At 36.5% G+C, this 141,074-nt stretch overlaps 16 protein-coding genes across 18 annotated transcripts; 8 read left to right on the forward strand and 8 right to left on the reverse strand.

Moving 5' to 3' along the window:
• Nucleotides 1-4,320: 4,320 nt before the first annotated feature.
• On the reverse strand, nucleotides 4,321-9,359 carry LOC107188325. Its single transcript, XM_015576601.1, has 3 exons — nucleotides 9,297-9,359; nucleotides 6,863-7,263; nucleotides 4,321-4,906 (listed from the first exon to the last, which is right to left on the reverse strand). Exons 1-3 carry the CDS (start codon nucleotides 9,357-9,359, stop codon nucleotides 4,321-4,323), a joined length of 1,050 nt encoding a protein of 349 aa, XP_015432087.1.
• Nucleotides 9,360-10,709: 1,350 nt separating this feature from the next.
• On the reverse strand, nucleotides 10,710-14,247 carry LOC107188326 (hemolymph lipopolysaccharide-binding protein). The gene is made up of 4 exons (XM_015576602.1): nucleotides 14,103-14,247; nucleotides 13,789-14,024; nucleotides 11,673-12,013; nucleotides 10,710-10,855 (listed from the first exon to the last, which is right to left on the reverse strand). The coding sequence occupies exons 1-3, from the start codon at nucleotides 14,245-14,247 to the stop codon at nucleotides 11,720-11,722; spliced, it is 675 nt and encodes a 224-aa protein (XP_015432088.1). The 3' UTR covers nucleotides 10,710-10,855; nucleotides 11,673-11,719.
• Nucleotides 14,248-23,989: 9,742 nt separating this feature from the next.
• LOC107188327 (follistatin-related protein 4) lies at nucleotides 23,990-58,340 on the forward strand. Its single transcript, XM_015576603.1, has 16 exons — nucleotides 23,990-24,047; nucleotides 24,101-24,232; nucleotides 49,935-50,159; nucleotides 51,227-51,456; nucleotides 51,589-51,723; nucleotides 51,771-51,903; nucleotides 53,207-53,367; nucleotides 53,482-53,605; nucleotides 54,398-54,691; nucleotides 54,880-55,001; nucleotides 55,316-55,453; nucleotides 55,522-55,737; nucleotides 56,569-56,719; nucleotides 56,798-56,998; nucleotides 57,079-57,225; nucleotides 57,747-58,340. Exons 1-16 carry the CDS (start codon nucleotides 23,990-23,992, stop codon nucleotides 57,974-57,976), a joined length of 2,697 nt encoding a protein of 898 aa, XP_015432089.1. The 3' UTR covers nucleotides 57,977-58,340.
• Nucleotides 58,341-59,625: 1,285 nt separating this feature from the next.
• LOC107188385 lies at nucleotides 59,626-66,974 on the reverse strand. The gene is made up of 13 exons (XM_015576665.1): nucleotides 66,923-66,974; nucleotides 65,801-66,047; nucleotides 65,518-65,720; nucleotides 65,150-65,430; nucleotides 64,790-65,060; nucleotides 63,985-64,712; nucleotides 63,453-63,725; nucleotides 62,534-62,791; nucleotides 61,535-61,843; nucleotides 61,204-61,421; nucleotides 60,843-60,959; nucleotides 60,637-60,755; nucleotides 59,626-60,428 (listed from the first exon to the last, which is right to left on the reverse strand). The coding sequence occupies exons 2-13, from the start codon at nucleotides 66,019-66,021 to the stop codon at nucleotides 60,256-60,258; spliced, it is 3,171 nt and encodes a 1,056-aa protein (XP_015432151.1). The 5' UTR covers nucleotides 66,022-66,047; nucleotides 66,923-66,974; the 3' UTR covers nucleotides 59,626-60,255.
• A 792-nt stretch (nucleotides 66,975-67,766) lies between these two features.
• LOC107188373 (lamin Dm0-like) lies at nucleotides 67,767-76,481 on the forward strand. Of its 2 annotated transcripts, XM_015576651.1 has the most exons (9): nucleotides 67,767-68,338; nucleotides 72,022-72,334; nucleotides 72,464-72,756; nucleotides 72,837-73,031; nucleotides 73,189-73,417; nucleotides 73,681-73,902; nucleotides 73,980-74,084; nucleotides 74,476-74,534; nucleotides 75,859-76,481. In XM_015576651.1, the coding sequence occupies exons 1-8, from the start codon at nucleotides 67,938-67,940 to the stop codon at nucleotides 74,497-74,499; spliced, it is 1,782 nt and encodes a 593-aa protein (XP_015432137.1). In that variant the 5' UTR covers nucleotides 67,767-67,937; the 3' UTR covers nucleotides 74,500-74,534; nucleotides 75,859-76,481. The 2 variants fall into 2 exon arrangements, with proteins under 2 accessions (XP_015432137.1, XP_015432136.1); XM_015576650.1 differs by lacking the exon at nucleotides 74,476-74,534 and having other exon boundaries at nucleotides 75,859-75,900.
• Nucleotides 76,482-79,071: 2,590 nt separating this feature from the next.
• On the forward strand, nucleotides 79,072-83,493 carry LOC107188384. Its single transcript, XM_015576663.1, has 8 exons — nucleotides 79,072-80,634; nucleotides 80,747-80,837; nucleotides 80,915-81,957; nucleotides 82,036-82,249; nucleotides 82,317-82,478; nucleotides 82,666-82,960; nucleotides 83,032-83,311; nucleotides 83,391-83,493. The coding sequence occupies exons 1-8, from the start codon at nucleotides 79,195-79,197 to the stop codon at nucleotides 83,454-83,456; spliced, it is 3,591 nt and encodes a 1,196-aa protein (XP_015432149.1). The 5' UTR covers nucleotides 79,072-79,194; the 3' UTR covers nucleotides 83,457-83,493.
• Nucleotides 83,494-86,584: 3,091 nt separating this feature from the next.
• Nucleotides 86,585-88,986, forward strand: LOC107188443. Its single transcript, XM_015576738.1, has 5 exons — nucleotides 86,585-87,795; nucleotides 87,900-88,110; nucleotides 88,185-88,294; nucleotides 88,366-88,740; nucleotides 88,840-88,986. Exons 1-5 carry the CDS (start codon nucleotides 86,659-86,661, stop codon nucleotides 88,984-88,986), a joined length of 1,980 nt encoding a protein of 659 aa, XP_015432224.1. The 5' UTR covers nucleotides 86,585-86,658.
• Nucleotides 88,987-91,313: 2,327 nt separating this feature from the next.
• Nucleotides 91,314-94,575, reverse strand: LOC107188462. Its single transcript, XM_015576755.1, has 4 exons — nucleotides 94,353-94,575; nucleotides 94,158-94,272; nucleotides 92,425-92,708; nucleotides 91,314-91,643 (listed from the first exon to the last, which is right to left on the reverse strand). Exons 1-4 carry the CDS (start codon nucleotides 94,491-94,493, stop codon nucleotides 91,314-91,316), a joined length of 870 nt encoding a protein of 289 aa, XP_015432241.1. The 5' UTR covers nucleotides 94,494-94,575.
• Nucleotides 94,576-96,332: 1,757 nt separating this feature from the next.
• Nucleotides 96,333-98,832, forward strand: LOC107188394 (cystathionine gamma-lyase). The gene is made up of 7 exons (XM_015576676.1): nucleotides 96,333-96,467; nucleotides 96,772-97,059; nucleotides 97,406-97,540; nucleotides 97,614-97,749; nucleotides 97,980-98,132; nucleotides 98,292-98,457; nucleotides 98,538-98,832. The coding sequence occupies exons 1-7, from the start codon at nucleotides 96,333-96,335 to the stop codon at nucleotides 98,680-98,682; spliced, it is 1,158 nt and encodes a 385-aa protein (XP_015432162.1). The 3' UTR covers nucleotides 98,683-98,832.
• Nucleotides 98,833-100,004: 1,172 nt separating this feature from the next.
• LOC107188431 (solute carrier family 35 member E2-like) lies at nucleotides 100,005-102,424 on the reverse strand. Its single transcript, XM_015576724.1, has 5 exons — nucleotides 101,802-102,424; nucleotides 101,373-101,624; nucleotides 101,020-101,206; nucleotides 100,308-100,511; nucleotides 100,005-100,191 (listed from the first exon to the last, which is right to left on the reverse strand). The coding sequence occupies exons 1-5, from the start codon at nucleotides 102,064-102,066 to the stop codon at nucleotides 100,017-100,019; spliced, it is 1,083 nt and encodes a 360-aa protein (XP_015432210.1). The 5' UTR covers nucleotides 102,067-102,424; the 3' UTR covers nucleotides 100,005-100,016.
• Nucleotides 102,425-102,982: 558 nt separating this feature from the next.
• On the reverse strand, nucleotides 102,983-105,488 carry LOC107188459 (prenylcysteine oxidase 1-like). Its single transcript, XM_015576753.1, has 7 exons — nucleotides 105,200-105,488; nucleotides 104,549-104,755; nucleotides 104,330-104,471; nucleotides 103,943-104,246; nucleotides 103,745-103,868; nucleotides 103,326-103,675; nucleotides 102,983-103,244 (listed from the first exon to the last, which is right to left on the reverse strand). The coding sequence occupies exons 1-7, from the start codon at nucleotides 105,285-105,287 to the stop codon at nucleotides 102,984-102,986; spliced, it is 1,476 nt and encodes a 491-aa protein (XP_015432239.1). The 5' UTR covers nucleotides 105,288-105,488; the 3' UTR covers nucleotide 102,983.
• Nucleotides 105,489-106,314: 826 nt separating this feature from the next.
• LOC107188455 (ribosome biogenesis protein BRX1 homolog) lies at nucleotides 106,315-107,739 on the forward strand. Its single transcript, XM_015576750.1, has 4 exons — nucleotides 106,315-106,518; nucleotides 106,580-106,856; nucleotides 107,023-107,378; nucleotides 107,458-107,739. The coding sequence occupies exons 1-4, from the start codon at nucleotides 106,405-106,407 to the stop codon at nucleotides 107,737-107,739; spliced, it is 1,029 nt and encodes a 342-aa protein (XP_015432236.1). The 5' UTR covers nucleotides 106,315-106,404.
• A 1,538-nt stretch (nucleotides 107,740-109,277) lies between these two features.
• Nucleotides 109,278-112,997, reverse strand: LOC107188435 (CTL-like protein 1). The gene is made up of 12 exons (XM_015576729.1): nucleotides 112,884-112,997; nucleotides 112,460-112,605; nucleotides 111,973-112,364; nucleotides 111,802-111,891; nucleotides 111,252-111,391; nucleotides 110,970-111,156; nucleotides 110,764-110,895; nucleotides 110,366-110,510; nucleotides 110,140-110,280; nucleotides 109,905-110,064; nucleotides 109,574-109,795; nucleotides 109,278-109,500 (listed from the first exon to the last, which is right to left on the reverse strand). The coding sequence occupies exons 1-12, from the start codon at nucleotides 112,995-112,997 to the stop codon at nucleotides 109,348-109,350; spliced, it is 2,022 nt and encodes a 673-aa protein (XP_015432215.1). The 3' UTR covers nucleotides 109,278-109,347.
• Nucleotides 112,998-113,580: 583 nt separating this feature from the next.
• On the forward strand, nucleotides 113,581-116,777 carry LOC107188412 (E3 ubiquitin-protein ligase Hakai). 2 transcript variants are annotated; one of them, XM_015576704.1, is made up of 5 exons: nucleotides 113,581-113,656; nucleotides 114,653-114,753; nucleotides 115,192-115,503; nucleotides 115,595-115,783; nucleotides 115,862-116,777. In XM_015576704.1, the coding sequence occupies exons 2-5, from the start codon at nucleotides 114,655-114,657 to the stop codon at nucleotides 116,543-116,545; spliced, it is 1,284 nt and encodes a 427-aa protein (XP_015432190.1). In that variant the 5' UTR covers nucleotides 113,581-113,656; nucleotides 114,653-114,654; the 3' UTR covers nucleotides 116,546-116,777. The 2 variants fall into 2 exon arrangements, with proteins under 2 accessions (XP_015432190.1, XP_015432191.1); XM_015576705.1 differs by lacking the exon at nucleotides 113,581-113,656 and adding an exon at nucleotides 113,689-113,768.
• Nucleotides 116,778-119,065: 2,288 nt separating this feature from the next.
• LOC107188460 (transmembrane protein 115) lies at nucleotides 119,066-120,690 on the reverse strand. The gene is made up of 4 exons (XM_015576754.1): nucleotides 120,240-120,690; nucleotides 119,806-120,061; nucleotides 119,554-119,730; nucleotides 119,066-119,461 (listed from the first exon to the last, which is right to left on the reverse strand). The coding sequence occupies exons 1-4, from the start codon at nucleotides 120,688-120,690 to the stop codon at nucleotides 119,257-119,259; spliced, it is 1,089 nt and encodes a 362-aa protein (XP_015432240.1). The 3' UTR covers nucleotides 119,066-119,256.
• An 847-nt stretch (nucleotides 120,691-121,537) lies between these two features.
• On the forward strand, nucleotides 121,538-127,044 carry LOC107188328. Its single transcript, XM_015576604.1, has 8 exons — nucleotides 121,538-121,634; nucleotides 121,750-122,143; nucleotides 122,489-122,623; nucleotides 123,583-124,265; nucleotides 125,133-125,496; nucleotides 126,027-126,189; nucleotides 126,702-126,810; nucleotides 126,968-127,044. The coding sequence occupies exons 1-8, from the start codon at nucleotides 121,538-121,540 to the stop codon at nucleotides 127,042-127,044; spliced, it is 2,022 nt and encodes a 673-aa protein (XP_015432090.1).
• Nucleotides 127,045-141,074: the final 14,030 nt, after the last annotated feature.

Genomic DNA, 141,074 nt, shown 5'->3' on the forward strand with positions numbered 1-141,074 from the left:
TTAAACGATATTAAAGCTCAATGGACACTGCTTATGACACTATATAATAATAAAAGTCACCTAAAATATATCATGTTTACGAAATATCATATTTTCTTCGTTCAGATCAGGTGTCCTAATACTTCTGAACGGTACTGTATGTGCATTGCCCTAGATCGCGGGACACGTTCTGCGAGCGAATTCATTAACGCAATGCAGCGAACCATTCAGCGGTTTTAATGGCCTCGTGCTCTCCCGTGACGATGATTTATTGCAGTTAGCATTATCAAAGTCGTGTGTGAATTCGAAAGTGTACGTACGCACTTTCACTTCGCGGAAATTGTTCACGGTGAGTGCCAACCACGGTTTTCAAGGTCTGATTTCATAGATCGATACGGGAGGGAGGATCTTATCGAAATTAATTAACAAAACAATTGCATCTGCTTAATTTTTCGACGCGTGTTATCAACACTCGCATGTTACGGAATTACTGTTTATTGCTTCCTAAGAAACTTACGGTTAGGATACCCGAATAATTTATTTCGCAGATTTAATGGTCGCGCGTATACATATAGAGGGTGTTTCTGAATTGCGAAACGTGTGTAAGCTGTTGGCTACGGACGCTCGTAAAAGCAAGCATAAATGCCTGAGACTTTATGGTTTGGAGAATACACAGCGGGTAATTACATCTTATCCCCAATCTCTTCTTCCATATATCTTCCCGACTGGTCACTCGTAGTCGACTGTTAAACAGTTTGTCTGTGGTATCAAACATAAAATGATATAATGTTGCCACGTAAAAAGTCGAATAACTCGGAAACGATCGTGTTTGGGATTAAGAATATCAACAAAAAGTGGTGCATTTTCGGTATGCTTTTCACTTTAAACATTATTTAAATATATTTAGATGTCTATAATCTGATTTAAATTTAGATCATTTTGTTCGCAAGAGTCCAGAGAATTAATTTGTCTAAAAAGAAACTGAATAACTATTACTGTAAAAACACAACACAGCTCCAAATTTGAAAATTTGCAATTTTTTTTCAAATTTGATTTTTTAAAAAACTGGACGTGCTGGAAAGAAACGGGTTGCAAATTCGTATTTAGCTCATAAAGATCTATCAGAAACACTTATTGACAATTGCACAAATTTTTACGTGTTGAACAGTTGAACCTCCTAACACTTGGTAAATTGATTTCAAGTACTAAAATAAATAATAAATCGAATGTTAATTTGACATATATTTCAATAATTCTCGATACCAAATAGCAGGAGGTCCTTCCCTACGTCACGTTTTCTCCTAGTCAAAGCCGAGTTGGCTCCTAAGTGTACGTTTGACTGTAACGTGACAGCAAATGTTCCCGTCTGATTGGCCTATGACTTCCGTAGGAAAGACTGCCACCTTTGTCGAGAAGTTTATGACAACCCGAAGATCTTTTCAAACAGATTCGTACGAGTCGTTACGCGTGCTTGCGACATGTACACGAAGGAAAACTATGTACTTATAAAAGACTCTGCTATAAAGCATAATTATCACGAACCTGTGAAACTTGTAACAGTATTGGCAAATCACCAGTCACTCATTTCTACATTTTGATGGACATTAATGTTAGTCAATCTTTGCTGGACTAAAAACGTGTTACCGTGAACCGTGTGAAATCTCGATTCAAGACGTTTTTGAAATGTATCCCAGTTGATCCGAAGGAAACGGTAATCTTAAGAAAAAGCGTAGAAATTTGAATATTACAATCATTGTTATATTTTATTCTGCTTTTAGGAGCCTTCGAACATTCAACGAGAATTTACTGTACCTGAAATGATATCTAGGTTTTATCATTTCAACTTATCCCATATATTTCTAATTAAAAATTTCTATACATTTAAATTAACTAAATATTCAATTATAGGAATTAAACTTTCAAAGGATCGACCACTGTATCGGGTGCCTAGTATGCTGCATTTCATAAAATTTACAAGAAAACATAAAAATAATCTCAGCGAATGCTAATATTAACTTCTTCTGTGAAGCTTCTGACCCTCAGTGCTATTGTTGAGTACTAAAAACTTTGCCACAATATTTTTTCAAACACACTGGCCCAAGTTCCACGGGAAACCCTTCCCAAAAAAATTTGTAACACAACGCCCCTCTTCGAGACACCCATTCAATTAATAAACAAACCATCGAATAATATTTAAACGTTCATCAACTTTATTTCTTCGACATCTTCACGGTATTCAAATTTACCATTATGACATCGACCGAGAAAGTTCAATACACAAAAACATCTCAAGTATCCAAACTACTTAGAGCCTCTCTCCCCCCTTAACTTTCACTAATTTTCAAACGGAAGAGAATGTCTGTACGAGGAACTTATCAGACCAGGGAAAAAGGAAATGTCTATCCGTCTTCTTTCACGAGTTTCCGTGATTCGGCCGCGTTGATCGAGTATCCTTCGAGATCCAAATCTCCGTCTAATATCGGCGAACGAGAAAAATATCCGCCTGTAAATGGAAAAACCAAGTGGTGACCGTGTGCTTGAAGGGACGGGGGTCAACGGGATGTGGGGATCTCACAATCAAAATGCAAAACTCTCCGCCAGGCTTTCAATTGCATGGAATATATCGGGAATATCCGCTGGAAGTGAATATCGAGCCGTCTCCCCGGACACGTTGAAAAACTAGTTGAAAGGGGGTTGGGAGGGGGCGGAGGAGAGGCCGGTAGTTTCCTCGGAAGACGAGGTCTCGTCACGCGATTCAAAGGCACACGCTCGCCTTCCGAAACGAGATTATCGCGGGTATCGATGATACACAAAGGTGGGAAATCCGAGGAAAATTTTCATCGACGCGATAGACGGACCTAGCCGTTCGCTTTTTCCGTCTTTCCCAACCCCTCCTACATAGGGGGATGGAGGTCCCTCTCAGGGCTGGCTAACCATAAAAATTTTCCATTACTAGATTTACCTTTTTTTTTTTGTATTTTTTAAAATACAATGTGTTAAGAAATGATAGATTTATTCGTAGTTATACTATAATAAATATATCGATCAATCTGAAATTTTCAGGGTATTAGACACTTATAATAATAAATTTCTATGTTAAACATTATTTAATAAAATATCATTTTGCATAAAAGTCCGCAGTCTACTTACGACAAATATATGATGAAATTACAGTTCGACCGCAAAATTTTGGTAGCCACTGTACATACATATATAGGGGCACGAAAATCATTTAAGTGTTCGGGGCCTCTAAAGGTCTTAATTCGACCCTGGTCTTTCCCTGTGAGTGAAATAAATAACCCACGAGTTGCACCTCTCAAACCCCCGTTCAGAGGGAAAGTGAACTGGTGCATGGTTCCCATTGTGAAATCGTCCCTCTTCGAATAAAATTTCGGCGAGCAATTTGGGAAATCGCGACGGACGAAAGGATCATAAAACACGATGGGACACGATTCCGCTGATTACCTCTGAAAGATCCGACCTGGGAGGGGCGGTAGGAGCAATGATAGAGCCATGGTCCCGTTTGCAGAACGCCTTTACGGATTTCTCCAGCCACGTCTTAGCGATTTCCCTTTGTATGCAAATTCGGTCTTATATACGGGGAGTACGTATATGCGGCCGGCTGGTTGCAGGCAGAGATCCAGGGGGATGGCTGAGTGTAAATGGCGGACTGGCTAGATGATGGAAATGTGCGTTGCGGAGGTAGGCGAACAGTCGTGTGGTGTTCATTGGTGCACGGGATGGAACTGGACTGACATCGTATAACCACACACAGTTGAGGATTCTATGTGTAATAATACATCGGAAATGTAGAATAGATTCTTTGTATCGTATCTGCTGCGGGAAAAGTGTTACTACTCGTACACTGCTGAAAACAGTTGAATGGAAACATCGAATAAGGGTCTATAGTAGAGCTGTAAGTATTCGGATAGTCGAATTATCCGAATAATTCGAATAATTCGAATAATTTATTCGAAGAATTCAAATACTTCGAATAATTCGAACAGTACGGAATATTCGAAGAGTGCGAAGTATTCGAATAGTATGAATTTCGGATTGCACCGAATAGAAGTTCGAAAAACAAATAATTGTGATGACCAATGTGAAAAGGATTTCAATATAAAGTGTGAAAAAATACACTATGTTCGGATTTCTATTCAGTACAATCCAACATTCGATCACTTCGAATACTTTTAAGCTTTGTCCAAAGTACAGCTTACCCAATCACGTGTATAATAGCATCAGCAACAATGCTCCTTTCCACAACGAACAACCATCGCTGGATGATCCTCTGTAATCTCTTTTCATTCTCAAACTTTCTTCTTATTCCGTTGGGAATATTCAACAAGGTGGCGGCTGACAGGAAACGGTCGGTATCTGACAGGGATTCGGACAAACGGTGGACAGAGCAACGAAACAGGACATCGGGATTGTCGGACACGGGGACGCTGTCTCAACGATTGGGCATATTTTCTTGGGACCCGGTCCGTGCCCCATGATCTCCGGTCGATTCTTTCGCATCTCTTTCATCAGTTCCAACAGCTTCTTCATCTGCTCCAGACGTGCCGCGTAATCCGACTTCTTTCGTTTCTCTTTCCGATCCAATTTCAATGTTTGCGTGGTCTCGTCGCACGGACCCTCGAGCTCGTGACACCGACAAATCAGTTTGTCCGGATGAAGGGGCGGCAGGATGGTCCTACTACCCCAATGGTACGATTCGACGTCCTGCGTGGACAGCTCGCGGAATTGATACTCGTAGAGATCGTCCGATTCTTCACGGGCGTAGAACGCCTTACGTATACTCATCGGGGCGTGCAACTCTGTTATGATGCATCTACCCAGACAGCTGATACGCATGTACACCTCGATCGTTGCCTCGGTCTCTTGGTAACGATCGTCGAGCAATGTGAAAGTGCCGCGCGTCGATCTGTGACGATTAGGATGTTCAAGTTTTTGTAATCAGTTCCACGACGCAGGGAAAAAGCGAGAAACGCCACGGACCCGTATCAACGGGCGCCCATCCGCATTCTTTGGCGGTGAAAGATAAAACGTTATCCCTTGAATTATGTTCGGGTCGGGGGCGGTTAACGAACTTGTTCCTCGACGTTCTACACGGGTGGATGTTGGTAATCGTATAATGGAGAGGGGCTTTTTGGAACGAAAGTGGAGTCTAGTTTTGGGTACCAATGGCGATATGAATGATTATAATTGGTTGGGATACTAGGGATAGGATTAATGTCAATATGTATTTATGAATTCGAGTTAATTTTAGTAACCAAGCTTCATCGCGTGGGTTTCGATTACTACTCAAAAGAAATAAAGTTTGAAGGAGTATGCGTGAAATGAATTTATACAAGTTGGTTTCGAACTCTAGAATGAGTATCTGTGGATTCGAAAATGTATTTGTAAGTAGTTTGATGTTAGAAGGATTCGAACTCTTCACAAGTAGTATTTGAATTCTGAATGTTAGTGAGATGTGGATTACTGATTGAATCATTATCATTCATTGTACCGGGTATTTAACTTTTAACAAATTAATTTTGTTCGAAAAAATATGGGTGAATAAATGTAATTTGGACCAATTATATAAAATTTTCGCTAAATTATATACATTTGCAAAGAATAGAAAATTTCTGATAGAAATACTGAGAAAAAGTTCGAATCTAGTCAAACCTTTTTCGTCTGGGTTTGAGTCTGCTTTCCTTTTTCGAAGTATTTATGAAACGTTCGAAACTATCCAGTTAGACTCGAACCTACTTGTAATATACTTTATCCCATCTGTAGTTCTTATATAATCAATTTTCCAATTTAAAAATGACATTTGTTATGCAACAATCTAACGATAAGAAAAGTTGAAATTCAAACTCTGATCCGAAAGGGATATGTCTTGGTAATTTATATATTGACGAACACGTATTAATTCCTTTTCACTTTTTACACTTCATCCACGGACAATAACGCTTCAAAAACGTTCAAACTACACCGAACAGCATGATAACAGAGCGTTGATTATTTTACAATTAACATTTGCAGAGGAAATCATATAACATTTATACCTGATATCTCTGATAAAATTATTTAATGGAAATGCAAGGGATCACGTTGAATTAGCGTATTTAATACCAGGAGTGAGTGATCACGTTTATTAAAATTAATGTGAAATCACTTGACCGCACAGGAGTATTAAAATATCGAATTTAATTACAGTGACTCGCGTATTCGTTCGCATACTTTCCAAATTACAATAAAGTGTACAAATTTTTATGCAATTTCTACTTTTATCATCCTTTCGAGATAAATTTCTCATAATTTTTTAATAAAACTCATAGTTTGCTACGTAATCTGATAAAATAAATGTAACAGCTTATCGTGAAAAAATTTCAGATTCACTACACATTTCTACATTTCGAAAGCGTAATAAGCTTATTAGTTACTAAAACTTCAGCTCCAGAAATTAGTATTCACAGATATCCAACCAAAGATCGGACATAATAAATCCTTCTTTCTTTCTATCTTTTTTTTTTTTTAGTCGTTCCATAAACTTGCCCAATTCGAATGGACCGAAACGGGGAAAAACAAGGTGTACACGGTATTGCACCTGTATTTTCTGTCGAGGCGGAAAAGAATTTTTACGTGGATACGGGTCAGACAAACCGACACAGGTCCTTCCCCAAATACAAATGAACAGAATTGTTCAAACTAGGGAGTAGAGGGTGGCACACGGTACAGCGGTTTTTTAAAATTACATTAACCGGTGGCTTCACTGGCTAACATTCACCGTGTGTCGAGGTGGTGGACGGGAGGAAAGGGGGGAGGGGAGGGGTAATCCGTTCCGCTGACGAATTTACATAAACGCCAGACCCGCGTATTTAAATGGATTCACCTTGATATAGGCTCCCGGTCCAGGTCACCGGAAAAATAACCGTCTAGCTCTTTCCGTTCTCGTAGATCCTTGATAATACCGTTAAGCTGCGTATCCACATTGACCAGAACGAAGCCGAAATTCTGTTGTCGTCTGAGCTCGAAAAATTTGGACACCTGTTTGTACACGTAAATCTGCACGTCGACACCATCCACGGTGCTTTCGAGCGTCGTTTCCGGCACGGCGAACAGCAACGACTTGCCGCCGTAGAAACGTTCCGTCTGATAATTGGATCCCCGATAAGAGCGGTAGTCACTTCGATGGGGCGTCAGAGTAACCCACTCGTTATCCAGCATTCGAAACATTATGACGGTCTTCTTCAAGAGGGCCTCGTCGAAGACACTCGTCCATGGCATGTACAACTGTGCTCGGGAGAATACGTACAGTGGGTGAACAAAGATTTCGAGCACCCTTTAAAACAAACCCAGTGACGGATCAAGGGGTGTCTGAGGGGGGGGGGGCTGTAGTTTTGTCCCCTGGAACGAGGGGCCCAGTTCTGAACCTTTAATTTCGTTATAATTAATTGTTATTTAATTTGATTTAAAATAAGTTTCAATTTGTGGAGATTTATGTTATTTTATTTATCCTAACCAAGTGACTTGAGCTTCTGGGGTGTGGAGCTAGGAAGAGTAATTTACTAAATGGTATGGAAAGAAAAAAATTGCAATTGGTCGGAATTACGAAGAAAATAGTAAAGATCCCTTTTTACAACTTTTTTTATGTGAGTTTGTATTGAAAATTTAAGAAATGCATACATATAAATAACAGGGTTAAGTTTGGAATTGTAACAGAACTACACACTAGTTTACAGAATTCTTTAACCGGAATACCGTGTAATAGAGATAGGCAAATTCATTATCTAGATACAATGTTTCGAATAAAGAATAGTTATTAATTCGGTTATTTAATCTCATTAACTGTTTAAAGATCAGTATGACGATGTTATTGTTAGATACTGTTGCGTTTTACTATCTATTATTCGAATAAAATTCTGCCCGATTCTGCCGTGTAATTTGTTATAGGTATGTATTTTTTTAAATCATGTTATAGGTATGTATGTATTCCGTGTTATACAGGGGTTTCCTATACTATCTATAAATTCTGCAATAAAACTCATCTGTAATGAAACAGCCTGGTAAATTCATCCAATTTGTATCAGAAGTGTCTGGGCAAGTTTGGTTGTCCCCAACCGTCCTAAACTGATTTGTTTTCAATAAGAAATTGTCTCTTCCCACTCATTCGTAAATTGCACGCGTTGAAAGGGAAGCATGAAGCTAAGCAGGCTGATGTCCGCAGAGAAACTTTATTTGCATCTGGCATGAAATCAGATGAAACAGAAAGACCGGTATTTTCTCATTTTGACACACGTTCGTGTCATAAAAACTTTCATACGCCGCTCGTAAAGTGACACATCACCTTATAATAAAAAATGTCCTCGCATTCAGCTTTCTCTTGAAAATGTATGTACGGTATCTTTTTTAAGCGCAGTATCCGAGACGATGCTTGGAGAGGAACAAAAAAAGTGGTAAATTTTAACGCTGAACTCTTGTCCAAAGTGCACTATGTTGGTAGCAACACTCCGTGTTTTATTCTTTTTCTTTTATTCCGTATGTCATTCTGCGCCTTTCGCGGGATTTATAACTCGAAAATTTCGTTTCTCTAGCGGAGAATTTTCTTCGTATTCGATCAACGGTAACGTGAATTAAATGATCGATACGCAACCTCGACGATTGACTGATTCGGTGAAAAAGGAGCACCACTTTTTGCGAAAACTAAGTTTCTCAGAAAATTCGATATTAACTCGTCGATATTTTAGTTGGTAATTGAAGTACGTGGTAAATGGCAATTACTACCAAAACTTGACTCGAAAATTCATACTTATGTTAGACGTTTTTTAACGCCCATGTTACGGCTATTTTAGGTCTAAGACGCCTTTAAGCCGTCTTCAAGGTGTCATTGGGCGTCTTGTGCTATCTGGAATTATACTGATCAGAGTTGATTAGAGCTAGCTTAATAAAAAAACGGATAATAATAATCATCTATACTTGGTAATTAAAGGTACTTATAATTACGCGTTAAATTTGCGATAAAAGTTTTCCACGTTTAAAGAAAATTGGAGATACCGATCGAATTGCAAACTGTTACCAAAACTAATTTTCCTAAAAGTAGTTGTCGCGTAAGCTTATACTATTGTGGCATGTGCTCCTTTTCCATCAAGCCCCTCAATTTTACCACGATATTTAACTTTTAATATCTAACCTCCCTAACGTCAAAATCCTCTGTCAACTTGTACTTTAATGTTCACGTGCCGAGATAAGGAGCAAAAGAAAATAATTGTCGACCATATCTCTACGAAAGCAGTAACTAGTGTATCAAACCCACAAACTATACTCACATTCTCCACGGCTAGTTCCAGCATTATCAACCGCGAGTCTTGCGCGACGATCAGCGACGACATCCTTGTAGTATATCATACGTCCTATATCGATTTACGATCTTCCTTCAAACGACCACGTGTAATTCTTCGAAAAGTTTGATTTATCGCCGATAAAACGCCGAGAGGGAGAGGGAGGAGAGATTCTTGAAATTTTTAGTAGTTGCTGACTATTACCGGGGTAAATCACGGGTTTTATGGGGTTGGGACCGTGTCGCTGCTACCGATTCTGCGACATCGCTAACCGCTCTGTGGAATCTGGAAACTAGATGGCGCTCGATGGATATTTTCACGGATAATTCAAAGTATTCAATTTTTTTGCAAAATGTTCTTGTTTAAAACATTCCCTTAGTAACTATCAAAAAGTCCAGACATTGTATAAGTTATAAATTGTAAATAATAAGAAGTTATTAAATATTAATTGTTACTTCAAAAGAGTTCAGTAATTTCTGGGAGGTTTGTGAAAATAAATTCAAAATATAATTACACTTTCGCTACACCTCATTTTTATTGGGTATAGGAGAAAGTTCTGTTGTTTTGAAACAAATCCAAGCTTTTTAATGTGGCCTAATGCTGCTATTTGGTGGACCCCAAGTATATTTGCAATATCACAGGGCGTTTATATTTGTTTGGTCTCTTTTTGGCGTTGGTCTCCCTGACCTGGGTTTTTGTTTTAATGAAAAATCACCACTTTGACATTTTTCGAACCACCTTCGGTGATAAACTGATTACTATAGAAAATAATTAATTCACTGGATTAATTTCTATTACTGAAAACAATAGGACAGTTAAGCTCGAAACGGACGTAAGTCTCGTTTCAATACCTGTCGCCGTCAATTGGCAGGAAGCTTTGAAACTTGACAAAATAAAAAATCGACCGATCTTTCCCTTACACCCAATATAAAGGTAGACTCGCCCTCTCTAATGTTGACGACAGCTCTTCACGTTGGACGCGCGGTCTATCTTCATAAGTCTATGGTTACGTGTCGGTGTGTTTCGAGAAATATATTTTATTTTGTCACGCGAGAGAAAGAAATACCGGCTAACTTCGTTTCCCTTGGTCCTCTGAAATTAATAGACCCCCGAGTGGTAGAGAGAAGTGTCCCGTCAACTCCGTCTATATATATATAATTTCGTCGTGCGCGGGATGGAATATTTAGAAAGCTTCTCCGGAGGAAACGTTAATTAGAAAATAAATTGACCGAGGAATAAATGGACTTCGCCCTGTTCGAGGGAACAAAGATGCTCTCGAACACCGCCATTATCAATCTTTCAGGTTTATTCTCATTTCTTTTCTTCTATTCTATTCTTTTTTTTTATTTCATTCCATCACAACAAAAGAATAATATGGCACTGATAACAATCCGTGTGGGTGTGAAAACCGATACCGGGGAACCGTTGCTCCTCCCTTTCTCACTCCCTGTATGTGTGTGTGTGTGTGTGTTTCGCCTTTTGTGCTCTTGTTTCCGAGTTGTTTGCTGTACATTGGAGGCACTCAAGAACCAGTTTCCCGTCTCGTCCTGTAAGTGGAAACACCATTAAAAATACTAGGTGGGAGTGGGGGATAGCGGGCATCAGGGCGCGACGTGATAGGAAATAAAAGGAAAAAAAAAAGTATGAAAAAGAACACGAGAGAAAAAGAGGATCGGCTCGGGGCCGGAAAAATCGTATTAACGACGAAGATGGATAGCGGTTGGTACAAAATCGACGGAACACGGGCAATTTATAGACACTGCGAATGCACGAAATCGCGTCCAAACGATTTATCGGTAAATGTCGCGAACAACTTCACCCTATGGTATACATAGAGCAAACCGTGTTTGCCCTCGGTTCTAAATGAGTATTTGTAGGCGTGGAAGGGTAAAATGTTCGTAACGTAAAATTATATACCATCATGTGGGTGAAACTTTAAAAAGCCTGGACCAGCGAACAATTACCGTATTCACCCAAATAATTAACTTCGGTCCCACGGGTACCGCGAGTTGCTACGATTTGTAATTACTTTCCCCTTAAATGGTAAAATTTATTATTTCCTGTCTGTTGTGTCTGGCAACATTTAGGAATCCGTAAAAAAATCCGTCGTGATAGATTAATCCTTTCAGGCCTGGTGGTCATATTTGTGTACGTGAAGTTTCTTACAATTTCAAACCTTTAATGTTCCCAATACTGAATTTTTTTCTCTTTACTCTCTTAACACCTAACCGATGTGGTTCGACGCAGCGTTAACTGCAAGTAATTTTCATAAGACCAATTTTAAATTGTCCATATTTTTTAAATGTGTCAATTCGTGACACCGCCATCTCGCGTCGTTCGTCGTTAAGAGATTCTCGTTCTGACCTGGTGATCATCGGTGTGCGAAAGGAAGGATATATCAAGAGCCTGGGTTAGATATAATTCACGAGAGGCAGCTCGCAGAAGAATGGGAAGTTCGCCTCGCACTGGACGTCGTCGAGCTTGCCATCCTTCAGGATAGCTCCGCAGTTCTGTACACCACCCCCGTTGTCCGGCTGTCCGCCCCACTTTTCACTCCACCAGCTGTACCCGGTTTTCGCGAGCGGGTCCCCGAGAATCGTGACCCAATCGCCCTCCATGTAGAGATCGTGGATACCGAGAAATGCCTCGTCCGGGAACGCGGCGCCAATCACTGGCCCGGCTTGATCGAATATTTTCGTTAATACCTAGAGAAAGGAATAGAAGAAAGAAAAAAAAAACGTGAAAGAAAATGGACAGGTGGGTGGGCTGGTATAGTAGAGCTGAGTGACGCTATCGGACGCTTTTAATCGAGGCCCACCATAAATCGCCCTTTCAACAGGGCTCGCTATCCCGTTTCGCGAGCGTTAATGGCGTCTGTGATGGCTCAAAGAGCCGAAATATAAATCGCTGACACGGTTAATTCGAGGCTAGAGCCCGTGGAATGAAACGGTGGGGGGGGGGGCGCTCCCTCGACAGGGTCGATTGAATTCGAAATGAATCGAACAGTTTCCCCTGGATTCAAGAGGAGCTCGGGTTAGGAGGGGCTAAGATACGTCAGCTAGACACGGTCGATTTAAAATTGATTCTTTCTACGCTAACGCGCGCCCTCCACCCGAAGCATGTTCGCTGAATTACGCGGGATTAACCTTTTGTGATCGAGTCTTCCTCTCTCGAGACATCCCATTTCGATACGGGAGCGGTCTTACTTTGGGAGCTGAGTGATGGACGATACAGTATCGATACATTCCGTACTTTTACATTTACTTTTCAATTCAAATATCGATATTTTATGTCCGAATTAAACGTGACGATATATTTCAGTATCTATACTTAAATCATAAATGTCGTTACTTCGATAACATCGCTGCATTACCATAATGTAACAGATCGCAAGAAAAATGGACCAGTCATGCAGCTTCTCGTAAAGTATTAAAGATTAATACAGATTGGTCGATTTCTTTTCTACATCGTTACCTGAGAATCTGCCTTAGTAAATATCTGCTTCAATAAATGATTTATTTTCATTTTTGGATTTTGTTACTTCCAATTTAATTGAATATTGAAGCATTATTTGAATATTTGAATAGTATGAAATATTCATATTATTTAAATATTCGAAAAACAGATGTGATCGAGTTTCGGATTGTACCGAATAGAAATTTGAAAAACAAATAATTGTAAAAGCCAATGTGAAAAGAATTTCACGTAAAGTGTGATAAAATATATTATGTTCAGATACCTATTCAGTAGAATCCACAATTCAGAATCAAATATTTCGAATACTTGGAATATTTTGAAATATTCGAACGATTCGAATTCCACTGCAATTCGAGTATTCGAATTATTCGAATATTCGTCACAGTCGTAATCGATACCAAATATCAATACAATTCAAATGTATCGTCATCACTATCGAGAGCCTCACATTTATCACTAGATGTCAAACAAGTTTAAGATTATTCCCTCGTATTATCGGTTCACGTGGTAAGTAAGATATTTCGCGGATCAAACTTTCCTATACATTATACATGTATTTAAAAAATAATCTTTCCTTACACATTTGTACTGAATATAGATAAACATTATCGGTTACTTCCGGTGCAGCGTAAAAAAAGAAACAATCTTTCACGCCCAATGCAGTGTCTAACATAAAAATACCATTCCTAATATGTATGTCCTCGTAATAATGAATAATTTTGCACATGCAAACAAATTGTTTAATTTGCCCTTTTACTTAACAACTCAAAGATATATAACCCCTTAACACTAGAACTACCAATATTGAAAGTATACTAAATCGAATTGCATAATATTAGTACAATACAGTATAATCTATTAAAAATTAAAAATCACCATAAAGTCCACGAAAACCACCATTATAATGTCAGTATTGGTAAAATATGAAATCTGCAATCCGTCAGTCCGATAGTTTCGGTAGTTCAAGTGTTAAACGAATCGAAACCGAACGATCGGAACTTACTTGAGCTTCAGCCTTCGAGTTCACGATAGCCAGATGACCGCCCTCTTCGCTGCATGTCCTCCGCGCGTTGTTCCATGTGGTCGGTTTCATGTGAAACTTGTGCGATCCGATGTCCGGCGTGAACAGGTAATCGTCCCGTACTGGTATCCTACGTGTTCCAGGTTCGCACGAACAGATCATACCGTCCACCAGTAGGTTCTGAATCCGATGATGACGCCGCGGCGATTCATTGTGATCTGGACAGGGACCGTGACAGGGTTCAGGACAATAACAGGTCGGCTTGGTCTCGTTTTTCGTGCAAGGTACATGATTACCCTTATGATTATCGGAATGCGATTCGCTCGGAAGTATCGTCGAGTTCTGCGTCGCTCCAAGGCCTTGTGGTCCTGCGACAATCACCTGAACGCAGACGACAACTGCCAAGATGATGCAATTAACGATGAAACTGAACGTCGACATCCCTAACGACTTCTTCTCTTTCCACCCCAAGTGTCAATATAGGAAAAGTCTTCCGTTGGTATACTGGCGCCTTTTGTCTCTCGCTGTTTCACTTTAAAATCCCTTTGTCCTCGGTGGACGCCTCATTTAACGGAGCGACCCACGTACTTCTTAGCCCTTGCGATCGAGAGAGGGAACTGACTGAGGAGATACCCTTGTGCTGCGCCTGGTGTGTGTGCCTCTGTGTGTCGTTTACCGACGAAGAGCAGGCTGGCACGAACTTGGACGACTAACCGAACGACAATGACGACCAGTCAGACCCGCCCAAAAACCGATCCCTCTTTCGAATCGGACTTATACCTACTACACTCTGGCTCTTGCTGGCTGACTCGAAGGTCGGGGACTCTTGATTGGTTTCGAGACGTTGAACCTTTATATGCCCGGTCAGGTAGTATACTACAGCAATCGTGGGTATTGTACGATACAAAAAAATAATAAATATCGTACTTCGATCTTGCTATTGAAACGTTTAACGGCACGGAATGAAACGGCGGAGATCGTTTCTTCGGCAGCATCAAGGACGCGAGATCGTACGAGCTGTTCGAAAGTTAAACTATCGAACTTTTCTGATAGCTTGGTACATAAAGGTTTCGGTGTATTCGCAAAATGGAGTTGAAAATGAAGTTTTTTTTCTATTGTTCCTTTGTGATAGAAGCTACTGCAAAGAGATTTTTAATGTCGAATCTGTGATACTTGAACGGGAATCTTGAAGCGTGAATTAAGTACGAACTGAAGTTTGAATTGTTAAAGTAAAATATTTAAGATTGAATGAATTGGGGGGAAGGAAGATTTGACGATATTTCGGAGTACTGAAATAAGGATGTAAATTCTGAATTAGAAGCACAATCAGAATTAAAACAATACATGATAAATAACTTTGTTTAAGGGAAAGCCTTTGTACAGAGACAACAAATCTTTTACGGCAATCTAATATATTATAAACGTGGGAATGGGAGAAAATATTGCGTACTCATTGTTCTGAGGATACTTTATCAAGAATTTGTCGCAGAAAGAGAAACATGAAGATAATAACTGGTTCGTTGTAGTATTACCATGCGCGGATCGGTCGATGGTGTTTATCTAATCTACTCCAGCTACGTTTACTGTACGAAATTATTGAAGATGACCAAGTGTAGCTTGTCCAGACCGAATGAATCACTGTGGTCCCAAGTCAGATGGTACACAGATGACTTCTGCTCGCCATAATACAGTCACGATCAAAAATAAAAGTTTCCCGTACGTGTAACATTCACAATATAATTACGTCTTTGAACTTACACAATTTTGTATATTATAATCGTTAAGGGATTACATACCTTTGAGTTGTTAAATAAGAGGGAAAGTTAAAAAATTTTATTGTATATGCAGAATTATTGTTTACTAAAAATTCAACATATACACCTTATTAGGTATATGTTATTTCTATAGAAGGAACTTACCGCCATTTATTTATAACTTGTTTCATTGAAATACTATCTGCGATACCAGATATATCTCTGTGGGCTTTTATCTGAAACAAGTTTTTTTAATTTTATATTAAAATAGACAGAACTAGTACTTATGGAAGTTCATTTTGAAAATATCAATATTTTACAGAATGACGGTTGTTTGAATTTAAACTTGTACTTTCCGATATAAAGTTTCAATTTCTTTGGTTACTAAAAAAAAATGCACAAATAAAAAATTCGCTTCCTCAAATACTAGAATAGACAGAAAGCAGTTACACCACTTCCAAAATAAACGGCTCTAACCTAGACGATTCGTGTAACATTGAAACGTATGCCCCCCTGTAATAGGGGAAGTTCACTGCTATTTTCTGAAACGTTCCAATCTACATCGTGCATTAGACAGGGGAAAAAAGTCGGGAGCTTTCCCGTCCGCCCTACACACGTGCATTCGTAATCGTGAAAGAAAGAAGGCCCGTCAGGGTCCCGTCGCGTTTCTCTATCGATCGGCGCAATTAGTGTAATTGCAAGTTCAGCGTGTGCTTGACCTATCTTCGGCAATTAATGCAATCCAAATATCGCCGGTTCGCGCATAGGATGAAGGAGGGAAAACTTCCACAGACCGTGAATAAGGGTATTGTGCCTCTTCGAGCCACATATAGTGAATCCTCGATGAGTGTTCGAAGGCTCCTTGGCACTAACAAGGAGGAATCGCCATGTGTAGCGCTGAATTTTTAATGAGGTTTGGCATAGTGATAGAGCTTGGAATTCTAAAGCCAATGATATTTATTTCAGCTGCATGTGGCCATTAGTTTATAAAATATTGAATGTTCTTTTATTCATTATTCGAAACATTTAAATTCTTCTGTATTGTGGTTAGTATACCATGTCTGAAATCGTGATGAGAAATAATGTTTCTTCAGAAAAGGATAGATTGTATTCTCTAGAAAGAAAGTGATTAGTTTTTCTTTTAACCACAATATATAAGGATTGAAAATTTGCGGGTGGTTTTATAGTTACGCCACACAGTGTATATTTTATCAAGGAACATTTATCAACAAAATAATGCAACTGGACTGGACTTCATATCGAGTTACTCGCTCCATTCGATATGGGTACTTTCTTTCCATACCTAGTATATGTATATCCTAATGTACCGATACTAAAAAAAAAAAACAGATCGAAACGAAAGTATCGATTTTATTTACTCGTATTTACTTGGATCGTTTCATCCCTAGTTACACCTAAAAAGGTATTCGTACACCCTTGCGTACATCGTTTAGTACACTAATCCTTGTAAGTTCAAAAAGACACTCAAGTTACTTGGTCCAATTTTGAAAGAGTTTTTCTGTTTTAAAGAGTGTACGAATACTTTTTTTTACCCATGTAGCTCGCAGAGGCACTGTAATCGCGGCCGGTAACGCGACAACAGAGGAATTTCCGTCGTGCGTTTCTTGAACCTGCACCGTGGAAATTCTGGAACGATGGTTCGTGGTAATGAGCGACACTCGAGAGAGCAACAGCTGCCGCCATGAAAATATTTGCATTCGGCCCCGGTTGCAGTAGCCATAGCCTGAGCGCTGCTGGTATACATATACGTATCGATATACATATATCCGCTGTCGCTGGTATGTACAACGTCCAGCAACGGCCGTGCACTTCAATTACGGTAACTGCAAGTTCGGGCCATCGCCCGATTGCTCGTTAGAAAGTAACACAATTTAAACGGTACCCCTAATGGCCACCGTTATATGTCCTACCGCCATGGACGATAATTACACCGGATGTATCGTAATTCACTATGCCACCTTCTGTACGTCCGAATGACAAGCGAGAACGATTCAAAGAGGACAATGGCGACTCGCAAAACCCAACCGACCCTTGGTTATATGTATATACCTTTTGACCCTCGAATGGTCGACCGTTTATACCGGGTGGCCGACCAGAAACAGACCTTAAGACCGTCCAAAAGACTTTAGTAGGCCTGCAATGGATGGGTTACACGAAGTTAACGGTAATGATAGATGTTTCGAGAACTTGTAATTTATTTAATACGTGGTTGAAACAATGGTTGACGCAGAGTGAATTTTAGGTTAGAATTTATTTCCTGAGGAATGTGGTGGGAGTTTTGAAGGTTTTGAAGGAAGGAGTGGGGGTAGATAACATGACATAGCCCTACTAGCACAAAATATTGAATATTAAATTCATCTAATATTAAAAAGATTCAGTGTCTTTAGAGATTCAATCTGTTTTTAATATTTAAATATACATACGTTTATTTAATATTAGAAAGAAATATTTTCTTCCGAATGTAAGATAAATATTTATTTAATACTGGAAACAGAATACTTTTTCCAAATATAGAAAAAATTTTAATTAAAATAGAATATTCTTTTCTATGTTAATTGTTTAATTTCTGAATATTTATTCTACATTTTCTCAGTATTTATTTCTAATTTTCTGAATATCTATTTTATATTTTTTTAAATATTTCTTTTATATTCTATGAATATATAGTTTATATGTTCTAAACATTTATTTTACATTTTCTGTATATGTATGCAATATTTGGATTCAATCTTGTTTTCATTTTAAAAAGTGCGGCTGGAAAAATATTTTTTTCATATTTCAAAAAAATATTTAACCAATATATAATTTACAATGGTTTGTGATGAACAACGTGAAGTGAAATGGAAGGTCGATATCAGGTGACATTGATCCGGACGGAGATCGAGAGTTATGTAGTATGTATTTTCTGTTAAGTCAGTGTCTCGTAGAATTGTGTTAGCGCAAGGTGGACAGTTATAAGGTGATTAAACACGACACAGCGGAAAATTGTTTTCGACAGCTGTGTAATATTTCAACAGTATATCAACGTTAACAATATCAGGAAGATATTAAATCTCCCTCCACTCCTAGGAAGAACAGTGAAGGAAGATTGAAGTAAAATTACTCGAAAAGTTTGTAAACGATTCATTAACGGGGGTGCACTGATTAATTTTGAACGGTCGTTGTTAAACGTGCTACGGACACTAATGCAATAAGTATGATATATAAATTATGATGATAAGTTTACATACGCTCGTAACATTAATTCGGTTTCCCTAATGAAAGTGTCTAATAAATTACGAACAGCAGTGTAACTATTATAATATGAATTAAATTATACTATCGCCAGATTGGCATTCAATTACGATGCATGAGTAAGTGGTAATAAATATGTGTGCTGTAACTAATTGTTTCCGTGTTAGAAAACAGTAGCGTGGTATTTAATATTGCTTCCGAACATACTTGTAATTAGAGTAATGTTCTTTTAATATCCTTGATTAAATAGAATATGCACACATTACATTTTAATAATAATAATAATCGTATAATACAGGTACGCCAGGAATATTAAATTTTCTATCCTTTCACGTACTTATGCTTATACTTCATTTACATTTAAATATATCAATCATTTTTGTGGTATTTCAATTTATGCATATCCAAAATTTACTCGTCAGACAAATGGATAAATTATTAACTGGACTGAGAGAAGAGGTTGCAAATGATTGTTAATGCAGGAAATATATATGTATATTGAAATTCGTGAAAACTGACGAAATATTGTTCGTACAAGCACATTCTCCTCACTACTATACAACGAGAAATATTTGTCTATTACAAAATCTTTGACGCAATCGTGAAAGGAAAATAGGAAACACTAATTGTAGAAAGTTAATAAAAATCTGACAATTAGCTATGTATGCCAGAATATTTACTGGACGATGAAATGAATACAAGGTGGTTCGATTTCGAACGGAATTTCATGTTTGCCTCGACAAATATTCCATGCACAATTTTTGGAGTTCAAAGGATACTTTGTAATGATGTAGTGTATTTTCCTCCGCGAAAGGAATTACCAATCAACAACACGCATGCATAGTTTGCTTGGTAAATTTAATATGTACGCAATTAACCCAGTACATTTGTATTTAATTCGCCATCGCGTGAAACATAGGTATGCATATATTTAATCTGGTGGACAGAGAGATCATAGTCAACATTAAAATTCGATTTCCCCGAGAACCGCCCGTTGAATCAAATGTCGAAATAACAAAAATGGTTTCTTTTCCATCATATGAACACAACTATACTTAAGAAACTGTCGATCTGTGTTCGATAACACGAAGTTAAGTAATGTTGCTCGTTTTAAACAACCAAACCATATATGTGCATCCTATTAGGTCAATTAGGTATACAATTTTCTAGCACCTAAGATTAATATCGTTTCACTTGTATGATCCGAAAGTTTATTGCTCACTCCAAGTGAAATCAGCGACACGTTACAGGTAACTACCTCTGTCACACGTACACCGACACGATGAACTATTTATTTAATCACGATAAAAAGCCTTCATATAATGCACTCGGTTAATGTCCTGCACTTCAGTAGCATCCGAATAAGAACTGGTCATTTACCTTCACGCTACATTATTCAAGCAACGAAGCGTTACGTGTTGCATGAAAAGCGAAACTCTAAAACAGAAAATATTTATCTGATGAGTATGACTCTCGCTGGTGTAACATAATATCGTTCAGCAAGAACATCAATCCTATAGAGAAATCTTGTTAACTCGTTAATACCAAAATCGACGAAAGAGCTATATTGTCATCATCAGACTACAGATTTTATGTTCATTGAATAATACAATAATCGAGGAAAAAACAATATTGTTATCGTCGGTAGCAGGGGTCTGACGAATATTCGAATATTTTGAAAGATTCGAAGTATTCGAAATACTCGAGTTATTCGAAGTGATCCACTCTTGAAATTCTTTTCACATTGGCCTTTACAATTATTCGTTCTTCAATCGTTAAATCTGAATCTTCATCAGATAATTTCTGTTATTCGAATGCTCCGTACTATTCGAATTATTCGAATTCTTGGAATAAATTATTCGTATTCGAAATTACTCGAATTATTCGAGTAGTTCCAATATCCGAATACCTACGTGGAAGATTCGAGCCTCAATAATTACATTTCAATTCCCTGACGTGGAATACTCCTTTTTCGGCACGATTAATAAAAACCGGCCGGTCGGGGGCTGAGCAATATAAAACCCGCGAAAAGTAAAATTCATTGTACCCAACGGGGTAGTGTTTCTCGTGCACGATGCTCGGCAAAAATTAACAGCGTCGACGTGCGGGTGTGTATGTATTCAAATAACACGTAACTACTCGTTACGTTTCGGCCAAGGTAAAAAATTAAATTGTTTTGCCAAGTGGAATGTTAATGAAACGACCGTTTTTATTCGCGCTCGTTTCACTGAAGACACACAAGTTACGACCCACAATGGATACGGTCAGTTGTTAACAATGCCCACCGAACACGTTCAATTAGCTCGATTGTAATAACGCCTCGCTACGGGACCGCCTTGTTCAACTTTATTGTCAGAGTCTGAAGGGAGATAGGATCTAATTATTCTCTTCGTTATTCATGGTACCGATTTTAAGACGCGGCTCGTTTGACCTTCCGTCCGTGAACGTCAAAACCCCTTAATAGACCTTTGAAAATTGACCCCTTAATAACCCTTCAATTGGATCAGTGAAAATTTTCTTTACATAATAATTATCATGTATATCGTAAGCATTACTTGAAAAAAATTTTGATACTTACACTACCTCTTGAACTAAAAATTAATATGTATAGTAAAATTGTAAAAAGAAGTCTTGAATCGCCAGTTTTCTTTTAAAATTATCCTCAGTTTAAGACTACAGACTATTACCAAGATACTGATACACAGGGTGAATCTCGTAACGTGTTCACCTTATTCTATTGTTAGTTGACCGAACAAAATCTTTTTTTTGTTCGTGTAGCATAATATGGTTCAAAGAGATCTTTAAAATGATTACAGTACATTATTTATCAATCCATTTTTCTCGAATTTCCCAAGTTCACCTACTAGTTTTTTTTTTTATAGATAAACCTATAATTTATATCAGCAGATACACCTGCAATATCTTCGATTCAGCATAGAAAGATAAGAAACACAGTTCATTGAAACGTGTGTATAACAAAGTCTGACCTCTTAGCAGCTCCGTTCTTCTTTACATTTGCCACTTTGTACAGAACGTGCCGACATAACAGGATACAAAGGAGGTGGGCCAAAAGAACTACTCAGAGAGTTATTCATACTTGAAGTCATATCCAGATTTTACAGAGCACCATGAATACAACACGCAAGCACAAATTCTCGTAGCGAAAAGTTCTCACGAATGCTCACGAAGTTAAAACCACCTCGAGCTGTTCTCTACATTGAAACTTCGTAGCTCATTTTTGCAATAATTTCTACCATCAACTCGTGCGCATGTACTGTATGAATTTCGAAATTTTAATGAACATAATATATAAAAACGAGTAAATTAAGTTACTGAAACAAGCAAATGATTAAACATTGATCTTTTTCAATTCCTTGTTTCGTATTCAAACCATTGTCGAATTTTCATTGATTTAAAACTGTCCATTCTAAGACTGTCTTTTCTTTTTTATTCAATTAATCACATTTTTCCAAATATTTGTCTAATGTTTATCTAAAAAAATTGCAAATTATAAGCAGAAGAATAAATAAAAGGAAGATTGGACTATCTTGAGCCGGCCCGGCACTTATTCACGCAACTTTTATGATTCATCATCCGAACGAGCCGACAGTCAGAAACTGCTCGTACCGATCCGCTTTATTAACGCACATCGTCAGCGTTCAAACAATCGTCTTGATAAGCAACGGAACAACGAATTGTACAAGGAGCATTCTCTGGGAAGCGATTCCGCTGGTCGGAAACTCGAGCGGAACCCGCATCGTCCCATTATCTCCGCACGCAATAAACCATTCCCGCCACCCCGCCACCCCTATCTTCTGTCTCCTCGAGTTACTCCACACCCCCTCGAGTTGCTCCACACCCCCTTGAATGTCCTCTTCTACATCCGTCTCCGGAAAAGACAAAAAAAAAAAAACAAAAAAAAAAAGAATATCAGTCGTCCTCAGCCTCCGTCCGCCCGTTTCTCTTTCTTTCGAATAATTAACGGAACGGGTACGCGTCTTTCCGGCGAGTCGGTGCTTTTTAAGCCCCTCACCCTTGTGTCGAAAAGATAGGAAATGTAAAATTAGAGATACCAGCCGTGCAGTCTCGTGATTAAACTGCCACCACCCCTAGACCCGACGAGAAAACGTTTCGTCGATTCATCCCCCCTGCCATAGACGAAAAAAGTTAATGAAAAAAAAAGTAGCCAAAAACGTCACGATCGGATTGTTCCACGGACCCTGAACGGAATGTTTTACCCACCGATGGTGGCTGAATAAATGATCACCGATCACCGCTGGTGAACGAGACCTAACCCAGTTTCTATTTCCAATCCCCACCCCCATCCGATCCTCGCGATTCCCTTGGCCTCTAATTTGATGGACGACTAAAATGTCAGGGGGGCGCAACACTAATTGCGTGCACGTCGAATTCGAGCACAAAAAGACCAAACTGCTGCTCAGTTACTTCGCTCCAATTATCCGCACCACCCCCTCCCTTGTCATAAAAGAGGGATGAAAATCAGGAGATCGAATTACTGGTCCGTGAACGCAGCCCCCGAATGATACCCCCAAGTAGGGATGAACCGACACATGTAAATGCAAGTTAATAATCGATACTTCCGTTTCGATACAGAGTATTTTTAGTATTGATACTCTCAGTTGCGATATACATATGTTCGGTATCGAGAAAACAGTACTTATATCAAGTGGACCGAGTAATCGATATGAAAGCTAATGAATGTGAAGGTGGTTGTAGTCCAGTTATATTACTTTGTAAGTATATGTCCTTTAATAAAATATGTCATCGTTAATAAATATTCGTTAATAAAATATATATTCGTTAAAATCAGAGATGGGCAAATTTATTATCTGGATAAAGAGTTTCGAACAACGAATAAAAGATAAAACGAAGTACTTCATTATTTTTAATCGTTCAAACGTAGAAATTGCAATTTTTGTAACAAAATAATACTTCCTGAATAAGTCGAGATTTGGCAAACAGTTATTTAATCTCGTTAATTGTTTGATACACCAGCTTTTCACTATGAATTATTCGTATAAAATACTGCTCAACTCTGGTTAAAAGATATTAATAAAAAAAAAAACTTTGTATTCATTTTCCTTCGATACAAGTTATGCGTAAAGGTATCGATCTTTGACGGTATCGGTTCATCCCTTTCCTCACTAGCAAACATGGCTTCCCCTATTGGAAAAAGTGGTGCAAGGAAAAGACCTCTTATCACTTGGTATCGTGAATTACTGAAATTTATGCCAAATTAACAATCGATTTAACCTTTATTCCAGTACTTGAAATAATTTTACCAGGAGGCCCTTCTCCTACGCCACTTTGTCCCTTAGCGGAAGCAGACTTTGCTCGTCAGTGTACGTACATCCTCATCTCGAGTCCTGGTGCTCTGCTGATGTACGGGCATCAAGGTGGGTATGACGTTGCCAGGGGGGTTGGGACAATAATACGTGCGCGGTGAAAAAGCTTTCATAACTTTTTAATGAGCCGTCAGGTGGCTTCTGGAAAATTGTGAAAACTGCCAGAGGCTTTATGCGTGTCGTCGTTGCTAGTCCTGTTGACCTTCTTGCTTTCGGTGGGATAGTGGGGCATGGATGCGCAATAGTGAAAGTAATGCTTTCGTCGGAGTGGAAGACTTGGTGTTGTGTTTCGTTTTCTGGTATGAGAGCCTCAAGTGTTGATTAGTGACCATACATGCAGACGCACAAAATGGTACCTCGGAATAAGCTTTCTGGGGCCTGAAACTTTAATGTGTGTCACGCATTAAAAAAGGATGTTTCCACTTTGAATTGTAGCCTTGTGACTTATGGAAATGAAAATCGAGTGATACATCTCAGTATTGAAATTAAAATATATCCTAAACTCATGGTTTTTTGGTATAGATGACTTCGTAATTTTTTTTCAGAGTGAACGACGATCTGCATGGATTAACCTTTAGAGTACGGTGACCGGGTCCCTTTGGACCCGAGTGTTTAAAAACCGTATCTAACTCATCGATTTCTAAATATAATTTAGGTTAGAAGTTATTCATATTTAATCAGGTCAAAAAAGCAGGAGTTTTATAATGATCGCGTTCAAAAGTATGGTTAAAAAGAAGGAAACATAGGGTTTCAAACGGACCCAATTTAAATAATAAAGCAACTACGATAGAGGGATCAGTGTAAAAATGTGTCAAAGTTGATGGAGACCACTTTGAGCATTTGTTTAAATAATTTTTCGAAAAATCGAAGGTAAGTAAGATATTTAAGATGCTCAGGTGGTACACCCTGTATATGAGTCCCTGTATCCTCGCTACACCTCCACCTACAAAAAATAACTATTGACGTCAGATTATGTCATCCTTGACACCACAAGCAAGATTAGCCTGACGCATTTTATTTTTTTTGCGATCTCCAAAAGCAGTCGATTTATCCAGGTGGCCTTGTTTTCGATGTCTCGCCCTGTATAATCAGAGAATGGACGAACATTAACGACGTCTATGGATGATGAATCAGATTGGATGTCGGACAAACAATGGCCTAATACTCGACGACAACAGAGGATCACCAGAGAGCTATCGATCAACAGTGGATGACGTCCTGGGTTCACTCGAACCCACGAAATATTCTTCCCTATAAATACGTCGAGCTGAGTTTCCACCAGTTAGAACCAACCAATCCCGTTCGGTGGAACAACTTCTATCATCGCCAAGTGTTTTATACAATAATTTTCTATTATTGTGCCCGACCTGGGCCCATGCATCGTTGGGCAAGGGTTAATTGGAAACCGAAACGACGAGCAGGCACCGCGAGGAAGAGAAATTGTTCGCGTGGAGAACGGTAACGAACCGAACTTTTTCCGTCGCGTTTCAATTTCCCCGAACGGGAGGGAGTAGAAAGAGAGAGCTCATAAAACTTGCCAGGAAATCAGAATGCTAAATGGACCGTGAAGGTCTTACTTAAGCGCCCGAGAGCCGAGAATCAGGGCTACAGGGGTTAGTCACGAGCAATAGATCACCTTAAATATCCCCGTTTGGGTTGAAGATGGGAGAACACTTCCAAGACAAAAGTTGTACTGTTCCAGGGGCCAAAGGTGATTGTACAGACGAACTTTTTGTTTTGTGTTATTTTCAAGGTTATTTGAAGGTTATCAATATTTTTTTAATGGCATCGTGCAGTTTTAACTTCGTAACGTTATGACTGATTTCAAGACGAATTCAACGACCTAGTATATTATACCCTTGAAATGACCTTGGATTCAGAAACCGTCGCTCTAATTCTTAATTATTTTATCTTCACTAGTTTCTAAACTGAGAAACCTTCTCGATGAGTGTCCCTAAAATTGACAAAAATATGTTCGTTAACATGTTCTATTTGAACAAGATTCATAATTTTCAAAATGTTCTATTCCTTCAGCTAAATAAGCCTGAGCTGCAAACTTTTGATTCTGGACCATTATATGACGCACAGAAATACACAGTCGAAAAGCCCGAAAAGTATCATACCTACCGGAAAGTTCCGTCCGTTTTTGAATTAAAAGAAAATAATACATTTCCAATACATTTATTATGAAATCCACAAATTGCCATCACGCTGGCAAGAGATCATTAGTAACGATGAAAATTATATTGTTCAGTAAATATTAATAAATGCATTGAAAATGTATTATTTTCATTGAATTCAAAAACGGACAGAACTTTCCAGTAGACCTAATATTTTCACCCGCATAGATAAAGGGGGCGAGTGTGGCTATACACTGTTTCTCGTAACTAGTCCCTCACACAGACATGCAAGATCCCATAGTTCAGGGAAGTATCCCCCCGGTTGTTGGCCCCGCGATGTTCGACTCGCGTCAAAGACGTCAAGCCCAGAGGGAGGAAACGCGTGCAAGCCGTGCAATAGGGGGATCGATCGAACGTTCTTATTCCTTAAAATGGCTTCTGCTCTTCGCTCTTTTCTCCCCCCACACACAGGCCTGTAGGTCGATTGTGTAGAAGGGTAATAAGAAGCAGGCCGCGAGGATAGAACGAGGTGGTGTGGAGGCAAGCAAGATTTAAAGGGAGCCAATCGTTGCCATATAAACGGTTTTTCGAATATACTGCCACGGGTAACCGGGGCCTCCGATAACAATATATACTTCCGGCTTTATCAATGCTATTTGTCTTTCAATTGAAAAGCCCGAATGAATTCAGGAAGGGCGGGGACCAGCCTCCGACTCTCGTCGAGGAGATCGAAGCGACACGAACGATCTTCCTCTAGGATCTAGAGTTTAGGACCCTAGACTATGTCTACGTGGCCTCTCGATTTACGGCCACGAACGCATGGAGACGTCACCCACCTCTGCTTCTCGAATTTATCTTCGTGATGGGGGTAGGAGGGTGAGTTCCTGGCTCCGCGGATTAAACAGGGCAAATAAAGCAATCGCGGCGGCGGGGGCGTATACGGCGGAAGAATACGATTTAAGGGAAATTCATTTTTCAACCGGAACGCCGGGGCGGGCGCGTGAGAAAAATTCGGTATTACGGCGTAAGCATAGACGCCACGGCGAAACGCGCGATCCGTCTTTCGGGGGACACTTGAACCACCACCCTCCGTTTTCCACCAGCGCAAACGTATGAATAAATGGTTCGACCGGCTGGATGAATTGCGTATGAATGGAATTCTCCGGGCAATCCGTCCCCGGAGCGATCCATTTTCCGACTCGAGTGAAAATTCGTTTGCGGAAATTGTTCGGAATTGTTTAAATGGACTTGGTATCAATCCGGATATTTTCACCCGTTTTGCAACCGATAGACGACTCTCAGTCGCCACTCTATGTATTGCTGCAAGTCGTGTAGTCGCCACCAAGAATTGATTCAGGTATTTTTTGGTTTGCAAATTGCCTACAGCTAATAATAGAGTAAAAGAAATACTTGAAAAATTGTCAGAGTGCTATTACAACAAGAAGGGATGGAAAAAACACACCTATTCCTTGTCTGATGTTGATTGTTATGAAGTTAGCTTGAATTTAGTCTATTCTAAGCGATGTATTGTGAAATGGATGTAAACGAAAAAATTTTTAGCTATGATGAGCTAGATTTTGGAGAACATTTTAATATTATCGATGCGAGGAAATTTATTGTTACTTGCTCTGCAAAATGTTTTTCGAAATATTACACGAAAAAAAATTATAAAATTTAGGAGACTAATCCTATATCCTTTAAATATACAAGTATAGTTAATCTTACAATAAATAAATTGTGTATAAAATTGTATGTATTATAAATTTTTATGTTTGCTTAAAAGGAACTTTGGTTCCTCATACCCAAGAAAGCTCCGACTGCAAAGGGTTAAAAGCTTGACTCATTTTGTAGTTTCTTATTGGACGACCGAAGCGAGTCGTTAAGCTTTAAGGGGTTAAAGAGTTAAGCCTTAAAGTTTAAGGGGTTAGCGCTCGCACTGACCCACAGTGGTCCAGAATGTAAATTTAGCAGTTGAAACGGTGAAAAAGCAAATTTCTTCTACCTTCTCAAAAACTGACATTAACTTACCATTCACCGTGGAAGATTTGTTCCATGCATTATTGTTGATTTTAGTCTCTTTCGTATCATGAATCACAGGCAAAAAAAGAAACAAAATTCCCTAAAAATTCAGACTTTCATAAAGGTGTAATCTTCTCGAAGAATGCCCCTAGAATTGAAAAAATTTGTTCATTTTACTATTTGAATAAAATGTATAAATTTCGAAATTGTTGATAGCTAAACAAGCGTACGAGCCGCTAAATTTTGATTCTGGACCTCTGTGTGATCGCTAAATAGTCATAGATACCTCGATGATTTTTTCTGAAAATACAATGAAGTAAACTGGAAATCAATTACAAAAAAAATTAATAAATATTATTTTTTTCATAGAAAATAGTTACAATATACAAAAATATTTTTTTATCGAAAAAATTTACCGTTTTTCACAGAAAACAAAACCTTTTTTGTAGAGCACCTTTTCTGCCGATTGTTTCCCTCAGCGCTCATCACGCTCGTTAGATTTAAACTAAAGCAACAAACAAGAATTTCTCATATTCTAGAAGAAATTTTCTAGTGAAGCACATTGGTCCAGGACCTGTGAACAGTAGTGCAATCATAAAATCCAAATACGCTATTAAAACGTACAAAGACACCGATGAATACTCGTGCAAAAGCAGCAATTTCAAATATCCTTGCCAACACTATCCCGCGCACCGATATCGTTTTCCACTGAGAGTCGTAACCAGATACATAACGTCGTTCTCCAGGAACGTATTCGTATTTTCGCCTTCCACATAACACCGCGACGGCGATGATTATACACAAGTGAGGGAAAAAAAGAAAATGATATAGAGAGCCCGGTGGAACCCTTTCGCGGTGAGATTTTTCTAAAAATCGTACACGTTTTGGTGGGCGTTTCAACGGGCCAAAGGCAAGTCCTCGAAAAATAAAAAAAAATATATATATATATATGTACATATATATATATTCAACGGAGGCAGATTCGCGAGCCCCGGGAATGAAGCTGTCTCTCGTTCAAAGGCAAAAGCATCCACGGGGAGAGACGGGGGCACTTTTTAATTAATGCATCTCCACGTGTACCACCACCCTCCCCCATCCACCCACGACGCTTTCATTTTCCGTGCGTGATATTTGCGCCTGGTAAACGGGTCACATCGTATGGCCGTGGAAACGGCACCTGGGCGAATCGCCTTTGCGATAAGTCGATTAGAAACATCCCCCCAACCCAGCAGTGGCGAGAACACAGTCACAATCACCGTGTGCGCAACCTTTTTCTACTCCCCGTTCCAACCCCCTCGACCCCACACTGCAAACCGTGTCACCTGTTATTGAGCATCCACGCGCACCGGATCCGTCGCGTTTCACACGATATTTCGACACTCGCTTCTAAACCGTTTTCTATTACATCTCTGGGAAATGCTACGTGCGGACTGCGGATCGTTTTGTCGAAAATTCGATGAAAAATCGTTTCTGCCGGGGGAGGACCAGTTTGTTGTCATCTTTGGATTTTATTTCTTTGGTAGGATGAAACTAAATGAATAGGATGTAAGGTGATTGCAGGTGGAGAGTATCAGCAAAGATTGGTACGTTTTCAGCGTTCTTTTCACTTTGATTGTTATTTATATATAGTTAGAAGCTTGTAATGTTATAACGATGTAGATTATTTTGGTCGGCAGAGTCTAGAGAATTATTTCGTTTCAGAAAGAAGTGATTAACTATCGCTGTAAAAATACAACACTCCTTCGTGGTTGAAAATTTGAAATTTAAACAAGGAACCCGTGTTTTTTACATTTACCTGTAATTTCTATTAACAAATTTACGGGAAAATGGAACAACAATCATGTAGTAAGACAAATTTACAAAGAAGCACTAATTCTTAATGTATATTTTTTTACATTAATATTCCGAAAAACTGCTCACTTAAGTACTTTTATTATTGAAAAACACACAATTTTCGTTAACACATATTTTTTCTAATTCAAATAGTTTGCGAGTTATCGAGGAAAATGTGATTTTTCACCCTCAATTTTGAGGGCTGTTTTCACCCGCTGGTTATAAATGTCAGCGACCAAAAAATAAAATACATGTGAAATATTTTTCAATGAACTACCTCTGTGTCAAATGTCATAAAATTCGGGGTTGTTGCCCTAAAATAGCATACCTTGTAAAAAAATATAATAGTGTAAGCGAAACAGTTAAATCTCCATCTCAAAATAAGCCAAAATGATTGCAATAAATTATTCTCGTAAAGAGATATGACTATGAAAATTATTATTAGAATTCTTTGAAACATCTTGATCTCTTTTAGGTACGCAAACGTTGAAATAGTTTTAAAAATCCACGTCCTGTTCTCAGCATAATTTCCAAGGTATACATATAGTGTACTTAAAAGATAGGTCACCTTGTAACTGAAAACAGGAACAAAAATGTTTTAATCGTCGGGAACAGATGCTTGAAAAATTGTCATAGAATCATGCGAACCGAGGAGTGGGGTCGAATTTAAAATACGCAAATACGCTTGTGTGTACAAATGATTTGGCCGTGTGCATTGTTTTAAGGTGCATTGTAACGCATCAAAAATTTCTGCCCGCTGGCGAAACTTTCAGTTCACGGAGTTTCACATGTATGTATACATTATGCACCATTCAAATAACTTTCGTTTGTTCCTGTCTGTATTTAGAAGCAAAACTAATTAATGGAAAATTAACTGAAATATGCAATGTAATATGCTTGCGTGGACGGAAACTTTCCATGCAGCAGGATAAAGGAACAGGAGAAGTAGAGTAATGGTTGTAGGAAAAATATATTCAAGCTCGATAAACTTTCCTGAAACTAATCATTTTCAAATATATACATATAAGTACAGGGTGGACCACGAAATGTGATCAGCTTAGATTATTCTAGCTGTTCGATCGACAATTTTTTTTGCATACTTAACCATCGGTTTAAACTTCATAAATAGAACTATGTAAGTAATTGTTTCTTAACCTCTTCAGGAACGAATTTATTAAGACCAGAAAAATAATTTTTTTGATTTTTCAACTGTATTTATTTAAAATGTATTATATATAAATATTTGGTACAATCAATTGGTAGAATGTATTCTTTATTTTGAGGAATTTTCTAGTGAATATTTATTCAGAATAATGTTCATTGTATATTTTGAAATCATGCTTGTATGATGAAAGAAAAACTAAACATACAAATGCCAGTATCCCTGAAGAGGTTAATTGTTTGCGCGAGTGTATTGAACCTAATTAAGGTTAATGATATTTTTTTTAATATTTCTTTGGTTTTGCCGAATTGGTCTCAGTACCATGTTAAAAGACGGACGTATAATAATTATTGGTTTATCTATAAAAATCTGGAGATGGCCTTGAAAACTCTGGAATAAAAGGGTTGACAAAAAAAATTTGGTACAATCATCTTAAAGCTTTCCTTGAATCATGTTATACTAGCTAAAAAAATTATCGATCGAACAGCCAGCAGTAGAATAATTTCAGCTGATCACGTTACTGTAAAATTCAACACTGGAAAATACACCACCAGTAAAGAAAGATTATACGTTTTCTAGAAAAATCAATTTCGAAAATTTCCGTCCAATAAACACGCTCTGAATCGACAACGAGACCTGATTTCACGAATTTTGGCATACGTTCCGTCCCCTTACTCGTATTTGTCTTTCTAATCCACGCCCCTCGGCGTCACCGCGTTACAAATACGCATTATACTAAAGCGGAGAATTTCTCAGTGAAGAAATATTCGAGTTAGCCAGAATACGATTTGAAAGTTTCAGTCAAAAATTCGCAGAAGTATAGATTCTGCAAGCATGTAAATGACCCCCTAACGCGCCGATCGCATGTAGCACACGAAAGATTAGATCCAAGAAGTACAAGAAATCGTAAATTTAGTACCTATAAAAAAACTTAACTTCTGATGAACGTTTAACACGATTATTGTGTCTTTAAATGATCACATTATTATACAGGGTGTCCCAAAATAGCTTCGGCTCTCATTTGAAACAACTTTTTCCTTAACGAAAATATTATCCGAGGCTTTGTTAATGAGATATTAACGAAAATGGTGAACTTGACTGGTTTTGTAGTTCTAGTGTTAATGAAAGTAAAGTGTGTTCAAGTCAATGCATAAATACTTGTATTATTAATGACAAAGAACCTAAACAAATCTGTCTTATCGTGATACTGTTCCAAGAGTGAAAACTGTGGCGTTCAACGTGTTAAATTCATGGAGTCGATCGAATCGCGGTTACACAGCAGGAAAATTAACCGGCCAAAAAGATTGGAAAGCCCGGAGGATTGCCGGGTGTTAGCAAGGAAACGTTTAATCCACCGAATGCACTTCCGGGCTGCGAGAATCACTAAGAGATTCTAATCGGCGAGGGTGGTCTCGTTGGCCCCTGGGTAATTGAAAAGCCAGTGGTTACACCTAAAGGAGATAAACATTTATTTGCCGGACCGTTTGTGGCCGTGGCGTCGCCCATCGTTCGATAAAATTAACCACCGAAACTTCGTTCGACCGCCGCCGCCATTTTATTAAACCGTGTCCGTTCTCGCCGCGTTTCCCCCGATGATTTATCGCTTGAAAATGAAATCGCGAACTGTAGACAACGAAGTTACCTCATTTTTTTTACTCCTCCATCCTTCCCTTTCCCAGTATTTCTCTCGCTGCTTTTCCAATTGAACAGCGTGGCTCGAAATCGCGTGGAACTATTAAATCATAAAATATTAACCCTCCACCTCGCGCAACACCCATGGTACAACACGTTACACCGGCTGTTTCGATATTCCCCGCGACATAAATATATCGCAATTTTTCCCCAACACCCCTTGTCTCTCGATAAATCACGCGCATACGGATCATTTATAGTGGGTCCTGAAAATTTTTAGTAATTATAAATTTAGTTGAGAATTTGACAGAATATTCTTGAAACCTTCAACTTTCCATTGCTACCAAACTATCGCAAGGTGAACGATAAAATTATTGAAAAAGAAATGTTATGAAAATGTCTTTTTGCAGGAACTTTATGGAACTGTAATTGATACTGAGAAATTACATTTTCATAAAAAATTAGGTGGTTATAGATTTTTTTACGAAGATTATGATGGCACGGAAATAGATGTTTTTTTTTTCACTGATTTGTAATTTTTTTTCCGTTTAAGTATTTTGTGCTAGTGTAAAATATTAATCGTTCAAATCAAATTGATAACATTGATGAAAGGTATGAAGTGATATATGGAGCCCCAGTTAGATACGACATCAAACGCGGAAGCTACCTAAAACGCGCTTTTATCTCCCGAAGAATAGTAAAAAATAGAGAAAAAAAATAGAAGTGAGAGGAAAATACGGCACGGTTCGCGACTGTAATTGAAATTGATCGATCGACGTGACACGACGTTTCTATTAACGCGTGACGATGATGTTTGTTTCAGATGAGACGGAAATCCCAGCTCGCGCCTTTCTGCGTCCTGCTGCTTGGTCTGGTGTTGATTGCCTCGACCTATATCCTGCCAGTCACCGGTCATAAGGTAAGGATTTCATGAAAAAATAGTGGGAAACACTTAAATAATCACTAATAACAATGGGATTAAATTTTGTTTATATTTAGAAAGTAGTGAGAGCTACTATTATAATTTATATAATTTAAATTAAGTTTACTACCCCTTTCAGACCTGGTGGTCACATTTGTGTAAATGAAGTTTCTTACAATTTCATACGAAGCCTTAAGTAGTCTGTTGTAGGCCCATATTTTTCTTATAGATTTGAATTGGTTTATCTTCGAAATGTTTCTAGTAAGTCTAGTGTATTCAGAATTGAACAGAAAATTTTTTTTTAAATTAAACATTTTTTGTTATTTCTTTTAATTTAAAATTTGACTTTAATAGTTACAAAATCTCTTAAGTATTCATTCATTGGTGTGTTTCCCCTAACAGTTCGTAGCTTCTTTTTGCGAAAATGATTTGGGTATGACTTGCCGGACTCGTGGAAATGGAAATGCAAATTGAAATACGGGCGAATGGTTTTGGGGACAGGACTCATTACATTATATTCCAATTACCTAAAGTAGTTGTATCGTGCGCACATGTCAAGCAGATGTTCAAAAAACTTTTCAGTGAAATTGGACCGTGTAATAACCGGAAGATTCACTAAACGTATTTTGCTACGAAAAACAACTTATATCGGTTTGCAGATAGAAAAAACTTCTATTCTTCGATATAATCCCTTTTAACAACAATGCATTTGGACCAACGACATTCGAATTTTATAAACCAACGCACGAAAGTAATTCAAAGGATTCGTTCTTATTTTTGATCGTGTACACTACCATTCATAAGTTTTAGAACACCTGATTTATACGAAGAAAATCTGATGTTTCACAAAGATTATACAATTTAGGCTTTCCTTACTTTTTACTTTTTACTTTTACTTGTTACTTTTACTTTTACTTTTACTTTTACTTTTACTTTTACTTTTTACTTTACATTTATTACTTCATATGAATATTTCTGCCCTGCCAAGGCTACCCGACATATCTGCAATTTCTACATATTTCGGGTTATGAACGATTCGGATACTACATATTATTTTTTAATTTATTGCTGAAGCAAATTAAGTCGCAGCAAAATTAGCCCAGGTGGGTATTTTGTTTATGACAAAAGAACATTTAACACATGGTTGGCATTATTAAAGGTACTAAATTGCTCATTTGTCAAAACAAGGTTTTCGCAGATACATACGTCAATTAGCAGGGCAGATTAATAAATAGATGCGGATTTTATGCGTTTATAGCATATACGATTGTGTACAATTATTTAAATTGAAATATATTCTAAACTATTAACTTTTCGATATAAATGGCTAATCCTTTTTATATGAAATATCGAGTTGCATCGATTGGTACATTCAAAAATACCCAATTCCATTAAACAAAAATTGACCTTCATACGACCTTTACACGTCCACTCACGAAAAAACTAATAACAGCAGTATATACCCCCCTTGACACCATTCAGCTTTCATCTGAAACATTTCTCGTTACGAGTAATAATATCGGGAAAATCGAGATGTCAAAATCAGGTGAGACCCCCTGTATAATAACAAAAATTTTGATTTCAAACGAAGGTCCTTGGTATTTATCGATCACACACTTCGTGTCTCGTTCAACGTATAATTGCGACCCAGGTTTGCTTGGCCAGACACGAAAACGTTTATGGTATAACGTACACGAGAAAGACTGACAACGAAAGCGCGCCTGGTAACCACAAGGGGGTTGGGGTGAGGCGAGGGGGATGGAAATAGTTCCGTTTACTCGCCCACCTGCCTACCTGCTCGTCTTCACGGAAACGCACAATATTTCTGCAGACAGATTTATGGATCAACCTGGTGCAACCTCGCAAAATCCTTTTTCGTCGTTGTCGTTTTTTTTTTTTTCTATTCCTCGAGAAGCACCGTACTATCGACGCTGTGTTGCGGTGTTGGGATGGGGATAGCGTATTATAGGGGAAGACGAAGGCAAGAAACCGTGAGGAAGAAATAGTTCGGTAGGTGGGTTTGTTTCGAGAAACTCGGGAAACCGAAAAAGTGACGATAAACAAAGTCTCTCGGGGGTTCTTTTGAATGGTACCCGGCGGTTTCTTTTCATGCGGAGCCAGTGACGCGAGAATTACGATAAAAGGAGATAAATATTACCTGTAAGAAGTTACACTGTTTCTTTTTTTTGTTTTTGTCCGTGTGAGTGATCCATAGAAATCGGTAAAGAAAACCGTGATTAACGCCCAAACCCTTAAATCGTTATTTTAAAATTACTGGCATATACAGTCGGTAAAAAAAGTATTCGTACACCCTTTAAAACGGAACAACTGTTTCAAAATTGAACCAAGTGACTTGAGTTTACTTGTGAAGAGGGATTAGTTTACTAAATGATGTGTTAAGAAAATTTTTAAAAAGTTGTTCTGTTTTAAAGGGTGTACGAATACTTGTTTTATCCACTGTATATCTGGACCCCAGAGTCAGAGTGTAGTAAGTCAGACTTTTTAAACTTTAAAGAGAAACTCAAAGATGCAAAAAGCTTGTTACATTCGAACCGTTCAGTAAGAATTCAACGAGAAAGAATTGCTACCTTGAACTTAAGACAAATATCGAAATTTAGTAATGGTGATCATTGCATTACGTCCTCTAACATATGGACTTAACCTTAATGTTCATAACCGAATAGTTCCACATTGTTTCGTAACCGGGGTACCCAGGTACCCGCTCACTAATGACCATTATTTACAACCCTCTAACCAATTTTAACTTTCTCTTTCTGTTTGAGATATATGACTGCATGTTGTATTCTTCCAACCCGAAAAAATAATTTAGTTGTATAACTAAATAGCTGCTGAAAGCGTTCAGTTTTGTATAAAACTTCGAGCAGAGCAGACGTGTTTGAGTACTTATCTCTACATAAGTTGAATATTATATTTCTTTTATCTGCTGTTTTATTTACTGTATCTTCGAGTATTTTACATTGATAAATATTAAAATGAGTTTATTATTGTGTATAAATTCAGTGCAAAAAGAAAGGAAGGATTATCAGCGACAAAATTTTTGAGGTATGTAATTATAACAAAATTTAACGCATTTTTAAAATGAGTGTTGCACCAATGTAATACTGGATGTTAAAGGGTTAACAGTGTCTGGTGATGTTCTGTCTAGTGTGTATACAGTTCAAATCAAAGTTGGCCAGACATTTAGTATAAACAAATAATGACTCAAATACTCTATAAATAGTACTTCGACAAATAAACGCAGTATTTAAAAGTATGAGTGGATTCTAAATAGAATATATTATATCGATTTTTCTATGCGTAGTACTTCGGAAAATAAATGCAGTAAACGGTCGTAATTGGATTCTAACAGAATATTTTGCTTCACGAATATTTTCATAAACAAAAACTAATACGGATACGTGTAGAAAATCGTATGTGCGAGAAGCATTCAAATACATCCCCACATGGCTATAACGATTTGCAGAGGAACGATGATTGACAAGCACGCTTGATCGACCGCGAATCACTTGACGCTGTAAAATTAAACGCGTTCGATCATTCCCCAATCGCCCGTGTGATGTTTTCGGCCGTATCTCGACGTGGTCGCAATATTTATGGAAAAATGATGATCGACAAGCAGCACACTTGACCATCCGCGCGCGTCACTTTGTGACCTGGAAACATCACGTTATTCGTACGGGGACCCGCGTGATGTCACTCTTTACAACCTTTACGATCTTCTTATTTTATGTTTTGTAAAAATATTTGTGAAATAATTCTTGCCAAACCTCCTGTGAGAGATCTTCAAATTATTCAAAAATTTCTACTAATTTACAATATTATCATTTCAGTTAAGTAGACTGTCTCATGTCATATACAGTTCTTCAATCTAGGCTAAACTTTACTGTATCTGTATATTAGGTAATCCGGAAAGTTCGTTTTTAAGGACAAAAATTACAACCTATATTTTTCAACTTATAACATATTCGTATTTATATACTACTTTTTATACAATTTCTTTCCATTTTTCAATTAATTTCATTGGACCAGTTATATATAACTTTGATTGTATTGGCTAAAAAAAAACTCAACCTGTTTGTAAATGAATTTTATTTTCAACGTTTTCTCTTGTTACAGAATATTGTAGTGATTTAAAAGATTAATGGTCAAATAGGGCAAAGACTAATTAATTTAGTAGATATTATAAAATCTTCCAGCCGAAGTAGTGTAATTTTTGTACAAGCTTGACATATAACAAATAACATTTTTGCTAAGAAAAAACTTGTTCCACTTTGGTTACACCCTGTATACTTAGAATATTCACTATGTATGTATATTTCTAAAAAACATAGATCCATGGGCTTGAATCAAGCCCAGGGTCCTTTAATAAACACAATACAATCTTCGTATTCACGAACACGTGTGCGAATAAAATGGAGGTTGATGTTCCATTAGCCTACGGAATGATAACCAGGCACGGTGCATCCAGAAATGTGTATTAAACGCGCATTGCTCCGATTGCACGGCCACAAGGCACAATGGGAAGTTCACAAAGGATAGCAGAAGAATTGTTGTAGACGTTGTCGACACCATCACCGTGGTGCATCGTCGTGGTCCAACAATATTCTGCTTGACAGCCCCATTTCGGGGCAAGAAATAGCATAACCGGTTTTCTTCCGATGGATTCCAGTCGCACAAAGTGACCCACTTGCCGCAGGCCGTAATAATCGATCAAACGCAAATACGATTTGCTAAAATAGCATCCTTTTTATATTTAACTGATTGTTATTCGGAACGTGACCCAGAAGTCTCGTAGGGGTAAATACATCCCGTGCACGATAACGTGTTTCATGGAAATTAATCGTGACTGCAGCTGAATATATTAGAGGTACCCATAAGTAATCAATTATTTTGCGTTCAGACAAAATTTTTTTTTTAAATAACATTTTTATTTTTTAATCACTCATTATCGATAACTTGTTGCCATTTCTGAAAAAGGTCAATCCCCCTTTTCTAAAAGTCTGAAATTCATTATCGAATTGAACTGGGCATCGACTTCGATGCTTGTCTGACAGATCATAATCATGAGCCAACGTTGACATTTGTTCACTTCCAACACATCTCCATATGTATAACAAATTTTCCTTGTTGTTTCTGTTGCACTAAATCCGTCGTGAAAATGAAAAAATACAAAATTACGAATATGGCTTTCAGAAGGTTCAAAGTCCGCCATTTTGTTGCAGGGCTATGTTCATAAATGCGGAGGTACGATACGGATGGGAACTGTTATCATTTTCAGGCCGGAGAACTTTATTCGGGTCAAACTGGGTAGGTAGAGATCGTAGAGGCTCTATAAGAAGTCCATGAATATGACTCGACTCGGTGGAATTTTAAGGGATTCGCTAAGGATCAAGAACAAAAATCTCCAACTGGACCGTGAAGCTTTAATCGAATCAATTTAGAAGGGAACCATTCATATTGCTCCAACCTAGAATAGTGAAACTTGAATAGGTCAAATGCAGAACCGAAAAAGACGAAATTAACCAATATAGAAGTAAAGACATATAACCATATCCGGATATTTAACTTAAACCAGCTGCATCCTCAGTCTAAAACCCCAAAGGACTCTTGGGGACTTTTTTTCAAGATCCTAGGACCTAAATCTGGACCCCTGGAACTAAATACCTATTCTCGAAATTTATAGAATTCAATTTATAGACTTCTCGAACCCAAGGACCCCAGCTCAAGACACCCTAAAACCGATGTCCCTGTCCAGAACTATATCTGGAGCCCTCAACCTTGGGTCTTTAGGTTTGGGTCCTTGATTCAGATAGCATAAACTTTGGGTCTTTAAGTGCAGGCTACCATAAACTCTAGTTCTTCGGTCTAACAAGTTTCCAGCTTGGTTTCTTGGATCTGAAGGGACTTAAGCTTGGTTCCTTGACTTCCAGGGATCTCGAACCTGGATCTTTGGGTCTGGTAGACCTCAGGTTTGGGTCCTTGTATCCAAACAGACTCGAGCTAAAGTTCTTCGTGCCAGAGGTTCTAGAGCATAGTTCCTCGAGTCTGGAAGGCTTCTGTTCTTCAGTTCAGTGGGTCTCGGTCCTGAGCCCTTGATTCCAAAGGACCACGCTTAGGTCTAAGAAACATGGACTTTGGTCCTTGGGTCGTTTAATCTAAAGGATCGTTGGTTTAGTCGCTTAGTTTGGTAGTCCTCTGATGAGGGTGTCTAGACTCTAGAAACCACGTACCAGAATTTCTAGGTCCATGACCCTGGATCGATGCAACTTTAACCCCCCGGATCTGAATTGCCCAGCCAAATTTAGCTAATTTTCTTCTAACAAGCAACAAATCTATCATTTCTCAATAATTCCTAAATAAAAGAGCAGAATTATCGTCTCCAACAGATTTACACTCCATAAATCTGTCTGTTTTTACATAGGTGATTCTATCATTTTTGTCGCACGCCTAGAAAGGGCAACAAAATTTCCTTTATTCCATTGAATAGCCCGACCCTTTTCACGTATATACCCTAAGCCTTGCAGCTAACACGTCAGTTTACTGTGAGAAATCGTACAGTTCGAACGTCCTGGTGCCATAACAACCCTCACAAGACGTGACTTTCGAGTGATTATTTATTACATACCTCCTTAGCAGTTCTCGATGTAAACTTTTTCAACATTTTTTTTTTACTACTTGACACGTTCCCGTCGTTGATCGTCCCTGGGGGTACAGGGTATATACAATATGCGAAGCTCATCTCTCTTTCCTCTAATTGCCTATAAGTAATCTTCCTATTCATTCTAATTGCCTATGTATGAATTTTCCCATTGATTCTAATTACCTATACGTGCTTTTCCTATTCATTCTGATTGCTTTCTGAACAGCATCAACGTTCCCTGGAGTAACAACGTCCTCCAGGCATCCTATGTGTGGTTCGAGAACGAAAACTCCTCGTCGAAATTGAATTCCAATGAAAGAATGATTCTCGCATCCGTCCATCGTGTCAATTTAACACATTGTTCCCTTAAGAAATGATATAATTCTGTCATGTATAGGTAAATTAACCAGAACTCCGTGACTTTTGTTTTAGAGAAATTGCAAACTTAACTGTTTATCTCTTCGTTACATTAATTTCTTACCACTGTGTCAATTTAACACCGAGCGACAAATTAAGTTGGAAAAACGAGGGACGGATGGGGGTTAAAAAGTGAGCGTTACACCTGGGGACCTACCCTTGTTAGTACCAAGAAGCCTTCGAACACTCGTCGAGGATTTACTGTATATGTAATATAACGTGTCATATTATTCGATTTCCCTGTTTAATTCAATTGGACCGTACGAAAATCAGCGGAGTACTCGTGATCTGACATGTAGTCATCGGTGCTCGGACGCGTATACACTACCCGGTTCCGCTAATGTTGACCAGGAAGTGTTTGTTCTGATGCATGCTGGCCGCAACACACGCTGGACACCTCTTGTCCCGTGGATCGTGTAACGCCGCGCGGTTGAACATAATTGTCGGTGCGCCAGAATTTACCCCGGCGCCATAGTGTCGGCAGGGTTGTGTCCCTCCCCTACACCCTTCTGTACATTCCTCCTGCACGCGAGGATAATTCGCCACGACCTGAAGCGGATTTGATTGCTGGACGTCCATGATAAATGTAAATGCAAACAACCCCCAACAACTGGATTCGAGGTGCCGTGTGCCGTCTAATTTCCATATACAGTAAATCATCGATGAGTGTTCGATGGCTCCACGACACTAACAAGGAGAGATCTCGGATGTAACGCTGACTTTTTAATGAGGTTTAACACAGTGATAGAGCTTAGAATTCTGAAGCCAATGGTATTTGTTTCAGCCTCATATGGCCATTAGTTTATGAAATATTTCTTGTTCAGTGCCGAGAAGCCTCCGAACATTCACCGAGGATTTACTGTACACGGTCTGTTTTTCTGATCTCCACCAATCCCCTTGTCGATCTTCCAGAAACTACCAGCAGGAAGGGGGGACAGAGAGTTCCCACATTGTCATCTAAATTCAATGCAGACGCTCGACAACGCGAATTATAAAATAATTAATGATTCTTGTTAGTTCGCGGGTTTTCTCCTGGTCTTTAACGAACATAAAGCGTGCACACCTTTGCGAAAGTTTTTAGACAATCTTGATGTTCTAACTTGATATTAAACTAAAAATCGTCTCAGTTCAGAACATAATATTATTTAACATCTCTTTCATTAACGAAAAATAGTTTTATCCGTTAAATATGAAGAATTAATTGATAATTGAAATCTTGCGAGCAATCCCAGTGCCTTTGTAACTATCACCTAAAAAATTCAAATAATTATTTACACACTTTAATAGTTCATTGTGTACAATAGATATAGGTTGCATAGTAAAATTACAGTAAATTCATTTTTCAACATTAATTTTTAGACACCAGGTACATACAAATACATGTATTACTTTGTTTTTACATAAATCAGAATCCCAATTTAATAATAAAATTGTTTGCAAACTATTCTTTATAGATTACGTTTTTATTAAATAAAATAAATAAAGTGGTAGTATTAGGTACACTGGCAGTAATCGGGACATTTATCCAACCTTTGTAATTTCTTTTTTAAAATAACAAAAGATAGCCTGAAGGTCGAATGTACCTAAAAAGCAAGTACATATTTACACAGTATAAACATAATATTAAATAAGAATAATTCTAGCTTGCAAGATACCGTGTATCCAAAACGAACTGAATAATAACGATGTGCAATCTTCGTTTGAATATTGTTAAAAATCTCTTTGTGCCGGTCCTCGTTGAACTGCAAAGGGGGCAACGGGATAGCCGTCAGCGTCAATCGATAATCCAAAATAACGCGCGTTAATACAGCAAGTCGAGGTACCAACGAAATCGACCACCGTAATTGGATCGGACGCGGGCGTCGAGTACACTCACTACGAACGTGTAAATGTGTTCTTGCATCAAACAAAATTTGCGAATTTCTTTTTTCTATCGGGAGGCGAATTTTTGTTTGTGTAACGAGTGATCGGTCTACCAAACCTATCGCTGTTTGAAAAGCTAACGCGGAATATTGTTTTTTATTATATTTCCAAACGAGGCAAACAATTATAATTTAAATATACTTATTGAAAAATATTTTCAGATAGAGACTATGTATAGATGTAAGGTCCAGGAATTCTTGGGAGAAAGAATTTTGAAAGTTATCGTTACAAAATAAGGGAATCATGATACTCATAAAAATATTAAATTGCAAATAATTCGTCGGTCTAGTTCTTAATTGTCCTATCTCCACTAGTTTCTCAACCGAGGAAAGGTTAATATTATTGAATCAGGAATGTAGTAAAATACATAATCAAACACACTACAATATCATCTACCGAATAGCTATTTATTACAATATTTAACAAAATCTTATCTTACTGTCAGCATAAATGTTTAATTGTTGTTAGAATTTCGAGATACAACCATTGATAAAAAAAACTTCTAAAGTTTCCGAGTTAGGACTTAAAAGAATATTTGTTATTTTCTAGGTTGAATTTTCGTTATACATATTATTAATGGTGAATTTGTATTCTAGAATGACGAATTGGTTTTATAGACCTGTCATTGGAAGGAATCAATGGTCCCCAGATCGCCTTCAAATAACCTCGATGGGACTTCGTATAGTCGCTACAAAGGGGCTCCGAAACCGTTCGGGCCACCACGCCGCATTATCCAAATGAATTTTTAAAATGTTCGAAACAGCTGCACTTGCACGGGAGAAATTGAAACCACTCGTTCCTCGAATGAACAATTCCAGGGAACGCTAATGGAGATATGGAACTCCGGTTGGCGCCATAAATCTGCCGGTGAAATAACGGTGGCGGTGAGAAAACGAATGGCCCCCTGAAACTGCTCATATTTTCCGATGTCGCTCTGATATTTCAGTTTCGTATATTAACCCCCTGAACTTTCGTGGGATCCACCGTCCGATCGTTTCCACGGTTCCCCGGGCCAATTCTTGCTTTTTTGTTCTTCGTTCATCCCCCCATCCCTCTTATATCCACGACAATGTCACCCTATCGCGATCGTATTCCACGTCATCAAAAATCGAACGTTTAGAAACTCGATGCTGGAGAGAACCAGTTCTACCCTCGACGGGATTCTACCCCCCCTATTATCGATACTTTGTCATCTTCGACGGCGAATGAGAATTTAACGCGACGCCTGAGCACACACGTCGGAGAACAATGGTACCTTTTGTCCCAGTTTTTGTTTCACTCGAGACAATCCGTAAATGATATCATACAATATATTAGGTAAGATAAGTAGTCCATTATTGTTTTTAGAAACTGTATTTTCTTTTGAAACGATTCAACTATGTATCCTGTTTTAACAATATATTCGTTCCCATAATACTCCGTCATTTTCACTGAACAGACGATTGGAAAGATATTCTAAATCTAAAATGTATGGACGCGATATTGGAAGTATAATGAATTATGTACTTATAACTCTAATATTAATACGAACAACAAACCCTGTGGGAATTTCTTCAAACAATTTTTATTCGTTTTACAAGCTAAGAAGCTTTTGATCAGGGGATACGAGGAAGCTTCCATCTCGAAGCTCCTTTTTTTACTCCCTTTCCCGTGAGGAAATTAATTTTCATTGGAAGAGGCTCGTATCGAAGCTACTTAAACACGTAAGAAACTACCTCTTGATATATATTTTTTTAATAAAACTCTGCGTATATTCTCCTTTGGAATTTTATTAAAGGAACGTACCTTAGATTTTAGGTTATTCACGTTTTTTTTACCTCGTAAAAGTGTGAAAACAGGGTTCTAGAGCTTGTACACAAAGAACCGTTCTCTAATTTTTCGTTAACGATGCAACTTTTTCCAAGCTCGATCGTGCCTAATCGTGGCCTCCATCGATTCTCTCGACGCCTTACCCCCTTCATTGTGGCGACGCAAAGGGTTGAGGGGGTGAGTCCCTTTCTTGACCCCCTCCGTTTAACCCAGTTTTCTCTGCAGTTCTTACGTATGCATTTTTCATTGCTTTCAGCACTCAAGGCGGCATCGAGATTTTACTGTGGACGAAAGCTACGATGCGTCATCGTCCAAGAACGACAACCCCCCGATGACGATATCGTCGCCGATCGATCACTCCGTGTTTCCCGAGGAGTCATTCTTGTCTGAAAGTGAGTAACGATTCATCGAGTCAGCCGGAATCTTTGCGGATTAAAGGTTTCTTTCCGAGTCTGGATTCACGGTTTATACACATAGGAATGAAAATATCAGGTGTACAAATTAATTCTACTGCCCCATAATTAATTATTGGCTGAAAGTCGTCGTTATTTCGAGAGGGGATTCGTCAATTGTCTAAGAAATGACAAAAAATCTGTAGATAATGATGCGGAATATTTTGAAGATTCGAACTGTATTTTGGTTTATTTGTAAAGAAACGTGAAATCTACGAAAAGAAGGCCACGAATTAATATGCACACCTAATGCAGGGTTTCCCATCTAATGTGAGCACCTTCAATGTCTTACTTGCTTTTTACGTATGCACATAGAAGATTGATATTCTAAAAAACAGTGTAAATAAGAACTAAAAATGGAGTTCTAGGGTTAATTATTCCTATATTTTGTATATTAATGTAAAAATATGGTTTGTAAAGAAAAATAATGGTATTCTTAATGGAATATGGTATTTTTTACGAATTGCATAAACAAAATTTTACTCGTACACACGAAGGATGTCACCTATAAGACGCGACCATTGCAGAGGCCGACGTTTTGGCTGCTAAAATCGCAGCCCCTCGACGCCCGAGTTGACTAAAACTTGAAAAGGGCGAACAAACGCGTCAGCTTGCCGGAAAAAATTAATGAACGCGTTTACACGGTGGGGGTGGGAGGGAGGGGGGGGAGAGGGCACGCATTTGATACAAACCGTCAGGCTTTAAAAGCCGGTGCCATTCTCGTCACCTGTACCGTGAGCGCTTTCCTCGATCTCGCGAAATTTCTTCAAAAGATGTTTCCCCGTTTTATTTTATTCCACGCGCGAATATATTTTCCCTTGTGGAACCCGTTGAATACATACATATACATCTTAATTGAGTCATTCTTCGGTGAATATATAATTCACCCCGCGAACACATTGGCGTAACTAGAATTTTTTCTAGGGGGGGCCAGACCCCTTGAATTTCGCCCATAACAATCCTTAACAGGTACGAGGGTTGCACAAAGTAAAGTTACACATTTTGCAATAATTATTTACATGTTTATTTAACAGTAAAATTAAAATTAGAAGAATATAAACATAATTCTTAAAAATAAAAGAAATTTTAAAGACGCCCATTTGATGGCTATTTCAGGTCTAAGACGCCTTTAAGCCGTCTTGAAGGCGTCATGCGCTATCTGGGTATAATTAAAATGTATCATATATAAGCTTCAATTTGATGTTTTTTTTTCTGCAAAAAATATTTTTCACATTCTCCAGCGCTAGTTCCTATAATTGCATCCGACCCTTCAATGGATGTTGCAGAATTATTAGTTAACTAGAATGTAAAAATTAAACAGCTTAATTCTAATACAATTTTACTTAATACATTTTCATAATGAAGATAGTATTGTATTTTTTGTACTTAGTTGCGTTGCGTATTCCATTTCAGCCCAAGTATTTATTTTTTATAACATTTATAGATTTCACTAACCGACGAATGTTCTTTTACATATTTCAATGATTTCTGGGCGAGGGGAGGGGGCAGGCTCATCCTGGCCCCTACCTAGTTACGCCAATGCGCGGACAACAAAGCGTTTCGAGGTTAGGTCCCGTGTTTTTCGCTCTTGTACACGTAAAACGGTCGTTCAAAATAGCAGACAAAGCGGAAACACAGTTTTCGAACAATAGGCGACGCCGTGGTGGTGTCTAACGAGATTCAACCGTTCATTACCGAGTAATAAACGTTTCCTTGTGTGTCATCCCGAGAGGGTGAAATTTTTCGGTTGAATATCCCGTTTCAGAAGTATTGTATCTTGAGGATAAAGCACACCGCTCCGGTGATGATCAACGCGACGACGATTTGAATGCCCACGGAGACCTTCGTGGTGGTGTTTTCCTTTTCTGGATTCTTGACGAATGCACAAATTACCCCTCGTCGCCATACGAATCTTCGTCACACCAAATGATACGCTACAAGTATCCCGTAAAATATCAACGAGATAATTAACAGTATCGCGACTACGTAAAATATTGCGCACATCACGAATGAAGTTTTGTTAGACAAATAAATCAATTTGCTAGATCTCGTCGTAAGTACATCACTCGCGTGCAACTTCTGCTTGATACGTATAAAGGCTCCCACAAACCAACGCGAATATTTCGCGAACGAATTATGAGCGAAATCTCAGTTCCCAATTTTTTATTATTCGGTAGCTTGTACATCATCTCCCGATTGCTAATTTTGTTCTATGGAACCTAAAGAATTTCAATACTCTTCGTTTGGACATAAAATTTGCAAAAATGTTTATATGATGGAAAAATTGACGCAGGTGAAACCAAATTCGCGATTTTGTTAGCTTTGACGTAAACGAATTCTTATATTTTGATATTTTTGTATGATTTCGTCAATGTAAATACCCAACCAAAATTCTTTGGCACTTGTCAAAGATCTGTGTCAAATTTCTTTGCAATCCGTGCCGTAGGAACGAAATAAATAAGGAAATCGTTTACGGTTGTTCGGTCGGTAAAGTGCTCGACGCTTTCAGCTTCTACCGAGTGTTCCTGAAAATGTGCCTAAATATTAATCATATACAGGGTGTCCCACGCAAGTGTTACTACGACATTTCAGGACTTTCCTTGAACTTTACGAAAAATTGTGTTAGGCAAAAATTGAACTATGTTTAAGTATGCACAACTTTCGTGAATATGAAAATGTATGTACAGGGTGTCGCATTTAAATGGACTCACTGAAATATCTCCGAAACTGATGATCCGAACTGTGACTTCCAAAGTATAATTGTTCCGAAAATTTACACCAAAAGGTCAATATACCTAAATATTATTTCTCCAAGTTACACAGAATTTTCTTCGAACCAAAAATTTTACGAAACTTTCGTAACAATATAATTCACAGTGAAGTATCTAAATAATCTAGGGTTACAAAGTCAGCGTTACACCTGGGGACCTTTGCTTGTCAATGCCGAGAAGCCTTCGAACACTCATCGATGATTTACTGTACTGAAATATAATCGAAAGACTTTCTCCATGTACGAGACATATTTATATAGAAGCCTTTGAATTTTTCATTTTCCACAGACCAATTCACCCGAACAAGTAGGTACATATTATTTTCGTCGAGGGGTATCAATTATAATAAAAAACAAATGAAGCACATTAATGATGCATAGTTTACTTGCACGGAATGTGATACAGGAGTTCGTTGGTTTATTAATTACACGTGAACTGAAATATCATTGGTCAGCCAGATGATCGATCGGGTTGTTTATACTTTAAACAAGACTTCAAATATGGTCGACGATCTCGTTGTAATCGATGTGACGGGCGATTATAAATCGCGAATCGCCATTAGTACGCTGCGAGGCAGAGAATTATCAGGGAATAATTGAAGGCACCCTCCGTACACACACGTTGATGGACGCGCGACGTTTCATTATCATCGCCGATATAATTACCCCCTCCCCCCTTCCGCCCCCGTTGCCTTTGTTACGAATTTTACAGAGGGAAAATTCACGTCGATCGCAGCTGGACGTCTCGTATTAATTTACGCCGGTCACGCGTGTAGAATATTTCCTCTTTTAATGTAACGCAACAAATGCGGTGTTCGATTAGATTTATCCTCTCGTCGATTAAATCGCGAATATAACGTATCCTGTACACCTGATAAACGTGCTCGAAGCGGAAATTTCAGCGTATCGTAAAAACTCTCCGTTCAATACAGTAAAGTCACGATTATCGGTACGACGCCGTTTAATCGACTGTCGATTAATTTCAGCGTTACGAATATTCGAACTCAATATTCGAACTTCTGTGCATGACAGAAACGCGTTTCAAATGGATTTTTATTAATACTTTTTATTAATACTTGGGTATATTACACAAAGTGTTACAAACTGTTCTTTCCGAAACCACTACAGACACCAATGAACTTGCGATTTGCCAGTGCTTCTTGGTTACCTCTTTAACGCCCAGACCCTTAAATCGTTATTTCAAAATTATGAGACATATGTATATTGTATCTTGTTATTTTGAAATCGAAAATTTCAATATTGAACGGACCCACGTTTTTAATTTTTTATATTTATTTTTGGGGGGAATACTAGAATTTCTTAACTGAAAACGAGATCTACAAATTATCAGTGAAATCACAGATCGTTGCTGATAAACGTTATATATTAATCGGTGACAGAATTTAACACACTTTTAAAATGAATGGTTGCATATGTGCTACACCGGACGTTAAGCTGCGTCTAAAATTTTCTTTTTAATTTATTTTTATATCCATAACCCCAAAATCCTGAGTAATTAACATCCCTGAACCGTTCGGTATAAAAAACAATCACGGTGATATCTGTAGTGGTCTCGGAAAAAACATGATTATGTAATTAATAATGATTTTTTTGTTTTTACCAGTTAGCATAACCGTAGTCTCACTGCAGAAGTTTTTATCAAAACGCATCTATAATAATGAGTGTAGTTTCTCTTAAACGAAATAATGGACTTTAGAAAATATAACAATTTATTCTTTTAATTTACAATTTATTCTTTTATAAAATCCACGGTCATCAGTGAATTAATTTAATTTTACCTTAGACCAAGTTTAATTCAAAGAATATTAATGCAACAATTTATTGAACAATGCAGGATTCAATTATTTAAATTCCCTTGGGATAACCTGATTCCTGGTTCGAAAGATCAACAACCGAAAGTCACGTTCGCGGGAAATAAATGGTACCCACGATCGATTCCAAGAGACTAAAAGAGCTCAAGGCAGAATTATGACGATGTCGAATGATGATTCCGCGATTTTGTTCTTCCGCAGTCAGTCCCTGCACGAAGAAATATTGCGGAGCTGGACGGGAATGCGAGATCTCGCCGAATGGCACCGTGGCCCTTTGTGTCTGTATGCGAAAATGTCCCCGAAGGCATCGACCGGTGTGCGCTAGCAATGGTCGAATCTATGCCAATCACTGCGAACTGCACAAAGCAGCATGCAACGGGGGATCGTCGTTGACTAGAAGCAGACTTATGAGATGTCTGCACCACGGTAAGAATACTAACGAAGGTACAGTCGACGATAAAGTAGCAGGGAGATAGTAAAACCAGCGAGATCATAAAAACAACACTTTTCGAGGATCTGAGCTAGCGGGTATTCTTGGATCTTGGTATATACCAAAACACTCCCAAGTTACAGTTCTGTATTTTCATCGTTCTGGTCGTAAACTGATCCCACGTAGCTACAGAAATATTATATGCAAATTTTACAACCTTTCCCTCGAACGTAATATCAAAAACGAATAGAATAATAAATATTTACAATAAGGGGACCACCTCTTATTTCAATGATTTTTTAATATGTTGTCAGGGTCATCACTCTGATTGTAAGTATAGTATTACGAAGGTTTTAGTTGGGGGTCGCCGTTAGTGAAAAAGCTATTATTAACAAAATTTAATATCGTGTTTTAGTAGTATTGATAAATAAAATGACTGATGACGGTGACTTTGAGATATGTTGTCAAGGTCACCCTGCTGAGCGACCTTCAGAAATGTTTAGTTATCAAATTTTGTTTATTAAAAAGTACTCAGTATATAAAAACTACTGACTTTAAAAACACTTGACATCATTTTTAAGTGATCGAATATTGGATTGTTGGTACTGAATAAGATTCCGAACATAATATACTTTTGCACACTCTATCGTGAAATTCATTTCACAGTGGTCTTTACAATTATTTGTTTTTCGGTAGATCTGAATATTCGTCATTCTTTGGTGAAGTTAGGAATTTTCAAACGGGTGTAATTATCATTTGTCGATATTATTATTTGAATAGCGGTAGAATTATTATTCAAATAAATTATTCGAATAAATAAGAATGAATTATTCCAATAATTAAAAAGAATAATTTATTGCAAAGAATAAATAATTATTATTTGAATAAAATATTGGACTAAAAAGAATTGTAAAAAAGACTAAAAAGAATTATTCGAATATTTACAGTCCTAGTTTCGACAAAATCGTTAACTTCTTCGCTGCAAAAAGGTAATGAAGACTCTTTGTTTCGGAACATCACTGATTGTAAAAGCATGATCCAATATGTAACTGTATGCAAGAATAAACGGTAAATATAGCAGACTTACGATTGAATCCCTCAGACATCGAAAACGCCCACATTCGAAGGACCATTCACGTGAACCGGACGTCAACAAAGGTCGGGCAGGTGATCACTTATCCCGGATCCAGAAATCGAAAGAAGGACAGCCCGAAAGACAACTCGATCCCGGAGAAAGATGATGACTCGGAGGAGCCGAACGAGTGCTCGAACCAAGAATACGAAATAATGAAGGTACGAACAAAACAATGCGGTCTGGCCATTCCACATTTCCGCAATTCTAACCGCGGCGTTGGATCCCTTGGAGAGCATGGTTTTCAGTAAACATTGCGCGTATCGTAGTAACAACTTGTTTCCACGGCGCAGGACAATTTGCTGTTGTACAACCACGCAAGATTAATGGCCCAGGACAACCATAGCAAGGAATATCTCGTCAGTATAATGTTTTCTCACTACGATCGAAATAACAACGGTAACTTGGAACGCGAGGAATTGGAACAGGTACCCTTTCATCCCCATTCTGTACGGTAATTGCTACGACCCCGTAGATCACGGAAAACGAGGATCTGGAGGACTTGTGCCGAGGCTGCAGTCTCGGCCACATGATCAGCTACGACGACACGGACGGGGATGGAAAACTGGACGTGAACGAGTTTTACATGGCGTTCAGTAAACTTTACAGTGAGTCTTTTCGTCCTTGCGCGGACTTGAAACTCGATGGGTTGCGTTCAGATGGGAATTTTGGTATCCTGAAAATTTCGATTTTTTTTTTAGACTCCGCAGGTTTGCAGGGGATAGAAGCAATTTTTCGTTTTTACTTGTACATATTCGGTTCTTTAGGGTGAAACCACACTCCTTAAAGGTTAACTCTTTCATTCCCACTGTTTTCATATGGCTAGGTATTCTAAATTACGAAATAAAATATTAGTAGCATGTACTTTTTTTTATATCTGTGAGTGTATAATAGTTTCTTTTAGTCTTGTGTAACTTCGAATGTGCATTTAAAAGCTTATCGGTGAAATAAGATATTCGTACTTTGTCTGTTTCATTTTATGGAATTCAAGTGTTCAACATTGTTATCACAGAAAGTTGTAGAACTCTAAATTCTGACAAATATTTCGGGAGGATTATTATAATATTATAATGGAAATTATTATACCTGTATAAATGTGATAAACGTAATAAAGAAAATTGTCAAATGGAAACGAATAGGAAATGACATTAGACAGTTTCAAAATATCAAAATGCAAAAAAATATTTCTTTGATAATTTCTAAATAATTTGGGAATGCAAGGGTTAATATAAGTTCTCCTATTTTCCTGTATAGCTTGAAGACTATAGCAGATACCAAAAAACTTTTACGATGAAAATGTAATGGCTTCTTACGCTCTATAAAATTCTGTAATGAAGTTGTTAAAAACGCGTTTGTTTATTAATTAATTTACTTAAAAAATGAATTTTCAACAATTTTGGTTACACACTTTTATAGAGTACAAAACCCATTAAATTTACATTCTAATAGCTTTCTTGATATCTACTATAGTTTTCAAGATATACAGGAAAATGGGAAAACACATACCTATTAACATTTAAGGGGTGCTTTCACTCTGAAAAACCGAATATCGGCAAAAATGAAAAATTACCCAATGCTTCTATCGAGGTCCCCTAGAAACCTGCGAAGTTTAAAAAAAAATTGTCATTTTTAAAGTATCAAAATTCCCTTGCCAGTGAACGAAAACGTTTTTGCCACAAGAAAACGATGGAGTTCGAAATTTCGACGCTTTCGTTACTCAACTTAACTTATCGTTTAATACCAGTTTCGTTTAAAGCTCTTTGACATATTGGTCTATTACCAAACCTACTAGAACCTAATCAGGTGTTCAGTTTCCCGTAATTGATCCTCCTCACCAGCGATATGTCCGATATTGCATCAACTAATGGCCACGGCCCAAAGCGTTCGTGAAACTAGCGCAATTATTTACAGGCGTCTCGGTGGTATCTCTCGACAAATCTCTCGAAGTGAATCACATCTCGGCCAGCGTGGGCGATAACATTGATATCAAGTGCGATGTCACCGGCACACCGCCGCCCCCATTAGTATGGCGGCGCAATGGGGCCGATCTGGAAACTTTGAACGAGCCCAAGGTACGATCGCCCCTGCTCTAATTACTTTTCCGAAAATAAAATAATCATCGTTCCATCGGTATCCATAAAACGAAAGTTCCTTCCATTTAATGACTCTTTTTCTTCCTCTTGTAGATCCGAGTTTTCAACGACGGCAGCCTTTATCTGACGAAAGTGCAGCTAATGCACGCTGGGAATTACACCTGTAACGCGATTAGAAATCAGGACGTTGTGCAAACGCACGTACTGACCATTCACAGTATGTTCCTCTCGCACTGTGTTACAGTTAGACTGCGGATTTTTATGAAAAATCACATTTTTTAAAGTTATTTATAAAGACAAAAAGAAAAGTTGGAATTCCTTAATTCTTCCCTTGAGTATCGTGTTGGGTTCAGAAGAAAATAGAAAACACGTTGCATCTGAATGAAAATTTTGTCTTTCGTTGTTCTTCACAGAACCCTATACCGCCCTCCTTAATTAAAATGTCCCGTCTAACGAATTATCATCTTTCAAAATTTTTCGAAACACGGAGCTACATGTATTTTTCACTTCTTAACACTAGAAAATTTTCAAAAGTTTTTCACGTTAGTTCAAGTGTTAATTAGTGTAAGTTTTTTTCTTGCGTACTCCGTAGGGCTCTGGAAACAGTTTAATTTATTTATCCTGACTGCTTTTCAGATGACTTTACTACTTTATATTATCCTATGCAACATTTTCTAAATTAGATAATCCTAATTGTAAGTCATCACTTACGTGTATGCCTCGATTATTTGTGTTTAAGCTGTGTGTGAAAAAGAAATAAATATAATTCAACACGTTTCCTACATTAAGATATCTCACGATAAAAATCAAGTACGACAGAAAGAAAACTCTAAAATCATATTTTTCTCCGATGTTTGAAACTGTTTGGACAATTGAGCTAAAGAGGGCAGTATAGAGTATAAATGCATAAAGGTGAGTATCCACTTGTAAGAAGTGGATACACACCTTAAATCTGCAGTCCAGTTATAGTTATCAAGCAGTCGTTCACAGTGTATTCCCTTCTGTTCAGCTGTCCCCGAGGTAAAAGTGACACCGGTTTTTCAATCGAAACGCTTGAAGGACGAGACAACCATAAAGTGTCATGTGGCCGGTGAACCACTTCCGCAGGTGCAGTGGCTGAAAAATGACGAGCCCTTGAACCACGATCAACCGGACAAATACAATGTCATTGGTAACGGTACGAAACTGATCATCAGGAATGTCGATTACGCTGATACTGGTGCCTACATGTGCCAAGCGAGCAGTATCGGTGGCGTCACCAGGGACATTAGCAGTTTGGTCGTTCAGGAGCAACCGACGCCGAGTAAGTAGCGACAATTGTAAAATATTGCCCTGAAAAGTACGTATGTCGTCGTGACCGATTCTGTTGGCCGTCTATTAACAAGATAATTTACAACGTGATTGTAACTTTAAAGAAATACATGGTGTCCCGCATAGCGTGAGCACCTTTAAAATAAATAAATAAATAAATCACAGTGATTTCCCGTTTAGCCACCGCTAGCGAGGAACGCAGGTTCTTCACATTCCACGAGTGGGGCATTTTGGTGTACGAGCCGTCCGCGTGTCGGCTACGACACGTAATTCGGTCCACTGACATTATTCCTGGTACTCAGGTGAGATCATTGAATTTTTATATACACTGCATGGCATAACTATGAAGCCATCTTGAAACCTTCAATTCTTATGTATTGTGGTCCGAATAAAGACGAACCAATGTTTGAAATCGTGTCTAGAAATAATGCTCCTTGAGAAAAGGATAGATTATATTCCGTAGAAAGAAAAATGGTTCGTTTTCATTTTAATCACAATACATGAAGATTGAAATCTTACATTATGCCACACAGTGTATAATATAATTATAATCAACTAGTTTGTGTAGGGACAATTAATAGAAAACTTCTACTTATTTCTTAATTCTATGCCCTAGGAACACGTCTGCGGAGTCATGGGCGTCCCTTGCTCTTGGGGCCAAGCGATAAACGTAGCAAGTCGATACGTCTATGTCAGCCAGCCAGACAAAGACCGGGTGCTCGTTATCAGCGAGATACAGATGGTGGTCGTCGACGTACGTAAAACAATACCTATTTTTCGTCTGTCCAATTGAAGGAAATTAATGTGAATGCGTTTGTATAGGTGATACCCACCGATAAAAAGCCTGTCCAGCTTTGGTACGTCCCCTTTCTCGATCAGGTGTGGGTCTTGAATTGGCGAAGCGAAGAGGATATCGGTGTGAAAACCGTGCAAGTGATCGAGGACGCCAGTCAGAAGAAGAAACACCAAGCCATCCGACCGGAGCCCATCGATGCGCAGTTCGACATTATCCAAAACATTTATATTCCTGAGCCACAGGTAGGTCGATGGTCTACACCTGAGCCACAAGTTTCGATGGTCTACCCCTTACGCGATTGAAGCTGAATCATTGAAAAACAGTGGTCCGCAGCAATAACACGATGCTTAACATTTTTTAGAAATCTCCTTTAGAAGGCTCCTCAGCACTGATAAGGAGAGGTCCTCGGTGTAACGCTGACTTTTTAATGTGGCCTGGCACAATGATCGAGCTTGAAATTCTGAACCCAATGATATTTGTTTGAGTCGTATGTGGTCATTGGTTTATGAAATCTTTCATGTTCAATGCCAAGGAGCCTTCGAATACTCATCGATGATTTACTGTAATCTTATTCTAAATTTGAAATTCAATAATAGCATACTTTTGAGAACACTCTGGCAGTATGTATACCCACGAGCAAACTCGGCTTTCGTTAAGGGGAAAAAGTGACGTAAGGGAAGGGCCTCCTACCACTTGGTAAATTGATTTCAAGTACTAAAATAAATAATCATAATATTTTAATGATTCCCGAAACCAAATTGTAGGAGGTCCTTCCCCTACGTTACTTTTTCTTCTAGTGGAAGCCAAGTTTGCTCGTCGGTATACCTGCAAGATGTTTCGACATCTGAGTATTAAAACAGTAAATCAGCCTATGAAATTCGTGTCGATTTATAATCAATATTTAAATTAATATTTAATAAATGACTTTAAGTTCTCCAAGAAAGGGTGACTAAACACCTCCCCCAAAGCTATTTCCCAATTCTCTTGGTGGAACAGTTATGCTATCACCACCGCGATATTTGTGCCGCGATGATTAAAATGGAACGGCCTCGTGTATCTTTCGAATATTTCAGGACATCGAGGATACATTCAAGTACGGTTACGTGAGTCACACGAACCAACGGAGCATGTACAAGCTGGACCTGAAAAACATGAAGTACACACGAAGCGCCGATTTGAGTTCTTACAATTGTGTCCCGGTGAATGTTCAATTTTCGGTTCTCTGTAAGTATGTCATTCGTGGCTACTGTTCACTTAATTGTATCCGCCATAAATTCGTATATAAATCCCACTGTATTCTAGACGGTTTCGTCATAATCGAGTGTCAGGAGCCGATTACCAATCGTCCAACGGGTCAACTGTTATTAGACTACCTCACCGACACCGTCCTAGCTCACAAACCGAATCTCCTGGGAAGACCGACAATCTCGCCTGATTCCAGACACCTTGTCACTTTGGCCAAGCAGAATTCAGGGGTGACGCTCGTTGTACAAGAAATATCACGTAATTCTTAATTATTTTCCTATAATTTTGCACAAGTTAGTTATTGGCAACTAATCAATGGCAGCTGTTTTTCTTTCCAGCTGATGGATTAAACTTCGCGTTTGACGTGAAAACAACGTTAAATATCAGTGACATTGCGCTCTATCCATCGCAGACGACCCACGGCTACGATATCTACGCGTCGTCCATTGATAAAGAGGACATCCTTTTCCTCGACCTCTCTACTGGTGAGATTTCATACTCTAATTCCTTGTTTTTTACGTTTTTAAAATCCTGCAGTTTACTTAGACACAGCCATGAACAGAGGCACTCCTTAAATCTATTCTAAAATAATGTAAGAAAGTTTATTTTACTACCACATTTGACCTTGCATGACCTTCAATGATAGCTCGCTGAACCTAGCCCAGACCTAACACCGGCTATCACATCGCGATAAAAAAAAACATAGCATTCCATTAAAAAAAATAGAGATGACCTTGAAATCTCCCCTATGCCTTCACCCACGCAGAAAATGTTTGTTTCACAATATGCCCCCCTCTATACCGTGTAAGTTTTGTATATAACATTTTATCATATTATTACAAACAGCAATATTCAAAGTGGACATAGTTATTGCCCCACCCTGTATATACACGTATACATTCATAAGTCTAGTACCGTCATTATAACCACAATAGTGTCTAAATGATCCTGAAGAGAACCACACCGCTTGACACCCAACTGTCAGTTTACCTTTCTTCTCTTTTAGGCAAAGTGGAAATGATAACCGGCGTAGGAAAAGCCGCGCCAGCAAATTTAACCAAATGGGGCAATCCGAATAGACCGATCGTACAAAGCGGCATATTCGGCAAGTACATGGTCAGCCCGTCGAACGATGCGTTGTTCGTCCTGAACGGAGAGACTAGAACAATAAACTGCGAGATCGGCGGCTTGGTACATCCCGGGTCAGTGGTATGGTTCACAGTGTCTTCGCATTAAAGAACCGAGAAAATATTTGTTCGGCCAACGATACACACACAGAACGTTTAGATGTAGTCGAAGAAACTAAATAGACCGCGCGCCGGAAACACGGATGGCGAACGAGAACATGTACGATGGTATCACCGCGTTGTTCGATCGATAAGAATTAGTACATATACGATTGTAGCATTTCCTTTTGTTCGGATTAGAAGAAGGAACGGTTGAAAGAAATTTTGAGAAATATATTCTAACACCAACACCATTAACTCGTGGTTAAATCGTTGAATCGTTAAAAGAACGGTTTTTTTTTCCGCGGATACGACGCGCTCGTCCAACAATTTGCGACACGTATTTTTTGGACACCATCGTCGAGCAGCGTGTACGGAACACAATTTATCATCGTTAAAACGAAGAATTACGCGCGAACAATTTGTCGCGGAACATTATCGATAAGACTTTTTAATGTACATACCAAAGATCATCTTTTACATGAATATTTAACGTATCCTAATCGTTACCCTACCGGTGGCCTTAGTTTCCCTCGAGTTTGCATATCCTTCTCCGTCTTTGTATCTACATACGTCGACTTTTTTCGGATGAATTTTTTCGATGGCTATAAACGGTACAATTAGTTTTCCAAGATAGTCATCTTAGAGTATTCTTTAATATCATATCCGACACGACCTATAACGGTGAGGTACACGAAGTATCACAGGGCAACACCTCTGAAAATATTCAAGATATCAGAAGATGTTGTTAGACTAAGTGAGAGTGTTTCGGGAGGTACAATTGTTATCTAATATCTTTAGACTCGACAGCACCTACATCGACAAGTTTGTTTTTTTTTTTTAGTACAAAAAGAAAATATCGTTGGAAGGCGTGTCTTCCAAAAAGATTCATAAGTTTATTTAATAACATTTTGTCGATATCATTATATTTCAGGATATTTACTCATCCGTTCTTTGTGCACCTCACCAAAGCTCGATTCAACTGACGCCTGAACAAAATTTCGGGAGACTGACCAAATTGTATTTGCGATATTCTGAAATCCCTTTAAAAACGACCGTAAGAATCAATAGGTTATTGCCAATAATTCGTTCCCAAATTGTAAATGTTGTCTGACTAATTAGACAAATTAATAGCAACGAGCTCACTCGATCCGAGTGAATACGGAAACATTGTGCGGATTACAGTTACCTCTAGCCGTTCAAGAGTCTAGTTCAATCTACGATCAATTTAAACACGATCCGATCTCGCGATTTTTACAATTATTTTTTCAATCGATTTTTGAAAACGTCTCGACGGACATTATAATACAGTTATCGGATCACAGGACAGCACACTGACAACGGGTATGATGATTGATTATGTATTATACGCATGCGTGTGTCGTGTGTGTGCGTGTGAATACGAATATTACGTATTATTATTATATATATATTATATATATATAATAATATAACAAGTAGAATGGATATCTTGTAATAAAATTACAACAAAACTAATTTAATAAATAATCTGCAAATACAACGTTCATTTTTGCTACACAATGTACATGCAGATTACAACCGTTCGGGTAAAAGGAGAAAAGAAAAACAATGATACAGCGAATGATTACATTCTGTCGTTAAACGGGCATGTTTTTAAGTGTCTTCTAGTCGAAACGATCACCTTTGATTTGCTAATAAATTACGTCTGTTCAAATTCCTGGAGTCTACGTTTAATCACCTACTGTACAATCTTGACGCTTGTTTACACATTTATTAGCCGGTATAAATACACTCAGTCCTTCTCCCATATATATATATATATATATATATATATATATGTACTGGACCGGACACAGAATCTGTTTTCACAATTGAACATTATCGACGATCTAACGACCGCAAAAAAGAACATCTTTCGTGTATACAACAAATGGTCACCGAAAGAAACGCATGTCCTATAGTTAATGATATTTGACAGTCAGCAAATTGACACGTTTATTAGATCGTACACGCGGGGCACTGCCTGTAAGATGTTCGCAAGAGATTTTTCCAAACAGCTAGAAATGGGAGAACGCGCGCAGGGAAGGAGAAGAGACACGAAGGAGACTGGCCATGAGCAGATCAACAGGAAAAATAGATAGTCACATTTGTGAACAGTCTTCCTTCAATACGATGCAGTTCGGTAAACGCGTGATCGCAACACCTAGGAAACCTCCACTTTAACTGCCTATAAATCATTCCTTTCCCCACTCTTTCCGTCTCACTGACACTTTTCCAGGTTCGCCAGGTTCTTTGATTCAGCACTGGTTATATATTGCACGGTTTTAAATTGGTCCCTTGCCGACTGTAGAAAAGTATATAAGCATTGCTAAAATCTTCCTCCTGAGGCTTCTGTCTGCTTGTGATTTCGTCGTTGTAGTAGTACCACGCGTCTGTACGAGGGTTCTTCGCGTACGCCGTGTAGTGCCCAGCCGATACTCCTACAAATAATTAGCAGACACTTTTTAATTCAAGGTCAGTTAATATTTATGCAAACCAAAATGTGAAAATGAGTTTCGATTTTTCTAAATGTTTTCACGCGAAGTGAAGATACTTTCGTTAAAAAAAAAACAGAATAGTTGAATGGCTCTCTGATGGACTGGGAAATAAAAAAAAAAAACAAATTCAAATAAAACAACGGATACATACCTCCAAAATGACAAACACAGGCATAGAGGTCATATAAGTGTCGACCGACACTCAAGCCAACCAAAGGGAATGTCACTTTATCGTCTAACTTCATACTAGCACACTCATAAAAGACAAATCTGCAATATACATCGATAGAGAAAATTATTGAACTATTATTAAAATGATATGTAAACAAGTTTTTATACGATTAAAAGTATACGTACCGCTTCAAATAAACTATGAGGAACTTGGGATATCTGTGAACCATGAGCGTTTTCGTGGCGCACTGATTTCGTTCGCACTTTGGACAAAACCAAGGATTATGTTCATCTAACGTTTCGCTAAAAATGTACAGAAATTATTTATGTAAATCAGTGTTTGGACTTAAGGACATTAAAGTACACGCTATTAAAAAGCACCAATGAACACATCCTTAGGTAAAGATGCACAAGTAACTTTTACCTAGCAGTTGTAAAAGCATTTCATTGCAAAAGATATATTTTGTTTCTCGTAGAGTTGCCTTCATTAATATTGTCTACCTTACAATAAACATAAATTGACACTATAATTACATGTAAAATATACCTCTGGCTAAATGCTTGAAGACAGTCGTATAAAGACAACGGATGATACGGCCTCTGCTTGCTAACGCTGACATGTTCAATCAGAGGTGCAATCTTAGGAACATGTTCTGTGTAACGCACAGCTAGAGTGTCTCCATTTTGTAAGGCAATCATGCCGATATCAGCCACATTACAACCTGTACAGTGCGCAGTATAGATACAACGAGAACAATGATGGCCCTGCAGAGAAACATTTTCATTATTCTTCAATCGTCCCTTTTATGTATACGATTATTCGAATTGTTTATGAATTCGTCAATGTTCATAAGGATAATTGATCATGCCATTCTAACCTGGCCAGTAACAAAATGAATCGTGTAATCCCCTTCTTGCGGTACGTTTCTTTTAACAATGTCATACAGGTCCTTAGCATTCACTCTTGAAGGTAACCTCACTAAATGCGGATAACCGAAAAGTTTCGTTCCTTTACGGTTGTTCGTCGTTTCATTCGTCGTGTCGTGCCGTAAGACCAGCGGTACATTTAAGATTCTAACAGCAGGCCTCTGTCGGCCTGTTTGATCAATTTTAATAAAGGCTGACGCAGTTATGTACGTTGGACACATTGGACACAATTGAGGTTCTGTGTGATCCTTGAAGTAATTCTGTAAAATCAAACATGTACCGATAATAAATTATACTTTATCAGGTTTGTACGTATTAAATATACGTTCCTTTCATTTTATGTACACATAAGGTATAAAATTATATAGCTCTTTTCTAAATATATTACATACAGTTGCAAATTGTTTCTACGTAATTATACTACACTTAGAACATTAAAGATAAACATATACATAATGATTGAGCAAATGTGTACACTCCTAATCAGTAGTATGGTACCCTCAGTACACGGCAGCCTCAGATTAGTCTGAATTGAGTTCCAGAACATAAATGTTCTGGCTTGCGGATTGTACTCAAATAGCGAATCATACGGGTTTCCATCTTTACATTACCAAGCACCTCAGCTTCTAATGAAGCTTCCCCGGCTAATTAATAACGCAAAGCTGTTTCTGGTTCCCGTACGTACCCTTATGGTACCGTCCGGCTAGAACGTGCAAGGATTTTATCTCAGACCTTCCCGGGGTGAAATAGTGGTAACCGAGTACCTTGCATGCACACCCCTACCGCTAGATTGAAGCTGCCGTTTTCATCATTGGGTTTTCACGAACAAATTGTTATTCTAAAGCATCGCGACAATAATAAAAAACAATCGAGCGATCAAGTTAAAGAAAAAACAAAAATGTGTAATACGATGTATGATCAATAGTAAATAATAGAATGAAGAAACTCACCTCGATACAGTTATCACACATGATAAAATTACATGTATGTCCGATATGCCTCTTCAAATCTCCGTCCAATTCCTCGAGACAAATCGTACATGAAACTTCCTCTCCCGTGATTGCAGACTTCTGACAGGCGTCAGTGTCCATCACACGATCTCCACCACCATCTGGCACTGAAGTATACGCGTCAGGTGGTTCCGTGAGTTCAAAGGCGTATATAGATCGATTCGTGTCATTGATGTGTCTCAAGAGTATATTGTCATCCTTAAATTTAAAACCTTGATGTACAATCCAACAGTGACATTTCCGTCTAGTGCGATAAGCTACAGCAAGCAATGTACGTAAGTCTCGATACCTACGGTGCAAGGGTAAAATAATATAGAAGAGAAACCGTGGCCACCATTTACGGCCAAAAAACAAAGGGCATGCACGACAAGAGACAAAATCGAGAACGCATGTCGTAGAAACAAGAACGACGAAGAAGATTGTACGATGGACTGTAGCCTCGTAACTAATGCTTTACGCTACGAGAGTGTTCTTCCATAATGTTTGCTCTTGGAGGGTAGTATCAACGATCATCGAGACTACTCGACAAGCCGTCTTCTTCACCCTCCATAATTGTTCTCTTACGAAGCTTAAAGACTCACGCACCATTATCCCGTAAGATCAAACATAAAACTAAACTTGGTTTCTAATGAAGTTCAATATACTATAAACTACCTGTTCATGAAATCATTCAATTACACAGATCAATCGACTGGCTTGCAGATTTATATGAAAATAATATACACATCAAGTCGATAAATCATATAAAAAATTTTTGAGAACTCATGAACTCATGAACTTGACTAAATCGTATTAAAAACGTGTACGTACATATTTGATACATATAACTATTTACTAAATACTCTTCTCCAATGCTTACCAAAATCTTTGATATATGATTTTCTAAGACTTCTGCAAGTGCAATATTTGCCACCGCTATGTTTTCCTTGCCAAGTGTCTTCAGCAATTCCTCCTTCAATTTTCCAATACGTGCTTGCTTGTTTAATGAAACGACGCACTTTATAGGTTGCTCGCCATTTGCCGGAACATACGTGACATTCAGTTGCCGTTCCATTGCATGAGGCAGTGGCACTGACAAATACATGAAAGGCTCGTATGTGACTGAAACGTGCTTACACACTGCACAGACAACCTACAAGTAAAATGGAAACATTCATGTCTGAGAAATTATAAAACTCTCAATTTACGTTGAACGATCGAGATGGAAAATTTTCGAGCGAATATGTATGAGTAAAATGAGTCCTGCTTTTTACACTTCACAAAGCAAGAAGGTATAAATACTAAATTTTAATATTGGAGACGACATTTGACGGTAAAAACTAATTATGTAAGACATTACCCCAACGGCTAGTCTCCATGAGAAATATAATATTAGACTGTCCAGACATTACCTTGCTTTTAAATTGTCCCTGGAAAGTGTCAACAATTATACTCCTATTAGATCTCAAGTGTTTTGCCCAATGTTTATCCGCTTCGATCTCATCTTGCGCAGCTATAGCACCATTACCGTTACTTTGACAAACCCGTGTGCACTGAGAACTAATGCTTCCAAGCCCATCGCGTTTATGATTCTTCTCCTGATCATCTAGCCTCATGCGTTTCACATTACATTTCTCTAAACCATTGTCATATTCTATGTCGGAACCGCTCGATGCGTAATCCACGCCGAAATTGACTTTTTGAACGTTAACCTCTTTTATTCTTTTAACACTGACGCTTTTATTGTCGAAATCATGATTCTCCATTAAATTCGAGTTATCCAACGGCATTCTACGGACATTCTCTTTCGGATACTTCTGTGAATCATAATGAATCTCATTGTTGCATTCCTGTTGCGTAACTAAGAAGTTCGCGTTGCTAGTTTTCGCTTCTTTATGAATATCATAAAGACCGTGATACTTGGGAACGTTTTTCGAAAGTTCTATCAATGTGTCTAGCCTTAACGAAGGAGCGACTTCATTCTCCTTTCCATCAACTTTGTTATGAATAAAACTGTTTGATTTTCCTTCAACTATTTCATCGGAATCGAGCGTCTCTTCATCATCATCGCCGTCGTTCAAAGGTGATCCCCGGGGTGAATTCGCAGTACTGTTTAACTCGCCTATTGGTGAATCTAAATCTGAAGGGTAACGTTTATTACATAATCTATTATGATGAATGTCGTATTAAATTATAGATTGCATTAAATGTATTTACCTCTGGGTGAGCCAGCCATTGTTACATTAGGACTATTAGGACATTCTGGGGATGGCAGACAATCGTACATCTCCAACAAGTCCGAGTTACAATTGGAATTACTAGTGGCAGTAATTGGAGACATAGTTTTCCCATTTGAATTCTCAACTGTATTGATCGAGTTGGCAGTAGTTGTAGATGAAGGAGTTTCGCAATTCTTTGTACACTTTGCAGTATTCATTTGTTCATGTAAGGAATCCAATAGAAGAGCCAGAAATTCCTGACAGTCGTGCTGTGAATAATTGCGATCATTGTTAAAATCTTATTTGTATTCTTTCCTTTAACAATTAAATCAGTTTACAGGTGATGATATAAGTTTACCTGTCTGTAATCTTTAAATTGTGAATGATAAGCCCCTAAAGTTTGTTTAAATTCAATAGGCCTGAGAACACTGTATCTACCAGACCACATTTTGCTGAGTAGTACACTAAAATGTGCCATCAGTGATTCAGGAGGAGGTAGTTTCTCCCCTCTTTGCTGCAAATCCAAAAAATGTTGCAAGACGGGTGGGGTTGCAGTTAAACATTGTAAACCAGCAGCCATAAAGCAGGTATTACCGAGATTACGAAGACCACATACACCTGCACGTAACAATGCATCTTCTGAAAGTACAGGCACAGACGATACATTACTTTGTTGAAAACTCATCTGCAAATCTAGACATTAAACTTATATAAAAAGATAAATACCCATTGGTGAATCATCTTGAGAATCACCACCTTCTGAAAACAAGTTGTTTAAAGCTGGTGTACCAGGTGGTAAAAATGGACCATGCTCTATACCAATTCCACTATCGCCAATAGAATCTGCACCAACATCGGTGAAATCACCTAAACCAGGTGGCGGTGGTAGTGGAATGGCATAATCTGATGTTGAACTGTTTGCTTCAGCCCTACAGTAAAATAAAATGAATAACATAATTTGCATATTGTTTGTAACACTGAAGTTTGTATAAATGTATTTATTCTTTACCATGATTCTTCTAAGCGCATGTTAACTTCAGATGAAAGTAATTTATCGTCTTGGAGATTAAGTGTATGATCTAAGGAAGACGTTAATGGACTGAGACCAGTAGATTCTACTTCTACTATTAATGTCTCTGATATCTCTGGATATTCAGGTAGGTCAAAGATTTCAGGTGATCCGATCATTGAAATATTTTCTACTTCTGAGATGTTGACCTTATTGTCCATTCAGATAATAAAATTGAAGATATTACCTAAAAGTATAATTATAACAGAAAAAAGAATTAACCATAACTAGCAGCACATATTAAATTTATATCTAATGTAAGCACAAGGACATTAGTTTTATTAAATATATATTTCTCCATGTGATTTCAGTTATTAAAGTGTTATATATAAATAAAGAAGAACAGAAGAGAGCTAATGATTTTCTCAAATAAGAAATATAATGTATGTATTAGAATTATTATACAAACACAATAATGATAATCAAAAAATATATTAAACATAACTTGTACAATATTGTACTATAAAAGATGTGTTTAACATAATAAACAGAAACACACAGTGTGATCTCATTATTGATATTTTTGATTTCCTTTACCCTTTTTAACACACAATGCACAAAGCATTGTCTAATAATCTTCTATTAATATTAGACTCAACAATACATAAATGGACAAAAATACACATGTTACGTAGCGCACCTGAAATAGTTGAAGTTAAAAATTCTATGAATTACAGTTAAATTAGACAGAATAATCGAAAAATTCTTAAAATTGTCCTAACCTAAGATGTCGAGGGCGATTACCGCGAATTCTTTGGCGTCCTATACTCATAAGGCGGCAAAATCTTAGAGTAATAATTGTTACAGGTAACCCGCGTTTTTTTATTTTTCACGGGTAGGATTAAGTTTTATTGCCTAACACACTGATCAATATGGAAGAAACTGAATTCTGGTAGCTATAAAAGTACAACTATTTAGACCTTACCCACTCAAATCGTGATCATCCTGTAAACGTTGCAACAGTACAAATTGTGTATAAATATTCACACGAATGCACAGCGTTACGTGATTAACATAGGTACGTAAAGAAGAATAAATGAGGTATATACAATGTTCACTTACTTTGCAGAAAATCCACTGTATTCTCAGTGAAATACCTATACCGCCATTGCTGTAAACGGCATGGTCAATGGATGCGCTGAAAAAGGAAGATTCACTCGCGCCGCCTCAGGAAGTCGGCATATTTTTCAAGCCGGAATGTGTGCACACCAGTGCACACCAATGCTCCCTGCTTGCTAGGGGAATTACATTTGCCCGCTTTAATTTAATATGCCCCCCTCTATACCGTGTAAGTTTTGTATATAACATTTTTTCATATTATTACAAATAACGGCATATTCAAAGTGGACATAGTTATTGCCCCACTCTGTATATGTCTATGCACGCATATATGAATGGAGAATATAACACTTCATTTGTGCTAATAATACTCTAAATTCATGCTTTATCGGTAACGTCGGATATTGGTACTAAAATGGTAATAGGGCTACGTACCCTCCGAACGTGGAACAGAAAAAAGCATTAGATGATAGGTCTATTCTGTACCTAGTCTGTGGACAAAACTTTGCATATCCCAAGATTAATTCTAATACGATTCAAATTTCCTTCTTTTGTGTTTCCTTATGAAACACAACGATTAACGCTGTATGCGACTAATTACACTAAGAGTCACCTATCTACAATCACTTATGTCTTAGCAATAGTAGTCTTTAAGATCGACGCGTTTTAACGCTGACAAATCACTTCCCATTGGTACTGATTGGTACCCGGTTGCAAGAAAAGCTCGTGTAATTGGTCGGTGTGCGGCGTGCTTACTTGAACGCGACCTATCGGAGCGCTCTCTTGCGTTTACTAACGCAATATAAGGATGCATGTAAGAAGGTTGCTTTGTTAACGTTGGCGTCACCGCTAAACAGTTCTTCCGTTGACGAGGCAGAGGAATTGAGCTTCGGTAGTTCTTTTTTTATCGCTTTGAGCGTCTTTCACGGACACTGTGTTATCGTGCACCAAGTTGATGACTCGATTGCGCGACGGTCAGTGAGATAGTGCAATAAAGGAGATCGAATATTGTGAGAAAATGTCAACGAAAGCAGCGAAGAAGACCGCGTCGACGAGCTCAAGCAGCAATGTGCAGTCGCCACAATTCACGTCAACGCCGATCGGCCAAAGGCCGGGCAGTCCTTTAAGCCCGACCCGTTATTCTCGTCTCCAAGAGAAAAACGATTTACAGAATCTGAACGATCGACTGGCTTGTTATATTGACAAAGTACGACACCTGGAAACGGAGAATTCCAGACTGTCGCGGGAGGTTGAAACCACCAAGGAGACTATCACCCGCGAGGTATCCAACATAAAGTTGATGTACGACCATGAATTATCCGATGCGAGAAAACTGTTAGATGACACAGCGAAAGAACGAGCGAAACTCGAGATTGATACAAAACGATTATGGGACCACAATGAGGAACTTAAAACCAAGTAAGTCTCTCCTTGCATCTCGATTCGTATGCCTCTTGCGAGGATTAAGCGCCTCAAATCTATTAGCCTGTGCAAACTCGATTTCTATGGGATGGGTCGGAGACTGTTACAGAATTCATATTTGATGAAATATATTAGTTTGAACTGTTAGTACCGGTTACCACGGATTTTTACACACTGTGTATAATAACTTATACTTTCTGCATACTTTGTATGTATCCGTGGATACCATACGCATTCTTTTGTTTTATTTCGATATCCTGCAGTCTACTGATCCCACGTTTTTTTTTTTGTTAAAGAGTGTAACCAAATATTCATACGTTAAATCTTGAATTGTAGAAACACTATTAGTATTATTTATTGATATCTATGGATGTGTATACATTATTGATATCTATGATTAAAATATACATATGTATGTGTCAAGGATATACAGTATTCATGTACATACATATGTGTATACCTCTAGAGTTCAGTAAAGCAGTTTATACAAAACTTTTTCTGTCTATGAGATCACCGTAACTTCAATGTGTGTTTCTATGCTTAATGTAGATGTTTGTGCGTATTTGTAAAATGTGTATTAGATTTTTTTATGTAAATAGATCTTATGATAAGGGAAGTTACATTAAATATGGTTCTTCAAATTAGTGAATATTATGGAAATTAAAATGTGTAAATGTATATAAGACATTAGAGCAAACTTAGAAAGTTAAAGATTACTTTTTTGGTGTGGTAATTAATAATTTTTAATTTTTAATTCCATCAGTTTCAAACCTTATATTACAGGTCCATTTTAAATGCTATTTTTAAGTATGCTATTTACATGCTATTTTTGTTTACATCATGAATAAAATTAGGGGTAGAATCATTAAATATTTACACTTATAACGATTACAGCATCAATATATTTACATTTTAGGAATATTATTGTGATTTCCTATTTCTATAAGTAATTGTATTACTAATATAAAAGTGCCTCCATAAATATTTAATGAAGTGCACATAACTATTTACTATGGGTACCAGCATTGGCCTAATAGGTGTTAATGAAAAATCATAGTCTTCTAGATCAGTTTTAGTATTTAAATTTTTTAAATAAAATTTTGACAGCATAAAAGTTTTAATTATTTTAAAGTAAACAAAACACAATTTTTGGAGTATTTTTGCCAGAATAAAGACATGAAGCAAGTGGTTAAATTTTTTTTAATATGCCAGACGTGAAAGGCACTTTCACATAAGAGCAATAATGTGAGCGAGACATTCATTCAAAGAATCGCGGCTTACGTTTTATCGGAACGAACGTGTAGGTATTCTCGTCAGTGCATTTCCATGATAGATATGGAATGATAAGAATTTCCAAGGTATACTAATGCATTATATTGGTGATTTATAACGTACACAGAAAGGAAAATGTATTGCAAGTATACTGCTATATCTGCACTGCGTCACCTAGTATGACTATGTTGTTGGTTATAATAGAAAAAATGTATAAAGTACCGAAAGTTCCATAAAAGGGCGCTAGTAAAAAAATTTTAGAATATTTGGGTGTGCCTAACTTGAAACGTGACGTTACTACGACCGGTTGCGTCACGCTTACTATGCGGTTGGTGATGTCATCTGAAGCGCGTGTATAACCTCGACTGAAAACATTGACCTCCTTTCGACGAGTGTTGAGCAATCGATAAAAATACGAGTAGAATCCTGAAACCAGCGGGAAATATTCTCTGGCGATCAATGAAGCGAAGGACAAAATTAACAAAACCATACGCTTTTTTAACAAACCAAAATTGTACCCAATACGTATCCGATGCATTTGATTCAAAATTTGATTCCTCGTCATTTACATCTATTTGCATTTTACATTATAACTGAAAATTTAGGTAACGTTATATTTTGTTAAAATAAACATTTATAAGTTAAAACCGGTATTATTTTTGTTCAGTCAATCGAAATAATACCAAAGACAATACAATCCTAAATCTGAAATAATTACTGGTATTGTAGGCGATTCAATAGAATGAACGTTGAACCGAATCTCAAACAGGCCTTGCGATGTCGCGGCGATCCGTCAACACATACATACACCCTGATCTATGTATATATAATTATTATATATAAATACGCGTGAATTGCTGCGGGACAGACAGGTTATCGGTAGCGAAAAGACACGAAGCACGCGACAACACGTTCCCAACGATATTCACGCATCCAAAAAACTGTTACCGCTCTTATAAATCAAAAAAATAAAGATTAACCAGTTTGCCCGTGAAAAGTGCTTTCGCAGATTGAAATTATATCCAAACACCTCCTCTACAGTATCTTTTCTATATTTTATCTCTGTAAAATTTTGTAATTTATGATCCGCCTTAATTGAATACAATGTATATAAAGTTTATAAACATATACTAATGAAATGGACCATAAGTCATAAATTCAACCAGAGTTACGAAAGAGTAGTGAACTAAACAAATGTTTGTTTCTCTTTGCATACAACTTGTTGCACGTGCAATACAAGAAAACATTTTATTATCTTCACGTGTGTGTTTGCGTTTATGATACGTTCGGGTAGAATAATATTTTGAAAATTGTAATAAAGCGAGAATACCGGAAAAAATATCCATGCCGATTCCAGGTTGAAGGCGTGGGAGGGGCCATCTTGGTTGACGCCGCTGGGGGTTCTGCCAACGAATACCCCCTGCCTTATTCACTTTTTTGTTTCACGAAGTCGACTCTTCATTAAAATCTCTAGATCTACCCAAAAGATTCAAACTTTTCAGTTTTAAACAAAACATTCTTACTTCTTTTGTTTACAACCTTGTTAACTCTTTCTTTTAAATTTACGATAATACATAACGATTTAAAAAAAATAGTTCTGTTATCACGCCAATAGCGTTGTATGAAATGAATATGCGATGGCAACCTTGCGTCTGTAACAGTAAAAAAAAAGGGACGTTCTCGTAAAAGGAATGACGTTAGTGACAGGACGCGCGCACGTCCTCGTATGAAGGAACAAACTTGGTATTTCTCAAGGAACAATTTCGTCGCACGTAAAATTTATGTTCAACTCCTGAATTTTTGTTATTGTTACGCAAGTTCCAATTCTGTGTTAAGCGTTTGCGTTTAATGTTTACCTTACTCATTCTTACATTTATCATTATTTTTGTATTACGTAAATGTTTCACGCAACACTGAAACATTATAGTCAGTTTTTTTCTTCTTTTTCTTTAAGCAGTATTGATAGATAATATTGATAGGTTTTAGGTTTTAGGATAACGAAATATTAAGACGACTCGGGACAGTACGGCAGAAAATAAAATTCTCGATGTGGGTCGCTGCCTGAAATAGAAACACGCGAGCTTACCTCTTCTTCACGACTGCCGGAATGTAGTAAACGATCGAAATTCTGTGAAAGTATTCCTTTTGTGTACGATTTAAGACACTTATAGAATTTTGTTTCGCTCGAAATCAATGTAAAATGTGCTTAATGATTTATATTAGTCATTCATTATTATTTAGTATATGTAAACAAAATTACGGGAAAAAATTATTCCAACAGATTGATAGGTCTAATACTTCAACAGTTTTGTTTCACATTCATTTTATTAATGGTTAAAAAATTAGCACATAATAATATTAAATATATTACATTATATTAAATCTTGTAATTATTTGATTTGTTTCAGATTAGATAAAAAACTAGTGGACTTGCAAATTGCAGAAAAAAATTTAATGCTGTATGAAACACGTTACAATGATTTGCAGTCTCAATATAATCAGTCCCAAGCAGAACGTAAAAGGCTTACTGATAGAGAAAAAGAATTGGAGGAGGAGGTAGAAAAGTTAAAAGAATTATTAGAAGATGCTCGTAAACATCTTAGCGAAGAAACTTTACAGCGTATTGTTCTTGAAAATAATATTCAAAGTTTGAAAGAAGATATTAGTTTCAAAGATCAAATTTACCAACAAGAGTTAACAGAGACAAGGTCAAAACGACAGGTTGGTATTTTGAAGTTCAAAAATATAAGTTAATATTATATTTTTATGACTACATATATAAATTTTATTTAAATTGTATCTGTTTCCACTATATGCATAAAGATTTATTTCGTTTCTAATATATTTCAGATTGACATCTCTGAGATAGACGGTCGCCTTGCTGAACAGTATGAAGCTAAGTTACAGCAATCTTTGCAAGAATTACGCGATCAGTATGAGGCACAGATGAGAGTAAACAGAGATGAGATCGAGATGTTATACGAAAATAAAATTAAAAACTTGACAGCTCATGCTCAGCGTAACAGCGGAGCTGCTAGTCGAGCTGTTGAGGAGTTGAGTCAAACGAAAAGAAGGGTCGAAGGCCTTAGTCAACAGATTAATGAGCTTGAAGGATCCAATAATGCTCTCAATGCACGAATCAGGTATTATTTATAGAAAACATATAATGTCGTCTCATTAAATCATTGTATAACTTCATAGTCTCATATAATTGTTTATACAGGGATTTAGAAAAGCTACGTGAAAATGAGAAGACACGTTATGCAGAAACTTTGGCATCCTTGGAAGCAGAGTTATCACGTCTGCGTAACGAGATGGCTCAACAACTACAAGAATATCAAGATCTCATGGATATTAAAGTAGCTCTCGATTTGGAAATTGCCGCATATCGTAAACTTTTGGAGTCTGAGGAAGCCAGGTAATACATATAACTTTATATATAATAATGTATTATGTTAATTATATATAATTACATAGTAATATATTAATATATTAGTACAATAATATGTACATGATAATTAATATTTTAAATAGTTATAAGCTCACATAAGTAATAAGACTTCGTTTATTTGTAGATTAAACATCAATCCTGTACAATCTAGTACAGCTGTATCCAGTGGTAGAAGTACTCCTTCAAGACATACTCCGTTAAGAGGTGGTAAACGAAAACGCACTTTGTTAGAAGAAAGTGAAGAACGCAGTAGTACTGATTACAGTATAACTGGAACAGCCAGAGGAGATGTAGAAATTACAGAAGCTGATCCTCAAGGACGATTTGTGAAACTTACCAATAAAGGCAATAAGGTAAGACAAACCGAAAATATATCGCTCAAAGTTATTTTCTATAAAGAGAGACAATAATGATTACTATATTAATATCTTTAAAACTGCGAGAATAGGAGAAGAATTTTGTGAAGGACAAATAATGGTTCCTCCGAGTATTTTTTTCTACAGTGTATATCTTTTTGATTCTTATGCTTCAGAAGATGTAAGGATAGTAATGATTATAGCTTCATCCTGCATAAGCAGTAAGAGTAAGTGAAAAACTATTTCTGTCCTTTTTACAGGAAATAGCGCTCAGTGGATGGCAAGTTATTCGCAAAGCTGGTTCTTTAGAAACAGTATTTAAATTCCATCGTACTGCAAAGATAGATTCAGGTGCAACTGTAATGGTATGGTCATCAGATATTGGTGCTACACACGAACCACCGTCAAATATTGTTATGAAGGGTCAGAAGTGGTTCACAGCAGATACTATGACTACTACACTTCTTAACAACGAAGGCGACGTAAGTTTTACCGAGTGTTTACTTTTATTTTAATAGTAATCTTAATAATAATGGTTGATTCCTATATCTGTACATAGGAAATGGCCACTTCGGAGTGTAAAAGACAACAGCTGTCCACAAGTGTGTCTCGACATAGGGAAAACTTAGGTTTCAGAACTTCTGAGGAACTGCACCATCAACAGGTATGTAAACAATGTATAATTATAACACTAAAGAGCTATTAACTGGTTTTTAGTTAGTTCTTTGTATACCTTATAATCGCAGCTGAAAGAAATGTTTAAATACTACAATCTTTAGTATGATAGTATTTGTTTCATGAATATAATAGCTGGTCACACACACATAGATTTGAAAATGATTAGGAACCTTCTAGCGATTTTCTTACGAGTATAATTAAAGACAATGTGGCTATAAAGTATTTTAATTTTTCAGAGACATTAGAATTTCATATATCAAAGCTTTTCGAAATTGTCGATTTTTTCCTTGATATTGTTAGATGTAATATAAAAAATATATGTGTACAATAAGTAGATTCGGGGTGTGTGTTATCAACGCCATCTTCTTATTCCATAGAGAAGATATCTCTACCCCTATTAAGTGAGCGACCGAATGGTACTGATGGGTCGATTTATGTAAGTTGTTTCAACTTATCAATCGTTAAAATAGGCGGCGATTATTAATGATATTCGCGCTTCAAGTACAACAAATTATTTGGCTTTGTTTTTGTTTCTTCACAGCATTTTATTTTCATGCTCACGCTTAACTAAAACATCAGGAGTGTATCAAAATAATGAAATTGTAAAATGTGAACGTTTCGTTAGTTAACCACATTGTCTTTTGGATATATATGTATATATATTCAATAAATAACAGTTCCGGTGTTGAGATATATTATCGTTGGTATTACATGTAAGGTGATACCATTGGTATTACTATCACACATTTCTAACCAATCGTACAAAGGACAGGTTTGAACGCTAAAGTAACAGTTACTGAACTTACTTTGTTGCATAAAATCAGTGGTGCATACAAGTCATATACATGCGTGAATATTTTATATCGGTGTATGTATATACATTGTGATTCGCACAACTTTAACAAATCATATCTTCTTTGGTTGAAGTTAAAAAAAAATGTTAGAGGAAAAGGATGAATGGTTCAAGGTGGACTATATATTTACGATCATATTTTTTTTCGCAAGTGCAATAATATACACGGTGTAACAAAAATGTTTTAGGTCCCTGAAATGAGTCACTCGTGAGGTGATTTAGAACAAGTTTTTCCTTAGTCAACATGTTATCAGGCCGGCGGACTCGCGCTCTAATTGGTTTTTCGTTAATATCTCGTTAAAATAGTCTCAGATAACATTTTTGCTTCAGAAAAACTTGTTTTAAATCGCCTCACGAGTGTCCCATTCCAAGGATCTGCAACATTTTTGTTACACCCAGTATATGCATTTTGCAATTGCACTGTTTTTTTTAATGGACACTTTCCTTTTATGTTGCCTTAATATACTACTTTTTTTACGTAGAATGATAAGAATTCGCTGTATGGACAAAGAAAATTTTCATTTGAAAAAATAGTGCGACTGTAAAATGCACATACATTCTTGCACTTACAAAAAAAAATGATCGTGAATATGTAGTCCACCTTAATAAACCATTCATCTTGTTCTTCTAGCATTCTTTTCTGACTTTGACGACAAAAAAGATATGACTTGTTTACAATTGGGTGAACCACCCTGTATACATCTTTATATGCATGCACGAATAAACACGCAATATTGCTTCTGTTCACCAGTCCCTACATGAACCATTAACATCCATTAATGTTCGCTAGAAGATGTAACTAATGATCATGTAATAATTATTCTAGTCGTGTCATGCTATTTGGGTTAATCGACATACAATACACTCGATTCGTTCTACAGAAGTGTGATCCTTTTTTCTGTTCTAGGGCGATCCCCAGGGAGGTGAAATGTGCCGTCTTATGTAAAAACAAAAAAAAAACTACAAGTCCACAAAGTAATCTTAAGAGTTCTAACAGCACGTTTTAAAAATGCTTGAAAGGTACAGGAAGACACTTTATGAGAATCTCGACGTCGAGAGAATCGGGTTCCCAGTCTCATCGATACACGCAAAGGAATTCGTATGAAAAATAATGTCTTGAATGATATATATTTTGCTTAAGAAAATAATAAAGAAGAGATTAAAAAAGAGAACTCCACAACACTATTAGTACTTTATGCAATAATACCTCCAAACTTGTACACGATTTCAGGGCAGCAGTATACGTTTACTGGGGTTGTCACAACCGTTCAAAGGGGAAGAGAGAAAAAAAAGTACATCGCTTGTTATCGCCACCAAGGAACTAAATCTAACAAAGTAAACTCGCAAAATGGCACAATCACAGATGAAACTGAAAAATTTTCTATATTTGTTTGCCTGTTTTTTTTTTTTTTTAATGTCACTAATTTATTGGTGACTGTTTCCCAACAAAAACGATACTCAACATGTTGTAACTTAGATTGTTTTGAATTTAGCCGAATAATGTCTTTCGACGACAGTGGAAACTAACAATATTAGTAAATGGGTTTTATAGAAAACTAATTAAATTCTTTAAATGGTACGTTTGAACATCTTTCAAATCAATGATATGTATATTATTATAAAGTCGCCCAATTCGCTTCGTATTTCGTCACATTTTTTATGTGCTATCAGTTTGTTGTTCTCTGCTGTAAGAATTCTTAGAATTGACGAAGAATATTTGTGTACAAGTTCGGGGGTATTACTGTACTTGTAGAGATATGTACAAAGACGCGCAAACTCGGCTTCCCCTATGGGAAAAAGGAATGTAGGTGTAAGGGCCTCCTACCACTTGGTATCGGGAATTACTGAACTTTATGTTACATTCATGTTCGATTTAACATATATTTCAGTACTTGAAATACATTTACCAAGTGGTAGGAGGCATTTCTCTTACGCCACTTTTTCCCCTAGTGGAAACCAAGTTTGCTCGCGAGGGTACAAGAGAACAAGGAAACTATTCTGTAATATATAACGTCTAAATCAAACTTAACGAAGAGTTTCAGGGAGATTGAAACGATTTATTGCATTTATATATTTGCACATCGTACAAAACTTTATTTGTCCGTTAATATCAAAGTTAACTGTGTACTACTTTATCAAATGAGGAGTACGAGCAATCTCTTTATGGAGACCGAAATATTTTTTGGCTTACAATTTATTTCTACCTAGTCGTTATCGTGACATTTAAATGTATAAACAAAAAAGAAGAAGAAAAGAAATATGATTTTTTTTTCTCAGTAGGTAATAGTATTTATTTTTAAGTACAAAACCCGGATGTAATAGGAGTGTGGTGCCTGTAATATTCAAGCATATTCATTTCACAGGGGAATATCGTCTGATACTTCCACGGATGTTGCATTTGAGTTTTTCATTAATTGATATAAAAAGAGAAAGAAACTATGTTCAATCGAAATGTATCTACTCCATCATCCGGAATATGATTTTGTTATTTGTATTTGAATTTATACCATTTATACCAATAATAAAAATCTCTAATTAACCATATACTCGTATTTATTTACTATAAAATCGATGGTAAAAGTGCCGGAAAAATTTGGGAATTTATGTAACATTTAGTGGCGCTCCCACCACTTTGGTGGCGAAAATTGGAGCTAATTCCAGAACTTCCAAACTTAGAAGTTTTAGAATTAATTATTTTGTTATTATTTATTATTTAATATTACTTTTTTGGTTAATTGATATTAGGAATACGAGTGGAGATAGTGCCGGGATTAATGAATAACGCATATGTATGATTTGACTGTTTTTTATTGAAAAAATTGTACGAAAATATACAATTTATAATAATATTTGTATAGATTCAATAAAAGTGCCCTTAGATATTTATTTTATTTAAATCCTACTTATCTATATGATTTTACAATATACTTGTAATGATATTTATATAAATTCAGAAAAAGTAGGCTTAGATATTATTCAGGCTTATAAAATATTGTAACTTATATGCTGCAAATAATTCCCTCCTCTGTAACTTGCAAATCTTCCGTACCGTCTTCAAAGCTTGATAAAGGTTTCATAAGTTTGTCGCCGAAATTTTGATTACCGGTGGCATACGATAGACATGTGTAATAATTTGCAGTAGTCCTCTGCCGGATTCAATCAGTTGTTACTAGATGTGGATTACGGGACAATGAACGGTAGTGAAATGGCTTGCGTCAGTACACGTTTGAAACGTGATCCTTTATCGCTGTTGCTCGTACAACTCTTGAGCTCAGTCGAATGTTGTTCGTACAACTGTCGAATTGGGACTGACGCCTGACGCTTGTGCATATTCCCGTGAGCAAATTATATAGTAACCCCAGCAACCATCGCAGTTTCTGCAGATATTACTACAGCCCAAGTTTAAAAGACGTAGGCAGTAGTTAGTTTCTGTAGTAACCTGTTGAACCAGACAACTATAATTAGTATAGGATTGTACAATATTTATGCAGTTATAATTATTTACAATTTCCTCATCATCCTCTATATTATCTACAATTCTATATATACTTATTTATTATCGCAATTGGAATTATCTAAAACATTGTTTATATTTCGTCGTAATAATGTAAATGCAATCTTTATAAACGTTGTCAAAACACCTAATAATTAAAAACTGTATGTGTAGACATATCTGCATATTTATAAATACAATGGTATATTAATATATTAAAATAACTTATATAATATATTAATATATTTAATAATATTATTTAACTATAGTTTAAAAAGTGATGAGATACGTATATATTATATGTATCTAATTATTTATTCATATTATCTGTTTTAAAATAATTAAAAATCCGTTGCAAAATAAATTTCGTTTAATATTTAAAGTTCCGAAATGACCATTAGAGGGCAGTGGAGTAGAGATTTTCAAAATGTGTGAGATAACTGTAGACTCTCTAGACGTTGATCGTTGATGTTGGTTGATGTTCGTGAGTACGTAAATATCATAGGGAACAAGTAATTTGTGTTTAAAGTGGTTATTTATAGAAATGCTTTCTTACAGATTGATAATCAGGAAGAAATTCATTTATGTCTCTTCTTAAGTGGACACTAGTGTATTTAAGATCTGCCATAACATTGTTTTGCAAATAATACAAAATAATATTATGATACTCCATTACGTTTTATGAAATAATATTTAATTTATATGAGGAGGTTTGATTATTATTATTGAGATTAAAGATACGAAACACCGATGCATAAAAAGATAACCATGTGCGATCTTATAGATTTAAATAGTCCTGATAAAAAGGGCTTGTTAACCTGTAGACTTGCATCGCCTTTAATACCAGTTCCTACAGACACAACGGGCAGTAATTATAATAATCGTATCACCGATACAAGTTCTCTAGTCAGTGGAAAACGCGATAGTTTAGAGAACAATCCTTTTGATATGGTGTTGCATAAAACTACAGAATACATTCAAAAAAAGGATGATCCCTTTGAGGTGGCTTTAGAGAAGGCTCTTAGGATAAAACGTAAAAAGGATACTAAGCTGAGGACATATTCTGTTGAGTTTACTGATGACTATACATTAAAACGAAGGAAAAGTTCTCAAAATCTAAAAATTAATAAGACGTTGGATGAATCTTTAATTAATGAGGAATTGAATCAGAGAAATGTAGCTGATGACAAAATACAGAATGAAAATGTAGCAGCTGAGTTGGATAAATTTGACACATTGAGTGATAATTTGAAATCTGTTGATATATCTGTTAAACTCTCATTCTCAGACGATAAACACAATGTACTACCTAGCATAGAAGTACAAGACATTAATCTGTCGATTTTAAATCAGTCCATAATGAACGATACGTTATTTGAAGCAGATAAAGATGTAAGTAGTAGAAACCAAAATAAATTTTTGACAGGTTTGGAGACAGGTAAAGATAATATTGAGCATATTCCAACAATCGCTACATTATTACAAGTGCCAAATCTTCGGCGTTCTTTTTCGCAAGGAGATAATGTATCGCCGAAAAAAACACAACATTTAGATCACATATCAATGGTAGAAAAATTACGAACTAATTCTGAAAGTAGATGTAGCGTATCGTCTACACTCGATATTTTAAACGACGGTTTTCTGAAGAGCCGTTGTAGCGGAAGTTCTGTATTTTCAAGTTTATCAAATATTTCGTCGATAACTAAATTAAATTCCATTTCTTCCACAACTAATTTGTCGATGATGTTATCGAGTGACACGTTCAACAGAACATTTTTAGAAAGCTGTTCGTCCGAAAAGTCGGATAGTAGTACGAAATTAAATGAAAAAGCGAGTCCCATTGAAGGAATCAATTCTGCGTCATTGCCTTCAAAAAATTTAGTAACATCAGTAGCAAATACCTCAACCAAAACTCGATCTTCAATGTCTGATTTAACAGACCGATTTAATAAACTGAAAGCAAGAGCTTCGGAACTTCATGTTTCTGAAAATACTATAAACGAGAAGAATCAGACCACCTCCAGCTTTTCTAATGATATTAAAGAATGTGTGACTGTAATGAAGGAAAAGGAAGAATCTGATACAGATAACAGGTTAATAGATATTGATATATTTTCACCGCAAATGAATTATGGTAAGGATCAATATAAGAGTTCCATTTCAGACACTTCATCAGATTCAGTATTTCTTGTAAGTTTTCATCTTTACTATGACGAATTATTTAATTAATGTTCGTTTATATGTAAACAGTGAATAAATAATATATACAATGTTTAAATATGTTAATGTATTCAATTTTTAGGATGAAAGTAAAGTCAATAAATCAATACTTCATGAAGCAAAACTTCTTGCTAGAACTTTTGAGGAGTTGGCTTTGAGGACAAGTTCAGGATGTAAGTTTGTTTTGCACTTAGCTGATAAAAGATGGAAATAATAATCAAAACATCTATAATATTTATTTTCTATTCAGCAAGCATTGATGACTTGATTACTAACAATCCATTATGGACGTCCGAGTTACTACCAGCGTTTGATGATGAGATCGATAATTTAATTGAATTACCCATATCTCCTGATACAAGTAACGCGAATCCAAACAATAAAAAAGTTATGGAGCGTACAGATAATGTTCCACACATAAACAGAAACAGGAAATTTGTTGCCAACATATCAAAAGAAAATATAAAAGATTTGGAAATGGAACTGATTGCACCAATACCTACAGAAAAACGTGTCACGGCGGCAACACTTTTGTTGGATCTGAAGAAGCTAATTAATACAGAAATTGATACCGAAGCAAATAAGTTATTGGAAAATTTGGAAAAGGTTTTAGGTATTAATTGGGATAACAATACTGAGTTATTAACTACTTATCTTAACGTCACTAATAATTTAGCAAAAAGTCCGCAAAAATCTAATAGTAATTTAGAAATAAAAAATGTAGCAGAAAATAATATGGAATTTAGCCAAGAAAATAATGTAACAGACGATTTGATTGAAAATATTGAAGAATCAGCGCATGGTACAAATATGAATATTAATGATTCAAACTTGGGTAAATGTTCTACTAATAATCAGAAATGTTTGAAAGAAATAAATAGGGAATCAAAGGAGATGGATGAAGAATTAAAAATTCGTAATGGAAGAACAGGGAACGAAAACAAAGGAAGAGATTTTAATGTTCAAACTACGTGCAACGTAAATACTTCGTGCACAACAGAAAGTAATGATTCTGTAAATGAAAAAGTTGCAATAGAACTTCTTACGAACTTATCAAAATTATTAAGTGGCCAGACTGAAGAACATTCAACAATAAATTTACTTAGAAATTTAGGAAGAGTATTGAATTTTCATTCTAATAATTGTAATATAAACGAAAAAGAAAAAACTAATAAAAGCGATGTAGATATCCATCAGACTCCAAAGAAAGCCAATTTGAAGTACGAAAATAAATCACATTCCTCAGTTCTATCAAAATCCGTAAACAGATACAGTTTGGAGTTGGAATCAAAAGTACGTATATTGTTGTAGAAAAGGTACAAATGTATCAAATATAATGTAACCAATGTAACCACTTCTATAATTTCATAGAAACAGCCTGTCGCTAAACCTTTTATGAGAAGGAGCATATCGGTATCTCAAACTCCGCCAATTAGGACTGCACCAAGCCCATTAATGTCCAAGGGAAAAAGTACATCGCAACTTAGGGAAGTTACGAAACGTTTTTCTAGCGATCCCGGCTTAGCTAGTACGACAGTGAACAAAAAAAGTATTACGAATAGTAATAAAAATGATTTGCAAAAAGGTAAAATTTTATATGCTTAGTATAAACAAATCAAAGTACAAACGTAATTAATTATGTATACTGTTAGACATAGGAACAAAAACAATCCCAACATTAGATATACAGAAAGAAAAGACTACAATGATAGGTACGGTTAAAAGTAAATTGAAGAACAAAATTGATATCAATGCCATAAACAAAAAAGGACCAATGAAAGCTATTCTTCCTGTAGGAAGTATGCGAAAGAGGGGTATGGTTACATAAATGTAATACGTATTAGTGATAGACTGATAGAAAAATGCGATGAAATATTGTTTTACAAAATTTTATTTCTTAGTATTTTCTAGAAAAATTCTTTTCTTAATTTTTTCCCGTTTGATACTGTAGTGTTTTTGACCCAGTGTATGTCATAGTATTCGTAAATAATCATGTTACAGAGTCTATTAGTAGAAAAGTAATTCCGTCCACTGAAACCATAACGCCGCCTAAGGTACATAAAATAATTAGTAGTACACCTAATTCTACGGATAATAGATGTCCATTAAAGAAATCTTCACGGCCCTCAAAACCAGTGGCTTCATCCACTCCAGATGCTGAGAATTCTAAAGCACGCAAAGTACAGTCGCAAAAAAGTAAAAGTTCTAAGAAGCGCAACTTTGGATGCGACATTTCGCCAGTAACTACACGCGTCAACGATAATAACAGTAACGGAGTAAATAATAGTTCAAAACGGTGAGTTTAATGTAATTAAATTTTTAAGCAAAAAAAAAATACTTTTACGATAACTTGTCTTTGTCTTTAAGATTCAGTAAGTTGCTATCTCCCAAGAAAACGCCTAAGCTCCGTCCAGTGGATTCTAGCATTCCAAGATGTCGGACTCCTCCTGTCAATAAAAGATTAAATTCGTCGTGCGACATTAATCAATATGAGCGAACGGCTGAATCACCGCAACGTTCCTTGTACAAAATGTCAAGTTCACAAAATAATTCGCCAATTTCTTTGAAAAAGAATGGTGGTAAAATACAACAAAGTCCTCTAAGAGACAGTAATAAAATCATGCATAAAGTAAAACCAGTCAATTTGGTACATATAACGTTGTGTCTCAAATCAGAAAGTAATTAAGATGGATATATTTAAGTAATTGAAATTTATTTCTCGACAGATCTCGAAACTCCGACGACATAGTATTGGAACTAATGTAACGGAAAAAGAAAATAACTATATGTAATGTACGCACGAAAAAAAGAATTATGATGATGGTTGTGTTATTATAGCGTGAGTATTTTTTTACTTTTACAAGTTTTGTACTTATGTATTTTGCAATAAAGTGTTTGTTTAAAATACGAAGCCGAACTTGTATTTGGTTTCATAAGCAACACCTGTGAAATCGATATCTTTTAATATGAACTGTACAGTGTTATATTCCTTCATTTCTATTACCCTACAACATAAGTATAATATTATATTCATTTCACTGTTCTCTAATTAACGTATGTACCTGATACGCGCGTAGAAAAGTCTTCGGACTTTACAAATAAAAAGATTATCATTATTAAAGTGGACCATTTAACAAGTAGAATGTTTGAACCGTGCCACGTGCGGCACGTAACTTAAGATTTCATTACGATCTGTTGCGTCAGATCCGTCTATCTGAAACAGGCTCAAAAGGGAGCTACTCGGCCGGGAACGAGGACAGCAGCGCTCGGGAATGGCCGATACGTCACGGTCGTTTCTAAAATCACAAACGCAGTAACGTATCACGCGTAAATCATCACAAAACTTTGGTTACACATTTCCTATTAATTTAAATCCACAACCAAACTCATCTAACTTCAAATACCAATAAATCAAATTGTGGTTCGATACTCTGGTCTCAACGTCTTACGATAAGCACAGAAAATTCGTAATAAAAATTCAGGCCTTTAAACGGAAGATTACCAAATGCTCCATACAAAACTGAAATCAATACTTTGCGTTCAAATGTAATATTTTTGTTGTTTCATATAGTCGAGCGTTAAAATGCTGTAGAAACGAAATTCTACGAGTATCGTTCGTTAAAAAGAATAGGAAACTGTTATAAGGGGACAACGGATAAACTGGTGAAAGCAATGCGCAGAAGCCGGTTCCTTCAGGGGTGCTGACGAAGGTATCGCCGAGCCTGCACGGACCCGTCCCCGCAAAAAGTGCGCTCCGCGTGTTCCGTACTCCAGCGGCGGTCCGTCGACACTCGCGTGTAGCCGCACCCGGCCCGGCGCTCTTCGGTTTTGTCGAAATAACTCGTAGCAACGGCCGCGAAGAAGGCTGGTCGTCGGTGCAAACGATTCTTTGCGAATTGTTAGAGACGACAGTATCAGTGAGGTGAAGTGCGCCACGGTTTGCACGGAGTTCGATCTTTTTGGGCGTTCTGTAGAAGGAGAGCTGGCGCGGCGCGCACGAGAGGCCGCCTCTAGAAAAAGAGCGCGTCTCGCGTGTTGCACTAGATTGGTGTACACGATGCTCGGAAAAGCGACGTAACGAATTCGAAAGAGAAACGCGTTCGTTCGCTGAACGAAAACGATGGAACGAACGCGCGTCAAAGTTTTTTCAAGTTGCGGATCGGTGAGAAATTACAGCCGGTCGGGTTGAGAGTGAGAGAGAAAGAGAGAGAGAAAAGAGGAGGCTGGCGCGCGGCGAGGCCACCTCGGGAAAAGACCGCGTCTTGCGGGTTCGTGGTGTGCTGCGGTGGCTATTGTGCGATACGATCGTTGAAGCTTATCGACATTCGTGAAAGCGTTGTCTCTGTTACCGCGTTGTACAGTGAACGATAAATTTGACCAAGGATTTACGGAACAGTTTGTACAGAGTGTCAACGCGTACCTGCGAACGTATATGGGGAAACGCAACCGGCGGCGATATATCCCGCGTGGTACGTATACCGCACGTACACATGCACACGTAACGTGATACATACGTGTGGCATGCACATTCGCAAAAGACAGTTGGACTCGTAGAATCGTCGTATGGTCGCGTGTGTCCAAGCGGACTGTCGCGAAGCGCGCTAACAGAGAGATCCAACACCGTGGAAAACTTGTCTGTCGGCGGCGGATGGCTAAAGAGAGAGAGAGAGAGAGAGAGAGCGAGATCGGTGAAAGAGAGGTATCCGTCGTTCGACGATTGGCGCGTGGCGTAGACATTCGACGGTCACTTGGCACGTATCTAGCGTAATTATTCCCCGGTTATCCCGTTTCGTCCCCGTGAAACAGGCATTATTTATGAGTGCATGGATCGGTGCGTTTTCACGGGTGAAACAAAAGACGTGGGAACGCAACCAATAGGCAACCAGTGCGAACACGGTTCCCTTTGTTCGGCTCGGCGATATCTCGATAACGATTTGTTCGAATTTTAAATCGTGCACGACGATCAGCGGAAGGAAGTTACGTACGCGGGCTAGTAAAGTATCCCGACATCGAAAGTGCGTGTGTAAAGGGTGTGAAATGCGTCGCACTGCAGTTCGATGTTCGATCCAGCAGCGGCGGACGACCTGACTTTGTCAGATTGCCTCTCGACGTCGTCGTCGTCACTGCTGCCGCCGTCGTCGTTGATGTCGTAGCCGTACACCTCTCGACTTCAGTCGCTTCAGTCCAACAATGGATCAGCACAACTACGATATACGATTCAAAATCCTCTGCCGGTAGCAGACTAAACGGATAGAAAGTGGATCCATTCGTTGGCTCCGGGTACCAAGCCCGCCGTTTAATCGCTTCACGCTCAGTGATTAACGTTAAACGTTGAACGGACATTTCGCGCGTTCCGAATGCGCCATAGATTTCGCATGTTATTGACTTCGTCGATCCGTGCAATCGATAATATTGCATTACGTTGACGAGTTTCTGCGGTTGTGTTTTCGCGTTTTCGTTATCAAGCGAATACGTTTGCATGTAGGAATTAAGAGCGAAACAAACCGTGCGCATACAGAACGTAAATCGCGGTGTATACACGCTCTTATTATAAGTCGCTGCTCGAATTTGTTTATATGGGGGCACGATTCTGCGCTCGATACAGGAAACTGTCTCAGGGTTGCTTCCTGCCACAAGAATGATCGACTGTATAATCTGCGCATCGTTTCGCATATAGCTGAAGAGCTATTGATATTCCAGTGATACAATAATAAATTCAACATAGATTCTCGAACTGAGATTCGACAAAGGGAACGAGGATCGTGTGAAGCGCAACGAAGTGATATATATACATATATATCCGAAGCGAATACGCACGGAAAGAATATACAGAAATCTGCCGATCGTTATGACATCGCGCGCGAATGGTAGAAACACCATAAAAACGCGCAGAAAGCACCGTAAGAATCATTCCTACGATATTATTGAACATTACACTGGTGTATATCGAGCGATATCGTATTATAACGCGCAACGATTTATCGACATATAATAATGCAGCAACACCGGGTGGAAACGCAAATACTCCACGAGGAGCAGATCCTGGAAGCAATAGATCAGTTGCGTAGACGGAAGGCGCGACCAGACGCCGACCGTATATGCAACTATTTGCTACGGAAGTTCTCCGTTGATGCACGGGATACTATTGCCGATCTTCATAGGTTGATCGAAGCGGAGAAGGTGATTCAGGTGGACTACAAGGGTAACACCAGTTATCGAAATGCTTCGAAATGGTCGCGGTTACAACTCTACAAAAATCGACCGGAGGGTTTTGTAAAGGAGAAGTTAAACTCTGGGATGGTGGCGGGTGCCGTGGCCGAACTTGTTGTCGAAGAGCCGGATTACCTTGATCAAGGTGTACCCGCATATAGATTGGTCGAGCAGCTACTCGATGGTGTTTCGAATCCTACCTCCAGGCGTATGGTCGAGGATTTTCTTGGCAAAGAAGTAGCCAGCGGTAATTTGACGCGTCTCTCTAACGGCAATTACTCGCTGGTGGCGACGTCTGATATGACAACCACCGCCGAACCAACGCATCGAGAATCGTTCACTCTTGAGAATGGGAACGCGCGACGCAAGGAATTACAGACCGTATCCTCGACTACGGGTGGTCTGTACGACTTCGACGAGACCGAGAACCTGACAATAACGGACTCTCGGTCGAACACGCCGAGATCCTCGCGTCAAGCTAGCCCGAAACATGATCCACAAATCAGAAAGGAAGAATGTTTCGAAATAATCGTCGGTAGAAATGAAAACACTGCCTCGCCGGTGGAACACGATTCCCTGAAGGAATCGGAATCACATGAACCTTCGCAAACATCTATCGAGGATGTGAAAGAAGAATCAAAAAGTACAGACAGTCAATCACATAACCTCAAAAGATCTTCGAAGGCTGAGCGTAAACAGCGTCTGCTTGTTCGAACAGATGATCCTATGGACATAGAGATCAAGTTTGAGGATTATCGAAAAGAAAATAAAGAGGAAACGAATTCGCAAAAGGAAAAGAGAGACGAGGCTGGACATCTCAGTGAAGAACGGGAGGACGACGACGCGGGAAGAAGTTCCACTAATCCTTCGCCTACACCATCAAACGTTAACGTTGGTGGATTTCGTAGTGCTCGCAGAAAGGTACATATTGTTTGTTTCAACGAATTTAAATGTAATTAACATTGGTTAATACATATCACGTGTATTGATTCACAATACTGATATGACTGAGCAATGTGTTGCAGAGAGCAAAAAAAGTATTTGATCCTTCTGACAATAATCTTGTAAAGCGGAAGCGTGGAAGACAGCCAGGTTCTCAGAATAAGTCTTCTTTGTCTCAAGAGTCTCAAGACACTTCCAAATCCTCTATCAAGGATGGACCCTGTAGACAATGTAGTCTTTGTGCCAAAGAAAAGCAAGAAACTTTGGTAGCTTGCCGTGATTGTACCGTAAGAGGTATGTATATTATTAACAGATTATTGTGGGTATTCATTATTAACATATTTTAATAAATTCAAATTTCTTTGCAGCACATCCGAGTTGTATTTATAGTCCAGAAGAAATGATCCAGAAGGCAGGTAGTAACTGGCAGTGTGAACGTTGCAAGAGTTGTACAATATGTTGTGAAACTTCTGATGCAGTAAGTTGATATTAATGAATACACTATTACATTTCTTATTTTGTATACCATAATTTGTTTTATTTTCTTAGGGTCCACTTGCAACATGTTTCACATGCGATGAAGCTTATCATTATTATTGTCATACACCACGGATAATAATACCTAAATCAAATTCAAAATGGCAATGTAACGACTGTGTACAAAAGCAGTATAAACCAAATATAAGCCAGAATATTAGTCTGGTTACTAGTAGACCCGACACACCATCGAATCCTCCTGTTTTACCTCCAGTTTTAAGTCCTCAAGTATCTCCTGCTAGAGGTTCCTCTGATCAAATGGAGGATGATGGCCCAAGAGATGGAATTGATCCAAATATACCCGATGCTTCAGATTGGACATCTGAACAAGTGTACCAGTATTTTGCAAGACTTTTTCCAAAGGAAGCTGAAGTGTTCAGGCAGCAGGTAATTGTTTTTGGTCCATTTTGTTTTCTTGTTAATTCCTTAATGTTTTGTAAACATTTCTATATTAACCCTCTGTTCTTGGTTCGATGTTTGTTGCAGGACATTGATGGTCACTCTTTATTATTGATGAAACGGTCTGATGTTTTAAGCGGACTTGATTTACTTTTAGGTCCAGCATTGAAAATATATAGGCACGTGTTAAAACTACAAGTGCGGAGGGATGATCCGAAACTTTACTGGCTGTAACATGCTTTAAATACTTATGTAGTTAGGATGACGTTTAAAGAAGGTTGAACTCTTATTGTGCTGTACAGATAAATTCTTTTTACATTTAAGGATAGTGAATATTTTTTTGATTCGAGATACATTTTCATATTGTACATATTGTGGGTTATCTTGAATTAAAAAAATAATTCTTTATTATGAAAAGAATAAGATAAAATAATTGGAAAGTGAAGAATGTTGTTTGTTTGCTATCCAGGTACTTTTGTATTGGATAGTTTGTATAGCTTACCGTTCGTGTAAGACTCCGTATTAATACAATAAAATGTACTTTTGTTTTGTTCATGGACTGTAACCAATATTTCCGAAAGGTGCTGATTTCTTTAAATGTTATGTATTAAGTTAATTTTTTGTTCCATAATGAAAATTCTGAAATTGTTCTGTTTAAATAAACAATTTAAATACGAAGTAAACAATAACACAACTGTACGCCTTTGTATTATTTTTTTATTTTTTACAATGTATAGCAAGATAACAAATATTTATTAATAGTACAGTAAACTTGTCAATATCCTATGTAAGGAACATGATACTTTGGTTTGAAATATACTTTCTTATACATTAAACGTATTAATATTTACAATATATGCCATATGAAATAATTATACACTTAACTCTGCTTTCAATTAAAAATTCCATTATTACTTTCGTAACACACATAAGAATAATACTTCAAATACTATCGTAGATTCTTTTTAAAAGAATAAAATTTCATAGCCACTTAATTTTATTAATACCGAATAGAAAGACTAATCAGATAGTTGATAAGTAAAATTGAATAAACCAGTTCCTATAATGATACATGAAGTAACTAAGTTTTGTTTACAGAAACTCATTCTTTAGAAACATACATGTATAATGGTTTGTCAAAGTGATCATAACAACCAAGATTTATAACAACTTATATATCAATGCAATATTGCATTCATAACATTTACATTTATACAAATGTAGTGTATTCATGAGTATTTCACTCAATCAAAAACATGCTACATTTTATATTTTTTTCGTAAATCTAGGAAATAACAGCATTATAATAATATCAAAGTAATTTGAGTTTAAAGTTTTAATAATTTTTGGTAGTTTTATAATTACTTTATCGTCTTTGCTACGTTAATCACATTAAATTCTGAGGAATTGCACATTTAATATTTCATAAAATGCTATTATAAAAGTACAGACATTGCTACTTTTGTTAATGTGTAAGTAATATCTCACATTGGTTATATAATTACACATCAATTTACACTTTGGGAGAAAATATCGAGTTTATATATCTCAATATAATATGACTAAAGTATGTTATGCAAAAATCTTAAATCGTATCTCAATATTTATAGTATATTTGGTATTTATATATTATGTGATATATCATATATCACATTTCAGAATTCCACAGAAGTAAAATAGACCACATAATATATTTCAAAACTATTTTCAACCACACATTGTACTATGTTTGTTTCCATACTTGGAATATTTTTACTTTTTTTTGCATGTAACATGAAAACGATAATTAATTTATGTTCATACATAATATATCAAATTGAGATTTAAACATTAACTTCTACAAGAAATTAGAATTTTCATTGTACTATAATATTAAACGGTGAAGAATACAAAAGAAGTATGTATATGTGTCAAGCATACATATAGATTTTAAAATGACAACAGAAAGACTATAATGTGTAATATATAAAGTAGAATATGCCTTTCAATATAAAATTTGTAATAAAGATTAAAATTATGAAACATTAAATGAGCAGGTAAAGTAAACACAAATTCCGTGTATACAAAATGATACATGGTAAAATATTCTAATATACATCCTAACATTAAAGTTAGAACATTTTTCTTTCCTACTTACAAATTATATTTAGAAAAATAATATGTAGTTGTAAATACAAAAGCTCTTGTTCCTTATTAAGTGGCTAACAGAGTACATAATTTGCAGTCTTACATCTGTGCATTTTCATTACCATTCGATGATAGTTTTTGTCACTATTTTCATAAGGAAAAAAAGTTAATAGTAAGAATTATTATTCCCCCATTCGAAATTTGAATTAACTCCTTAAGGCTTTATCTTTACGTACATATTCGTAAAAGCTTATCTTTAAACTATAAATCGTTTTATAACAGAAAGTGAAATTACTTTTTTTTTTATAATCTCGCAATATTCATAAAGCACTACCATATGTAATACAAACATAGTTTATTCAAAACTGTATTAATATACGCAAATTTAAATAGTTCTCAAAATCGCTTAAAAGTTTTAGCATCAGAATAACTAGTTAAACTTTCATATTAATTTCTGGTACATCAACAACCTCTGAGTATTTTGGAGGTGGTTGTTTATGCAGCGGTACTTCTGGTAAGTATAATGTCAATGTAGGAGAAGTCTCAGACTTTTTGATAAGCATCTCTTTATAAGAATCATTAGATTTTCCTGAATATAAACATAGCCAAAATGCAGATAGAGCTGCAGCAGCAATAGCAAAAGCAAAAAGCCAATGTGGTAGCCCAATATGTCTTGAGACACACTGAATCCAATCAGACCCAGGTACTGAAGCTGATTGCTCATTTTCGCCGGAGTAGTCCGATGGTACACCATAATCCATGGTCTACAGTTTTATTAAATTGAAAAATTCATATTATTTACTATCATACTTTGAACAAAACAGTGAATTAATTAATCAAGTAAGTCAGCAAAACTTAATAAAAGAAAACAAACTAACACTGTAAGAAATGTATTAAATATATAAATTACGCATTTTCCGACTGATATGAAAGTAAGTCACGTTAGCAATTGATCCAATACAATAATAACATGTGTACTATCAGTCGATAATCAGAAAGACCCTAATGTCCTTCGTGCAGTTGCAGTGTACCTACATTTTTTATTTCAAAATATATACGAGGTGTGACAATAGAGTTTCGAGAATAATTAATTTATTTTGAAAATTCAACAGATATGAGGTGATCGCAAACAGTCTCCTTGAAACTGTATGTACATACCCATTCCACCGGCAGATCCATTGTACGTAACATTTCTGGCATCTGTTTTAATACCCACGTTACATTATGAGGTGTAACAATAACGATACGAGAATAATTTTGTTTCCATCAAAGTGAACGTAATTGTTTACGGTGTTACCATTTTAATGGAAACAAATTCTCGAAACATCATTGTCTCATCGCGTGATATAACAAGGATATTAAAACAGATACCAGAAATGTGACGACGGTGGATCCGACGCTGGAATGCGTGTGTACAGTCTCAAGAAGAGTACATACTTTAAAGACTCCATGGCCTCACATCTGTTAAATTTTTAAATAAATTATACTCGAAACTTTATTGTCGTACCTCATATGTTTCTGTTCCTGTTATAATGTACAACTTACCCCAGCATCCAAAGGAACAGTTTTGATATATGTTTGCGGCAATTTAAATCCATTTGAATCCCACCATCCTGGAAGAAGTTCTTTTCGTAAACCTGGATCACTTAGAATGTCATTTTCGGGTATATCAGGTGACATTAAAAGTATATTAGAATCTACTCCTTCCTCTACATAAATGGCAACAGAAAAGAGCGATAATAGATCTGAAACACGCTGCCTGGCCATAAAATTGCAGCCAGTACTGCATGCATAGTGACCCTCTGGCAATGTATATGCTTCCGCACATGCTACAACAAAATAAAGTAATATTATTATTACTCAATCATATTAACAAAATTAAACAGATAAAAAAGACTTATATGTAGTACTATAACTTATCTGGAAAATCTGTGGCATCGTAAAAACCTGCAACTTCAATATTTTGTGTATTTTGTAAGCATGTGTAATTTCTTGAGCTGTACGGTTAGATACCCGAAAATTTCGAGTTGGGTCAGGATCCGTAACATTCGTAAAGTTCGTAAACATGTAATATTCAGATATCTGAAATTCCATTCTAAACATGATTTTTTTGTTGGGCCTTATACTTGAATTTTCAAGTTTAGAAGTGTTTTTGTATTCTGTAGTATAAACACTTGTAAAAGTTGAAAGCAAGGAAAATACTATACAGTACAATATGCGAAATAATATAGTTTTATTTTAAATAAATTAGTTGGATTGAAGAAAATATAAGATAAATATAAAAATAAAAAATCCAGATAAACCAGAATCTAAATTAAAAGTTGTCTATTTTTCCTATTTATATGTTTACAAACTTACAGAATTCAGAACCAAACAGTGTCGGCGAAACCTGACTTTTTTGAAATCTTGCACATCCTTAATAATCTTCATGCTTTTTATAAATTCTTCTGATTCTTTAGGTACTTTAAGAACATTGTTCATTATACCTCTATATGGTTATCATGTCTTGAAAAGTTCATTAGGCTACATACCATAGCAATTGTTTGATCAAATATTAATTTAATAATACAATAGTTAGTGACCACGGTGCATGTTATACAATTATTTGATGAAACTTAATTAATTTCTACAGCACAGACAAATTATCAAAAAATCTACATTAGTGATGGCCAAACTAAGCTACTAGAATGTCAAAATACATATCTACCAATAAAAGGACATATGCATTGCATCTTAAACAGCACAAATTTTCCGGATAAGCTACACCTGAATTTTTGAATTTTGCTCAATCACAGTTATTCATCACATATTTACCCTTTGCACTCGACTGTCCCCTCTGAAGGGACAAAAAGTATGGAAAATTAGAAATTCCGATTGCAAAGGGTTAATTAAAGGAAAATTAAGCCTTGATTTATACAAATTATTCATTATCAATTCATGCACGATGTGTAGCATTTGTAATATTGATTTGCAAGGCATTTGAATGGTATCATCAGATAAAGAAGACACTTTCTTATTTATTTTTTACGATAAATGATTGGCTATTAGTTAAATCTGCTCAATAGTTGTGTAGCTTATATGACTTCTTATGTCATGTATGCCCACTAGATGATATCCCAAAACTTCTTTGACTATGAAAATTCTTGTGAACTGAAGAATAATAATTCTATCTCTTATCTACTAAGGCTTATATAATCTAGTACTTATATTACAATTTGAATCGATCTAATAATAATGTTTTAAGAACTATGATAAGCATAATAAAACGTTTGACGTACAAGCTTCGCAGGCATCTCTGGTACCGTTTAAGCTGTATGGTTTAAATCCATAATGTAAGTCTACCAGATTATAGAACCTACATCCTCGTTGACAACAGGATTTAAAGTATTTACTCTGAAATTGAAATGTCACATTAATGTTACCGCACTCGCGTATAATGTGAAATAAGATTGATTTATTAAAGTGAGTCGTACATTCGTAAAAGACAGTGGTGTTTTTTCGCACAGATTAATGCATGGATCCTCTCCGCTTACGGTGCTATAAAATGCATCGCATCGTGCAACATTCACAAGGAATAACAATAGGAAGGCAGCAATTTCCTTTTCCTCTTTCATTTCGGAACGTTACTTATCGCGGAAATGGTGTCCGACGTGTCAATCAAAATAATTCGTTACACAGGAAAACTTCACTCGCAGGAGGTTGATAGCGTTGATAGCTCGCCGGAATAATCGAGTAAATATCGATTTAATTATGGTGGGAACGCGTCGGATTGGTCGACCCGTTCGTCGCCTATCAGAACAGACCAATACTCTGTTTTTAAATTACCAAGCTTGTCGTCTGCTAAGCCTTATATTTCCACTGCTTTTATACTTTATAACATTATAAATAAACAATTGTTACAGCACAATAATGTAACGATTTCTTTTTTAACTCTTATTTAAAGGAAAATTCATAGGCTCTTTATCAATAAGTATTTACATCAGGAAGCCTATAATAGTATTTGGAATAAAACTGACGGCAGAATAACGTCAGACTAACAGCAACGACGAGCAGACCTGATGCCAGAGCCATAGACACCTGTCACAGTAACAGGTATAAAATATAACGTCAGGTCTGCTGATACAGGAAAGTTAATATAAACTAACGTATATTATTAATATTTATTAACATATACAGTCAATTTTGTGATTTAATATTAAATGATCATTCAAATGCTTGAATACCGATTGCAGATGCATTTAGATAAAGTATAATCGATTTAATCTGTAATAAAGTTGCGCAGATCTACTGCATTTCGGACGTGAATCTGCCGTCAGGATATTAGCAAGTCTGTTCGATTTCTGACGTCAGATCATGTCACTAGGCCCGTTGTATTTCTGCTACTACATTATTGACAGAACTGATGTATCTAGCAGATTCTCTAGCAAATCTCTAGTAAATGTGTACATCAGGTCTTTTCGGTATTAAATGATGAGAACATAAAGTCTGTATTCTGTTTTTAGTAAATTTTCTATTTTATTATGATTTAATCAGTTGTATCTACCAGAAAAATACGAAATCGGTAGTCTATAATAGTGTTACCTTGTTTTTTAGTAATTGCTTTCAAATGTAAATATGTATGTTTTTCAATCGTCTGAAATGTCAATGGTATCAATTATTGCGGTCGTATCGCGAAGCACAGAGTAATGTCCTATTATGAAACGATGTCGTAACTATCCAGAGAACTATTTCCATGTACAAACTTTAGTAGAAGCAATTTTCTTGCAGTAATCTGCAATAATCTAAGTATACCATGTATGCTATCACGTGCAAGAATGTGAGGAACCTGATATAATAAGTAGACGGTGTCGTGTGTGTAACTATCATTGTAAAAGTGGACGTCGGCCGTGCAAGGTGTTGCCGATATATTTAGAAGTCTATTTAAATTTTCTACCGTATAACTGTTTAACGCTATTTTGTATCTGTAATTTATTAAGAATTTTATAACTTATTTATAGTTGAAAATTTATAATACACGTAAGTAACAGTTTATACTTTTTACGAAACAAATATCTATGGAGTCTCGCAGCAATTATTTACTCTTTAATTTTTATTTGGTTCTTAAATTATTTTGCTATCTCACAAATCGTATTATAATAATTATTTTCTTCGAATATATTTTCCGCAAAAATATGTTAACATTATTCGTCTATATACACGTGTAAGCTACGATGGAATTTATAGCACGTTTCATATCACATCTGTTCAAGTTTGCTAATTTTAAACGATGCGAAGGTTCACAGACAAGTACCTCATTTTGAGGAAAAATTAATTTTTGTATTCAATAGAAAATTAGTCTGCGTAAATCTAATATAGATATGTTGTAATAATGATATTTTAATTGTTAAATAGCAATTGATATTTAATTCCACTTAAGTGTTGTAATTCGTATTTTAAATAATATATTTGATAGCATGTCAGTGGAGGAAGGTTTTGCAACAAAAGCTATACATGCTGGACAGGATCCATTACAATGGAATCATTGTGCAGTGGTACCTCCTATTGTTATGTCTACTACTTTCCGTCAAGATGGACCTGCACAACATAGAGTAAGCATTTTACCATGAAATTTAATAATGTTCATCAATTTATCAAATTTGATAGTTCTAGAATAATCTATGAAATATGTTACTTATTATTTCATCTGAAAGTTAAATTTTAAAATATACTAAATTTAAATAATACTGTTCGAAATTAATAGAATATCTTCAATTCTTGTGTATTAAAATTGTATCATAAAAAATTATAGATACATTTTTACACCAATAAGAAATGATTGTAAGCAATTGTAATTGATAAGACTGATCTACTTCTGTTCAAAGAAGCTATTTTTATCATTATTTAATGTTTTAGGGCTTTGAGTATGGCAGAAGTGGCAATCCTTCACGAAATGTTTTGGAAACATGTTTAGCTGCTATAGAGAATGGAAAGCACGGTTTTGTATTTGCATCTGGTTTAGGTGCTACAACAGCAATAACTTCATTATTAAAAGCAGGAGATCATATTATATCTGGGGATGATATTTATGGTGGAACGAACCGCTTTTTCCAAAAATGTTTGTCCACACATGATATTCAAGTAACATTTGTAGATGCAACCAATAAAAATAATATTACAGCTGCCATTAAGCCAAACACAAAGGTATGGACAAATTTTCAATCTTAACACATTACAGTTTGTATACAGATTTGAGCATTTCATTTAACTTATGTCCAAATCTATGTGCACGTATTCGTCTTACAATAAATCAAATTTTATATTTAAAATTCGTACAAATTGCAACAAATAAAAAATCTTTTTCTTTCTAAGTGCATATTAAAGAAATAAATCAAATAATGTGTTTAAGTATAATTTTTTAAACAGAAAAAATTTCTGAATTTCAACCAACCTGGAAGAGTTTTTTATAAAACAATAACGGACTGTAATGTGTTAATAACTAATGTTTTACTACAAATTTTTAAATACTTTTATACGTATTTTCTTTTAGATGGTTTGGTTGGAGACTCCTACAAACCCATTACTTAAGTTAGTTAATATTACAGCCGTAACTAAAATACTCAAGACTAAGTATCCTCAAGTTATTGTAGTGGTAGATAATACTTTCCTAACATGTTACTTCCAGGCGAGTAATATTCTTCATTCGATACTGTAATTGAACTAAGTAAATAGTTTTACATGTAATTTTTTCATTGTAGAAGCCGTTAGAACTAGGTGCAGATATTGTAATATATTCTCTAACAAAATACATGAATGGGCACTCTGATATAATTATGGGTGCAGCAATAACCAGTAGAGATGATATTGCAGAGAGGCTTCGGTTTTTACAAAATGGTAATTTCATATTATTTCTTTAAATTAATTTTAATACAATCTAATGTCTTTTATTTAATTTTAATATAATTTTATACTATCTTTAATTTTATTTTTACACGATAGATGTGTTCCCGAAAAATCTGTGTAAAGAAAAAAATGTAAAAACAGAATTAAGTGTATTTCTTTTATTTATACAGTTAACTATTTCTATTTGTTTTGAATTAATATTTATGTTTATATTATTTTAGCCCTGGGCATTGTACCATCACCTTTTGATTGTTTTATGGTTAATCGCAGTCTAAAAACATTAGAGCTCAGAATGCAGCAACATATGAAAAATGGATTAGTTGTTGCAGAATTTTTGGAGTCTCATCCTTACGTAGAAAAAGTGATTCACCCATGTATGTATTTATATGAAGCATTAACGTTGTAACCTCTGAAGAATCTTACCATGCTTAATATATTCAAGTATCCAAATTTTTTAATTTACAGCGCAATTGAATTCCTTTATTAATACATGTTATATTTTGTGGTAATACACCAGCTTGATTTAATTTTAGATTTTTCGTCACATCCACAGCATAAGCTTGCCCTTAGGCAAACGTCTGGTCATAGCGGAATGGTTTCATTTTACCTCAAAGGTGATTCTAGGAAATTTTTAAAGGCGTTAAAATTGTTTACATTAGCAGAATCGCTAGGTGGTTATGAATCGCTTGCTGAATTACCGTAAGTGAACGATAATTGTGTTTACACACATCGTGCCTTCAAAAGAGAAAACGTTTGACCTTTAAAATTTCTTTGCACAGATCCGTTATGACGCATGCATCAGTTCCTGAAGAAACTAGAACAGCCTTAGGTATTAATGATCAATTAATCCGTTTGTCTATTGGCCTCGAAACAGAACGAGATATTTTGGCTGACCTTGATCAAGCACTTAAAGCTTCTCAGTAAATTCACTAGAGACGAAGAGCGTACAAAATTATAAAACGCGTTGAGTTTCTAATTCTTACTTCTTAAAACATCAAAGCATTTGATCTTTAGCAAAGACTTATTGTTATTGAAATTTTACCATTCCTAAACAATGCTATTGATGATATTACATAGGAAATAAATAGATCGCACTGCATTGTTCTTTTGTACACACATGAATACAGATTATTTTTATATGTTTTTCATGTCTTGTAACAAATTGTAAAAAATTGTACACGGTATGTCAAAGTTGTTAAAGTAATTCTTGTATCACAAAGAATCTTACAATAGACCTAGTAAAAAATCAATTACTTATTTTACAAATTAAAACTATTAAAGTATTTTTATTAAACCAAAAGTGTAGTTCGTTAATCACTAAATTTCTTAATATGACGAAAGAAATTTTAAATAGATATGTGAATGTTTATAAATTAAAAATTCACTCTACACTATGTATCTTTTAACACGTCCTCTACCTCCCAGAAAATCGTAAGCAACACGTTGTGCTTCACTGATTCGTAATCTGATATGAGCCACTCACGCACACATACACGCCATCTCGCCGATAACACAGCGGCGTCAACGTTTGACGCGGCAGTGAACGTTGGTGGTGACTGATAACTGATTGTCACGTTCAGCGTTACCAGATCAAAGGAATTAACGGGAAAAGGCAGATTGTAGTGGAGGAAAGTCAGATGGTAGTAGGGCAAGTCTGATGGTAGTGGGGGAAAATAGTAAGTCGGTTATGACCAATTATGACGTGTATGATGGTTATACAGCTTTCGTGGAGCGGACCGCGGACCCCTGACTGATTTTACAATTAGGCATTTTGCGGGTGACCGAAGGCCCATTGGTGAAACCGCAGTCAGAGCCGTACGTATACCTGACTATGGTTTCATCAATGGGCCTTTGGTCACCCGCAAAGTGCCTATATAGTTGTAAAATCAGTCGGAGGTCCTCTGCATAAAAGCGGTATAACCGAATATACTGTCAGTGTCCCTAATACGTCCCTAAGAATGTGTTGACACCTTTTTATGGTGTACTCGATGTTTAACATAACTTTTTATGACCTTCTTAATTTGTACTACCGTGTATTTTCAATTAAAGCTACATTATTATAAAATGCATTTAGAATGCAGGATGTATTTTTGTTTTCGTATCTCTGCAATGAATAAAATACTATGTTATAAAAATTAATACTAAATTCGTCGTTTACATTCTTTATGCGAAGCAATGTGCTTTATACCGAACACTTATTTTAATCGAATATAAATTCTTACGAACATAAGACTTATATTACTGTAGATCAATTTTTTTTAACTATGTCGTAATTTTGCTTTGTTTAGTCTATCGTATTCTTGTGCCCGACTGTATAGTAATACTCCCGCTATTACCAAACATGTTCCCATAGCCGATAAACCAGTTACCGGATTGTTAAATAACAATACAGACACCCAAATTAATGAAGCTCTCTTTGCTGTATTGACCACGCTATAAAAAATGAGATTGCATTTTTAATTGTGAAACTTCGATATTCCTTTACGGATTGATTACACCCAGTTCGTGTAAAAACAGAATTGGGTGCACTATGAAATTTGGAAACATACCTGTGCGTCACGGGACTGACATAGTCCATCAATGCGTACGCGGTGATACTTTGAAAATGGAAGAACACTCCATTAAGAAGATATGCTGTGAACAATTTAAAACTTAAGGAATGCTCAAGGGTCGGTAAGTCGACCAGTAAAATTGACACTGGTACTTGCACCACAATCGATGCTAGACTGGTATAAAATTGCAACTCTGCAGGTCTGTAATTTAAACGAGCGAAGTTCAGTCTAAATTAAAAATAATACAATTTAACCTTCGCCCAGCCGATACCGAATACTTCAACCAATATTTACGTTTTGCGTGTAATTGGGAGAAAGCATGTGCATTCATCCGTACGGCTCAATCTTATCGTTGTGACATAAACAATGACTGCCTGGAGGAGTTTCAATATCTCTAGCAGGCAGTATTCAGTATACGAGCTATGTCTTGATTTAGTGAGTTTTTACAACATGAATAAAATTATAACGATGAAATATCATCGGACGGAGATATTAATAGAATAAATAGTGTATTTATAATATATTTAATTTTTTTAACATATTCCTTTCCTCTATATTGTAAGCATTATTAGATAATACTTTGTATCAAGACGCTAGGTCTATAGAATGTATAATAAAAATTCTGGTACATAGAGACGCGGTATCAGCTTGACGCGTTTTCAGCCGATCGTTCGAAGATTAAGACGTGAATAACAAATGTAATACTTACGTGTACCTAAAATTATTGCCACTGATTAACATTTTGGAATAAACATTTTGCAAACATTCTGTTACATTTGTGGCCATAACAGCTACAAACCCTCTGAAATCGAAACTGATTTCATTTACTGAACACAGGGCCAAACCGCCCATTACAGGAATTAAAGATAAATTTACATATAACCCTGTATGTTCTCCTATAATGAAAGTATCGAAATTATTAATGACCGTCTTATAGATAAATTTGTTTCTTGAAATATTAGTTATATCAAATGTTTCATTTAATTGAATATTTCCTTAAATATAAAATATAGAAGAAAAATAGGTTTATAAAATACTCCATGTATTAATAATGATGCTTACCTAATAAATATCTGCTAATAAGGACGGTAAAAATTGGTGCACTACTTTTAATAGTTTCTGTGAAACTCACTGCTACATAATTGAGTGATACTAATCCTAGTACTACTGTCGTAAATCTTGTACATCCTACTAGTATCATGTGTTTATAAAAACCTGCTGGTCTTGTCAATCTTGATCTAGCTCTATACATTCCACATGGAAAATACATTTGTATAAATCCACAAACTGCTGTCATTAACATTTGACAGGCACCTGCACAAATAAATTGATATTAATTTTTTTATGAATTTAAGATCATTTAAAGAAATATCATTCCCATATGACAACTGTAAACAACTGAACTACTGAATGTCCTAAGGACTTTCCACGGTGCTCCGTAAGTAAACAATGGTACTAGACATATTAAATATTATTGTTATATTTGTTTACCCAAAATTGTGGGGTTGCCTTCCATGTAAGACAATATGTATTTGTTCAAGAATAATGTACAACCACTGAAGAGGAACCATAATGCTACAAATAGCATAGCCCTCGGGTTGAACAAACCACTTTTCGCCTTATTTTGATGGATAATTATTTCCTCCGATTTTGTATTGTTCTCCCTAAATTGTATAGCCTGGTTGTCATGTATTAATGGTTGTTCGCTATCGTGGGGTGTCAGCGTGTAATTTATACGAACAGAATGATTTTCCATTACACCATAAATGCAGGGTGCATTACACCTTACTTTCAAGTAAAATGCTACTAAATACACATTAACGCACTGACTCTGTTTGACAAATGCTTTAATTTGCCGGTGAGGTCACATTTTTGGTGCGTCCCGGTAACACGATGTTGACGTGTAATTTCTTCCGAAAAATTGAATATAGGTTACGGTTTAAGAGACTTTCAGACTTATAATGGAAATTTTAGCATTAGTTCGACAAATAGTAGAGATGACCTTGTAACAATCTACCGATAAGACTGGTGCGCCATTTTCAACTTGGTTAACCATGATACTTTCAATGTTACCTATCACGCCTATCACATTTTTGTGAACTATGTTATATGTATTCAATAGAATACCACCACTAGCCTTACACTTAGGCGAATGTGGTGGTAGCCCGCGCGTGTATATATATACATATATGCATGTTCACCTCAAGCCTGCTACACTGTTGTCCTGTAATTATAATAAAATTGTTAATTAGTCCTTTTATAATTATATTCATGACACACAAAACAGTAAAGTGGAAGTATTATTGTAAAGCAATAAAGTGTACTGTATTTAAAGCATATGCAAATACCTCAAACTTAGCATAGTAGAAGATTTAATAAAAGATTTATTTTAATATAGAAGATTTGTATGTTCTTTTTTTATTTCCGTAAATTAGTGGATATAAATCTATATTTGCATAAACATTAAAATCTAGTATATACTATGTTTATTCAGAAACTTTTAATCAATATAAAATTCTTACATTTTTAATAGAAAAATATATTAAATTAGACATAAATTGTTTATATTTAATCTTATCCTTCTCATTCTGCTTTTTACAGATTTCTTGTTACAGTCTTATTAAAATTAATATATAATAATTATAAGATTACACATAATGTTATTTTGTTCTGTTACAAGTCAGCAGACAGTGTAGTTTGAGGTATATCATCTAGCATTTTGTTAATATCTTGACAGTGATATTTTTCGACAAAATCTTTATGTGTTAAAATTGCTATGTTTCTACTACTTATTGCACTCATTTCCATTGCACTGGCAGCCCATTCAATAGCATTCACATGATAAAGGGCATTGTGCAATTTGAAGTTCGCGTCATGCACGTGCGTTAAATATTCAGGATAAGCTTTCCAAGTAATTTCTTTCACTTCTTTGATCTAAAAAAAAGAATATCAAAATATTTCCATACTGTTATAAATTCTTATGTTAGATTTCTATAAATAGTATACGTATCATACATTTGAAAACATTTCATTTAGAATTCCTGTTTTTAAAGGTGCATTACTAAAAATTTTCCAAATTCTACTGTTCTTAATTGTACCCTCTACAGAATTTAATCTTCCTACAGAACTGATTATCGTTTTGTTTGGGTCGCAACTGAGAATACCGTCGATTTCTTCGACCGAACCGAAATAATACGGTTTTAAATCAGCTTCAATAAAGGTCGCTACAGTTTTATGATATTTCTCTGCACCGTGAAAGTCGTTGTTTGGAAATCCTTCGAAAATTATGGGTAACTGTTGATCACTTGTAAGTGAAGTTGCAACAATTACAATGTCGTATGCTGATTTCATTATAACTGTACTATCTGAAATAGTAATATTTACTCAATGAGTCAGAATAAAAATAGTATTAAATAATTAGTGTCACAGTGTACCTTTATTATGAGAATGTAATTCGTATTGATTTTTCCCATCTTCGTTTGGTACATTGATAATTTTTACAACATACGAAGGTATAATATTTACATTCTTGTTTCTATATATTAAATGTTCAGGTACCTGAACAATTACATCATTATTAACTACACGAAAATACACAGAAGAGCATAATTCTGTTGTTCAATAAAAAGAACCTTTTTATTTCCTCCCTTAACAGACCACAAGTTGAAACCTGCTCCGGCTAAAGCTACACAGCCTACAAAACTCTGAATATTTGTATCTTGTCCATAATTTACAACTAATGCTGCCTTAACAAGTTCATCTATTATTTTCTCTGAATAACCCAAATCTAAAAGATGAGTTTTAATAGATACTTGTAACAACTTCGGAAACCTATTATTCATTGCTGATAAAAGACTAGTAACATTCTCAAAAGATTTTCCAGCATCCAGTAAATCGTATATCTTTGCAAAATCATTCAATATAGTTTGTACATATCTGTTTGAAATAAACAGAATTAGATATTATTGTAATATCAATTAGTATCATGTGTTTAATGTTGGTAAACATATATGGAATACCTATTAAGGCTGAATGGCTGAATACCATATCTATAAAGTAATTTAGCAAAGGACATCATTTCCCAGTTACTTTCTTCAAACACAAATTCATTACCGTTCCAAATACCTGTTTTTTGATTGTCAGGTGGTTTCTGTTCTAAACCTACATCCATAATTTATTTGTATTAAAAAACATGGTAGTTAAACGAACATAATAGAAAAATATGTAAAATAGGGTACCGAGCAGTTTAACAAATTCTTGCATATATTTATTTTGGGAATGTATGATCGAGCCACCAGTTTCAAACTCATTCCCATCAATCTGTATTGTAGCTAGACGACCACCAATGGTTTTTGCTTCATACAAATCAATATTAAGATTCCCCTTAAATAATTCTGTAAGAAAATGGGAACTCGATGCTCCTCCAATACCGCCACCAATAATTGCTAAAAAAGTTTAAACGTAGAGGGTGAGTCAACAAGAACTACTAAAATAACGTGTTACCCATTGATTGTATATAACGTTTTGACGAATTATGTAGCATTTTAAGGGATCCATTGGATGGATACAATTTGATTTTTTTGTTTTCTTTTTAGATATCTAAGTGACCTTGAACTTTTTCAAGGTCAGTGCATCTTTTTTAATACCACGTTATTGTTGATGGAAAGACGAATTCAGCAGTCTATAACATGATGGTATTAACAAAAAAAAGATGCATTGCCTCAAAAAAACTCAAGGATATCGTAAACATTACTTTTGCCATTCACTATATTTTAATTAGCTATGACACTGTATTGTTTAACGACCGCAGTAAATCATTGCAATTACTTTACATAGTCTCTTAGTATAAAAAAAAACAGTATAATTTGAAGAAAGGAATTCTTACTCACCTATATTTGGTTTACAATTTTGAAAACAACTTCCGCTTTGAAGGATTAGTGTAAATAAAAAAATTATTCGGGGATCCATAATTTGCATTTATCTCAAGTGACTTTCCTCCCGAAATCTGTTTAATATATTCGTATGTAAGTACTTGTTAACAAAAATATCTTATTATCATTTCAATGATATCAGAGTGAAAAACATAAAACAAATTCTGAAAATAACAAGTTTTTGTTACTTTTTTTACGGAAACCAAAATTTTTTAATTTAAGCCTACTTAGGTAGGCTGGTTGTGGCTCATTGTGGCTACCAACTGCCGGCGGCTGGTCGTATATGTACTAATATGTACTCAAGTATACCACGGTATCACACGGTATACCAATCACGGATCATCGGATTATCATCATTAAAGATGGCATGCAAAATCACTAACGGTGATTTATCACAGTGATCGCAGAATCACGATCACGGTCGTGATTTAACTTCATTCACGACCGTGATTGCGATTTTTTTATCTTGAGTGAATTTGCTCACTGCGATCGTGAGTCTTTGATTTTTAAACAGAAAAACGTATTCAATATGATTTTACGATGAATTACATTACTATTCGTGTTTATAAAAAAGAATGATTTACTAGGTAACATGTAGATTATAATTTATCATCATTAATTTATTCATTATTCTTCATTGTTTCTAATTATTCCTTCACTTTATACGATATAACACGAATTTTTGTTTTGATGTCGTTAATATAAAATATACAGATTATGTGTCGCGTGTAAGGAACTGTTAGGTTTCTCCACCAATCAGAAACGATCACTGTGAAAAATCGCCGTGATTGGGAACAAACGTGATCGAATCACGAGTGATTCACAAGTAACAGTTCACGCCATCTCTAATCATCATCCGTGATACCAATTGATGCCAATATACCAATACTGCGGTATACACTATACACTGGTATACACCGTATCAACCGTATACACTGCTCGCACCTTCCGTGACCTTCCGCAGATCTACTTCTGCAGATTAACTGTGGCGGCGCCAAAAACACTGTTCAAATTTTCTCATTTATCGTCTATGGTCTATGTTGTACAACACGCATTGCTGCGTTGCACGTGGTTCAGATCAGTTCAGATAGTTGCACGTTGTGATGCTTCTTTACGGATAACCTTATTTTCGCGAAATTTTTCTCATTTTCATTGATTTAACAATGACGAAGAAAAATTTGAAACGTAAAAGGACGGAATGTGCAGATAAAGCAAACGTACCGGAAATAGAAACTTTGCCACCAAAGAGAATGTCGGATGAACCGTCTCCAAAAAAGGTTCGAATTTGGTACGGTTTTCTGAATAGCATTCTGAATTTAATTCTTTTAAACTACCCAGGTAAAATGGATTAACAAGCAACGTGTGCTGGTTTTTGCTACTAGAGGAATTAGCTATAGACATCGTCATCTGATGGATGACATAAAGACTCTCATGCCTCATCATCGTCCTGAATCAAAAATGGAACGCACTACAAATTTACAAGTTGTAAATGAAATGTGTCAAATGAAAAATTGTAATAAAACAATATTATTTGAAGGGAGAAGGAAAAGGGATCTCTACTTGTGGTTTTCTAATGTTTCTGATGGACCAAGTGCAAAATTTCTTATAGAAAACAGTATGTAGAATGCCTTATCATAATAATTAATTAATGTGTTATTTAGAGGATATATAATAGATTCAGAATCAGTGAAACGAGTCAAAAAAATATTTAGAATTTTTAAATTTCATGAACTAGGATATTTCCTGTTTGATTACAATTGACACTACTTTGTTTGTTGTAGTTTATACAATGGGAGAGTTAAAAATGACAGGAAATTGTCTAAAAGGTTCCCGTCCTCTGCTGTCATTTGATGAAAATTTTAACACAAAACCACATTATAGTCTTTTAAAAGAATTACTTATTCAAATATTTGGTGTCCCAAATCATCATCCCAAAAGTCAACCATTTTTTGACCATGTGTATACTTTTAGTGTTTTGGATAATAGAATATGGTTTAGGAATTTTCAAATTTTGACTGAAGATGGTGGTTTGGCTGAAATTGGTCCAAGATTTGTATTAAATCCAATTAAAATATTCGGTGGAAGTTTTGGAGGGGAAGTACTTTGGGAAAATCCAACCTACATTTCACCTACCAAGGTATATGACAAAGTAACCTTTACTTCAATATTATCAATATACACATTTTAACAAGTTTGTATTATAATTATAATTGCAGTTTCGTCAATCTATAAATAAAAAAGCTGCTGGTAAATATGTAAACAAAGTAGAACAAAAGATAGCCCAAGAAGTTAATAAGCCAAAAGAATCTTATTCCTTGAATCCTATGGATGAAATATTCAAAGGTGATCCATTGGAAAAAGCAAAAGAGATAGAAGAAAAAGAAGTAAAAATGATAGAAACTAATAAAAATGATAAAAATAAAGTGAAAAAACGTGTGAAAAAACAATTAGGGAAGAAGATACAGAAAATAAGTATAAAGAAGAAAATAAAAAATTAACATATGGTTGGATGTACAAGATTTTTTTCTTATGCTGTACTATTAATAAAGTTTTTAGTGAATATATCATAAACAGTATGTTTTTATTTTTTTATTACTACTATAATATACAACTTTCGTTAAGCCAAAGCATGTATCATTATGATTAATTGAAAATGTATATACGTAGTATTTATAAATATACAAGTTGTAATTGGAGACATAATCATTTAATATAAAGATTTGTTTGTGTTGTGATACATCATACTTTTTACAAGAAATATAAAAATGCTTCATTCTAAAATTATTCTTATAAAATTACACAGTACCAACATAATTGTGTTATGTATATTATTCCGCTTTTAAGAAAACATTAATACATCAAATCAAATATATGTCAAATACCATATTAAACGAATAAAGGCATAATATATCATGTTATCCGTTTTCACAACTCGAAAAGAAATTCATTATTGTAATTTTATATCCTATATACTTTCAGATGTATATGAAACACAAACATCAATTATTTGAAGTATTATTAATTATCCTGGCACATACTTGTACTTGATTTTAAAAGCACATTTAAAAAAGTCCTTTAATATAATTTGTACATTACAATGAAAAAGCCTGTGTGTTATGAATTATGATACTATTATGCAATTTTAATGCTTATATTTCAACTATATATGAATACTAAGGCCATATCAGATAATTTCTTAAATTTTTCTCTTGACTCAAAAGTAAGTTTAGATAAATATTTTGTACACCTAATAACACAACGTGTAACACAGAAGCTACATTGCAATATATTTAACTGTATATAAAATTATGTTATTGTATCCTTATATTACGAATATAAATACTGATAAAAACATATGTGCTCTTTTCTTGGTCGATAAACTAAAGTACTCTTTTCATTAACATTGTATTACAAAACTATATGCAACATATACATTTAAGAACAATAAAACTTACATGATTATTTGTTCTTTGTACGTACATTGTATATTGTGACGGCATCGAGTAGTGTTCCTTTAGTAAGGTCATATTACTTTTAAGCAACAGTTCTTATATAAAGGAACATCGTAACATAGAACTATTTTTCATTAATACCAAATTTTGGAATGTTGGAATATAGCACAAACTAAATTATGATTTGCTTTGTTGATTTTATACTTTTTTGTGTTGGAAAATTGTTTTGCAAAAATATTAGATCGTAAGTGTTCTATCAAAAACTCAATAAAATTTGTATATATATCTAACAAATAAAGGTTAATTGATTAGGATTGTAAATATGATCAAACATGCTATTTCATTTTTGATTATGAAATATGAAACTTGTTCTTTGGAATGGTTAAAAACACTTCGTACTAATGGCTGGCAGTAACTTTTAGATGAAATAGATAAGTATCCTGCAATATTAATCTGTAATACAGTTCTGAAAAAGCAGCTAAGCGTATGTTCATTATGACTATATATATATATACAATTTAAAATTGTGTAAAAGTGATAAAAAAAAAGTTATAGCCATAAAATGTAAAAACATTATGAAATGTTGTTATAAAATATGTTTAAAAAATGTATAAAAAGTGTAACGCGCCTGGAAAGGCCGTATAATGATTGTACTTATGTATTCATCGGTGTTAATTCTTGAGACTGTTGCCCATTTGCATTGTTATTAGATCCGATCTGTGCGAGTGCCGACTGACGCCATTTCCCATTCTCGCCATTCAAATTTTTGTCTTCGCAAATACAGAGAAACAGTGTATCTATTACAGCCTGCAATAAATACAATATATTTATATGAAGAATATGTATGCTGTATTTATATAAAGAAATATGTTTAGTCTACCTCATAAAGAGAAATTATGCAGTGAGCAATGAAGAATGAAAAGACACAAATAACAAAAATCGGTGCTGCATAAAAATGCAACCTGGGATCCTCTTTCATGAATAATAGTCCAACACTTCCAGTCGCAGCTGTGACAAAACATTTGCCCAAGAACAGAATAAAATCGCCCACTCCATTAATTACTGCTATTTGTAATGCATTACAAACGAGCGCTGCAAATGCCTAAAAATACAACGAATCGAAGCATATTACACTTCCGTCCAACTACCATCTATTCAAGTATTTGAATAATTATGATGGATAAAATAAAATGGTTTCGACTATAACATACAATTCTAGCTGCGTTACAGAAATGCGTTCCCTCTATGGCGATAACAGTATACGCATTGTGGTTCATGTATCGAATAAATTTCTCTAAACAATAGAAGCAACATATGCAACATTTCAAACCGCACTGAGAACATGGAGAAGTTTCTTTAGTTTTCTCGAATCTGTGAGATAATGTAAATTGTAAATTATCTTACGGAAATATAATTTCTCGTTCTGTGCAACAGTGGTAAACATACTTAGCGTGTAGATACGTCAGTATTAAACGAGGTAATTTGAAAAGCGTTATCAGGAATGAGCCGCAAGCTACAGAACCTAGGTGGTAATAAACCAAGTTTCCCATAGCAGAGCATACCGGCGACACGCTGGCATTTTTTCCTCTGAAGTAATAAGTATATATTGTACGTATACACAAAAATATACTTTATTATCTAGATGCTCAAAAAATTACTGTTATTGTATTACCTAAAATACCAGTGTGCTACAGCTCCTGATATTACCATATGTTGACATGAAATAATAAATTCAGATGTCCATATTAATCCTATGATGTATACCCACCACATGTACTTCACCCAAGTTGGATCAACATACTCCACAAGAGTGAAAGCTGAAATATGCTAAAAGTAGTGATGGTTCAAAAATTGAAAAACACTTAAGGGAGGATTTTTGTGTGACGGGTCGAAAAAATCGATAAATTTTTTTACAAATTGAAAGGATAACATTTCAAAAACATATTACCAAAATTTGAAGGTAAAATTCGTAAAAATAACGGAGCCTATTTTGTAAGATCATAAAAAATAAAAAGGAATATTAGTTACTTTCAGAGCTGTCACACAAGAATCCCCACTTAGATACATTACTTTTAAAGGAATCCAGCGAAAAGTCAAATTTCTTTTCTTCAATGAATGCACTCTTCTCTCCGACTGAACTCAAATTCAAGGGGTCGAATATATGGTTTTTATACATTTGTACAGATTTTGTTCCAGGATAATCTGTAATTATTATACATATGAACATAATGAATATGTTTAGTTTAGAGTTTAATTAGACGATCAAAAATACTTACTAGCAGTTGCGAGACAAAGAATTACAGTTACCCAGAAAGCAAAAAATAATATTAGAGCAGCAAATGTAAGTAGCGGCTGAAAAAATAAACCTGGCAATTCTGCTAAACACTTCGCACTTTCTCTAAACAATGTTGTCATGAATCCAATACGTTTGCGCAATATACCCAGAAGAAGTAACAGAATGACCTAAAATGTACAAACGTCTGTCAAATAATTTGAATGAGCGATAAAAGTGAAAATATGGTATTAAATTTTTTTTTTACTCATTGACAGTGACATACAGTTATTATCGTGGCGACAACAGAAAAAGCTAAAAATGCTCTTTCATTTCTGGCAGATTCCTCGAGAAGTTGATTTTGATCGGTTTTGTCCAAAGTTCTTTTAATTTGTATGTATGTCCACCATAATAATACTGTACCAGCTGTAAAAATTCAATAAGAAAATTGTAAGTGAATTAACACTTAAATATAATGTAAGATATAATATTAAATAAAATATTTATAATAACGTTGTAACTTTAAATCATAAACCTAAGTCAGTTTCTCAACCAATCCCATGAATTATATTATATACAGGAAAAAGTGTTTCTATTTTATACTTCAATAACTTGTTAATGGAATATAAATGTTGAAGACTTTGTTTGGATTATTTATATGTCAAAAGGAACTCTCTTTCTTGAAAAATTGTGGGGCAGTCATTATAATTTCTTCTTTCAATTTTGCCTGAATAAGTAAGATAACTTAAAGTACAAATTTTTACACAGTATATGAACTGCATATAAAAAACAATGTTCTTTTTGCCTGAAATATTTTTTCTGTTCAAGTAACTTACCTATAGTTGCGACACTGACAAGAATCATTACAATCCATGTTACAATACTTGCCAGTAAATGGAATATGGCAATCATAAAGAGAGACAAAACTGAAAAAGAATTATATACAATTGTTTTAGACTTTATAGTAAAAAACAGATTTTAAATAACAACGAACTAATAGATTATACCAAAAGCCAAAAATGATAAAGCCAAAATCTCCCTCCATGTTTTGTATAAATCTCCTAAAACCTGTTCGATAACATCCCATGAATTAATCAGGCCATATAAATTTGCAACTATAGTTTCTCCCACATCCTTAATAGCTTTTGGAATACAACGATTAAGAACTGGTATGCTATTATGTACTGGTAATTCAGGACAAGATCCTGTTTTATTTTTTCTATTCCCATTACTACAGGCACTCAAATCGTTTCCTGGTTTATCATGACAAAGCTGTGATCCTGTTTCCTCATAAAATCTGCATATATCATTCATTGTTCTCATAGTTCTGTCTGGACACTTTTTCACACAAATCTTCAAAGACTGTGTCACATTGCTTATGTCTAAAAAGAACAGGTATCTGAAATAATAAAAGTTGATCAGCATTATGAATGAAATTTTAACTTAATTAATAATTCAATTCATAAAAAACAAAATTTAAGTATGAATACATACGGTTTGTCACTAGTATCTTGCCCAGAAAGCTCCATACTGCCAAACTTTGGATTATTTTTCATACCACAGGTATTTCCAAAGCTATCATATCCATTTATAAGTCTTAAAGGATTACCATAAACAAGAGCAAAAGCTGCAACTAATATCTATGTAAAAAACACACAATTGTTAAACACATTTACATTACATCCGATAGATTTATTTATCTAAATAATAATATGTATTTAATATCAGTTTTAATACTGTACACAATGTCAAGGTGAAACTTGACAGAATAGTGTTTAATACTGAATATTTAAGAATGAATACAACTCTTTTGGTGCAAGAGTACTAAAAAAGTAAACTTGCTAAAGTAAATTCTTAAATATTTTTTACAGTATCAGCTTGTTATGATTCTAAAACCAATATATCAAACTTTATGTACCATAAGAAACCAAAATGCTATGAAACTACACAGCCAGAAAATATCCGTGCATTCTCGCACGTTCGTTGGATCCGGTCGTTGTTCTTCATCTTCGTCGCCTGAACAACAACACATTTCTTAAAACTTTAATTGGAATCACAACAAGGTACTTAAGTAAAAAACCAAGAGCCCTCATCGATTTCGGAGCTACTCCCTCCGTCTATTCACCGTGAAGTTATCTACAATTTATGTATACACCATACGGGAGTAGTATTTACACCAGCAGTGGGCAAAGCTGGGGACCCCGCTTCCGGGAGCTAAAACATGTCCCCACTACCGACAGCCGTTACCATGGAGTAACAGAGACAAAAGTCTGAGCCTCTTTGTTTCTACCATGAACAAATAGTCACTACCCTGTTCAGCGCTAATTTAGACACATTCGAATTTTTTCTATTTTCATCAGTTTAGGTTGTCTACATTTATGTTTACAAAAAAGGAGAATTTTCATTTGCAATGTATGAAAAGTAGTACCCATGACAGATATTTAGAATGTTTCTTATAAAATGTAGCGATGTACAAAAATGATATGGGTACATGGTTTCGTACAGACGCTCCTGTGATCTGCATGACATACCTCGTTTCCAAGGTAACGACGTATACGTCACACGATTACTACAATGAAGGTTGTAGCAACAGATTATTTCTTCATTCATTTATGTGAAATGTCGAGGCTTGGTGCGAAGTATTGGACGTTATACTTGTGAAACAGTTTCTGTTTTAATTAGCGTTTAAGTGTGAGTAATTTGGCTCATCCGCGTAACTCGTTTCAGTAAATATTTCCAATGCAAGTATGACTTTAAAGTTGAAATTGCACTCCTTAGAATTAGAAGTATAACCTATACATTCGTAAGTGATGCTTCAACCACAAAATATTTAAAATTCAATTCATTTCAACTATTTGTATTAATTAGGATTTAGGTGTCCATTTTTCTTGTGATGTGACCTTTAATAACCATTATAGAAAAATGGTTAACAAAGCAAATGTGTCTCCTGGAATGTTGTTAAGAAGTCTCGTTATGTTATGAATATTCATGTTTTAAAATTACTGTATATATTCCTTTTTGGTCCTCTAACACATTGAGTTTGGAAGCATGATTCAGAACCCATCCTGTAAATGTCATATCTCACAATTGGGAAAGGTACAAAACACCTCCTTGAAGTTCATATTGTATCTTTTGCGAATACTTATAGATTATGCATAATTCTTGTGACAAGTGAGTTGGATAATGTATGAATTCATTTAAACTTGCAGAGCTTATCAAGTCATAGACTTTCTAGCAACCTTACTTTGTCCAAATATCTTAGGTGAACTTATATTTTATCTGTATGTATCTTCTCGTTTAATTTTCAACCTTTTGTTTATTTGTTTGACTTTATTCTTTTCCATATTATTGTGACTGTCTTGGTAGTCTGTATGTATTTCTTTTTATATATAATTGTTTTGTATATAATGTATTGTATTGTTAAATAGAGAAGTTAAATGAAATTAAATAGTTTGTACATGTTTGTAACATGTTGAGCTACTAAATTTAATAGCATTAAATTGTTACATATTATTTGTAATCTTTTTGATATTTTTTATTGCTTATTTTCCTTTGCATAATGAATTATGATTTTTTCTATTACTTTTTCTATCTCTTTAGTTTTATGTTCAGAAATCTAAAGATGCCACTTGTAGCAGATGCCCAGCATTAATTTTTTATTTCACAAGTAATAAAAATTCATTTTAGTGATGGAGGAAGATGGTGGTAAAAGAATGAGAGGCAGAACTCGTGGTAGGGCACGTGGTAGAGCACGTCGTGCCAGAGGCAGATCTAAAAAACAAGTGAAGGTAAAGTTTTTGTACTTTGTGTTAGAAACTAATAATACTAAGAGGTCATGGTTTTGAACATGTATTAAAGAGACATGTGTAACGTCTATTAGAGAATTAAAAATCTATGTTCTTAATATATGGGTATTAACATATTCATAATTTTTAATAACGTCGTCAACTGTTACCAGAAAACATTTAAAAAAATAATTGCAGAACGATAACTTTTGCCGATGGTGGCAAGATTTCTGTGTCAACAATCGATTTCAGTATCGTGAATATGTGTTTTGTTCCCCAAGGAACATGTGTATGTGTGTATATGTATACACGGGTACTAGTGTATTCAAAATTATACGCATTATAGTACAGATATGTTAATACACGTGAAATACAGACTTCTACTAACAATGTTTATAATATCGGATTAGAAGTAATAGTTATTGTCTTTGACAATAACAGGTTATCGAAAGCGACGAAGAAGATACTTCTCAACAAGTCGAAGAAACTCCAGTAGAAGCAGGTGGAGCAGAATTGGAAGAACATGAGGCACCACCGACGCAACAGCCTCCATTGGAACAACAGTTCGATCTGGAGGCTGATATATCGCAACTGGAAGCTCCGACGTTCACAACTATTAACAGAGGTCCTCCTGAACCAATGCTCCGTTTAAGATGGGACCATAGAGTTAATCTTATCGGGGAAAAAGTTTTAAATCCCATGATACACTGTTGCGACAAGTGCTTGAAGCCGATTCTCATCTATGGACGCATGGTAAATAATACTTATATATCGAGTCTTCAAATAAATGAAATAAATTTGTGTACCGCTTAATGTCCAGATATATTGAAACTTATTATTTCAGATACCTTGCAAACATGTGTTTTGCTTGTCTTGTGCTAAGAGAGAAGACAAAGTTTGTCCTCGTTGTATGGAAAAAGTTTCTAGAGTGGAACAAACAGGTTTGGGTACTGTCTTTATGTGTACGCACGGAGGAACTAGATATGGAAATGCAGGTTGCAGAAGAACATATCTTAGTCAAAGAGATCTGCAGGTAATTTTAAAGAATTCATTCCAGGTCTTACGAATTGTTTTGATTATGGGAATACATTATATACGGTTTTTTGTACAGGCTCACATAAATCACCGGCATATCTCAGCTCCACCGCAACAAGTTCAAGAAATACAAGTTGATGCGTCTCAATATGTGCATACTAAGTCAGAAATCGAGTCTCAGTTAACAAAAGTTTCGTCGGTTGCGATGCAAAATACTCGTATAAAGTCAGTGCAGTCACACATGGTTCAACCAATAATGGGGAACGATCCTAGAGTGAATTCTATGGTGAACCAGGCGCCAGTGGAACACAGACAACAGCATAGGTCACAGTCATTAATATCGATGCAGAATTATTCTCAAGGTTCAGCGCCACCCCCCCCAAATAACGCTCCATTGAGAACAAATCTGATAACTGTACCCATTCAAGATACGTCTATAACAACACACGACATACATTCGCAGCAAAGTCATCATTACTATCCTCCTCCGCCGCAAGTTAATTATGGAGGATATAATGTGCCACCTCCAGTTTCACAGACACAACAGTACTATTCGCAGCCACAGCATCCTGCTCAAGTATCTTATGTTCCACCACCTCAATCGCAGCAACAACAATACGTATCTTCCACGCCTACTTCGATAAGGCCATCTCCGACAGGGTATATACAAGATCAATCGTATGGTCCGCCACCGCCTCAGCAGCAAGCTCCACCACCTCAAAGTCAATGGTCGCAACATCAACAACAGTTTTATAGGTAAAGGAAATTTACCCTTTACTGTAAACAGACTTCTATTGTATACATTGTGATATACAACTGTTATGGATGATATGCAGTAACTACGAATGGGGTTATGAATACCATTTCTGTGAATGTGCTGCTTACTATTAGGAGAAATTAACTTTAAAATATTTTATACTTTTCAAGAACTATATACGCAGAATTAAATGGCTAAACTTATACAATACTATAGCAATAAAGTTGTTTTAATTGAACGGTGAAGGGTTCATTTACTTCCTGTTTGGAAATTTCTAATAATATTTAAGATTTGCGGAAAGAAGGATTCTAAGTAGGAAAGGTAAGGATTTCTAATAGTATTTAAGATTTGCGGAAAGAAGGAATAATTTGTTTAATATGAAAATGTTTTATACTTATTATTTATGTACAATTAACAGATTCCGAATTATAAGTTTATAAATTAAACAGTTAATAGAATATCAATAGTCCAAAAAAGTGTTTCTACTATATACTGCATATGTGGTGTTAGTATTCATAACTTTATTTCATATGCGGTATACGAAAATAGGAGATTAATATTTCTTCAGTAGAATTTAATATTGTACAGAATGTAACGATTTTAACTTATGTACAAAGCTTTATGTATATAACATGTACATTAGTTTCTTAAAATGTACTTAGTGAAATCAACAAATTCATTTATTCACACACTTAATTCTGGCCTTTCGCTTTTTTTAGCTCGAGTCATATTTATAATAATAAATATTAATTGACTAAAAATCTTATACTGAAAGTACTTGAAAATTTGTATATAGTTTTATTTAAGTGGAAGGCCAAAATATGAATAACATACATTCCCAAGAGACATTTCTGTGTCATACATAAAAATAGTTTTTTTTTTCAATCTTACTTCATCCTCACACAAGTAATAATATGCCTATAATCACTCTCTATACTGTCTTGTTCCCTTCACATTTTACAACGCTCCTTATTTGTATTTACAGCCTATTGATATATCAAATATTAACCACAATGCTATACATTTATATGAACTACTTTCCATTCACCTTTTTATATGGTTGCATTGAAATTCTGGTGCTCAATTCTTCGGTTGATTCAAAGTATTAGTAAATGGCAAGAAAAAAAAAGAGTTGCAATACGTATTTGTGGCACAATTCAACAATCAATTGCAAATTTTAAATACCTGTAATTAAAAAGTAGCTGTTCTTTTTTGTGCTAAAAAAAGGTAATTTAATTTAAATATATGTATATAAGTAAAACGTATTTGTAAATTCAAAGAAAACTTAAATTAATTTTCTGGAGAATGAATCTCAATTTCTTTGTGACGTATGTTTAGATACAAATATAAACAGTACCATTGCTAAAACCAGAGAGGAAGAAATTAGTTGTATAAAATTTAAATTTTCGTATTTGTGGAAAAAATTGATGATATTGAAAAAATAATTGTATAAATATAAATATTTTCAGAATGAAATAACTTCTGTTCTTTCTTTCTTTTTGAAAAATGACCTGTAACAGTATGAAAGATACAATATACATTATCCCAAGAATGGCGACAGTAACATTATGATTTCGAAATGAGCTGCAAATATTTGTGATTTACAATCCTTTGATTTTAACATGTTTATATAATATGTATTACGTATTAACCTTTTTACGTTGTATAGAATGTTTAATCACAATCCCGGTGGTATAAAATATTTCCTATAATAGCATATCGGAAAAGCAAAAGATTTTGTTAAAATTTACACTTGTTCCTAGTGAAATTACTGCATAGTATTGTACTGGAAGCCAGTCTATTTTTTAATTATTGTTATTAGTAATGCATTCTTTTTACCTTCCAGTTACCATTGAACAGCATTAAAGACGGAACAATGCTGCAATTGTGCAGATATTGCAGAACCTCTGAGGTTTTCGTTAAAAGCGTTTAAATTATCACGCACGGACAGTACTCAATTACATAGAGTTCATAGTTCTTAGTAATAAAGAACACGATTTTGTTGGGAAATAGAATCACAAGATAGAAGGATTGATTTTGTCATATTTGTTATGCATAAGAATCTTCTAAAGACTGCATTGTTGTACCATTATTAATATGATACTATAATCAATAGAGATAGACTAAAGAGGCTATTTCAATCAAATTTGGTCACCTATTTTAGGTTTTAAGAAATAATAGTGTGTAATAAAAGCATACTACATGTACATAGATATAATAAATTCAACTAAACGAGTTTATGTAATCATTAAGCGAGTATTATGTACATATTTATCGAAATTTATAATTTTACAAAATGTATCTTGATATAACATAAAATTACATCGAACGAGCATTCTATTAATTTATTCTTTGATAATACCAAAGAACAAATCGACTCGATGTTTACATTTTTAAGGACCGATTCTCAAGGATGGATACACGAACTAATTAAAAGCTATGAATACCAAGGCACCACTTGAGTATTATATTTTATTCATTGGATTTATCAAGAGACAATTATCACGTGAATGCTTTGTCGGTGTAACTTGATAATTCTAACGTGTCAATTGAATTTTCAGTAGTATAAAAATGTTATTATAAATACTTTTTCGCGTCTTTCTTTCGTTCCATTGAATATAGCCATATTAGTAGTATGGTTCAAAGTATGGTTTCTTTAGAAGTTCATAACATATTTATGCATATGAGTACTGCACTCAGTCTATTTGATGTAATCACGTGCTGGTAGAAGCGTGACTATGTATGTTTACATTAACTTGTGGAATAAGGGGGGATGCAAGGGGTTTAGGTGTAGTAGATTCAGGAATTGGAATCGAAATTGCAGGAGGAACTGGAGAATGTTTTTTAGCTCGATCTTGTTGCCATGGTTTTGCATGATCCTTACTTAACCTTTCACTTAAGGCTTTTAATGCTATTTGCCTGAAATGATTAACATAATAGAAAATATAGAAACGATGTTATTAAATAAAAATTTTGTAACTATCATAAATGATTGAAAAAAAGAAGCAAACCTTCTTCTATCACTGTCATGTGGGTCAATACCAGGAAGGTTTATAATCAGACCAGGAGGTGCATTAGACATATCAAATCTTCTGACTACTTTTCTACACAATCCAACACGTACAAAGAACCCATGTATTGTGTTACTTACAACTGCTATTGGCGGTTGCAAAACATTAGGGAAGAAACTGTAGACAATTTTATTATCATGAGAGTAAATACAAATTCGAAAAGGATCTAAAACACATTAAAGTGTAATTTACCTTGCAAACGTAAAATTATCTGCCATATCACCACGTGTACCATTGTTATGTTTCTGATAAAATCTAAGGTATATCCATGATATTAATAATCCACTAAGAAACATGGTTGGATGAGTGCCTTCTAATAATCCAAAAAGCCACAATAACACTCCCATAATCCACACCATTAATGGTATGTTTCTATTGGTAATTTTTCCAATTGGTGTTTTTACTAGAATATGATCTGGCATTATTTGTTTTACAGCTACCGCGACACCTAAAATAAGGCATAAATAACACTGCTATTATACTTAACAATTTTAATGAATTAAACAAATTAACTACCTCAGCTTTAATTAAGTGTTTAGAGTGCTACATATATTTAAGTATGTATGACATACATAGAATGATAACAGAGAATTTTCAACAAAAGTAATCACTCGTAAGGACCATACCTGCAATGTATCCAGTTAATCCATGGATGTGTATGCCAAACAGTAAATCTGGATCATTGGTGCACATATAGAGAAATAAATAAAATAAGGCTGACAGCACAGCGACGCCAAAATTAACGATAGCGAAGAAAGTCATCATTTCCATCGCCCCCCAAAGGGGCTCGATTAATTTGCCACAGAGTCCGACGGTGACAATGTCCACGCATACTTCCCAGAAATGTATCTCGAGGAAACAGAAGGTAAACGCTGTCCAGATCCAGAAAGCTGGAGGCAGCAAGTAACCTGGTGTCACGCTCAGAAGACGTACCGCTTCCGACGAAAAAGAAAGACAATAGGAAAACAGGACTACGATGCATATGAATTTTACACTGGTGCTAGTGTTTCCTAAAAGAGCAGCGAACTGTTGTCTCAGATAGGGGATATTTCTACCCAGGCCCTTTATCGCTGCCATTTCTACCGAGCAGCGAGCCCCTTAACCTCTTTGAATCAGAGAGCCACTTGTGATGCGACTTGACGTCGCTACAGGTTCATCAAACTCACATTTGACTCCCCTCTCATGTGCTCACAAATATGGTGCGAATTACGATTTTACTTTTATGTTTATAATATTTAACTTTGTAACTAGAAAATAATTTTGATTTTTTTAATAACGTGGTTATAAGAGTCATTTTGTAAGCACGCTGTATAACATTAGAAAAAATTAATATTGAAATATTTTAGTTTTCATCGCAATTTTCAAATTTTGTAACACTTGTATACGGGATGTGAGTTTGCAATTTTTAACTTTGTTCCGCAAGCACTATCGATTCTCAATTCTTTGATACTTGTTTATAATAATTCGTATGATTAAATATATGTAACGAAAAATAATCAGCATTGATTTCCACTTTCCAAAAATGATCATTATTGCATTTGAACTCCCGAACCTATCTCGTCACATGTGTTGACAATCGTGTTTTGTTATTCGTCGATCAGTTATTAACGTTTGACATTTTGAAACACTTTTTGGCGAATTGATTAAAATTGGTAGAGAGGCATTAATTAATGTTTTTCTTGAAGTGAAAAATATCGAAACGGCTACGTACTGGATCTTTTAACGACACGTGAAATTTATTGCATTCTGCATAATTATGCTGATTATTTATAAACCCTGACGCGCATTTAAAACAACCAATGGAGCAAACCTCGTTTACGAAAGTGTTTTAATCATCATGTACATCACGCTAATTAATTAAAATTGAAATCTCTGCGGTATGTATTGTCAACTACATTAAGAAGTGAACAGGGTCGAATGATAAATGCCTGGAGTTTGTCCGCGCTGTAATCGCGAGGTTTACTTCGCAGAAGAAAAATTAGCCCTTGAAAAAGTTTGGCATACTTTTTGTTTTTCTTGCCGTTAGTATCGTAAAATTTTCTTCAAAAATTTATATAATTTATTTACATTTTTTACAATATTTTTCTCTTTTTTTTATTCATACTTACGGTAGGACAATTTTTAAAAACCCTACAGGTAATTGTCGGAAACTACTGAATAGCTGCAACGTGGTGACGTATCTTGGTGAATTATTTTGCAAGAATTGTTATATTCGCCAGTCTTATTCGACCAATAACCATGAAATTAAATCGAAAGCTCGTCCCCCTGCAAACCTAGCTCAAAATTTATTGAACTGTTATTCTTGCGGATTGGAGAGCTCAGTCGGTAATACATTGCAAAATAGAAAACGATATTACCAATCTGACGCGTGCAGACTTCGTGGGGGAGGTAGCGAGATCGGAGAAACGAATGTTTATTTTGACGAAGAGAAAAAGCATCTTTTAGAAAACGACTGTGTAAATCTGGGTACTACAAATTCGATGTCAACGCTTTGCGATCCTCCTCCTAGTCCTACTGCAGTAACTACATGGTACAATCGGCAACATTCTAAATTTCGCAGGTTCGAACACATTGTTGGTCTAACTTGTATAGTGCTGTCAACGGATGAGGGTTTTTGCATTACCGCTTTAAGTTTTACATATTTATTTTTACATATGTTGGTAATGTTGTATATGCTTTCTTATACAAAGATATCTATTAATTCTGGAGATACTTTCGACACTCTAATCCTTATGAATTATGTATATCTCTATACCCTATGAATACACAAACATTCGAATATTTTGGGTTAAGTTAGCGGCCCTACTCCAGAGAGTATAGTTTTGCGATTGTTATGAAAGTCTGATCGATGATAATGGCATTTTCATTTGAATAGCTCGACTTTTGAGCCGCAGAAGAACATCGTTATCGCGAAGGATTGTCGATTTGATGCACAACAAGACACCGATATATCTGACCTAAACTTACCATACAGTAATAATGATATCGACATCACAGAGGCCCAGCTAAGGTATGTTACGTTTCTCGAATCCTTTATAACGTTTAGAGTAGAAACTATTGCTACATTGCTAATACAAACTACTTTCGGGAAAATCTTTAAGTTTACGTTTGAAAAAGATTGGAAGATACCATTCGTATTCAGTGGTTCCGCGTTGTTGTTTATGAACAAACGTTTAGTACAAAGTTTGTATTTTTTGTATTTTATTAGATCATCTCATAAGTGATGCAGTTTTATCGGTATGTCTTAGGTGTATGTATTTTCAATTTTGAGTCACCGATGAATTTGGTTCGGTAGTATAATCTCTAAAATGTCCTCAGTTCTATAGCCCCCCTCGACATGAGGTAGACTATTCATTGTCGTAATTACGTTAACTGTTTTGTTGAAGTCGTCTAACAAAGCATACCGAATACAGTAAATCGTCGATGACTGTTCGAAGGTTCCTTGACACTGAACATTAAATATTTCATAAACTAATGGCCATATGCGGCTGAAACAAATATCATTGGCTTCATAATTCTAAGCTCTATCACTGTGCTAAATCTCATTAAAAAGTCAGCGTTACATCTAGGGACCTCACCTTGATAATTTAGAGGGGCGTTTGAAGACTTATCGACGATTTACTGTACGTTCCTATGTCACGTCCACTTCAAACACGTTTAGCAATAAATATGACGGTGATCGAAATTGGAAGGTCCCTATTTAGGATAGCATGTACACCGACGAGCAAACTCGGCTTCCGCTGGGGGAAAAAGCGGCGTAGAAGAAAAGTCTTGGTAAATTTATTCCAGGTAGTGAAATAAATGTTAAATCGAATGTTAATTTGGCATACATGTCAGTAATTCCAAATACCAAGTGGTAGGAGGCCCTTCTCATGCTCGACGGTGTACACAGTTCACTTCGATTTGAATCTCCAAGTAAATGGCACGCGTCTCATCGATATAAAGTGTCTTAAGTGTAGATATTTCCAGCACAGACAAAACTCGAGTGCCGTTCACCGACTGGAATAATAAAATTAACGAATCCGACCCCGTACGCGAATTTAGCGCCGATAACGACACTATTCCGTCAAGACGAAAATTTGCGTATCCGCCGGTACCACCGCCTCGGAATCCGCTGCCTTCCCGACGACGAGTCTCGTTCTGCGACGTCGTCATCGGGGATACACGCGGAGGGAACAGTCAGAATCGTATGACGAAACTGCTGGACGCTCGCCATAGGCCCTGCTGTGATAACGATAGTAACGGCGAACGTCATTGTAGTTCGTACGACATCTGGCGAGCGGACGATTCGGTCGGTAAACATGACGGCGGATACGAAAATCTTAACGTAAGTGAAACCGAGGAGAATGGACGAATGCATTTTGAAAAAAGCGCCTCGGAGTGTTGCAACGACGGGGACGAGACGTTGAACAACAAATGCAATGACATCGAGCAGAATACGGGACAGAGTCGGACCATGAACGAAAAGGACGACGATTCCTCGAGAGAAGACTCGATCGCGTATCAAAACGGTCCGGGATCATCGAATGGGCTCGACGAGAATGAACGTATGAGAGGCGGTTGCGGTGGACCGTGTACACCGTGCGGTCCTCGGCCCAAAGTTTCCTGCGGAGTGGTCAAAGTGATAGAACCTATCTGCTGTTGCGGAAAACGTAATAAAAACAATTTCACGATCGATAGGTGGGTTATAAAAGTATTCGGCTACCTTGAGGATTAAGTGAATTTTACGTGGAATTGTAAGTTTGCAAGTACAGTGGACTCTTGATATATTGTTGCGTACGGGGTTGTAGGAGAGTAAAATTCTCGGAAACGATAACATATCGAGAGCCCCATCTATGATAAGTTCTGCCGTCGTAGCTCCGGCTCCAGCGCCTGCGCAAGAGCTGGATCATACTAGCGGTGACGGTGTACGCAATGTTGTGGGAGAGCGAATTTGTGTGCGTGAAAGTACGTGTGGAGGGCAAGTGCTTCACGCAGCAATGTAGCAAGCTGCAATATATCAAGAGTCTACTGTAAAAAAACTACAATTTCCCGTGAAATTTGCTTAATGCTAAGGCAGTGTTTCCTAACCTTTTTTGGATCATCGCCCCACCTCATCGCCCCAAAGATCTCGATGCCCCCTAGCATAATAGTACGTAAACCAAGTTTTGAAAAACGTTTAACATAAATAGCTGTTTCAAATAAAAAAGGCACATAGGTACAACTGCCGTCGATAATGTGACGAATGTAAATGATTTGCTAATCGCCCCCTAAAATGGGGGCGTATGCCCCATGCTGGAATTCCCTCCCAAACTTGGGACTTAGTAACCTAAGGTGTTCGAATACTTTTGTGACCAACTGCCCAGATAGCACATGACGCCTTGAAGACCACCATTTTACGGCTATTTTATGTCTAAGGCGCCTTTAAGCCGTCTTCAAGGCGTTATTAGGCGTCACGTGTTATCTGGGTGGGTGTATAGGTGATTTCCCAAGCAAGAATTTCGATATAGAGGAGAAATACGATTCTTGTTTCGCAGCAGAACCAGAACCATGTCGCGTCGTCCCCTCATGTTCGAGTTGTCTATCACCGTGTAACGATCGACGTGGTTGCTGTCCACCAGCGAACGAACGGCCAATTTGCAAGAAAACGATCATCAGATGTCGTCCAACGTGCACCGAGTCGCCCGCTTGCGGAGGCGGTGGATGCTGCGGTGGCGGATGCCGCGGTGGTTGCGGAAAACCCGGGCAAACGTGTTTACCGGCAAAATCTTGCTCGAATCCGTGTCGACCGTGTTCACCGCGTTCACCACCACGAGCTTGCCCCCCGCCGCCATCTTGCTCTTGCAACAGAAGATGCACTCCCTGTTGTCCTAGTAGCGGCGGTGGCACGAGCTGCTGTTGTCGGTGAGAAGAATGTTTAAACGATTGAAATATAGGGCCGGGGATAAGTGTAGATATTTATTATGTGTACATTTTGATGTAGATTTTAGATTTATTCTGGTGACATTAAATGTTATTGGAAAGAGAACCTCTTAACATTACAAAAAATATACACAGATCTAACAACTCTGAAAATTTAGTTACTTAGTACATATATTGAAAGTTATTTGTAACTCCTGAACTTACACGGTTTTAGAATTTATATATTATAACTGAAAACATTCAAATGGGGCTTACAGTTTCCATGAAACTTGATTTCAAATTTGAATATTTAATGTAATACAAATATATTTGAATATCGTATAAATAGTTAAACAAATTTTTGTTTTGCTTCTATTTGTAAAGAGTATAATAAATTGAAGTTTACACGTGATCAGTTCTTCAGAATACCTATATGACAGGAATTTTTATAACATTGTGTGGTTTATATTGTACTTCATTTGTGCGACCACCATTATTAGGTACAAGTGAACAGTGATTTTTTATGCATGCAGATCGAAAAGCCCAGTATGCCGAGTGAGTCGAAGGAGATGCAGTACTGACAGAGCAGACTGTAACGAGGGCGGATGTTGCCGACCGAAAGTCACCTGCGAGTGTCTGGGAGGTGGACTTGATTGCCAGCGCTGTGGACGGAAAGTGTACCAGGCCGAAATGCAGGTAAGTTTTAAATAATTAACGAAATGTATAAGCTTTTATCAAACCCCATCTAAACATACAACTGTACCCAAGGAATAAGAATGACATTTAAAAAGAAATATGTACATTTATCAAGTATATGTTAAATGTTGCGAATTTTAATGGCGATGAAAATTATTTACAAACTTCGACGCGCTTAATGAACTAAATTGGTTCTTATAGCTTTGGTTTATACCGACATTAGTGATGGGCGATACAGTATCGATGTTTCAAATATCGATATTTTGTAATGATATTTAATGTGCCGATATAATATTGATATTTTATTCCCGATATACATGTGTAGCGATACTTTAGGTATCAATACATATCGATACCAGATATCAATACAATTCAAATGTATCTGTCATTAACTGCCATACACTTTATAGATACGCCATTCAATTGTAATGACAATTATTGACAGTGTTGGTTAAGTAGATGCAAGTCATTATTAATCCTCACGTTAACGTTGACGTTTATGTCTATTCAAGATGGTGTCTGGCATACCCTTTCACAATATATGCTTCAGCTGCTATTGCTGCCGAAAACCCTTGGAACCGTTAACGTATCAGGAAAATTGTGGAGAAATATACTGTAAACGTTAGTCCGTATACCCATAATTTTTTGTTACTCTCTCGACTTTGAACATTCTCCTGTTTATCGTAGAGCAATGATATATACTACCGCCGAGTAAGACAGTTTCCAACATTACGAATTCCTGTGTCAATTTTATTTCCGTTTCTCTTTGGATATTTAGAATGTTATGTTCGAAATTTTGGACCTCAAGGATACGGGTATGGCGTAGGACCAGGAGCGTTACAGACTCCGATGTGAAGTCAACGTTTTGAGCCTTGTACAAAACTGAAATCGATCAAACGTAGCATCCTCAGACCTCGACTTGTCCCAGAAATTTTTCGTCCCCGTTTTGTGGCATTTTTCGCTCGACAGTTTTTGTAGACAACTTTTTCTCGTGCACATCGTATATTAAAAGGCACTCCGCCGAACAGTGTACTATAAGTGAATTACAATTACATTTTATTAGCAGAATATCGTAACTTAATCGATCAGCCATTTTTCTAATGTACAGAGTAATATTAACCTTTTCGTTACGGCCATTTTTACCGCGACATAGTAGCTGGTAATACTTCTATGCATTCAGGTATTGAATTACAAATAATCTGCAAACCATAAAGTAAACGTACATGTTTATAAATGTCTGATCAATGTCAACAGTTTCGTAAGTTTCAACAGTACATAGTCGTCATTTCGCGACTATAGTTTACTGTTGTACACGTAGTTTACAAGCAACCATAGTTGGTCCCAGTAACGAAAAGGTTAAGAATCGAAATACTTGATTTCTTTAACTTAATGTTTCACTCAAAATCATTATCGTATAGTCCCCTAAAATTCGGTCACACACTCTTCTATTCTCTCCGCTACAATTTCTCATTAAAAAAAATCGGTAGCAGCGATTGACACGGTTCCAACAATAACTATTTCGAACTGGTTATATTGGTTTCGATTAAAACAGTTATGAGAACCGAAATAATGTTATAATTGTTATAGATGTAACGGTTCTTATTCATATCGGCTTTGGTTTCGATTTTTAGGAACCCATATTCTATTGGTTCTATATCGATTCTATAACTGATAAATTCATACTTATATTATATTGATCGTTAAATATATTAGGTACTTATCTAGTGTAATAAAATAATTTTTCTTTAATTTTTGCGAAAAATAATTACAAAACTGATATAGAACCAATACAACATCGGTTCTGAAGAACCGAAATCGATATAGGTCAGAACCGTTATATCCATAACAGTTATAACATTATTTCGGTTCTCATAACAGTTTAAAGAACCGAAACCGATATCATAACTGTTCTCAATCCCTGATCGAAAGATTCGAAAGCTATCGAAACAAGTGGCAGAGCCTCCGACTCAAGGAAATTCCACGCTTGAATTTGAAGAAGAAAGCAAATGACCATCCCCACCACCGCAAGAGGGCTTCCTGTTAGTCGACAGATATGGCGGACGTCGGAAGTTCGAACAACGGAAACGTGAATCCTGGGGAACGGTAAAAATCTTCAAATCGTGAAACAGAAAAAGGGTTGTCGTTCTCGAATAAATGACAAAAGCTAGGCGAGCGACGACACAAATATTCTTCGACGAACGAGACAAGAACACTCGCGTGGCGTAGAGGTTATACACGATTCACGGGATAGACGTAGGAGAGTAGAGAGGAAATGAGACGAACGGGGTAGTTTTATTGGTGAGAATAAAGATAGGGAGAATGGAAGAACAGTCCGTGATCCCGTGAAATACGGAGAACGAAAGGAGTGAGAGGGAGAGTGTGGGACAAAGATGTGCGCACGGGGGCGGCGGTGAAAGACGGAGGAAGAAAGAGTGAGTGGTTGGTTTATTGAGTCTCTCCTCTTAGTGGATTGTGGAACGTACGCGGCGCGCGCTGGGCGAGTAGAAGGGGGCGTTTATATAGCTTTCAAGCGCAGGAGCTTAATCTAATTTCAAATATAAATCTGTTTTCTCCCCGTTTTCTCTCTCCCCCACCCGCCCGTCGCGGCCCCACTTCCGCCGCCTTCGTTTCCATTCCCCTCGGCCATCCATATAGCAGCGTGCCTCTCGCCGGCTTACATTATCCGGACGGCTACGAATAATCTCTCCTCTCTTGGCTCTGCCTATTAACGGTATGAGAGACACCCATTTTCTTCGGTTTCACGAATCATCGGAACTCGTGCTGCTGCTGCTGGATCTATCTTTTGGTGTCTTCTGGGGAAGATAGTATCGAGGGTAGGGGGCGAGGGATGGTTCGAAAAGTACAGTAAGATTTCGATTATGCAAACTGGTGAAATTCATGGTTGTTCGCGGTGTGCAACATAGCACCCCGTTTAATCATCTGAAATCGAAAAATCAGACTGTTTTTCAAAGTTTAGGTTTAGAACTAGTGGACCCTCTACAAATACTTGAAGGCAAAGAACAGTTTATTTAACAGTTTTCTTTTTTAAATAGCAGGTTCAAACTTTCTGAAGCTTATTATCGTATTGGATTTCAGACCATCGGACGTACACTTCCGTTCATAAGTATTAGGATACTTAACAAATGTGACAAAGCATTACGAAATTCCTGAAAGTTCGAACTGCATATATTTTAGGGGATATACAAAAGCTCGGTGGGCAACGCTTATGTTACTATCTAAACTAATAAAACTCGCCTAAAATGTATAATATTTACAAAACATAACATTTTCTCCATAGAGATCAGGTGCCCTAATACTTACAAGCGGTAGTGTACAATGCATAAAATTCGTCTAATAATTATATCCACAAGCTTTTAACTGAGTATTTTTGAAATTAAATGTTTCTCCATTGTAATCTTATGACAGTCAAGTGATTAATGCACAATACTTATTTTGCAAAGAAGCCAAACGGTCCATGGTTAGTAAAAAAATTGAGGTTACACTTCGTTACATGCCACGTCCATGATTACAAAGGAAGCTTCGAAGAGTCAAAAGAACGGGTATGCATTTTCACGATGCAAAGTAAACTCGCCCAAGGCGAGGGGGCGCCGCTTTCACGGGGAATTTTTTCGACACACGGTTGCAGCAAACGTGGATGCACCTGCGCTCAGGAAATCGAGAAAATATCTTCTCGGTTCGTCGATCGGGGCGCCCCGCATTCCCGGGTCTTTTGTGCGCGCCGCTTACCCCGAACGGTATGAAAATCAATTATTTCGTTAATTCGTGCGTTACATTGGCTGTCACGGAGCCATCACTGTGAACGACAGTGGCCCCAAGGCACTATTTTTCAATTCCGAATGTCGCCCCGCCTTTTCGAACGTATTTCCGTCTGATTCAACCGGCCGCCATTTTGCGTCCTTATCTCGACCGCCGCGTACAACGTTTTTGCGTCAAGAGAGGAATTATGTGTGCACCAACATACACACTTCGAATAAACGTAACGATATCGACTACTGTCTCCGTTCAATTTGTTTAACCTGTTCCACCGTGTTTATCCACTACAGGCCTGAATTAAGAATTTTTGGGGCCCGGAGCTATCAAATCTTAGGGGGCCCCCTCGGTAAAAAAACGGGATGAGTTAAAATCAAATAAGTAAGACCCAAGGATACCTCAGGTTCTAACAACCGTGTTATAAGGGAATTACCTGTAATTTATTCAGTGAATTGAATGAAAAATCGTTTTAGTGTAATTGTTTTTCACATGAAGGATATATAATTACACATATTACACTATGGATGCCTGTACAAATTAACATTCTTATGGAGTAACTTATAAAAGAAATAACTTTATAAAGAATCGTATTAGAAGACCTAGTCACTGAATTTATTTATATTTTCGAAGTTACAACAGCACATATATTATAATGTTCCTTTTATTCTTGGTATACGATTTATTTCCTACGAATCATTGGTAAATTGTAATACATTATTAACACTAGAACTACCAAAAGCAGTCAAAATAGCTGGTTAGTATACATTCTTCTAGCAATGATTAATTGTTAGAACGATGCATCTATTTCGGCGTTCTTTTACCACTTTCATTGCAACATGAAGACGAAGAGATTTATAGATTTGAATATTTCTCGAGAGTTTGTCATGTATATTGGATAGAAATAAGATAATCTTTACGTTTATCGTCGATAGTTCCCAGTGTTAATAAGTGTAGAACTCGTGTCTTCCCATTGATCACAACACGATCAAGAAGATTGCTCTACCTGCTCGGCCCACAAAACTAGGCCAATTTATAACGCGTTTACAAGTACGAAATCACCTTTAATATGATCTCGACAGGATGATGGCCCCGTTTAACCGGCCGTGTTGTGACAATGTTTAGGGTACCGTTCTCGGGGACTAAACATTTGTGTACGGCCCCCTTTTTAGTCAGTTCTCATTGTGCGCCGACAAGGAACGCATCGGCAATTGACAAATGGGAGGATATTAATTTTAACGTACCCAAAATTTCACGTTGCACCGCGTGCCATGGGACACTACTACCCTCGTCCCCACGGGTTTATCGCCCTCCCATGAACCTCCCGTAATCCGTTAGATCCGTCCAAATAATAATCAATTACAGCGCTGAAAATTTCTGTCTTCGGGAAAACAACGTTCGCGAGAGAATTACTGTTATTTTATTCTATTGAAATGATTGCAGGGTCGATAGTTACAGTTGTTAATACTGTATTACAATTGATCAATGATTAACTAATAAATGGATCTTCTATAAAAGCGGCAGTCTAAATTGATTACCGTAATAGTAAAATAAGAAATCTGAAATCCGTCGTTCTGACGGTTTTGGTTGTTCCGGTATAAATGTTCATTGTCAGAATCAGTTTATAAGAACGTCTGGGGTTACAGGATTTCGGTTCACAGGACACTTTGTGAACGTCCGATGTATACACAGCGAGAGTTTTTTCGTTCAATTTCGAAGCGATAAGGGAGAAACGAGTTTTCGCGGTACGGTTGGTCCCATTTAAAAAGAATTATCTAAAAGGCGTCACAGAATAAAGCGGTCTGTCGACGCGAAAAATGAATAATTGCGTGTGGCGGCCACGGAGAGGGGTAACAGTGATTTCATCCAGCGTGTCTAATTGGCGGACATGTGGACGCGACCGTGGAGAATCCCCCGCACGCGTTTCAAATGGAGCCCCCGTTTATTCAGTATACTGATCCAGAAGGGGTTGTCTGCATCCCGTCTAAGTATTTAAAGTCTCGGTACTAATCAGCCATAAACGTTTGACCTCTACCGGATTATCCTTTATTCTTGGCATTGCATTCAAACAACTTATTATTTACAACGTTTGATTTCCTTAGAATCATCGTCTACGCTTAATATTATCTATGAAAAACTATCCTACTATAAGTGTCTCACCCTCTATAACTGCATTTTTACCGACGGATGTTTATTTCGTCCGATCGAATACTTTTTCGTAACTTTTTCTCGAGCATCTACCTAAGACCTCGACTCCACATACATACTCGCGAGATACTCGACTAAAGTGGTGTTCGCGAAGCGGAAGACTAGATGAAAAGGGAAAAAAAGGAGGGTGGGGAGGTGCGGTAGGAGAAAAGGGGTGAGAGACTACCCCTATGTCCGCGAAACGGGTAAACTGGGCGTAACCCCCGAAATCATCTTACAAGTGTGCGCGCACGAGGGATCGTAAAACGTTGGGGGAGGGGGTAGGGGGTTCGGGCGGATAAAACGTGGCTGATTTATTTATCGAATCATAAATTACCAGGGCTACAATACGGCGTGGCATGCGAAAAGCGGTGCGGCAGCGTCGCGATACTTTCTTCTCTCTCTCTATCTCTGTCTCTCTCACTCATGGATTCGCGGCCAGAGTGAATCGAAAACGCGCGGCGGAAGGACCGAGGGCGTATACACCGTACAGGACGCGTGTTTGCGTATCGTGCTCGACCGGAAACACGATTTATACGATGCAAATTAAATGTGCATGGTACACAGCCGGGCGGGGTCCAGGGGGCTGTCGTTTTACGGGCGCGCGCGCGCGGGGCAAAAACCCCGTATCCCGCACGGTGAATCGGGAATCCCATGGTCGGTGTTATGAACGATGCCTTTTATTACCGATCTTCGTCCACGGAAAATCGCTTTCTAACCGGTCTGTTAGGTCTTGCTACTTTAATGTTAGATGTGTTTGTAGTAATTTTTTAGTTTGATTTATTATTATTATTACTGATGGAACTTTGGAAAGCAATGTAAAACCCTTCCCATGTTTGGGAATGCTCGATCAGTGTTATGAACGATTTTATTACCGATTTTCGTCCACGGAATCGCTTCCTAATCGTTGTATGACGTCTTATCGCTTTAATACTGTATTCTTGAATATTGATATTTTTAATTTTGAGTTATTATTATTGTTATTGTTAATAGAATCCCCGAAAACGATTTATATACTACGTTTGGGATTCTCCTTTCGCTGTAACAAAATGATATTCATTCTTATACTATATTTTTTTCGTTACCGTTAACGAAAATAGAATTCGGGTCATCGACAATAATTACTGGTAACCAAACAAAATTCCGGTAATTCATATTGGTTACTGATAACCAAATTAAATTTCTAATTATTCATAGTGGTTATCATTAATCAGAACACTAAAAAATTAATACTTTTCAATCATTTCATCGTTTAAGAAATTTCTTTGAGATTTATTGACAACTGAAATGAATTTTTTACTCAATGATTTTTTTCCACAAAATATTTAAAATAACTGTTACTTTGGACGTCTGGTCTCTACGAGCAGGAGTCACAGGAGTGTACGTTAGAATGTAGATGGAACACTCTCTTACCGTTTCATGATTGTCCATCCATCGCCGGAGTCAATCATGAATATTCACACACGGTTACATACATTTATGCACCGCGGATCTATGCAAACAGTAACAAAACACATAATATTTCGGAGTCGTAAATGCCAGGGGTCGATTCGCGTTGGAAAAACGAAGGAAGGAGTACCCCCCTCCCCCCCCGCCGCTGACAGGCAATTGCGGCGAAGTAGCGATCAAAGGCGAGCGTCTCGCGAGCCACGCGCGCTCACATGAGAACGTTTAATCTTCATTTAAGGGGGGAAAATCGAGTTTACGCCTGGAAATTAGTCGGCAAAGAAGCTCGTGCACACGCGTCCCCGTTGAATTATACGCGGTGATTAATATAATAATTAATATCGCGGTGGTGGGGTGGGGAAGGGGAGGGGGAAGGTAGAACTTTAAGGAAACGAAACAATCTGTTTATCCTTACATTTCAAAGCTCGACAAAAGGATTATTGAATAATCATGGTTCAGCTTCCTAGGTGGTGCCAGCAGACTTGCACTCTGATTGGTCGGGGTTTTTCGTTAATATCTCGGTAACAAAGCCTCGGACAAGTTTTTCGCTAAGGGAAAAATTGATTCAAATCACCCTGGGAATCACTTCTTTCAAGGACATACAGACTCCTCTCGTTCCACACCGCCCCCTCCTCTAGTGGTAGGAACAACGCCTGACAATAATCGTGTAGAGAAAGCAAGACGATAATCGAGAGGTATCTGTACAACTATTTTGGAATTCCTTGTATGTATTGATAAACACGAACCTAAAAATACCTTTGTTGTATCTGTTCTGAAACGTGTAAATGTTGCTTTCGTAATTACGATTTTTATAAGATCTACAAAATTCACGTTTTATTCGTGTATTAAATACACCTTGTATTTTGCGATGATGTAAGCAGCGGCGATAGTGCATTGCGAAGGGTTAAAATGAGCTGAACGCCGTAAAAATAGGGTCCAGAAGTAATCTTTCCGCGTAACGGAGAACAATTGTACCCTTCCATGAACAGCAAGCCCATTATATTCGCGATAAAACTCTCTCACGGATACTGACGCAACACCGGTAGTTTAGGCCAGGGACGATTCGATTTTGATACCTGGGTTACACTCCCGGATCGATCTTCTGGAAAGGAGTAATAAATAGGAGAGTAAAACGCGGCCTGAAAATTTACGAGCCGACTTCCCCGGTCTCCGTGTTACGGCTTTGGGTGCGGGAATCAGGCCGATTTTTCCCTCGTCGTTATTTTTTTTTTTTATTATTTTCTGATAGGATGTTTACGGGGAAGGATGAATGGAAGCGTAGTTTATGGGACAGGTATGGGCTTTAGATTAGGTATAGCTGACTCTTTCGTTACATATATATATATACGTTACTGTTTACGGCCGAAACAGATCATTCGTGACCATTAACTGCCCCCGTTCTGCGGCCGGATCGGCTTCATCCCCCTGGGGGACCAATACGTACGCAATGGCAGCTACGTAATTGAATCTATGGTCTATTTATTTGCCTTCAATCTTTTTCTTGGATTTTATGCATTTGTAGATTTTAATGTTGGATTTTATGTTTTGTCCTTTGCTGGTTGGAGGATTACAAAGTACTATCTAACAGAGCAGTAAAATCAATTATTTGAATATTGAAGTTAATTAAAGTAAAGAATTAATCTCAGTCATATTTGGTTACTTTCTCCAGATGCATCGAATGATGGACATTCAAATCAAATTTATAAATAAACTTTATAAAAATGCATCGATGTATCTGCTAAAAAAATATTATTTAACGATGACAACGTTCGGCGAAACGATGGCAGCTAAAACTGTTTTCGAAGAGTCATCCAGTTCATCATCCAATTCAGTATAGTACAGACGACTTAATCGTAAAATTCGTACAATGTTCAATGTAATACCAAGGACTGATAATAAAACGATCATAATTCATTTGCAACAACCTAATATTAGGTCTACCGGAAAGTTCTGTCCGTAGACCTGATATTATTAGCTCTTCCTTATGTATCATTCGAACAAAATTTTGCCCGGTTCTGCTATTACAAAGACCGTTAACGTTTCTTAAAATCTTCACTGTAGTACTTGCCATGATAAACAAATGCCACCAAGGCATAAACGTCCGTCATTCGATTACCAGGGTCCACGAACGAAAGGCCACGAGCGTGGAGAGAAAAATGCGTCCGCTGGTAATCATCGGTGGATCGGTTTTACAAAAAAAAAAACGAAAAAACAAAGAACAGAGAACAACTCGCAACCAGTAGCCCATACGTTGTACGCCACGAGTGAAAAAAAGGGGGTGGGGCCAAAGGTGGGGGAGAGGGGGGTTCGTGGAGTCGTTCGATGCGCGTGGTAACGGAACGAGAGAAAGAGAGACCATTGGGTGAAAAAGGGAAACAAAATAAAATCAGAACGGTGTCATATGCGCCTGCTTGCATGATAAATGTAGCGATTTAAAATCGAGATCTCTCTTTTCGTGTGCACGAGAACACCCGGACGTTTGACTAATGGTCCCCCCGCATTAACTATTGGAGCATTATAGGAACCACCCTCCCCCCCCCCATCTGGGGGCAGAGTTGAAATTTTTTGAAAAATACATCCACTCCTGGACAAGAGATTAATATTTCGTAGGTTTATCTGCTCGGCTGGTCCTGCGGAAACTCCGCGGCCAGGCTTCCGGCGGGCATTGTCCAAATAAACTATTTGAAAAATAATCGTTGCAGATAATATACAGGGTGGACCATGAAACGTGATCACCTTAGATTATTCGGTAAATATTATTTACAATAAGAGAGGCACCTTCGAATTCGATGATTTTTCAATATGTTGTTAAGGTCATCACCCTGAGTAGTGTTGTGAAGGTTTTAATTGGGCGTCGTTGTTTATTAAAAAGTTATTGACAGAAACATTTCTGCGAAACAGTTTATTTAGTTCTGATTATATTCATTTACATTTTCTGTTACTGGATATAGGTACCTATGTTTTTTTCTAATCTATTATCTAAATTGAAATAATTACCTCTAACCAACTCTGAATTACTTTTTTCTTTCGACTGTCTCTAATCAATTCTGATGAGTTAATACTTCAGTCATTTGAAGGTTAACATATTATACTTTACACTAATCGAAATACGTTGTCCCATTTGAAAGAACGACAATGACCTTGAAATATCAGAAAATATAACCTTGAGAAAAAAATCTTCTGTATCACAATAATTGTTCCACTGAAGCAAACATTTTTTCCCTCGTATATTTTCTTGTATCAATAAAAGTAAGGAAGATATTTCAGGTGAACATCTTAGATGACTTTGTACATGTACAATTACTTGTTATTTTATCTGAGTGAAGTGATTGAAACAAAAAATGATTTGAAAGTAACTTCTTTGAATTAAAACACAAAATAAAATTAGCTTTCCTATGTTATTTGTGAAGTAAATATAATTAATTATTTGAAATGATTGTTTGTTATCTTCTTTTAAATAAAATGTGCTCAACTCTGTCTACGGCCATGTCGCCCTCTCCTCTATTCCCAGTTAATGATAATGATCCATGGGCATTCATCCAAACGGTTTTTCCTGCGCCCGATGGTCGCCCACTTGAAGCTCCTAGAATTTTCACGTAGATGGCTGGGAGGCGCGGGGAAACAACCTAATTATCACCGTGGAGCAAAAGAAAAAAAATATAACAACTGATTAAACGACGGGAGTCGACGGTAATTGTGCCCCATCTAACGAATGATCCAGATTGCCTCGGATAATGTAGGTAACTGGGCGGAGAATTTTAATTCGTATGGTTTCTTCTGTTTGATTAACCTTATCTGAATTTTTCGTGCACATGTGGTCACGTGTTGTCTGTGAAATTGGTATTTTTTAGAATGGAATTTTTTTAAAAAATGGCACCCCTTTTTCGTCAGATCCTAATTTTCCATTAGTGTACGAGAGTTACAGAATATATTACCGAAAGATTTACGAAAATAATTTGAAATATCCATGCCATACCAGAGATTCGAAGTAATTGTCTTTAAATTTGATTAGTTATCCTACGAACGAAACAAGAAAGAAAATCTGCTCGGGTAACTGTGATTAATCGCAAATTTGACAGATACTTTGTACAAGTTCTCGATGGTCGAATTTGATAGATTAAGTGTTTAAGAAATGTATCCGTGTGTTGCGTCGCGTGGAAATGCGTTACGTACAAATTTCCTACCGATACGCGCACCGAAAGCCAACCCCTTTTTTCGTTTTTTTTTTGTTGTCGGCCGGTGAAATCCTACTCGACAAAAGTAGAGTGAAGAGTGTCGAAAAAGAGACCACCCGTACGAAACAAGGACCGGGGACCCTGACACCTAGGGCATCTAGCCACCCCGTCTATTGTGAACGGATAGGGGTGGGGGGTTTGCTCAATGGACTGTGCTTTACCGAGCGTAAAATATCCCCATTCTTTAGCCCCATAATACTTGCCGCGTCCGCCGAGCATCACTCCTTTTATTCCGTACAAAGTACAACGGGACCGTGAAAGGTGAGAGCCACGGTGATTCGAAGGTGAAAAACGAAGGATCCTTCTTCGTGCTCCAGAAAATCCGGTCTAATGAGGGGAGTCAATGTCGTGAATCTAAACTCGAAGACGGCGTTCAAAGTGTGTGCTTTATATATTTTATATTCCGTGGGGTGACACGATTTTTATGAATTTTATCATACTTATTCGAGAAATTGTAGCATATGTTACGTAATAATGAGTATACAGAGTGTACCAAAAAGATGTGTACACCAGGTTAACTCGAATGGATGAAGTTTTAATTTTGGATCTACATGATTAGCGCCACCTATAATTTGCCACGCTGCACAAATATTGAAACGACAATTTTTTTATTTACTTCAATGTATAATAAATAAAGCCCAGGAAGTGTTTTTATCATATCTCCTTTGCATTCTGTACAAAAAATTTTGTCGGGCCGCTAAAGAGAAAAGGAGCCTTAAAAGCACTAATACAATAAATCCTGGATGAGTGTTCGAAGGTTCCTCGTTACTGAATATTAAATATTTCATAAACTAATGGCCACATACGCCTGAAACAAATATTATTGGCTTCTGAATTCCAGGCTCTACCATCGTGTTAAACCTCATTAAAAACTCAGCGTTACATCTAGGGACCTTTCCTTGTCAGTGCTGAGGAGACGTTGAACACTGATGGAGGATTTACGGTACACTAATGTCCGTAACATGTAAGGAACATCAAATTTACCAAGAAATTATCTACAATATCCTTCGCGCCTTTCCGTCGAGAAAACTGGAAACACTCTTAATTGAATACCAGAACACAGATGTGACATCGAACGTGGCCGATATTAACTTCTGCCTCTCAATAAAAATGATCGGGGCGGCGGCCCCGGAGGAATTAAAACGTGGAAGACGGGCGCCGAGAGCCAACGAGGCGAAGATACTGAATTTCTTCCTCGACGAATATTAAAACGAAAGGTGAAACACAGAAGTTCGACGGTGAGAATCGGTCGATGGATGGAAAAAGAAAAAAAAGAGGGGTAAAGCAGACGGGGGAGGGTGTGCAGATGGAAAAGGCAGCGAAGCGCGGACGGAGACCCTCCCCGTGACAGAATGATAATAATCCCTTCGCCGGTTTCTTTCGTTTCCCTTTATTATCATATTATTAAAAAAATCCGACCCCGTGAAATGTTATTAAAATCGTTTAAACGTCGCGTGCCACGGACGGATCCCGGCATTGTCCTTTAATTTAATAATATTAAGCGCGAACTTTTTGAAACGAAGGGGAGGGGGATGAAATCGTGGGCTGGGGTCTATGACACCCTCTCCACTCGCTCTGCACGGTGGTCTCTTCATAATGCACCGTGAAACGCGTCTGTTATTCCCTTTATTTTCTTTTATTATCGACCATTACCGCCGTTTATCTTCCGTGGTGATGTTTCGGGCAGGATAATCTGGGACTCGAGTAACAACAAACGATAAATTTTCGGATTTAAGGTAGGTATTATTGGTTACGTAAAGGAACCGAAACACCGGGGCAAGATGTGGAGCCGTTCATTTGCCAATCTGAATGAATTTAAAAAAGAATAAGTAGAGAAAATTAATAACCTGATAAATTTAAGCACTTCACGCATCGAGTGATTTGGTGCTGAAATTTGAAAAAATTCAGAAAGTACAACTTGGGTGGACGGGAAAAAGAGTATAAGTCAGAATTATTAGTTTTGCAGAGAAGCACTTATAATATTTAATATTATAAGTTTTTCATTGCAAAAATAATAATTCTGACTTATACTCTTTTGTCCGCACACCAAAGATATATTCTGGTGGTTTTTATACGTATTCTTCGTGAAAATAAAAATTTACATATTCAGTTTAATTGTACAACAAGGTATTCTCAAAGTTTCAAAGAAATCGGTATAATAATTTCTTCGAAAAAAAATCCCAAAAATTCATTTTTAGCCCGTTTACACCAGGCTCCCCCTTAAATCGTTACTTTTTTTTATATTTGTTCTTCTATTAAAAGAAGTGAATACGTGTTGTTATTTGAGAAAGAGTTTATTTTAATGAATCCTACTTACAATTTCTTTTTTACATTAATAATGTCAAAGTTATGAGATTTCATTCGTACCGTCCTGCTTCTGCCCCGTTCTCCCCTACGTGTCGGTTAACAGGTTAGGAAAATTTACAACTAATTGTTTTTCATGACCTTCGACGACGACGTTTATCGAGAGGTTGAATTTAGAAGCGTCAGGTAATCACGGAAGAATGGTAGATACTGTCTGTCGGTTCACGACGAAGTAGAACGAATCAATGTCATTAGCGCCGGGACGATTTCAATGCGACGGATGCGCATCGAGGCGCGACGATCCGGGGGCCCAGTATTGCGCATTCATCTCTAATGACAAATAGATCCCGCCTTTTACGAGGGCCCTGTCCGAGGTGTCTACACTCGGAGCGCACAAACTCGTTTTGCATGCACAGAAAGCCCGCGGCTATTAAATTCGTATCAGACGACTTTTTTAAATCATCAGTCTCGAAAGGTCGAAACAAGAAAATCTCAGGCGCACACGCTTGTTCACCATAACGATCCCCCTTTCGCCCGTTAACTAGTGTTGGTTGATACAGTATCGATATTTGTCAATTTAAATGTTGATATTTCGAATATCGATATTTTGTATTGATATTTAATGTGACGATATACTCCAGTATGGATACTTAACCCATAAATATCGAAATTTTGATACAATCGCTGCTTTTGCCGTAACGTAACAGGTCGTAAGGAAAATGAACCGATCGCGAGCTTCCCATAAAGTTTGCGATTGTTCGATTTCTTGTCTACACTGTTACCTGAGAATCTGTCTTAGTAAAGATCTGCTTAAATATTTGATTTACTTTTGTCTTTTTGATTTTATTATATACTTCTAATTTAATTGCAGGTATCGTTAATCATAATATCGATATTTTATTCCCGATAGACATGTGTATCGATACCAAGTATCGATATTATTTA

This window comes from Dufourea novaeangliae, unplaced genomic scaffold (assembly GCF_001272555.1).
Source record: "Dufourea novaeangliae isolate 0120121106 unplaced genomic scaffold, ASM127255v1 scaffold124, whole genome shotgun sequence".
Taxonomy (NCBI): Eukaryota; Metazoa; Arthropoda; class Insecta; order Hymenoptera; family Halictidae; genus Dufourea; species Dufourea novaeangliae.

What these genes read in the sequence shown, in the direction of transcription:
- LOC107188325 (XM_015576601.1), bottom strand. Translation starts at nt 9,359, where the DNA reads ATGTCGTCGCTGATCGTCGCGCAAGACTCGCGGTTGATAATGCTGGAA. An exon ending in TGGAACTAGCCGTGGAGAAT is followed by an intron (nt 7,264 to 9,296) that starts GTGAGTATAGTT and finishes TCCCGAGCACAG; the next exon opens with TTGTACATGCCATGGACGAG. An exon ending in GACCGGGAGCCTATATCAAG is followed by an intron (nt 4,907 to 6,862) that starts GTGAATCCATTT and finishes TAATCGTCACAG; the next exon opens with ATCGACGCGCGGCACTTTCA.
- LOC107188326 (XM_015576602.1), bottom strand. Translation starts at nt 14,247, where the DNA reads ATGTCGACGTTCAGTTTCATCGTTAATTGCATCATCTTGGCAGTTGTC. An exon ending in GCATTCCGATAATCATAAGG is followed by an intron (nt 14,025 to 14,102) that starts GTAATCATGTAC and finishes GTCCCTGTCCAG; the next exon opens with ATCACAATGAATCGCCGCGG. An exon ending in ACTCGAAGGCTGAAGCTCAA is followed by an intron (nt 12,014 to 13,788) that starts GTAAGTTCCGAT and finishes TCCTTTCTCTAG; the next exon opens with GTATTAACGAAAATATTCGA.
- LOC107188327 (XM_015576603.1), top strand. Translation starts at nt 23,990, where the DNA reads ATGGCTTCCCCTATTGGAAAAAGTGGTGCAAGGAAAAGACCTCTTATC. An exon ending in GCTGATGTACGGGCATCAAG is followed by an intron (nt 24,233 to 49,934) that starts GTGGGTATGACG and finishes GTTCTTCCGCAG; the next exon opens with TCAGTCCCTGCACGAAGAAA. An exon ending in TCAGGAGCAACCGACGCCGA is followed by an intron (nt 54,692 to 54,879) that starts GTAAGTAGCGAC and finishes TTTCCCGTTTAG; the next exon opens with CCACCGCTAGCGAGGAACGC.
- LOC107188385 (XM_015576665.1), bottom strand. Translation starts at nt 66,021, where the DNA reads ATGGACAATAAGGTCAACATCTCAGAAGTAGAAAATATTTCAATGATC. An exon ending in AATTTAAAGATTACAGACAG is followed by an intron (nt 65,061 to 65,149) that starts GTAAACTTATAT and finishes AATTATTCACAG; the next exon opens with CACGACTGTCAGGAATTTCT. An exon ending in TTCATTTTGTTACTGGCCAG is followed by an intron (nt 61,422 to 61,534) that starts GTTAGAATGGCA and finishes GTTTCTCTGCAG; the next exon opens with GGCCATCATTGTTCTCGTTG.
- LOC107188373 (XM_015576650.1), top strand. Translation starts at nt 67,938, where the DNA reads ATGTCAACGAAAGCAGCGAAGAAGACCGCGTCGACGAGCTCAAGCAGC. An exon ending in TTGGAGTCTGAGGAAGCCAG is followed by an intron (nt 73,032 to 73,188) that starts GTAATACATATA and finishes GTTTATTTGTAG; the next exon opens with ATTAAACATCAATCCTGTAC. An exon ending in AGGAACTGCACCATCAACAG is followed by an intron (nt 74,085 to 75,858) that starts GTATGTAAACAA and finishes TTTCTGTTCTAG; the next exon opens with GGCGATCCCCAGGGAGGTGA.
- LOC107188384 (XM_015576663.1), top strand. Translation starts at nt 79,195, where the DNA reads ATGCATAAAAAGATAACCATGTGCGATCTTATAGATTTAAATAGTCCT. An exon ending in GTTTGGAGTTGGAATCAAAA is followed by an intron (nt 81,958 to 82,035) that starts GTACGTATATTG and finishes ATAATTTCATAG; the next exon opens with AAACAGCCTGTCGCTAAACC. An exon ending in TAAAAATGATTTGCAAAAAG is followed by an intron (nt 82,250 to 82,316) that starts GTAAAATTTTAT and finishes GTATACTGTTAG; the next exon opens with ACATAGGAACAAAAACAATC.
- LOC107188443 (XM_015576738.1), top strand. Translation starts at nt 86,659, where the DNA reads ATGCAGCAACACCGGGTGGAAACGCAAATACTCCACGAGGAGCAGATC. An exon ending in TTCGTAGTGCTCGCAGAAAG is followed by an intron (nt 87,796 to 87,899) that starts GTACATATTGTT and finishes AATGTGTTGCAG; the next exon opens with AGAGCAAAAAAAGTATTTGA. An exon ending in GTTGTGAAACTTCTGATGCA is followed by an intron (nt 88,295 to 88,365) that starts GTAAGTTGATAT and finishes TTATTTTCTTAG; the next exon opens with GGTCCACTTGCAACATGTTT.
- LOC107188462 (XM_015576755.1), bottom strand. Translation starts at nt 94,493, where the DNA reads ATGAAAGAGGAAAAGGAAATTGCTGCCTTCCTATTGTTATTCCTTGTG. An exon ending in CAGAGATGCCTGCGAAGCTT is followed by an intron (nt 92,709 to 94,157) that starts GTACGTCAAACG and finishes ATTTTGTTGTAG; the next exon opens with CATGTGCGGAAGCATATACA. An exon ending in CTGTTCCTTTGGATGCTGGG is followed by an intron (nt 91,644 to 92,424) that starts GTAAGTTGTACA and finishes ATAAAACTGTAG; the next exon opens with ACCATGGATTATGGTGTACC.
- LOC107188394 (XM_015576676.1), top strand. Translation starts at nt 96,333, where the DNA reads ATGTCAGTGGAGGAAGGTTTTGCAACAAAAGCTATACATGCTGGACAG. An exon ending in ATGGACCTGCACAACATAGA is followed by an intron (nt 96,468 to 96,771) that starts GTAAGCATTTTA and finishes TTAATGTTTTAG; the next exon opens with GGCTTTGAGTATGGCAGAAG. An exon ending in GCTTCGGTTTTTACAAAATG is followed by an intron (nt 97,750 to 97,979) that starts GTAATTTCATAT and finishes ATATTATTTTAG; the next exon opens with CCCTGGGCATTGTACCATCA.
- LOC107188431 (XM_015576724.1), bottom strand. Translation starts at nt 102,066, where the DNA reads ATGGAAAATCATTCTGTTCGTATAAATTACACGCTGACACCCCACGAT. An exon ending in TATTAGCAGATATTTATTAG is followed by an intron (nt 101,207 to 101,372) that starts GTAAGCATCATT and finishes CTTTCATTATAG; the next exon opens with GAGAACATACAGGGTTATAT. An exon ending in GGCAATAATTTTAGGTACAC is followed by an intron (nt 100,512 to 101,019) that starts GTAAGTATTACA and finishes TTTAAATTACAG; the next exon opens with ACCTGCAGAGTTGCAATTTT.
- LOC107188459 (XM_015576753.1), bottom strand. Translation starts at nt 105,287, where the DNA reads ATGCAAATTATGGATCCCCGAATAATTTTTTTATTTACACTAATCCTT. An exon ending in CAGCCATTCAGCCTTAATAG is followed by an intron (nt 104,247 to 104,329) that starts GTATTCCATATA and finishes TATTTCAAACAG; the next exon opens with ATATGTACAAACTATATTGA. An exon ending in ATTACATTCTCATAATAAAG is followed by an intron (nt 103,676 to 103,744) that starts GTACACTGTGAC and finishes TTACTATTTCAG; the next exon opens with ATAGTACAGTTATAATGAAA.
- LOC107188455 (XM_015576750.1), top strand. Translation starts at nt 106,405, where the DNA reads ATGACGAAGAAAAATTTGAAACGTAAAAGGACGGAATGTGCAGATAAA. An exon ending in AAAATTTCTTATAGAAAACA is followed by an intron (nt 106,857 to 107,022) that starts GTATGTAGAATG and finishes TGTTTGTTGTAG; the next exon opens with TTTATACAATGGGAGAGTTA. An exon ending in CCTACATTTCACCTACCAAG is followed by an intron (nt 107,379 to 107,457) that starts GTATATGACAAA and finishes TTATAATTGCAG; the next exon opens with TTTCGTCAATCTATAAATAA.
- LOC107188435 (XM_015576729.1), bottom strand. Translation starts at nt 112,997, where the DNA reads ATGTGTTGTTGTTCAGGCGACGAAGATGAAGAACAACGACCGGATCCA. An exon ending in CAAGATACTAGTGACAAACC is followed by an intron (nt 112,365 to 112,459) that starts GTATGTATTCAT and finishes TTATTATTTCAG; the next exon opens with ATACCTGTTCTTTTTAGACA. An exon ending in GCATAATTTCTCTTTATGAG is followed by an intron (nt 109,501 to 109,573) that starts GTAGACTAAACA and finishes TATTTATTGCAG; the next exon opens with GCTGTAATAGATACACTGTT.
- LOC107188412 (XM_015576704.1), top strand. Translation starts at nt 114,655, where the DNA reads ATGGAGGAAGATGGTGGTAAAAGAATGAGAGGCAGAACTCGTGGTAGG. An exon ending in GATCTAAAAAACAAGTGAAG is followed by an intron (nt 114,754 to 115,191) that starts GTAAAGTTTTTG and finishes TGACAATAACAG; the next exon opens with GTTATCGAAAGCGACGAAGA. An exon ending in TTCTCATCTATGGACGCATG is followed by an intron (nt 115,504 to 115,594) that starts GTAAATAATACT and finishes TTATTATTTCAG; the next exon opens with ATACCTTGCAAACATGTGTT.
- LOC107188460 (XM_015576754.1), bottom strand. Translation starts at nt 120,690, where the DNA reads ATGGCAGCGATAAAGGGCCTGGGTAGAAATATCCCCTATCTGAGACAA. An exon ending in ATTAACTGGATACATTGCAG is followed by an intron (nt 120,062 to 120,239) that starts GTATGGTCCTTA and finishes GCCTTATTTTAG; the next exon opens with GTGTCGCGGTAGCTGTAAAA. An exon ending in GATAATTTTACGTTTGCAAG is followed by an intron (nt 119,731 to 119,805) that starts GTAAATTACACT and finishes AATTGTCTACAG; the next exon opens with TTTCTTCCCTAATGTTTTGC.
- LOC107188328 (XM_015576604.1), top strand. Translation starts at nt 121,538, where the DNA reads ATGCCTGGAGTTTGTCCGCGCTGTAATCGCGAGGTTTACTTCGCAGAA. An exon ending in TACTTTTTGTTTTTCTTGCC is followed by an intron (nt 121,635 to 121,749) that starts GTTAGTATCGTA and finishes AAAACCCTACAG; the next exon opens with GTAATTGTCGGAAACTACTG. An exon ending in CCTACTGCAGTAACTACATG is followed by an intron (nt 122,144 to 122,488) that starts GTACAATCGGCA and finishes TCATTTGAATAG; the next exon opens with CTCGACTTTTGAGCCGCAGA.